This window comes from Balaenoptera borealis (assembly GCF_965194805.1).
Source record: "Balaenoptera borealis genome assembly, chromosome: 8".
Lineage (NCBI taxonomy): Eukaryota > Metazoa > Chordata > Mammalia > Artiodactyla > Balaenopteridae > Balaenoptera > Balaenoptera borealis.
In genome coordinates, this window is record NC_138865.1 from 34,327,081 (window position 1) to 34,471,259 (window position 144,179).

The 144,179-nt window shown below is 37.1% G+C and overlaps 1 protein-coding gene and 1 pseudogene across 2 annotated transcripts; one reads left to right on the forward strand and one right to left on the reverse strand.

The window, feature by feature from the left end:
* Positions 1 to 27,861: 27,861 nt before the first annotated feature.
* Positions 27,862 to 87,944, forward strand: ZNF782 (zinc finger protein 782). The gene is made up of 6 exons (XM_082401181.1): positions 27,862 to 27,964; positions 29,595 to 29,689; positions 30,233 to 30,283; positions 43,249 to 43,375; positions 80,975 to 81,070; positions 85,113 to 87,944. The coding sequence occupies exons 3-6, from the start codon at positions 30,269 to 30,271 to the stop codon at positions 86,990 to 86,992; spliced, it is 2,118 nt and encodes a 705-aa protein (XP_082257307.1). The 5' UTR covers positions 27,862 to 27,964; positions 29,595 to 29,689; positions 30,233 to 30,268; the 3' UTR covers positions 86,993 to 87,944.
* Positions 56,953 to 80,968, reverse strand: LOC309633017 (NTF2-related export protein 2 pseudogene; annotated as a pseudogene). The gene has a single exon. The product of its transcript is annotated as an NTF2-related export protein 2 pseudogene (transcript).
* Positions 87,945 to 144,179: the final 56,235 nt, after the last annotated feature.

Sequence of the window (144,179 nt, forward strand, 5' to 3'; positions counted from 1 at the left end):
ACAAAATAGACTTTAAACCAAAGACTATAACAAGAGACAAAGAAGGATATTACATAATGATCAAGGGATCAATTCAAGAAGAAGATATAACAATTGTAAATATATATGCATCCACCATAGGAGCATCTAAATATATAAAGCAAATATTAGCATACATAAAGGGAGAAATTGATAATAACATTAATAATAGGGGACTTTAACACTCAACTTACATCAATAGATCATTCAGACAGAAAATTGATAAGAAAACACTGGCCTTAAATGACACATTATAGACTTTATAGATACATATAGAACATTCCATCCAAAAGCAGCAGAATACACATTCTTTTCACGTGCACATGGACCATTCTCCAAGACAGATCATATGCTAGTCCACCCAAACAAGCCTTGGTATGTTTAAGAAAATTGAAATCCAACCAAACATCTTTTCAGACAACAGTGCTATGAGACTAGAAATCAACTACAAGAAAATAACTGCAAAAAGCACAAACATGTGGAGGCTAAACAATATGCTACTACACAACCAATGGATCACTGAAGAAATAAAAAAATACCTGGAGATAAATGAAAACAGGACAATCCAAAACCTATGGGACACAGCAAAAGCAGTTCTGAGAGGGAAGTTTATAGGGATAAAAACTTACCTCAAGAAACAAGAAAAATCTCAAATAAACAACCTAACCTTACACCTAAAGGAGCTAGAAAAAGAAAAACAAACAAACCCAAAGTTAGTGAAAGGAAAGAAATAATAAAAATCAGAGTAGAAGTAAATGAAATAGAGATTTTAAAACAACAGGAAATATCAATGAAACTAGGAGCTGGTTCTTTGAAAAAATATACAAAATTGATAAAACTTTAGCCAGAGTCATCAAGAAAAAGAGAGAGGGCTCAAATCAATAAAATAAAAAAATTTAAAAGTTACAACTGACACCACATTAATACAAAAGATCATAAGAGACTACTAAAAACAATTATATGCCAATGAAATGGACAATTTAGAAGAAATGGACAAATTCTCAGAAATGTACAATCTCCCAAGCCTGAACCAGGAAGATATACAAAGTATGAACAGATCAGTTACCAGTAAGTATATTAAATCAGTAATTTTAAAATTCCCAAGAAACAAAAGTCCAGGACCAGATAGTTTTATAGGTGAATTCACCATACATTTAGAGAAGAGTTAACACCTGTCTCTCTCAAACTATTCCAAAATATTGCAGAGGAAGGAACACTTCCAAATTCATTCTATGAGGCCAGCATCACCCTGATGCCAAAACCAGACAAAGATATCACAAAAAAAGAAAATTATAAGCCAATATCACTGATGAGTAATAGGTGCAAAAATCCTCAGCAAAATATCAGCACACTGAATTCAGTAATACATTAAAAGGATTATACAGCATAATCAAGTTAGATTTATCCCAGGAATGCAAGGATGGTTCAATATTCACAATCAATGTGATACACATTGACAAATCGAAGAATAAAAATCATATGATCATCTCAATAGATGCAGAAAAAGCTTCTGACAAAGTTCAACATTCATTTATTATAAAAATTCTCCACAAAGTGGTTATAGAAACAACATATCTCGACATAGCAAAGGATATATATGACAAGCCCACAGCTAACATCATACTCAGTGGTGAAAAGCTGAAAGCATTTCCTCTTACATTAGGAACAAGACAAGGATACCCACTTTTGCCACTTTTATTTAACATAGTATGGGAAGTCCTAGCTACAGCAATCAGACAAAAATTAGAAATAAAACAAATACAAATTGAAAAGGAAGAAGTAAAACTCTGCAGATGATGTTATACTATACACAGAAAATCCTAAAGATGCTACCAGAAAACTACTGGAGCTCATCAAAGAATTCTGTAAAGTTGCAGGATACAAAATTCATATACAGATATCTGTTGCATTTCTATACACTAACAATGCACTGTCAGAAAGAGAAATTAAGTAAACAATCCCATTTACCATTGCATCAAAAAGAATAAAAAACCTAGGTATAAACCTGTGTAAGGAGCTAAAAGACCTATACTCGGAAAACTATAAGACACTGATGAAAGAAATTGAAAATGATACAAACAGAGAAATATATACTGTGCTCTTGGATTGGAAGAATTACTATTGTTAAAATGTCCATACTACCCAAGGCAATCTACAGATTCAGTGAAATCCCTATTAAAATACCAATGGCATTTTTTACAGAACTAAAACAAATAATCCTAAAATTTGTATGGAAACACAGAAGACTCCAAATAGCCAAAACAATCTTGATAAAGAAGGACAGAGCTGGAGGAATCATGCGCCCTGACTTCAGACTATACTACAAATCTACAGCAGTCAAAACAATGTGGTACTGGCACAAAGACACATAGATCAATGGAACAGCAGAAAGAGCCCAGAAATAAACCCACACAATTATGGTCAATTAATCTACAAAAAGGAAACAAGAATATACAGTGGAGAAAAGAGTCTCTTCAATAAGTGGTGCTGTGAAAACTGAGCAGCTACCTGTAAAAGAATGAAATTATAATGTTTTCTGATACCATATACAAAAATAAACTCAAAATGGATTAAAGCCCTAAATTTAAGACCAGAAATCATAAAACTGCTAGAGGAAAACATAGGCAGAACACTCTTTGACATAAATCATAGCAATATTTTTTTGGCTCTGTCTCCTAAAGCAAAGGAAATAAAAATAAACAAATGGGACCTAATTAAAGTGAAAAGCTTTTACACAGCAAAGGAAACCATCTTAAAACGAAAAGACAACGTACTGAATGGGAGAAATATTTGCAAATGATATGACTGATAAGGGGTTAATATTCAAAATATATAAACAGGTCATATAATTCCATCAAACAAACAAGCAACCCAATTTACAAATGGGCAGAAAAGCTGAACAGAAAGTTTACCAAAGAGGACATGCTGATGGCCTACAGGCACATGAAAAGGTGCTTAACATCACTGATCAGGGAAATGTAAATCAAATCCACAGGAGGGACTTATCATTGTGGCACAGTGGTTAAGAATCTGCCTGCCAATGCAGGGGACACAGGTTCGAACCCTGGTCTGGGAAGATCCCACATTCCACGGAGCAACGAAGCCCACGTGCCACAACTACTGAGCCTGCACTCTAGAGCCCGCAAGCCACAACTCCTGAGCCCACGGGCAACAACTACTGAAGCCCATGTGCCCTAGAGCCCATGCTGTGCAACAAGAGAAGCCACCGCAAGGAGAAGCCCGTGCACCACAATGAAGAGTAGCCCCCGCTCACTGCAACTAGAGAAAGCCCGTGTGCAGCAACGAAGATCCAACGCAGCCCAAGATAAATAAAATTTTTTAAAAAACACACAATGAGATATCCCCATAGTTGTCAGAATGGTTATTATCAAAAAGACAAGAAGTAACAAGTGTTGGCAAGGATCTGGAGAGAAGGGAACATTGTATGTGGTTGGTGGCAATATAAATTGGTGGAGCCACTGTGGAAAACAATATGGAGATTTCTCAGAGAATAAAAAATATAACTACCATATGACCCAGCAATTCAACTCCTGGGTATATACCTGAAAAAAAACACTAATTTGAAAAGATACATGCACCCCAATATTCATAGTAGCATTATTTACAATTGCTAAGATATGAAGCAACCTAAGTGTTCATCCACAGGTGAAGGGATAAAGAAATGTGGTATATGTATACAATGGAATACTACTCAGCCATAAAAAGGAACAAAATTTTGCCATTTGCAACAACATAGATGGACTTGGAGGGTATTATGCTAAGTGAAATAAGTCAGAGGAAGACAAATACTGTATGATATCACTTATATGTAGAATCTGAAAAATACAGCAAATTAGTGAATATAACAAAAAAGAAGCAGACTCACAGATATAAAGAACAAACTAGTGGCTACCAGTGGGGAGAGGGAAGAGAGGAGGGGCAAGAGGGGGTAGGAGATTAAGAGGTACAAACTATTATATATAAAATTGATAAGCTACAAGGCTATATTGTATACCACAGGGAATATAGTCAGTATTTTATAATAACTATAAACAGAGTGTAACCTTTAAAAATTGTGAATCACTGTGTTGTACACCTGTAACTTATATAATATTGTAAATCACCTATACTTCAGTTAAAAAAAATAGAGAATCCAAAAATAAATAAATTAGTTAAATTTTAATTTAAGAAAAGTAGCCAACTCAAACAAATAGAATGTCTAGAAATGTCTAGCTATCTATTTTACATTTGGTAGTGTATATATGTCCATGCCACTCTCTCACTTTAATCCATTCATCCGTTGATAGACACATAGGTTGTTTCCATGTGTTGACTTTTTTGAATAATGCTTCAATGAGCATGGGAGGGCAGATATCTCTTCGAGATAGTGATTTCATCTCCTTTGGATATATACACAGTAATAGGCTTATTGGATTATATGTTAGTTCTATTTTTAATTTTTTGAGGAATTTCCGTACTGTTTTCCATAGTGGCTGCACCAATTTATATTCCCAACAGTGCACCAGCGTTCCCTTTTCTCCACATCCTTGCCAGCATTTGTTATCTATTCCTTTTTGATAATGGCTGGTCTAACAGGTGTGAGGTGATATTTCATTGTGGTTTTGATTTTCATTTCCCTGATAATAAATGATATTGAGCACCTTTTCATGTACTTGTTGGCTAGTTGTATGTCTTCTTTGGAAAAATATCTGTTCCAGTCCTTTGCCCATTTTTCAATCTGATTGGTTTTTTGCTATTCGGTTGTATGAGTTCCTTATATATTTTGAATAGTAACCCCTTATCAGATATATGGTTTGCAACTATTTTTCCCCACTCCATACGTTGCCTTTTTATTCTGTTCGTAGTTTCTTTCTTTGTGCAGAAGCTTTCTAGTTTGAGGTAGTCCCACTTGATTTTTGCTTTTGTTGCTTATGCTTTTGGTGTCATACCCAAAAAATCACAACCAACACTGATGACAAGGTGCTTTCCCCAATGTTTTCTTGTAGGATTTTCATGGTTCTAGGTCTTACATTTAAATGCTTAATCCATTTTGTGTTAATATTTGTGAGTGGTATAAAAGAGGGACCCAGTTTCATTCACTTGCATGTGAATATCCAGTTTTCCCAGCACCATTTATCAAAGAGACTATCCTTTCCCCCACTTATTCATGGATCCCTTGTCAAAGATTAGTTAATCACATACACATGGGTTTATTTCTGGGTTCTCAGTTCTGTTCCATTGAACCATGTGTCTGCTTTTATGCCAGTACCATACTGTACCAATTACTATAGCTTTGTCATAGAATTTGAAATCAGGGAATGTGATACCTCCAGCTTTGTTCTTTCTCAAGATTTCTCGGCTACTTGAGGAATTTTGTGGTTCTTTACAAATTGTAGGATTGTTTTTTCTATTTCTGTGGAAAATACTGCTGGAATTTGGTAAGGCCATCTATAGATGGCTTTGGGTTATATGGACAATTTTAACAATATTAACTCTGCTGATCCAAGAACACAGGATGTCATTACATTTATTTGTGCCTTCAATTTTTCATCAATTTCTTATAGTTTTCAGACTAGATCATTTATTTCCTTGGATTAATTGATTCCTAAGTGTTTTGTTATTTTTTTTTTTTTGCTTTTGTATTTATAGTTTATTCAAAGCCCTCTTTTTTTTTCTATTTATTTTTTATTTATTTATTTATTTATTTATTTATTTATTTTCACACACACACACACTGTATTTTATTTTTACAAGAGATAAATAGACTGACACCAAGCATTGTACATGGATGACCACAACAAAAGCAACAATGATTGCAATTACCAAACATGAAACACACTCATACTATGTCATAATATTGACATTCAGTCCAGTAATCCTCCACTGTAACAGCTCCTTTACTTTGCAGTGAAAATTGATTTGTATATTCTTTGCCTCTGAGTCCTTGTGGGATTTTTTTTTTTTTAATTCAGACAGAAAGTCACACAAATTATACTCATCCTCATCAGTTCACTCAGTCCCATGTAATTAATTTTTTTTTTCATCTTGATCTTTTGTTAGCACTTTTATGAGTTCATCAGTTGTTCATTAGAGTTCTGAAAATGCTTATTCATTCAGTTCAGCAGTACAGTCAGTTACCAGAAACCTGTACTTGTCAGAGTCTTTTCCATGAATTTCTTGAAGATGAAACCCTTTTATAGGAACATATTTTCAAAATCATCAGAGTACACCCAGAACTGTCTGTGAATGACAAAAGACTTAAAAATGACCACGGTTAAAGATTTGATGAAAGTTCATAATAATGCAGTTGACAAGAAAATTAGTTATTTCTGAGATATACATTTTAAAGTAATAACTAGGATTATTACTTATAACATTATACCAGAACATATAAGATTTTTAGAAATTTCATGCAGTGTCTGAAACATTTATATTAACATATTTCCATACAAATACAAATATAAGATTTTTAGAAATTTCATGTAATGTCTGAAACATTTATATTAACATATTTCCATACAAATAGCCCAATGAAAGTTTAGTATTAGTTGTTTTGTTTGTTTTTTTATACTGCAGGTTCTTATTAGGCATCAATTTTATACACATCAGTGTATACATGTCAATCCCAATCGCCCAATTCAGCACACCACCATCCCCACCTCACCGCAGTTTTCCCCCCTTGGTGTCCATATGTCCATTCTCTACATCTGTGTCTCAACTTCTGCCCTACAAACTGGCTCATCTGTACCATTTTTCTAGGTTCCACATACATGCATTAATATACGATATTTGTTTTTCTCTTTCTGACTTACTTCACTCTGTATGACAGACTCTAGATCCATCCACGTCTCAACAAATGACTCAATTTCATTCCTTTTTATGGCTGAGTAATATTCCATTGTATATATGTACCACAACTTCCTTATCCATTCGTCTGTTGATGGGCATTTAGGTTGTTTCCATGACCTGGCTATTGTAAATAGTGCTGCAATGAACATTCGGGTGCATGTGTCTTTTTGAATTACGGTTTTCTCTGGGTATATGCCCAGTAGTGGGATTGCTGGGTCATATGGTAATTCTATTTTTAGTTTTTTAAGGAACCTCCATATTGTTCTCCATAGTGGCTGTATCAATTTACATTCCCACCAACAGTGCAAGAGGGTTCCCTTTTCTCCACACCCTCTCCAGCATTTGTTGTTTGTAGATTTTCTGATGATGCCCATTCTAACAGGAGTGAGGTGATACCTCATTGTAGTTTTGATTTGCATTTCTCTAATAATTAGTGATGTTGAGCATCTTTTCATGTGCTTCGTGGCCGTCTGTATGTCTTCTTTGGAGAAATGTCTATTTAGGTCTTCTGCCCATTTTTGGATTGGGGTGTTTGTTTCTTTGATATTGAGCTGAATGAGCTGTTTATATATTTTGGAGATTAATCCTTTGTCCGTTGATTCATTTGCAAATATTTTCTCCCATTCTGAGGGTTGTCTTTTTGTCTTGTTTATGGTTTCCTTTGCTGTGCAAAAGCTTTGAAGTTTCATTAGGTCCCACTTGTTTATTTTTGTTTTTATTTCCATTACTCTAGGAGGTGGATCAAAAAAGATCTTGCTATGATTTATGTCAAAGAATGTTCTTCCTATGTTTTCCTCTAAGAGTTTTATAGTGTCCAGTCTTATATTTAGGTCTCTAATCCATTTTGAGTTTATTTTTGTGTATGGTGTTAGGGAGTATTCTAATTTCATTCTTTTACATGTAGCTGTCCAGTTTTCCCAGCACCACTTATTGAAGAGACTGTCTTTTCTCCACTGTATATCTTTGCCTCCTTTGTCATAGATTAGTTGACCATAGGTGCGTGCGTTAATCTCTGGGCTTTCTATCTTGTTCCATTGATCTATGTTTCTGTTTTTGTGCCAGTACCATATTGTCTTGATTACTGTAGCTTTGTAGTATAGTCTGAAGTCTGGGAGTCTGATTCCTCCAGCTCCATTTTTTTGCCTCAAGACTGCTTTGGCTATTCGGGGTCTTTTGTGTCTCCATACAAATGTTAAGATGATTTGTTCTAGCTCCGTAAAAAATGCCATTGGTAATTTCATAGGGATTGCATTGAATCTGTAGATTGCTTTGGGTAGTATACTCATTTTCACAATGTTGATTCTTCCAATCCAAGAACATGGTATATCTCTCCATCTGTTGGTATCATCTTTAATTTCTTTCATCAGTGTCTTATAGTTTTCTGCATACAGTTCTTTTGTCTCCCTAGGTAGGTTTATTCCTAGGTATTTTATTCTTTTTGTTGCAATGGTAAATGGGAGTGTTTCCATAATTTCTCTTTCAGATTTTTCATCATTAGTGTATAGGAATGCAAGAGATTTCTGTGCATTAATTTTGTATCCTGCAACTTTACCATATTCATTAATTAGCTCTAGCAGTTTTCTGGTGGCAGTTTTAGGATTCTCTGTGTATAGTATCATGTCATCCGCAAACAGTGACAGTTTTACTTCTTCCTTTCCAATTTGTATTCTTTTATTTCTTTTTCTTCTCTGATTGCCGTGGCTAGGACTTCCAGAACTATGTTGAATAATAGTGGTGAGAGTGGACATCCTTGTCTCGTTCCTGATCTTAGAGGAAATGCTTTCAGTTTTTCACCATTGAGAATGATGTTTGCTGTGGGTTTGTCATATATGGCCTTTATTATGTTGAGGTAGGTTCCCTCTATGCCCACTTTCTGGAGAGTTTTTATCATAAATGGGTGTTGAATTTTGTCAAAAGGTTTTTCTGCATCTATTGAGATGATCATATGGTTTTTATTCTTCAATTTGTTAATATGGTGTATCACATTGATTGATTTGCGTATATTGAAGAATCCTTGCATCCCTGGGATAAATCCCACTTGATCGTGGTGTATGATCCTTTTAATGTGTTGTTGGATTCTGTTTGCTAGTATTTTGTTGAGGATTTTTGCATCTATATTCATCAGTGATATTGGTCTGTAATTTTCTTTTTTTGTAGTGTCTTTGTCTGGTTTTGGTATCAGGGTGATGGTGGCCTCATAGAATGAGTTTGGGAGTGTTCCTTCCTCTGCAATTTTTTGGAAGAGTTTGAGAAGGATGGGTGTTAGCTCTTCTCTAAATGTTTGATAGAATTCACCTGTGAAGCCATCTGGTCCTGGACTTTTGTTTGTTGGAAGATTTTTAATCACAGTTTCAATTTCATTACTTGTGATTGGTCTGTTCATATTTTCTGTTTCTTCCTGATTCAGTCTTGGAAGGTTATACCTTTCTAAGAATTTGTCCATTTCTTCCAGGTTGTCCATTTTATTGGCATAAAGTTGCTTGTAGTAGTCTCTTAGGATGCTTTGTATTTCTGCGGTGTCTGTTGTAACTTCTCCTTTTTCATTTCTGATTTTATTGATTTGAGTCCTCTCCCTCTTTTTCTTGATGAGTCTGGCTAATGGCTTATCAATTTTGTTTATCTTCTCAAAGAACCAACTTTTAGTTTTATTGATCTTTGCTATTGTTTTCTTTGTTTCTATTTCATTTATTTCTGCTCTGATCTTTATGATTTCTTTCCTTCTGCTAACTTTGGGTTTGTTTGTTCTTCTTTCTCTAGTTTCTTTAGGTGTAAGGTTAGATTGTTTACTTGAGCTTTTTCTTGTTTCTTTAGGTAGGCTTGTATAGCTATAAACGTCCCTCTTAGAACCGCTTTTGCTGCATCCCATAGGTTTTGGGTCGTCGTGTTTTCAATGTCATTTGTCTCTAGGTATTTTTTTATTTCATCTTTGATTTCTTCAGTGATCTCTTGGTTATTTAGTAACGTATTGTTTAGCCTCCATGTGTTTGTCTTTTTGACGTTTTTTTCCCTGCAATTCATTTCTAATCTCATAGCGTTGTGGTCAGAAAAGATGCTTGATATGATTTCAATTTTCTTAAATTTACTGAGGCTTGATTTGTGACCCAAGATGTGATCTATCCTGGAGAATGTTCCCTGCGCACTTGAGAAGAACGTGTAATCTGCTGTTTTGGGATGGAATGTCCTATGTATATCAATTAAATCTAACTGGTCTATTGTGTCATTTAAAGCTTCTGTTTCCTTATTTATTTTCATTTTGGATGATCTGTCCATTAGTGTAAGTGGAGTGTTAAAGTCCCCCACTATTATTGTGTTACTGTCGATTTCCTGTTTTATAGCTGTTAGCAGTTGCCTTATGTATTGAGGTGCTCCTATGTTGGGTGCATATATATTTATAATTGTTATATCTTCTTCATGGATTGATCCCTGGATCATTATGTAGTGTCCTTCCTTGTCTCTTTTAACATTCTTTATTTTAAAGTCTATTTTATCTGATATGAGTATAGCTACTCCAGCTTTCTTTTGATTTCCATTTGCATGGAATATCTTTTTCCATCCCCTCACTTTCAGTCTGTATGTGTCCCTAGGTCTAAAGTGGGTCTCTTGTAGACAGCATATATATGGGTCTTGTTTTTGTATCCATTCAGCCAGTCTATGTCTTTTGGTTGGGGCATTTAATCCATTCACGTTTAAGGTAATTATCGATATGTATGTTCCTATGACCATTTTCTTAATTGTTTTGGGTTTGTTTTTGTAGGTCCTTTTCTTCTCTTGTGTTTCCCACTTAGAGAAGTTCCTTTAGCATTTGTTGTAGAGCTGGTTTGGTGGTGCTGAATTCTCTTAGCTTTTGCTTGTCTGTAAAGCTTTTGGTTTCTCCATCAGATCTAAATGAGATCCTTGCCGGGTAGAGTAATCTTGGTTGTAGGTTCTTCCCTTTCATCACTTTAAGTATATCATGCCACTCCCTTCTGGCTTGCAGAGTTTCTGCTGAGAAATCAGCTGTTAACCTTATGGGAGTTCCCTTGTATGTTATTTGTCGTTTTTACCTTGCTGCTTTCAATAATTTTTCTTTGTCTTTAATTTTTGCCACTTTGATTACTATGTGTCTCAGCGTGTTTCTCCTTGGGTTTATTCTGTATGGGACTCTCTGCGCTTCCTGGACTTGGGTGGCTATTTCCTTTCCCATGTTAGGGAAGTTTTCGACTATAATCTCTTCAAATATTTTCTCTGGTCCTTTCTCTCTCTCTTCTCCTTCTGGGACCCCTGTAATGCGAATGTTGTTGCATTTAATGTTGTCCCAGAGGTCTCTTAGGCTGTCTTCATTTCTTTTCATTCTTTTTTCTTTAGTCTGTTCCGCAGCAGTGAATTCCACCATTCTGTCTTCCAGGTCACTTATCCGTTCTTCTGCCTCAGTTATGCTGCTATTGATTCCTTCTAGTGTAGTTTTCATTTCAGTTATTGTATTGGTCATCTCTGTTTGTTTGTTCTTTAATTCTTCTAGGTCTTTGTTAATCATTTCTTGCATCTTCTCAATCTTTGCCTCCATTCTTATTCCGAGGTCCTGGATCATTTTCACTATCATTATTCTGAATTCTTTTTCTGGAAGGTTGCCTATCTCCACTTCATTTAGTTGTTTTTCTGGGGTTTTTTCTTGTTCCTTCATCTGGTACATAGCCCTCTGCCTTTTCATCTTCTCTATCTTTCTGTAACTGTGGGTTTTGGTCCACAGGCTGCAGGATTGTAGTTTTTCTTGCTTCTGCTGTCTGCCCTCTGGTGGTTGAGGCTATCTAAGAGGCTTGATTGGAGGCTCTGGTGGTGGGTAGAGCTGACTGTTGCTGTGGTGGTCAGCGCTCAGTAAAACCTTAATCCACTTGAGTGTTGATGGGTGGGGCTGGGTTCCCTCCCTGTTGGTTGTTTTGCCTGAGGCAATCCAACACTGGAGCCTACCCGTGCTCTTTGGTGGGGTTAATGGCAGTCTCTGGGAGGGCTCACGCCAAGGAGAACTTCCCAGAACCTCTGCTGCCAGTGTCCTTATCCCCACGGTGAAACAGAGCCACCACTCGCCTCTGCAGGAGACCCCCCAACACCAGCAGGTAGGTCTGGTTCAGTCTCCCCCAGGGTCACTGCTCCTTCCCCTGGGTCCCGATGCACACATTACTTTGTGTGTGCCCTCCAAGAGTGGGGTCTCTGTTTCCCCCAGTCCTGTCAAAGTCCTGCAATCAATTCCCACTAGGCTTCAAAGTCTGATTCTCTAGGAATTCCTCCTCCCGTAGCCGGACCCCCAGGTTGGGAAGCCTGACGTGGGGCTCAGAACCTTCACTCCAGTGGGTGGACTTCTGTGGTATAAGTGTTCGCCAGTCTGTGAGCCACCCACCCAGCAGTTATGGGATTTGATTTTACTCTGATTGCGCCCCTCCTACCGTCTCACTGTGGCTTCTCCTCTGTCCTTGGACGTGGGTATCCTCCTTGGTGAAGTCCAGGGGCTTCCTGTCAATGATTGTCCAGCAGCCAGTTGTGATTCTGGTGCTCTCGCAAGAGGGAGTGAGAGCACGTCCTTCTACTCCGCCATCTTGGTTAATCTCTGTTTTGTTATTTTTGATACTATTGTAAACAGAATTTTTAAATTTCTTTTTCAGATAGTTCATTATTAGCATATAGAAATGCAACTCATTTTGTATGCTGATTTGTATACTGTAAATTTATTGAATTCATTTATTAGTTCTAACAATTTTTTGGTGGAGTCTTTAGGATTTTATATATACAAGACCATGTCATCAGCACACAGAGTCGATTTCACTTCTACATTTCTGATTTGGATGACTTTTATTTCTTTGTCTTGCCTAATTGCTCTTGTTAGGACTTCTATTACTATGTTGAATAGGAGTGGTGATAGTGGGCACCCTTGTTTTGTTCCTGATATTAGAAAGAAAGCTTTCAGCCTTTTACTATTGAGTATAATGTTAGCTGTGGGCTTGGCCTTTATTATGTTGAGATTTGATTCTTCTTTACCCAATTTGTTGAAAGTTTTTATCATGAAAGGATATTGAATTTTGTCAAATGTGTTTTCTGCATTTATTGAGATCATTATATGATTTTTGTCTTTTATTCTATTAATTTATCAATTTGCATATATTGAACCATCTTTGCATTCCAGAAGTAAATGACACTTGATCATGGTGTATGATCTTTTTAATGTGCTGTTGAATTCAGTTTGCCAGTATTTTGTTGAGAATTTTTGCATCAATATTCATCAAGAATATTGGCCTACAGTTTTCTTTTCTTGCATTATCCTTATGTGGCTTTGGTATCAGGGTAACACTGGACTCATAAAACAAGTTTGGGACTGTTCCCTTTTTTTCAATTTTTCTGGAAGAGTTTGCAAAGTATTGCCATTAATTATTTAAATGTTTGGTAGAATTCAATGGGGAAGCCATGTGGTCCTGGGCTTTTCTTTGTTTGGTGGTTTTAGATTACTGAATCAATCTCCTTACTCATTACTGGTCTGTTCAGATTTTCTGTTTCTTTGTGATGTGGATATGGTAGGTTTTATGTTTTGAGGAATTTATTCATTTCTTGTAGGTTGTCCAATTTGTTGGCAATACTGTTCATCTTTTTAAAAAACCAACTCAGTTTTATTGATCTTTTCTACTGATTTTTTATTCTCTATTTTATTTATACCTGCTCTGATCTTTGTTATCTTCTTCCATCTGCTAATTTGGGATATACTTAGTATTTTTATAGTTCCTTGAGGTGTAAAGTTAGGTGACTTATTTGAGACTTTTTGTTTTTTTGTTTTTTAGTGTAGTCATTTATCACTATAAACTTTCCTCTTAACACTGCTTTTGCTGCATCCCATAAGTCTTGATATATCTGTTTCCATTTTCATTTGTCTCAAGATGTTTTTTGATTTACCTTAATTTCATCTTTGACCCGCTGGGTGTTCAGGAGTGTGTCATTTGACTTCCATATATTTGTGAAATTTCCAGTTTTCTTCATGTTATTGATTTCTAGTTTCATACCATTGTGGTCAGAAAAAAATACTTGGTAGGATTTCAATCTTTATAAATTTGCTGAGATTTGTTTTGTGACCTAATATATAATCTCTTTTGGAGAATGTTTTATGTGTGCTTGAGAAGAATATGTATTCATTCCATTGCTGTTAGATGGAATGTTCTCTATATGTCTGTTAGGTTCATTTGGTCTAAGATGTAGTCCAACTCAAATGTGTGCTTATTTATTTTCTTTCTGTGTGATCTATCCATTATGGAAAGTGGGGTAATGAAGTCTCCTACTATTATTGTGTTGCTGTCTATTACTCACTTTATATCTGTTAGTATTTGCTTAAAATAGTTAAGTGCTCCAATTATACATGCATCATATTTATAATTATTATATCCTCTTGATGAATTGACCTCTTTAAAATTATATAATGACCTTCTTTATATCTTGTGACAGTTTTTGAAAAAAGTCTATTTTGTCTGACACAAGTATGGCTCTTTTTAGTTTGCATTTGCATGGAATCTTTTCCTATGTCTTCACTTGAGCCTGTGTGTGTCAAGAAGTCAAAGTAAGTCTCTTGTAGGCAGTATATAATTGGATCTAATTTTTTATCTTTCATCTACTCTATGCCTTTATATTTGACAATTTAATCCATTTACATTTAAAGTAATTATTTATAGGTAAGGACTTATTCTTGCCGTCTGTTTATTGTTTTCTGGCTGTTTTAAAGTTCCTTTTTTCCTCTCTTCTCCTCTTCATTTGTGAATTGATATTTCATAGAGGTACACTTGATTCCTTTCTCTTTATCTTGTGTGTACGTACTATAGATTTTGGTTTTGTAGTTATTCTGTTGCTTACTTGAAACATCTGCTAGATAAACAGCTTATTTTTAGCTGTTAACAACTTAATTTTGATCACATACAAAAAGTCTATGCTTTTATTCCCCTCTCCTTTTACATTTTATGTTTTTAATGTCACAATTTATATCTTTTTATATTGTGTATACATTAACAAATTTTTGTAGCTTTAGCTATTTTTAATACTTTTTGTCCTTTACTCTTTATATTAGTGTTAAGTAGTTACCACTGCCATATTACAGTATTAGAGTATTCTGAATATGACTATATACTCACATTTACCAGTATATTATGTATTTTTCATATGTTTTTATGTTAGTAGTTCACCTTTTGTTTCAGCTTGGAGAACTTCTTTCACCATTTCTTGTAAGGCAGTTCTAGTTGTGATGAACTCCCTCAGTTTCTCTTTATTTCTTTATTCCTGAAGGACAACTTTGCTGGGTAAACTATTCTTGGTTGGCGTTTTTTTTTTTTTCTTTTCTTTCAGCTCTTTGAGTATATCCTCTCACTCTCTGCTTGCCTACCAGGTATCTGCTGAGAAATTTGCTGATAGCCTTATGGGGGTTATCTTGTATGACAGAGATTTCTTTTCTCTTGCTGCTTTCAAAATTCTCTCCTTGTCTTTGATTCTAGACAGTTTAATTATAATACATCTTAGAGAAGTTCATTTTGGATTGAAAATTTGAGATGACTTATTAACTCCATGAACTAGGATGTCCAACTCTCTCCCCAAGGTTTGGGAAGTTCTCGGCCGTTATTTCTTTTGTTTGTTTATTTTATTTTATTTTATAGCCATTTTTCTTTAGAAAAGGTTTTTACCCTTTTCTCTCTCTCTTTTCTTTCTGGGACTCCAATGATGTGTAGATTGCTTCTCTTGTGTCTCATAAATCTTGTAGGCTTTCTTCATTCCTTTTTATTCTTTTTTTGTTTTGCTCCTCTGATTGGATCATTTCAATTGATCTGTCTTCAAGCTGACTAATTTCTTCTTCTACTTACTCCAGTCTGCTGTTGAAGCTTTCTATTGAATTCTTCAGTTCAGACATTGTATTCCTCAGTTCCAAAATTTCTGTTTTGTTCTTTTTTATGTTTCTCTCTCTTTGTTGAACATCTTTTTGTTCTAGTAATGTTTTCATGATTTTTTAAAATCGCCTATCTATGTTCTCTTGTAGCTCTGAGTATCTTTAAAAGAATTATTTTGAATCCTTTGTCAAGCAATTCCTGTATCTCCATCTCAATTCCTGTATCTCCATTTCTCCATTCCTGTATTTCCATTTGATCACTCTTTGAAAGATCAAAGAGTCTTTCTGACTCTTTGGAGTCAGTTAATGGAAGTTTACTGTGTTCTTTTGGTGGAGTTGTGTTTCCCTCATTCTTCATGATCCCTCTAGCCTTGTGTAGGTATCTGTGCATTTGAAGAAACAGTCACTTCTTCCTGACTTTATGGACTGACTTTGGTAAGAAAAGACCTTTACCTAGGGGTGGGGATATGCTGGAGCTTGTAGTGACCCTTGATCTAGTGATGCAGAGTGCCAAGTGCAAGGGCATGTGGTGGTTCCAGTTTTGGCAGGGCGTGCTGACTCATTTTTCAGGCCACCAAGTTCTTGGCATGATCAACAACTGTGTGATCCTTGGTGAGCACTGCAGGGAGTCTACAGAGGCTTCTAAGGCTATTAAGGTCCTCACAGGCACCTCCAGTTCCAACAGCTAGGGACCAGGGCAGGCAATGGTGGTAGCCAGAGCCAGTGGTGTATACATGCTCAGCTGCAGGGGTAGCTGTGGGTGCCTGCATAGTGTCAGAGCCAGTTACAAACACACTTATAGTAGTGGGGGCCAGGGTAAGGGTCGAGGCCAACTGCAGGCACCCTGGAAGCTCTGGGGGCCGTGCCTGTTGGCATGCACCACCATGGCTGCTGGTTCTCACTACAGGTGCATGGCAGTGGAGGCCGGTGTTGGGAGTCAGGCCAAGGGCATACAAATATACAGCCCAAGGGGTTAACTGCAGGTGAGCTGAGTGGTGCTGGTCAATTATAAAAGATAGGGACAGATGCCGGCCCACAAGAAGCTACAGGGGCTCTGGCTTGCACTTCTGTGACTGCACAGTCTCCTCACAGGCATACACATGGCAGTGGAGGCCAGGGTCAGGGGTCAGACTGGGGACGTGCAGATGCACAGCTGAAATGGCTAGCTGCAGAGGAGCCCAGTGGTGTAAGCCAGTGACAGGAGACAGGGCTGGGTCCAGGCCCACAAGTAGCTGTGGGGCCCTTGGCTATTGGAGCGTACTTCCTTGGCTGTAAGATCCTCCTATGGGTGCACACACAGCAATGGAGACCAGTGGTGTGCAAGTACAAAGATTGAAGTGGTAGGGGTCATCCACCAGGGTCTATACTGGCATTTCATACTCACGCAGCTGCAGAGGCCTGGACTGGTTGCCAGCATGGGTCCCAGGTTCCAGTGGAAATGGGGATGGGGAGCAAGGAGGGACTCAGGTGGCTGGCATCTACTAAAGTGAATACCCGTGAGGCAAAAATCAGTGAAATCTGGGGGGTTTGAAGTGGCTGTTTCTTCTATGATGGAAGCTGCCGAGGTCAAAGAACTGAGGTTGCTCTCAGTATATGTTGATATTAGTAAACCTTACTTTTCTTCCTTGCTCCTAGCCATCTCTGTACATCTCAGCTTTGCCAGTCTCTGGGAAGGTGAAACTGAATCAAATGCTTTTTGTGTGTCCTGAAAGGCTGGGAAGCTGGTCACTCACTCCACTCTCCCTTTCCCTCCAAGGAGAACGGTTTCTAGCTGGGGAGTTTTCTCTTGGCACTGAGCAGTGCCAGCTTGGAAGACAGGGTGGTGTAGGCAAAATGAAGCTGTTCTTCTTTCCCTTTTTGTGCAGTTATTTTCAATTGCTTTGTTCCACTGTGTTGCTGAAGTTTCTTAAGTGCACTCCAGCACTCTTTTTGTTCATGGAGAGATGTCTAATTGTTGATCTTTGTTGGGGGATGGAGGCTGAAGTCTCCTACTCCACCATCTTGGTGACATTACTCTGGCTTAATAATATATTGTTAAGGATTTTTTCATCTATATTCATGAGGGATATCAGTCTTTTCTTTGCATGTGATGTCTTCATTTGCCTTTGATATCAAGATGAAACTGGCCTAATAGAATGATGTGAGACATGCTCTCTCTTTTCTACATTTTCTGGAATAGATGGTGAGGGATTGAGATTATTTCTTCCTTTAATATTCAGTGGAATTCACCAGTTGATTCATCTGAATCTGGGCTTTTATTTCCTGAAAGGATTTTAATTACTAATTTAATTTATTATTTGTTATAGATCTATTGAGATTTTCTATTTCTTTTTGAGTCAGTTTTGGAAATTTGGATCTAAGAATTTGTCTGTATCTTATAAAACATCTAATTTGTAGCATAAAGTTGTTCATAATATTCTCTCATACTCCTTTAATTTCTGTATTTAAATTTCTTGTTTTGGTAAATTCTTGCTTGGAATGCTAGCTAAAGGATTGTCAATTTTTTTTATCTTTTAAAGAGCCAGATTGACAAAATTCTGGTTTTATTGATTTTTGTGTTTTGTATTTTGTTGACACGTGTTCTAACCTTTATTATTTCCTTTCTTTTGCATGATTTCTTCTTTTTTAGTGTCTTGGGGTAGAAACCTAGGTTATTGATATGAGACTTCTCTTCCACTACAGGTGTTTAACAGTATAAATTTCTTTCTAAGCACTGCTTTAGGCACATCCCATACATTTTGATATACTATTTAGAATTTTCATTTACTTCAAAATACTTTCTAGTTTTCCTTCCAATTTATTTTTTGACTTATGTGTTATTCAGATATGTGTCATTTAATTTCCAAATATTTGTGGATATCCCAGATATACTCTGTTCTTGATATTACACATTCCACTGTGGTTGGAGAACATATTTATATTATTTCATTCCTGTTTAATTTATTGATATTTGTTTATGGCTGAATACATGGTCTATCCTAGAGAATGTTCCATGTGCTGTTGAAAAGAATGTGTATTCTGTATTTATTGAATGGAGCATTTTATATATGTCACTTAAATTACTTTGGTTGATAGTGTTTTTCAGGCCTTTCTTCTATAACCTTGCTGATTTTGTTTCATTTTTTTTTCTATTATTTGTGGACATTAGGAAATTGAAATTCCCAACTATTATTGTTGTATTGTCTATTTCTCCTTTCATTTCTATCAGATATTGCTTCATGTATTTTGAAGTTCTGTTATTATATTTGTATACATTTATAATTTTATTGACATTTTATCATTTGGATTTGTCCCTCTTTATCTCTAGTAATATTTCTTGTTTTAAAATCTACCTTGTCTAGTATTAATACAACCACTTCAGCAGGTTACTACTTGCATAACGTATCTTTTCCAAACTTCTACTTTCAATGAATATGTGTCTTTAAATCTAAGATATGTCTTTTGCAGCTTGTGTATAGTTGGATCTTGCTATATTATCCATTTTGTCAATCTCTGTTTTCTAACTGAGTTGTTTAGACTATTTACATTTAGTGCAGTTATTGATAGGGTCAGAGTTACATTTGCCATTTTGCTATTTGTCTTCTGTTTTCAGTCTTCTTTGTTCCTCTGTTCTTCCTTTAATGACTTCTTTTGTGTAAAATATTTTAGTACATTATTTTAATTCTTTTATTGATTTTTACTACATTTTTGAATTATTTCCCTAGTGTCTGAACTTCGTATTCCAATATACATCTTAACTTATTGCAGTCTATTTCAAAATAATGTTAACTGAATTCCCATGAAACACAGAATGTTTTCTACAATATAACTCTATTCTTTTCCCTTCTTGAGTAATTGTTTTAATATATATTACATCCATATGCCTTACAAACCAACAATACAGTGTTATAATTATTTCTTTATACAATCTTATGCATTTTAAAGAATTTAATAGAAGAAATGAGAAAATATATTTATAAATTCTTTTATTCTTAATCTAGATATTTATTACTCCTGGTACTTTTCATTTCTTCCAGTTGATTTGTGCTAGTATCTAATGTCATTTTCTTCTAGCCCAAAGAATTTACTTTAGTATTTGTCATAAATCAGTTCTGATAGCAAGGAATTCTCCCAGCCTTTTAAAATTCAGAAATGTCCTTATTTCACCTTTATAACTGGTGGATAGTTTTGCTGGATAAAAAATTCTTCATTAGCAGTTTTTCTTTCGGTATTTTGAATATGTTATTCCACTGTCTTCTTGGGTCCATTTTCTCTGGTGATAAGCTAGGCTTTTTTTATAGTGATGCTCTCCAGTATGTATTAAGTTGTTTTTCTCTTGCTACTTTTAAGATTTTTCTCTTTGTGTGTGGCTTTCAACATTTTGACTACAGTGTGTCTGGGTACACATCTCTTTGTATTTATTCTACTTAGGATTCATTAAGCTTCTTGGATGAGTAAATTAACATTTTTCATCAAAGTTAGGAAGTTTGGGCCATTATTCTTCAAAAAATAACAATAACTATTGGATTCACAATTTGAGGAAGTATATTAGATGAAACCTGATACATTTAGTGCAAAAGTCTAGAGACCTTGAAATTGGAATGACTACATGTCTTTGGATTCAGACATAGCCTGAATACATTGAGCATGATGAGTACACCTTGATCTCATAAGCAGTTTTTTCTCCCCATGTGAGACAGTTTCTACATTGCTGGTACGCAACTATTAGATGAATCTCAAAATCATTATCCTGAGTGGAAAAAAAAAAAAAGACATACAGAAGAGTATGCACCATATGATTCCTTTTGCATGAAACACTACAGAAGACAAAGCTAACCTATAGTGACCAAAATGGAGGGGGACAATTCCTAGATGGAAGTGACTGAACAGTTTAAAAAGTGATCCAATATATTTGGGCTCTCAATAGATGGAAATTATTTTAAGTATTCATTCTGACAAGGCTTGAATATAAGAATATCTTCAAGAGGGACATTATACTTCTGAATCTTTTATAAAGTTCTACGCATAGGAGGATGGATGCCAAATAAATACACCTTCTCCCCCAAACCCTACTAGGATGGACTCAATGTGAGGTCAAGATCAAGGTGAAGATCTTCACTTAGACGGATTTACCAAGCATCCAGGAAGCCTAATGTTATTATCAGAGGAGAAAGATATGGCCAAGCAACTGCTACTAGTTGGTCAGAGCAGATATTCTCTGCTCTGTACACCTTACCTGGCAAATTAGATACTTGAAGCTTGTGAGGCAGTTCAGGTTTGTTGTACCTGAAATGCTCTCTGAAATTTTAAGGCCTCTAAGGTTGACTAAAAGTTACTGCTTGTGAGCAGATATGAAAAAGAAGTGATTAACTGACTTCTAACAGTGGCACTCTCATTTCTTTCTCACCTAATACTAAGGAGTGATCCTAATATAACGCATCCCTCTTTTAGGGGATTGCACACTCTCCTCAGGGCCTGCCTGTACAACCTCCCTTACTGACTCCAGGCACATAATGGGAATTTAAAAACCAACTATGCTTGGAGGGAAAATTGCAAGGTGTAATCCAGAAAACACACACACACACACACACACAAAAGGAACTCAAGATCTTTCTCAATGCTAAATGCTGCAATCAAAATACACAGGGTAGCGGATTGGATGAAAAAAACAAAATCCATCTACATGCTGCCTATAAGAGACTCACTTCAGAGCTAAAGACACACAAAGATTGGAAGTGAGGGGATGGAAAAAGCTATCTCATGCAAATGGACATGACAAGAAAGCAGGAGTAGCCATACTCATATCAGATAAAGTAGACTTTAAAACAAAGTCTACTACAAAAGACAAAGAAGGGCATTTTTTTAAAATAAATTTATTTATTTATTTGTTTTTATTTTTGGCTGTGTTGGGTCTTTGTTGCTGTGTGCGGGCTTTCTCTAGTTGCAGCGAGCGGTGTGTGGGCTTCTCATTGTCGTGGTTTCTCTTGTTGCAGAGCATGGGCTCTAGGCACGTGGGCTTCAGTTGTTGTGACACACGGGCTCTAGAGAGCAGGCTCAGTAGTTGTGGCACCCGGGCTTAGTTGCTCCGCGGCATGTGGGATCTTCCTGGGCCAGGGATCAAACCTGTGTCCCCTGCATTGGCAGGCGGATTCCCAACCACTGCACCACCAGGGAAGCCCAGAAAGGCATGTTTAATGATACAGGGATCAATATAAGAAGAGGATATAATATTTGTAAACATATGTGCACCTAATATAGGAACACCTAAATATATAAGGCAAATATTAACAGACATAAAAGGGAGAAATTTACAATAATACGATAATAGTAGGGGAATTTAACACCAACTTACATCATTGAACAGATCATCCAGACAGAAAGTCAGTACAGAAACAGTGGCCTTAAATGACATATTAGACCAGTTGGAATTAATAGATATCTACAGGACATTCCATCTCCAATAAAAACATAATACACAATATTTTCAAATGCATGTGGAACATTCTCCAGGATAGATCACATGATAGGCCGCAAAACAAGTCTCAACAAATTAAAGAAGATAGAAATTTTACCAAACATCATTTCTGACTACAACGCTATGAAACTAGTAATCAATTACAGGAAGAAAAGTGGAAAAAACACAAACACATGGAGATTAGACAACATGCTATTAAAAAACCAATGGGTCAACAAACAAAGAGCAAATCAGAAAATATCTTGAGACAAATGAAAATTAAATGCAACTTTCCAGAAGCAATTCTAAGAGGGAAGTTTATAGCAATACAGGCTTACCTCAGGAAATAAGAAAAATATCAAATAAACAACCTAAGCTACCATCTAAACGAATTAGAAGAAGAAGAACAAAGCCCAAAGTCAGGAGAAGGAAGGAAATAATAACGATCATAGCAGAAATAAATAAAACAGAGACAAAAAAATAACAACAGCAACAACAGAAAAGATCAATGAAACCAAGTGTTGGTTTTTGGTTTTTTAAAAAGCTAAAAAAAATAGATAAGCCTTTATCCAGTCTCATTAAGAAAATAAGAGAAAGGACCCAAATAAACAAAATAAGAAATGAAACAAATATCACAAAAATACAAAAAAAAAATCCTTAGAGTACTACAAACAGTTATATGCCAACAAATTGGACAACCTGGAAGAAATGGATAAATTCGTAGAAACATACAATCTTCCAAGACTGAATCAGGAAGAAATAGATAATCTGATCAGACTGATTATTAGTATTGAAATTAAATCAGTAATCTAAAAACTCCCCAAAAAACAAAATCCCAGGACAGAACAGCTTCACAGGGGACTTCTACCAAACATAAAAATAAGAGTGAATACCTATCCTTCTCAAACTATTCCAAAAAGTTGAAGAGGAAGGAACATTCCCAAACTCATTCTATGAGGCCACAATTACTCTGATACAAAAACCAGACAAAAAAGAAAATTACAGGTCAATATCATTGATGAACATAGATGCAAAATGAAATATTAGCAAACCAAATTCGACAATACATTAAAAGGATCATACACCATGATCAGAGGAATTTATTCCAGGGATACAAAGATGGTTCAATATCTGCAAATCAACCAATGTGATACACTATATTTTAAAAAAAAGGATATAAATCACATGATCATCTCAATAGATGGAGAAAAAGCATTTGATGAAATTCAACACTCATTCATGATAAACTCTAAACAAATTGGTATAGAGGGAACATATCTCAACATAATAAAGGCCATATATGATAAGCTCACAGCTAGCATAATACTCACTGGTGAAAAACTGAAAACTTTTCTTCTAAAATCAGGAATAAGAAGGAATGCCCACTTGACACTTCTATTTAACATAGTGTTGGAAGTCCTAGCCACAGCAATCAGGCAAGAAAAGGAAATAAAATGCATCCAAATTAGAAGGGAAGAAAACTGTCACTATTTGCAGATGACATGATACTATATTTAGAAAACCCTAAAGTTTCTACCAAAAAAACTACTAGAACTAATAAATAAATTTAGAAAAGTTGCAGGATACAAGATCAATGTACAGAAATCTGTTGCTTTCTGTACACTAATAATGAGCTATCAGAAAGAGAAAGCAAAAAAGCATTCCCATTAACAATTTCATCAAAATGAATAACATATCTTTTAGGCATAAACTTAACCAAGGAGGTCAAAGACCTAACTCTGGAAACTATAAGACATTAATGAAGGAAACTGAATAGGAAGCAAATAAATGGAAAGATATCCAATATTTGTGGATCAGAAGAATTAATATTGTTAAAATGTCCATACTACCTAAAACAATCTACAGATAAAATATCCATGAAATTTTTCATAGAAGTAGAATAAATAATCCTAAAATTTGTGTGGAACACAAAAGACCTCGAATGGCCAAAACAATCTTGAGAAAGAAGAACAGAACTGAAGGAATAATGCTCCCTGACTTCAGACTTTACTACCAAGCTACAGTCATCAAAACAGTATGGTACTGGCACAAAACAGGCACATAGATCAATGCAACAAAATGAAGTGTTCAGAAATAAACCCACGCACTTAAGGTCAATTATTCTATGACAAAGGAGGCAAAAATATACAATGGGGAAAAGACAGTCTCTTCAATAAGTGGTGCTGGGAAAACTGGACAGCTACATGTAAATATTGACATTAGAACATTTTCTCACACCATATACAAAAATAAACTCAAAACTGATTAAAGACCTAAACATAGGACTGGAAATCATAACACTCCTAGAAGAAAACGTCAGAAGTACACTCTTTAAGATAAGTCTTAGCAATATATTTTTTTGATCTGTCTCCTAAAGCAAAGGAAACAAAAGCAAAAATGGGACCTAATCAAACTTAAAGGCTTTTGAACAGAGAAAGAAACCATCAACAGAACAAAAAGGCAACCTACTGAATGAGAGAAGGTATTTGCAAATTATATTTCTAGTAAAGGGTTAATATAGAGTTCATACAACTCAACATAAAAAGAAAAGCCCTATTTTAAAATGGGCAGAAGACCTGAATAGACATTTTTCCAAAGAAGACACAGATGGCCAACAGGCACATGAAAAAATGCTCAGCATCACTAATAAATGCAAATCAATCACCATGAGATATTACCTCACACCTGTCTAAATAACTATCATCAAAAAGATAACATATAATAAATGTTGGCAAGGATACGGAGATAAGGGAACCCTCATACACTGTTGATGAGAATGTAAATTGGTACAGTAACTATGGAAAACAGTATGGCTGTTCCTCAAAAAAATAAAAACAGAGCTACTGTATGATCCAACAATTCTGCTCCTGGATATGTGTCTGAAAAAAAATGAAAACACTAATTTGAAAAGGTATGTGCACCCCCATGTTCATAGCAGCGTTATTTACAATAGCCAAGATATGGAAGCAACCTAAGTGTCCACCAACAGATGAATGGATAAAGAAGATGTGGTATATATACAATGGAATACTACTCAGCCATAAAAAAGAATGAAATTTTGCCATTTGCAACAACATGAATGGACCTGGAGGGTATTATGCTTAGTGAAATAAGTCATACAGAGAAAGACGAATACTGTGTGTTTTCACTTATACGTGGAATTTTAAAAAGTAAACGAATGACTATAACAAAACAGAAACAGACTCACAGATACAGAGAACTAACCAGTGGTTACTAATGGGAGAGGTGTAGCAGAGGGGCAATGTAGGAGAAGGGGATTAAGACGTACAAACTACTAGATATAAAATAAATAAGATACAATGTTGTAATGTATAGCACAGGGAATATAGCCAATATTTTATAACTTTAAATGGAGTATAATCTATAAAAATATCGAATCACTATGTTGTATACCTGAAACTAATATAATATTGTAAATCAACTATACTTCAATGTTTAAAAAATGATCTTGCTCAGTAGTACAAGCAGAAACTTGGTCGCATATATTTGGGTGGATCCTTAGAGTATTAAACCAGGAGGGATGAATTATGTTCAGATAGGGGCAAATTTATCAATATGAGTATACCCACGATGGACTCAGGAGCAGCCCATGCTGCATTTCATACCAATGAAATATGTATTTCTCTAATGAGATCCTGATAAATATTTTTTAAAACTCTCTGAGTTTTTTTGACGTGCAGCCATCTTTTGTGGTAACCTGAAGACATCTGTGGTGGTGGCTCTTCAATAATGACGTCTGTGAAATAGAATAGATGGGCACCCTACAAAGATACTTCTTGACATATATACCTATAATATATGAAATTCTGTGTCTGTGGGCAGAAAACACAAGTCATCATAACAGGGATTCAGATCCTCTTTCTCAGTCCTTGATACGTCCTACTTTATAGACAGGAGGCTTCAAGTAAAGGAGAGACTGGGTCCTTTTGACAAAATTTCTTGTAACTTAGTCACAAGTATATACAATTAATCATTCCCCAAAAGTCCCTAAGGGAGACCTGTGCCATCTACCAGTTGAATCTCCTTCAAACTGGATCTACAATGTATGGTAGCATCATTGGAAGTTATGGCTACTGCAATTACAGTCTCACTTAGGAGTGGTTCTCAAATGTGTGGTGATAAGAAATCTTCCCAGGGGCAAATTTTAAGGAGGTATATTTAGTAGTTCACTTTGTGAAGAAGAGCTGTGTCCTGAGTTTAGATTTATACTGATTCATGTCCAAAGCTCAATGAGTTGACGGGTAGAAGGGGGCTAGACAAGAATAAGACTGGAATAAGATGTCTGGATGAGACAGATGTGGATGAAGTTCTAGGAATAGGTACTGAATAGGGTTTATAAATGCTTAAGAGAGGATAGAACATTAGAGGGAAGAAAACAAGTGAGGTTTGTGTATTTATAACTTTGGCTGGCTGTGCAGAGCCATGTAATGGCCATTACAATGTTTCTCTTCCTAAGGCCACAGCTCTCATAAGTGTAGCCTTTTCTGCCAGCCTCTGGTAATATTACTTACCCTCACTATAAGCCTGGTGGTGCTAATGGTTCCCTACCATCATCAGTTACAGGATGCTTCACCAACCCTACCCATGTTTTTGGAGCCCCCGTTTATTAAACTCAAGTGTCCTTTTGTTTCTTGACAACTGACACGTGTTTTTTTAGGTGACCCTGACAACAACCCTGATCATAAACTCCATGGGGATAGGGAATTTAATATCTTTTACCTGATGTTGTTATCCCAGCATCTAGAATGATGTCTATCGCACAGCAAGTTTTCAATAAATATTTGTTCCATGAACATATGTAGTGACCACTTTCTTTCTGTTAGTGAAATTTATGTTAAAGTCTATTATGATTGATTTAATGTAATATTGATTTAATACAGTTTGACCAGCATTTTAATGCTGTTATTTGTAATTTATTAAAGAATGACAAAGAATTACGTATGTTAGAAAAAAGCAAGCAAACTTGTTATGTGCACAGAAATCCAAGATCAACGTAATTTAATTAACAAAATTTGTTGAAACAATAATAGAATTCATCCGAAAACAATGTTGATTCATAAAAACTAACAGCTTCCTTATATATCAATACATCTATACCTGCAGCACTGCCTTGACCTCCAGTAGAACCTCCACACTGGGCTCCAGGGGTGCCAGCACGGGGCTTAGGGGTTAATGGGTCTGTTGGCTGTATAGAAACAGTGTAGAGGTCCCAATTGAAAAATTACAAAATTATAATTTTACAGCTATATAATTTCAATCCTAAATACCTCAATCGTCCTGCCTTTGTTTTTTACAAAACCAATTTTCTTACGTAACTCAAAATTTTTTCACACTTTACCTACGTAATGGTAATTTTAACATTTTCAATATCCAGTCCATATTCAAGTTTCCCCAACTGTCTCCAAATGACTTATGAAAAAACTGCTATTTCAATTGGGAGCCAATAGAGGACCACCCTTTGCATCTGGCATTTAAGTTGATATTTAACCCGTTCTCTTCAGGATCCTTGAGAGGCTCACCAGGATACTTTTAAGACATCGCCCTTCAGCTTTCTAGAATGCGTAAATGCCTAAAGAGTGACCGCAGCAGTGGACGCGGAGGTCTATGGGAAATGTAGTCTTGAATCCTTCTGTTTTACCGCGCGGCACTCTGGGAAGGGGCTTCTGGGCTGCTTCTGCGCGTGTGCGGCTGTATCCCCGCCTCCTCCCTCGTCTTCTCTGGACTTCAGGGAAGAGGTTTGGGAGCCTGGGAATCGGCTCGGAAAGTGAAGGGTGCGCACCTGGGGTGAGAGTGCGGGGGGACCAGCTGAGAGGGGTGCATTTGTGCCTAGGGATGGAAGCGGAAAATCTTTGGGACTCCCTCCCACCAACGCCGGTGTTTGCGCCCGGGCGGGCCCCTCAGCCTAGGGAAGGCCGGTAGGGGGTGACCCCGGCCCTCGGGCTCCCGGGGTGCAGGTCGGGCTGGTCCGGTTAAGAGCAGGTGCTCAGTGTAGGCCTGGGTGTGTGGGGACCGTGTGCTCGGCCCCGCCTGCAGCCCGACAGGGGAAAAAAAGCCCATGTCGGCGGCAGGGGGGAAAGTGAATTTATAGTGCTGACGGTGGCCAGGGGTCTGCGATGAGCGCCCCAGCTCTGGAGCAGAAGGACCCGGGTAAATTACAGGTCTGTCACCTGTAAGCAGGGTTACAGAAGGAACCTGGGTAAGAGGTATTTCATATGAAAGTGATACTAATGATGACTGTTTCATGGCGTTGTTTTGAAACTTAGATCTAAGTCTTCACTTGTAAAGCATTTAGACAAGTGCCAGATACTGAGCACTGAGTAAGTGACAACTGCTATTATAGTTGGAAGACACTTTATTCTTTTCCTTGGACGGCTTTATGTTATCTCACAACCACTTTAACAAAAACCGAGGCTCAGGTTGGTGGAACGGTGTGGTCAGGTCACAAGCTAGTAGTGAGGGAGTTTAGATTCAAGGGCAGGTGTGCTTTACTTACAGCCTCAGGCTTTGTCTAAATATCACACCTACCTAATACCGTCATTGTAGCCTTCACGGCACTTAGCGAAGAGGCCTGTCCCTGATTCCCAGAAGTATAAGGGAAAGTGAATGTAGATGGAATCCTACCATGTGTCAAAATGTATTCTGGGATTTCTAGTGTCTCTTCAGGTCACTTGGGGCAGACAGAGGTCCCTGGCCCCTTCTGCATTGTCAGGCTGTCTTTTAAGTCTGGTATTATAATTAATTCCAAAAATTAGGCTTTTGCTCCTAAAATGAATTGTTTCTTGGATCCACGTCCCAGTTACCTTGAAACAAAGTGACCCTTGTGAAGTAGGAAGCAGGGAGTCTCTGTTAACAGGGAGTCTCTGTTAACAGGAGTCTTACCTGGAAGAGAGCACCCCTATGACCTTAGACCTCGTTCCAGAGCCTCAGAGCAGAGACAGAAGAGCCCAGAAAGGAGCAGATCCTAGATTTGCAAGATCAGAAGCTGTTCTTTTTTTTTTTTTTTCCAGAAGCTGTTCTTAATCTCCCTGCTCAGAATGAGCCAGTCTTGGTGATGACCACACCTCCAGAAGCCACCAGACTATGTGACAGTGGGGGGTTTGGGCCAGCCTGAGGAGAGCAAAGTGAGCTGAACTGGTCCAGGGGCAGGCTGTTCAGGAAAGGCCATTTTGTTGGAGAGCTTGTGAGGGTGAGGTCCGGGGGTAAGGGATAACTAGGCAGAGGGAGGAAATGCTGTCTCCACTCCCCTTAAATGCCCGCCCCCAAAGATGCTGTGTTGCTGTCACATGTGTCTATCACCACATGTGACACTAGTGGTATGCTGACCTCACAGGATCCCAGAATGATGATATATGAAGGGTTTTCCAAGGTCATCTATTTCTAACTCTCTTGAAATCTTTAAAGACATCGGACCTGAAAAGTTCAGTGACTTGTCCAGGGAAACCCAGTTTGTTTGTGACAGAATCAGGAGGAAAACAGTGCACTTCGCCCTCTCACAGGTAGGTCACCAAAAGCATCTTATCAAAAGAGCCTTTTGACAAATATATCACGGCTGAAACAATTAAAATTTCCTGCCTTAAGGCATCCCATCTCTTTTATTAGGCTTTCTGTAGATTGTTTATACCAGCGGGTAAATAATATTAATAAGAAAAATAGATAAATGATGCATACTGAGTATTGTTCTGCTAAGTTAATTTTAATGAAAGTATAGTGTCTTATCCTTTGGTGTATTTAATTCAGCTAATCTTCTGTTGTTTTTATTTACTTGTGTTAGGACACATGCATTATTTTTAAAACGATTGAGAAAAGTTTACATTCACTCAGTTAAAAACTGCAGATTTAATCCTCATGGTTATCTCAGAGTCGCACAAAGACAGGTGGTGCCACCTGTACGTGATCACTCTAGTGCCTTTTCAAGGCCAAGAGGGCCCTATGCCTATAAGGAAGCTGATCCCCAACTAGGGTGCTGAGATTTTGGGGGGTGAATCTAGGAGCTATAAGACAGGTTATGTCTCATGACACCCATCTTTCTGTCCCCTCAGCTGAACCACAGTTCTCTACTCTCCCAAGAGCAGAAAATGAACATACCTCAGGTGAGCTCTTTATTCTTTCCCCATTTTGCATTTTTATGGATTTACAAGGTTAAGAAGCATCCATTCATTAAATGGAAAAGGAGAAATAAAAATAGACCAAGTCAATCTTGAGGGATAATATACACTGTTTTACTATTAATTGTGATGTTTGCTGTCAGCTTTTGGTAGGTTACCTTTCTCAGGGTAAGAAGGTTGCCTCCAGGTATCAGTTTGCTAAGATTTCACATTAGTCATGAATGTGCATTAAATTACATTGATTATATTTTGTGTATCTATTGGAGCAAAGCTATAGCTTATTTCCTTTAATCTATAAATACTGTAAACAGTGTAATGGATTTTCTAATGTTAACTTAAATCCCTGTGTAGACCCTAATTGCTAATAAGTGTGGTAAGTTGCTTCTTACATATCTTCCTAGGACTTTTTACTAATACTGTATTTAGGATTTTTATTTTTGTATCCACAAGTTGGATTAGACTATACTTTCTTGTTTCTGTGTCCAATTATAGTATCATGGTCATAGTCTCATAAAAGGAAATGGGACATTTTCCTGCTCCTTTTCTTTAATAATAATTTAGATGAGAAAATTGTGTTACATGTAGATTTTGTGAAACTCACCTATAAATTAGGGCCTTATGAAGACTTTTTGCTTGAAGATTTTGATTAATTTATTGGTCATAAGTCTATGATGGATTTGTATTTTTCTTTTTAGTGTAACTTTCCTCATTACGTTTTCATAGAAAATTGTTCGTTTTTATTTATTTATTTTTTAATTTTGGCTGCGAAGGGTCTTAGTTGTGACATGCTGGATCTTTGTTGTGGCATGCAGGATCTTTAGTTGTGGCATGCAGACTCTTAGTTGTGGCATGCATGCGGGATCTAGTTCCCCAACCAGGGATTGAACCTGGGCCCCTTGCATTGGGAGCGCAGAGTCTTACCCACTAGACCACCAATGAAGTCTCTATTTATGTTTTTAAATGTATTTTCATGAGCTTGTTGATAGTATTCTCTTAGGATTTCAAAATCTTTGTTATATCAATAATTTCCTTTTTTGATCAACTTTAAAATTTTATTTCAGTATAAAGCTTGCCAATCAGAAAAGGACAAAGTATGTTCTCGTTGGCCCAATCTAAAACTAAGAATTTCTGTGTCTGAGGGTCTTAGTATTCTGTGCTGGCAGAATAGAGTAGAGGAATTGGGAGTAGAGGAACGTGCACTTGCCATGTTTGTGCTTTCTACCTTTGCATACCCACCTGTCAGCACCATTTGTTGACAAGAATATCCTTTCTCCATTGAATTGCATTGGCACCTCTGAGGGAAATCAACTAGCAACCTATGTTTGGGTCTGCTTCTGGATTCTGTTCACTTCTTTTTTTTATTTTTTTAAAAATTTTCTTGAAGTATAGTTGATTTACAATGTTGTGTTAATTTCTGCTGTACAGCAAAGTGACAGAGTTAAACATATATATACATTCTTTTTTGTATTTTCATTATGGTTTATCACAGGATATTGAATATAGTACCCTGTGCTATACAGTAGGACCTTGTTATTTATCCATCCTATATATAAAGCTTGCATCTGCTAATCTCAAACTCCCAATCCTTCTGCCCCCCACCCCTCCTCTCCCTTGGCAACCACAAGTCTATTCTCTATATCTATGTGGACTCTGTTCACATCTGATGACCTTAATCCTTTTGCTAATACCACGTTGCTTTGATGAGTGTCTCTTTATAGTAACTCTTGAAATCAGATAATATGTGTCTTCCAACTTGGTTCTTTTTTGGGAGTGTTTTGGAGATTCTAGGTACTTTGCTTCTCTATAGAAAGTTTTGAAAATTGGCTTGTCTATCTCAGGAAAGCCTGCTGAGATTTTGATTTTGACTGCACTGACTCTATAGAATCTGTAATATAGATCAATTTGGGGAGAATTAACATCTTGATCAAAATGCCTTCCAATACATTAACACATTATCTCTCTCAATGGGGGGGTTTTGAGGGTTTTCATTTTTATTCTTTTGAGTCAAAAGGATAGTTTTGACTTACAGTCTAAAAGAATAACTCTACATTTTGAAGATAAACTCTAGTGGGGTAGTAGTGAAAGCAGGAACAATATAGGAGGCTATTTCTGTAATCCTAGCAATAAATGATGATCATTTAAGGGTGTTAGTTGCTTTCAAATGGTCGGATTCTGGAGGTAATTTAAGGTAGAGCCAACAGTCTAGGAGTGTGTGTTTCTTCTCCACAACCTTACAAATAGAGGGTGCCATCAAACTTTTTGAATTTTTACTAAGTGATTAAAAATGATAACTCAAGTTTAGTTTTACAGACTTGCCTCTTCTCATGAGTGAGGTGGAACATCTTTTTTGTTTGTAATTCATCTATATTTCTTTTTTATTGAACTGTTTATTTCTTACTGTTTTCCTGTTGATGTGCTGATTTTAATTAATATATCCAGTATATATTTATAGCTATTTTTCAGTGACATAAGTTGCACAATTTTCCTAGTTTTTCTTATTTTTGCCTTGCTCATGTTTTCTTAATTTTTGCCATAAAGGCACTTGTTCCTGTTTTTAACTGTGGTGAACTTTTTTTGGCATTTAAAAAAAAAGTATTGAAATATAGTTGATTTTCAATGTTGTGTTAGTTTCAGGTATACAGCAAAGTGATTCAGTTATACAAATGTATATACATCTACATATATATACGGTATATATATTCTTTATCAGATTCTTTTCCATTATAGGTTATTACACGATACTGAGTATAGCTCCCTGTGCTATACAGTAGGTCCTTGTTGTTTATCTGTTTTATATATTGTGGTGTGTATATGCTAATCCCAAATTCCTAATTTATCCCTCCCCCCCTTTGCCCTTTGATAACCATAAGTTGTTTTCTACGTCTTTGAGTTTATATCTCTTCTGTAAGTAAGTTCATTTGTATCATCTTTTTAGATTACACATATAAGTGATATCATATAATATTTGTCTTTCTGTTTCTTAATATGATAATCTCTAAGTCCATCCATGTTGCTGCAAATGGCATGATTTCATTCTTTTTTGTGGCTGAGTAATATTCCATTGCATGTATATAGATATATACACAACACATCTTTATCCATTCATCAATTGATGGAAATTTAGGTTGCTTCCATGTCTTGGCTATTGTAAAATGCTGCAGTGAACATTGGGGTGTATGTATCTTTTCGAAGTATGGTTTTCTCCAGATATATGCCCAGGATTGGGATTGCAAGATCATATGGGAGCTCTATTTTTAGTTTTTTAAGGAACCTCCATACTGTTCTCCATAGTGGCTGCACCAATTTACATTCCCACCAACAGTGTAGGAGGGTTCCCTTTTCTCCACATCCTCTCCAGCATTTGTTATTTGTAGATATTTTGATGATAGCCGTTCTGACTGGTGTGAGGTGATACCTCATTGTAGTTTTGATTTGCATTTCTCTAATAATTAGTGATATTGAGCATCTTTTCATATGCCTGTTAGCCATCTGTATGTCTTCTTTGGAGAAATGTCTGTTTAGGTCTTCTGCCCATTTTTTGGTTAGGTTGTTTGGTTTGAGCTGTTTGTATATTTTCGAAATTAATCCCTTGTCAGTAGTATCATTTGCAAATATTTTCTCCCAGTCTGTAGGTTGTCTTTTCATTTTGTTTATGGTTTCCTATGCTGTGCAAAACCTCTTTAGTTAGATCCTATTTGTTTATTTTTGTTTTTATTTCCATTACTGTAGGAGACAGATCCAGAAAAATATTGCTGTGATTTATGTCAAAGAGTGTTCTGCCTGTGTTTTCCTCTAGGAGTTTTATAGTATCTGGTCTTACATTTAGATCTTTAATTTATTTTATTTTTGTATATGGTGTTAGAGAATGTTCTTTTTTTTTTTTTTTTTAGTAGATCTTTATTGGAGTATAATTGCTTCACAATACTCTGTTAGTTTCTGTTGCACAACAAAGCGAATCAGCCATATGCCTACACATGTCCCCATGTCCCCTCCCTCTCAAGCCTCCCTCCCATCCTCCCTATCCCACCCCTCTTTTTTTTTTTTGGATGACCACAACAAAAGCAACAATGATTGCAATTATCAAACATGAAACACACTCATACTATGTCATAATATTGACATTCAGTCCAGTAATCCTCCACTGTAACAGCTCCTTTACTTTGCAGTGAAAATTGATTTGTATATTCTTTGCCTCTGAGTCCTTGTGGGATTTTTTCTTTTTTAAATTCAGACAGAAAGTCACAAAAATTATACTCATCCTCATCAGTTCACTCAGTCCCATGTAATTAATTTTTTTTTTCATCTTGATCTTTTGTTAGCACTTTTATGAGTTCATCAGTTGTTCATTAGAGTTCTGAAAATGCTTATTCATTCAGTTCAGCAGTACAGTCAGTTACCAGAAACCTGTACTTGTCAGAGTCTTTTCCATGAATTTCTTGAAGATGAAACCCTTTTATAGGAACATATTTGCAAAAGCATCAGAGTACACACAAAACTGTCTGTAAATGACAAAAGACTTAAAAATGACCACAGTTAAAGATTTGATGAAAGTTCATAATAATGCAGTTGACAAGAAAATTAGTTATTTCTGAGATATACATTTTAAAGTAACAACTAGGATTATTACTTATAACATTATACGAGAACATATAAGATTTTTACAAATTTCATGTAATGTCTGAAACATTTATATTAACATATTTCCATACACATAACCCAATGAAAGTTTAGTATTAGTTGTTTTGTTTGTTTTTTTATACTGCAGGTTCTTATTAGTCATCAATTTTATGCACATCAGTGTATACATGTCAATCCCAATCGCCCAATTCAGCACACCACCATCCCCACCCCACCGCAGTTTCCCCCCCTTGGTGTCCATATGCCCGTTCTCTACATCTGTGTCTCAACTTCTGCCCTGCAAACTGGCTCATCTGTACCATTTTTCTAGGTTCCACATACATGCGTTAATATACGATATTTGTTTTTCTCTTTCTGACTTACTTCACTCTGTATGACAGTCTCTAGATCCATCCACGTCTCAACAAATGACTCAATTTCATTCCTTTTTATGGCTGAGTAATATTCCATTGTATATATGTACCACAACTTCTTTATCCATTCTTCTGTTGATGGGCATTTAGGTTGCTTCCATGACCTGGCTATTGTAAATGAACATTCGGGTGCATGTGTCTTTTTGAATTACGGTTTTCTCTGGGTATATGCCCAGTAGTGGGATTGCTGGGTCATATGGTAATTCTATTTTTAGTTTTTTAAGGAACCTCCATGTTGTTCTCCATAGTGGCTGTATCAATTTACATTCCCACCAACAGTGCAAGAGGGTTCCCTTTTCTCCACACCCTCTCCAGCATTTGTTGTTTATAGATTTTCTGATGATGCCCATTCTAACTGGTGTGAGGTTACCTCATTGTAGTTTTGATTTGCATTTCTCTAATAATTAGTGATGTTGAGCAGCTTTTCATGTGCTCCATGGCTGTCTGTATGTCTTCTTTGGAGAAATGTCTATTTAGGTCTTCTGCCCATTTTTGGATTGGGTTGTTTGTTTCTTTAATATTGAGCTGAATGAGCTGTTTATATATTTTGGAGATTAATCCTTTGTCTGTTGATTCATTTGCAAAAATTTTCTCCCATTCTGAGAGTTGTCTTTTCATCTTGTTTATGATTTCCTTTGCTGTGCAAAAGCTTTGAAGTTTCATTAGGTCCCATTTGTTTATTTTTGTTTTTATTTCCATTACTGTAGGAGGTGGATCAAAAAAGATCTTGCTGTGATTTATATCAAAGAGTGTTCTTCCTCTGTTTTCCTCTAAGAGTTTTATAGTGTCCAGTCTTACATTTAGGTCTCTAATCCATTTTGAGTTTATTTTTGTGTATGGTGTTAGGGAGTATTCTAATTTCATTCTTTTACATGTAGCTGTCCAGTTTTCCCAGCACCACTTATTGAAGAGACTGTCTTTTCTCCATTGTATATCTTTGCCTTCTTTGTCATAGATTAGTTGACCATAGGTGCGTGGGTTTATCCCTGGGCTTTCTATCTTGTTCCATTGATCTATGTTTCTGTTTTTGTGCCAGTACCATATTGTCTTGATTACTGTAGCTTTGTAGTATAGTGTGAAGTCAGGGAGTCTGATTCCTTCAGCTCCATTTTTTTCCCTCAAGACTGCTTTGGCTATTCGGGGTCTTTCGTGTCTCCATACAAATTTTAAGATGATTTGTTCTAGCTCTGTAAAAAATGCCATTGGTAATTTGATAGGGATTGCATTGAATCTGTAGATTGCTTTGGGTAGTAAAGTCATTTTCACAATGTTGATTCTTCCAATCCAAGAACATGGTTTATCTCTCCATCTGTTGGTATCATCTTTAATTTCTTTCATCAGTGTCTTTTAGTTTTCTGCATACAGGTCTTTTGTCTCCCTAGCTAGGTTTATTCCTAGGTATTTTATTCTTTTTGTTGCAATGGTTAATGGGAGTGTTTCCATAATTTCTCTTTCAGATTTTTCATCATTAGTGTATAGGAATGCAAGAGATTTCTGTGCATTAGTTTTGTATCCTGCAACTTTACCATATTCATTAATTAGCTCTAGCAGTTTTCTGGTGGCAGGTTTAGGATTCTCTATGTATAGTATCATGTCATCCGCAAACAGTGACAGTTTTACTTCTTGTTTTCCAATTTGTATTCCTTTTATTTCTTTTTCTTCTCTGATTGCCGTGACTAGGACTTCCAGAACTATGTTGAATAATAGTGGTGAGAGTGGACATCCTTGTCTCGTTCCTGATCTTAGAGGAAATGCTTTCAGTTTTTCACCATTGAGAATGATGTTTGCTGTGGGTTTGTCATATATGGCCTTTATTATGTTGAGGTAGGTTCCCTCTCTGCCCACTCTCTGGAGAGTGTTTATCATAAATGGGTGTTGAATTTTGTCAAAAGGTTTTTCTGCATCTATTGAGATGATCATATGGTTTTTATTCTTCAATTTGTTAATATGGTGTATCACATTGATTGATTTGCGTATATTGAAGAATCCTTGCATCCCTGGGATAAATCCCACTTGATCGTGGTGTATGATCCTTTAATGTGTTGTTGGATTCTGTTTGCTAGTATTTTATTGAGGATTTTTGAATCTATATTCATCAGTGATATTCGTCTGTAATTTTCTTTTTTTGTAGTGTCTTTGTCTGGTTTTGGTATCAGGGTGATGGTGGCCTCATAGAATGAGTTTGGGAGTGTTCCTTCCTCTGCAATTTTTTGGAAGAGTTTGAGAAGGATAGGTGTTAGCTCTTCTCTAAATGTTTGATAGAATTCACCTGTGAAGCCATCTGGTCCTGGACTTTTGTTTGTTGGAAGATTTTTAATCACAGTTTCAATTTCATTACTTGTGATTGGTCTGTTCATATTTTCTGTTTCTTCCTGGTTCAGTCTTGGAAGCTTATAGCTTTCTAAGAATTTGTCCATTTCTTCCAGGTTGTCTATTTTATTGGCATAAAGTTGCTTGTAGTAGTCTCTTAGGATGCTTTGTATTTCTGTGGTGTCTGTTGTAACTTCTCCTTTTTCATTTCTGATTTTATTGATTTGAGTCCTCTCCCTCTTTTTCTTGATGAGTCTGGCTAATGGTCTTTCAATTTTGTTTATCTTCTCAAAGAACCAGCTTTTAGTTTTATTGATCTTTGCTATTGTTTTCTTTGTTTCTATTTCATTTATTTCTGCTCTGATCTTTATGATTTCTTTCCTTCTGCTAACTTTGGGTTTTGTTTGTTCTTCTTTCTCTAGTTTCTTTAGGTGTAAGGTTAGATTGTTTACTTGAGATTTTTCTTGTTTCTTGAGGTAGGCTTGTATAGCTATAAACTTCCCTCTTAGAACTGCTTTTGCTGCATCCCATAGGTTTTGGGTCATCGTGTTTTCATTGTCATTTGTCTCTAGGTATTTTTTGATTTCCTCTTTGATTTCTTCAGTGATCTCTTGGTTATTTAGTAACGTATTGTTTAGCCTCCATGTGTTTGTCTTTTTGACGTTTTTTTCCCTGTAATTCATTTCTAATCTCATAGCGTTGTGGTCAGAAAAGATGCTTGATATGATTTCAATTTTCTTAAATTTACTGAGGCTTGATTTGTGACCCAAGATGTGATCTATCCTGGAGAATGTTTCGTGCGCACTTGAGAAGAACGTGTAATCTGCTGTTTTTGGATGGAATGTCCTATAAATATCAATTAAATCTATCTGGTGTATTGTGTCTTTTAAAGCTTGTGTTTCCTTATTTATTTTCATTTTGGATGATCTGTCCATTGGTGTAAGTGAGGTGTTAAAGTCCCCCAGTATTATTGTGTTACTGTCGATTTGCTCTTTTATAGCTGTTAGCAGTTGCCTTATGTATTGAGGTGTCCTATGTTGGGTGCATATACATTTATAATTGTTATATCTTCTTCTTGGATTGATCCCTTGTTCATTATGTAGTGTCCTTCCTTGTCTCTTGTAACATTCTGTATTTTAAAGTCTATTTTATCTGATATGAGTATAGCTACTCCAGCTTTCTTTTGATTTCCATTTGCATGGAATATCTTTTTCCATCCCCTCACTTTGTCTGTATGTGTCCCTAGGTCTAAAGTGGGTCTCTTGTAGACAGCATATATATGGGTCTTGATTTTGTATCCATTCAGCAAGCCTGTGTCTTTTGGTTGGAGCATTTAATCCATTCACGTTTAAGGTAATTATCGATATGTATGTTCCTATGACCATTTTCTTAATTGTTTTGGGTTTGTTTTTGTAGGTCCTTTTCTTCTCTTGTGTTTCCCACTTAGAGAAGTTCCTTTAGCATTTGTTGTAGAGGTGGTTTGGTGGTGCTGAATTCTCTTAGCTTTTGCGTGTCTGTAAAGCTTTTGATTTCTCCATCAAATCTAAATGAGATCCTTGCCGGGTAGAGTAATCTTGGTTGTAGGTTCTTCCCTTTCATCACTTTAAGTATATCATGCCACTCCCTTCTGGCTTGTAGAGTTTCTGCTGAGAAATCAGCTGTTAACCTTATGGGAGTTCCCTTGTATGTTATTTGTCGTTTTTCCCTTGCTGCTTTCAATAATTTTTCTTTGTCTTTAATTTTTGCCACTTTGATTACTGTGTGTCTCGGTGTGTTTCTCCTTGGGTTTATCCTGTATGGGACTCTCTGCGCTTCCTGGACTTGGGTGGCTAATTCCTTTCCCATGTTAGGGAAGTTTTCGACTATAATCTCTTCAAATATTTTCTCTGGTCCTTTCTCTCTCTCTTCTCCTTCTGGGACCCCTATAATGCGAATGTTGTTGCGTTTAATGTTGTCCCAGATGTCTCTTAGGCTGTCTTCATTTCTTTTCATTCTTTTTTCTTTAGTCTGTTCCGCAGCAGTGAATTCCACCATTGTGTCTTCCAGGTCACTTATCCCTTCTTCTGCCTCAGTTATTCTGCTATTGATTCCTTCTAGTGTAGTTTTTATTTCAGTTATTGTATTGGTCATCTCTGTTTGTTTGTTCTTTAATTCTTCTAGGTCTTTGTTAATCATTTCTTGCATCTTCTCAATCTTTGCCTCCAGTCTTATTCCGAGGTCCTGGATCATCTTCACTATCATTATTCTGAATTCTTTTTCTGGAAGGTTGCCTATCTCCACTTCATTTAGTTGTTTTTCTGGGTTTTTTTCTTGTTCCTTCATCTGGTATATAGCCCTCTGCCTTTTCATCTTGTCTATCTTTCTGTAACTGTGGTTTTTGGTCCACAGGCTGCAGGATTGTAGTTCTTCTTGCTTCTGCTGTCTGCCCTCTGGTGGTTGAGGCTATCTAAGAGGCTTGATTGGAGGCTCTGGTGGTGGGTAGAGCTGACTGTTGCTGTGGCAGTCAGAGCTCTGTAAAACTTTAATCCACTTGACTGTTGATGGGTGGGGCTGGGTTCCCTCCCTGTTGGTTGTTTTGCCTGAGGCAACCCAGCACTGGAGCCTACCTGGGCTCTTTGGTGGGGTTAATGGCAGACTCTGGGAGGGCTCATGCCAAGGAGCACTTCCCAGAACCTCTGCTGCCAGTGTCCTTGTCCCCACGGTGAAACCGAGCCACCCCCTGCCTCTGCAGGAGACCCCCCCAACACCAGCAGATAGGTCTGGTTCAGTCTCCCCCAGGGTCACTGCTCCTTCCCCTGGGTCCCGATGCGGACACTACTTTGTGTGTGCCGTCCAAGAGTGGGGTCTCTGTTTCCCCCAGTCCTGTCGAAGTCCTGCAATCAATTCCCACTAGGCTTCAAAGTCTGATTCTCTAGGAATTCCTCCTCCCGTTGCCAGACCCCCAGGTTGGGAAGCCTGACGTGGGGATCAGAACCTTCACTCCAGTGGGTGGACTTCTGTGGTTTAAGTGTTCGCCAGTCTGTGAGTCACCCACCCAGCAGTTATAGGATTTGATTTTACTCTGATTGCGCCCCTCCTACCATCTCACTGTGGCTTCTCCTCTGTCCTTGGACGTGGGGTATCCTCCTTGGTGAAGTCCAGTGTCTTCCTGTCGATGATTGTCCAGCAGCCAGTTGTGATTCTGGTGCTCTCGCAAGAGGGAGTGAGAGCACGTCCTTCTACTCCGCCATCTTGGTTAATCCGAGAATGTTCTAATTTCATTATTTTACATGTAGCTGTCCAGTTTTCCCAGCACCACTTGTTAAAGAGACTGTCTTTTCTTCCTTGTATATTCTTGCCTCCTTTGTCATAGATTAGTTGACCATAGGTGTGTGGGTTTATTTCTGGGCTTTCTATCCTGTTCCATTAATCTGTATGTCTGTTTTTGTGCCAGTATCATAGTGTTTTGATGACTGTAGTTTTGTAGTATAGTTTGAAGTCAGGGAGCATGATACCTCCAGCTCAGTTCTTCTTTCTCAAAATTGCTTTGGCTATTCAGGGTCTTTCGAAGGCATTTGTTTTTTATGTTGTCAAGTTTAGCAGTTTTTTCTTTTACGCTTTTTGGATTTTTAGTCATAGTTGGGCATTTCCCACTCTGACCTTATAAAAGAATTGCTCTGTGTAGTCTTTTAGAGTATGATTTTATTTTTTACAGTTAGATCTCAAATACATTTTAATTTTATCCTTCTCTGTGGTGTGAGGTATAGATCAGTCTTTTCCCAGATGGGCATCTAGTTATTCTGATGACATTTGTATCTAGCCATTTCTCACTCATTTAAATGATGTCACCTGTATTCAAATAGGAAATTGACTCTGTTTATCATTTTTCCTACTACACAGTTTCTTCAGTTTAAGCTTGGACATCGTTTTGGGCTCTCACCAGTGCCCTGCTCCTTTTGCCCACTTCTACATTTATATTAGATTGTGGGCAATATTGTTCTAATTTTTTTTAATCAATACTACCTTACCCTCTGTCTTCCAGAATTTGTTCAATATTCAGGCCTTGTGCTGGGACGTTTCTCTGAATTCCTCTTTTGTCATACTTTTATAGCTATAAAACCTTTTTATTTTACCTGAATGTGTTTTTGGAGGCAGGGGATGTAAGTGTGTGTGTTCAGTTTATTCCCTTGAACTAGAGAAATAATTTTTGCTTGTAATTCTCTCGTCTCTTAATTTCTGGTACTCTAATCTTTCTGTTTTCTCTTTCTACCACTTCGAAATTCTTTCTCCGCCTTCCTGGCCTATCTTTCTACCTGCCTTTTAAATTTTGCTCTTCCCTTGAATTTTGTACTTGGTCCTTTTCTTTCCTAAAGTTTCTATGTCCTTTCTGAACCAGCCCTTTTTCCCTGATGACTTAAGTTACCATCTTAATGACTGTCTCCTAGATCCTTATTTTCATTTTAGATTTTCCTTCTCCATTCCAGAATCTTGCAGCCAACGATGAAATAAATAATTCCATCTGTATGTTCCACGGGTGTTTTGAGTGCAGTTGAACAACATCTGCTCACTGTGACCCAGCCTCTGATTCTTACTTATTCTTCCAGTCTCTGTGTATGGCATCAGCATCTACCCACTTGCTTGTGCAGCATCTCTGTGTATTAATTTCCCATTCTTTATCTCTGTTGCTTTGCCTTAGTATAGATCATCTCTTAAACTGGGTATTTTGTTTTGTTGCTGAAGATATTGTCCACTGTTCATATAGAGCGATGGTTCCTAACTGGGGGTGATTTTGCTTCCCAGGAGGCATTTGGAAGTATTTGGAGATATTTTTGATTGTCATGACTGGGAATGCTATTGATATCTAATCAGTAGAAAACAGGGATACTGGTAAATATTCTAAAATACACAGGACAGTCATCCACAAAAATAGCATTATCTGGTCCAGAGTGTCAGTAGTGACAAATTGAAGAAACCCTGCTATAGAGCAAAGGCAGAGTTAGTCATCTTTTATAGTATTTTGTTTTAAACTCTAAACAGTAAAAATATATCTGGAGAAAACCATGATTCGAAAGTATACATGCACCCCAGTGTTCATTGCAGCACTGTTTACAATAGCCAAGGCCTGGAAGCAACCTAAATGTCCATCAACAGATGAACTGATAAAGAAGATGTGGTATATATATACAATGGAATACTACTCAGCCATTAAAAAGAATGAAATAATGCCATTTGCAGCAACATGGATGGAAAGGTGGGGAGGGAGGGATAAATTGGGAGTTTGGGATTGACATATACACACTAGTATATTTAAAATAGATAACCAACAAGAACCTACTGTGTAGCACAGGGAACTCTGCTCAATATTCTGTAATAACATAAATGGGAAAGGAATTTGAAAAAGAATAGATATATGTATATGCATAACTGAATCACTTTGCTGCACACCTGAAACTAACACAGCATTGTAAATCAACTATAGTCCACTATAAAATAAAAATTAAAAAAATAAAAATTAAATAAACAGTAAACATAGTAGGAGTTAGTTTTCAAAAATATTTTCCATGTCCTGATTCTGAACCCTCAGATTGATTAGAAATATGTTGTTAACAGGCATCAGTATCATTCAAGGACGTGACTGTGGAGTTCACCCAGGAGGAGTGGTGGCAGATGGACTCTGCTCAGAGGACCCTGTACAGAGATGTGATGTTGGAGAACTACAGCCACCTCGTCTCAGTGGGTGAGCAGACCTTACCATGTGACTTCCTCAGGAATGCAAATTCAGTTTTTTCTCTTTTAAAATGTTAATCACTTTTGTTGAGGAATATTAAATGGAAAATTTAGCACTTTTCAGTGTACAAGTCAATAGGTTTTAAAAGATTATACAGTAGATTACCATCATCAAAGTCATGATTTGGAATATTTTCATCATCCCCCCAAAATTCCTTGTACCCCTTTGCAGTGAGTCCCCTCCTTTCATTCCTACTTCTCAGACCCCAAGCAATCACTGATCTGTTTTCTATTTCAATAGCTTTTCCTTTTTTCGAATTTTATATAAATGAATTCATTAAGTATATACTGTGTTTTGTCTGGCTTCTTTCATTTAGCATGATGCTTTTGAAACTCGTGTGTGTGTGTGTGTGTATCACAGGTTTATTCTTTTTATCCTTAGTAGAATTCCTTTGTGTGCATATACCACGGTTTGTTATCCTTTTCAGTTCATAGACACATGGGTGTTTTTCCAGTTTGGGCCTGTTATGAAAAAGCTTCTATGAACAGTCACATATAAGTTTTTGTGTCAATATGTTTTCATTTCTTGTGTAAATACCTAGGAGTGGGACTACTGGGTCTTCTGGTAAGTTTATATGTAACTTATTCAGAAAGTGCCAAATGTTCCCAAGTTTGGTCTACTGTTTTTCATGCCTGTAAGCAATGTCTGAGAGTTATCATTGCTCTTGGATTACCAACATTTCTAGTTGCATCTTATTGGATTTTAATTTGCATTTCTCTGGTAATTAACAGTGTTGAACTTCTTTTCATGTGCTTTTTAGGCATTCATAATCTCCTTTAATGAAGTGTCTCATGAAATCTTTTGCCCATTTTTTGTATAGTTTTTTGGTTTGGGTCTTATTGTTGAGTTGAAGGAGTTTAGATCTTTATCAGATATATGTTTTGCAAATGTTGTATTCTCCAGCTCTGGCTTGCCTTTTTAAGAAGAAAATGTTTTCAGGTTGTTTTTGGTTTGAATATATACTTAAAAAACTTTTTATATAACATAATTAAGATTCACAGGATTTAGCATAATTGTATTCTTCACAAGTTTCCCCTAATGGTTGTATCTTACGTAACTATAATATAATCTCAACACAAGGATATAAGCATTGGTACAATGTATGTGAATAGCTCTGTGCCATTTTCTTTACCTTATTTTTTTATGGAAGTATAGTTGATTTAGAATATCATGTTAGTTTCAGGTATACAGCAAAGTATGTGTGTGTGTGTGTGTGTGTATATATATATATATATATACACATATATATATATATATATATATATATATATATATATATATATATATATATTCTTTTTCAGATTCTTTTCCCTGATAGGTTATTACAAAATATCGAGTACAGTTCTCAGTGCTATAGAGTAGGTCCTTGCTGGTTATCTGTTTTATACATAAGGGTGTGTATATGTTAATCCTAATTTATCCCTCTCCCCTTTGGTAACCATAAATTTGTTTTCTATGTCTTTGAGTCTGTTTCTGTTTTGAAATACGTTCATTTGTATCTTTTATTTTTTGATTCCACATATAAACAATATCATATGATATTTTTTTTTCTCTGTCTGGCTTCACTTAGCATGATAATCTCTAGGCCCATCCATGTAGCTGCAAAGGCATGATTTCATTCTTTTTTATGACTCAGTAATATTCCATTAGGGGTGTGTGTGTTGTGTGTGTGGTATATATATAAACCACAACTTCTTTATCCATTCATCTGCTGCAGTGAACACTGGGGTGCATGTATCTTTTTGAAGTATGGTTTTCTCTGGATATATGCCCAGGATTGGGATTGCAAGATCATATGGTAGCTCTATTTTTAGTTTTTTAAGGAACGTCCACAGTGGCTGCACCAATTTACATGCCCACCAACAGTGCAAGAGGATTCCCTTTTCTCCACACCCTCTCCAGCATTTGTGATTTGTAGATGTTTTGATGATACCTCATTGTAGTTTTGATTTGCATTTCTCTAATAATTAGTGATATTGAGCATCTTTTCATATGCCTGTTAGCCATCTGTATGTCTTCTTTGGAGAAATGTCTGTTTAGGTCTTCTGCCCATTTTTTGATTAGGTTGTTTGGGTTTTTTTTGTTATTGAGTTGTATGAGCTGTTTGTATATTTTGGAAATTAATCCCTTGTCAGTAGCATCATTTGCAAATATTTTCTCCCAGTCTGTAGGTTGTCTTTTCATTTTGTTTATGGTTTCCTATGCTGTGCAAAAGCTCTTAAGTTTAGTTAGGTCCCATTTGTTTATTTTTGTTTTTATTTCCATTACTGTAGGAGACAGATCCAGAAAAATATTGCTGTGATTTATGTCAAAGAGTGTTCTGCCTGTGTTTTCCTCTAGGAGTTTTATAGTATCTGGTCTTACATTTAGATCTTTAATTCATTTTATTTTTGTATATGATGTTAGAGAATGTTCTAATTTCATTATTTTACATGTAGCTGTCCAGTTTTCCCAGCACCACTTGTTAAAGGGACTGTCTTTCTCCATTGTATATTCTTGCCTCCTTTGTCATAGATTAGTTGACCATAGGTGTGTGGGTTTATTTATTTCTGGGCTTTCTATCCTGTTCCATTAATCTGTATGTCTGTTTTGGGCCAGTACCATACTGTTTTGATGACTGTAGCTTTGTAGTATAGTCTGAAGTCAGGGAGCCTGATTTCCTCAGCTCTGTTTTTCTTTCTCAAGTTTGCTTTCTCAAGATTTGGGGTCTTTTGTGTTTCCATACAAATTAAAATATTTTTTGTTCTAGTTCTGTGAAAAATGCATTGGGTAGTATCATCATTTTGAAAATATTAATTTTTCCAATCGAAGAACATGGTATGTCTTTCCATCTGTTTACATCAACTTCAGTTTCTTTCCTCAGCATCTTAGAGTTATCAGAGTACAGGTCTTTTGCCTCCTGAGGTTAGTTTATTCCTTCCTAGGTACTTTATTCTTTTTGGTGAGATGATAAACGGGATAGTTTCCTTAATTTCTTCTGATCTTTCCTTGTTAGTGTATGGAAATGCAGTAGATTTCTGTGTATTAGTTTTGTATCCTGCAGCTATACTGAATTCATTGATGAGCTCTAGTAGTTTTCTGGTAGCACCTTTAGGATTTTCTATGGATAAGTATCATGTCATCTGCGAACAGTGACAGTCTTAGTTCTTCTTTTCCAATTTGGATTCCTTTTATTTCGTTTTCTTCTCTGATTGCTTGTGGCTAGGACTTCCAAAACTATGTTGAATAAAAGTGGTGAGAGTGGACATCCTTGTCTTGTTCCTGATCTTAGAGGAAATGCTTTCAGATTTTCACCATTGAGTATGACATTAGCTCTGGGCTTGTCATATATGGCCTTTATTATGTTGAGGTAGGTTCCCTCTATGCCTACTTTCTGGAGAGTTTTTATCATAAATGGATGTTGAATTTTATAAAAAGCTCTTTATGCATCTATTGTGATGATCATATGTTTTTTATTCTTCAGTTTGTTGATGTGGTGTATCACACTGATTGATTTGTGGATATTGAAAATCCTTGCATCTCTGGGATAAAGCCCACTTGATCATTATGTATGATTCTTTTAATGTATTGTTGGATTTGGTTTGCTAGACTATGTTGAGAATTTTTGCATCTATGTTCATCAGTGATATTGGCTTGTAATTTTCTTCTCTTGTGGTATTTTTGTCTGGTGTTTGATATCAGGGTGGTGGTGGTCTCATAGAATGAGTTCGGAAGTGTTCCTCCCTCTGCAGTTTTTTTGGAATAGTTTCAGAAAGATAGGTGTTAACTCTTCTCTAAATGTTTGATAGAATTCACCTGTGAAGCCATCTGGTCCTGGACTTTTGTTGGGAGTTTTTAAATCACAGATTCAATTTCAGTACTTGTTTGTTCATATTTTGGTCTGTTCATATTTTCTATTTCCTCCTGGTTCAGTCTCGGGAAATTGTACTTTTTAAAGAATTTGTCCATTTCTTCTAGGTTGTCCATTTTATTGGTATATTTTATTGTCCATGTTGTTGGCCTGTAGTAGACTCTTATGGTCCTTTGTATTTCTGTGGTGTCAGTTGTAAATTCTCCTTTTTCATTTCTAACTTTATTGATTTGGGCCCTCCTCTTTTTTCTTGATAAGTCTGGGTGAAGGTTTATCAATTTTGTTTATCTTTCCAAAGAACCAGCTTTTAGTTTCATTGATCTTTTCTATTGTTTTCTTAGTCTCTCTTTCATTTATTTCTGCTCTGATCTTTATGATTTATTTCCATCTACTAACTTTGGGTTTTGTTTGTTCTTCTTTTTCCAGTTGTTTTAGATATAAGGTTAGGCTGTTTATTTGAGATTTTTCTTCTTTCCTGAGGTAAGCTTGTATCGCTATAAACTTCCTCTTGGAACTGCTTTTGCTGCATGCCATGGGTTTTGGATTGTCATGTTTTCATTTTCATTTGTCTCTGGGTATTTTTCAATTTCCTCTTTGATTTCTTTGGTGATCCATTGGTTGTTTAGTAGCATATTGTTTAACCTCCATGTTTTTGTGTTTTTTGCAGTTTTTTTTCTTGTGGTTGATTTCGAATCTCATAGCATTGTGGTCAGAAAAAATGCTTGATGTGATTTCAGTTTTCTTAAATTTACTGAGGCTTGCTTTGTGGCCCAGCATGTGATCTGTCCTGGAGAATGTTCCATGTGCACTTGAAAAGAATATGTATTTTGCTACTTTCGTATGGAACACTCTATAAATATCAATTAAGTCCATCTAGTCTAATGTGTCATTTAAGGCCTGTGTTTGCTTATTGATTTTCTGTCTGGATAATCTGTCCATTGATGTAAGTGGGGTGTTAAGGTCCCCCACTATTATTGTGTTACTGTCGATTTCTGCTTTTATGGCTGTTAATGTTTGCCTTATATATTGAGGTGCTTCTTTGTTGGTGCATGTATATTTACACTTGTTATATCTTCTTCTTGGATTGATCCCTTGATCATTATGTGGTGTCCTTCTTTGTCTCCTGTAACAGTCTTTATTTTAATGTCTATTTTGTCCGATATGAGTATTGCTATTCCAGTTTTCTTTTGATTTCCATTTGCATAGAATACCTGTTTCCATCCCCTCACTTTCAGTCTGTATGTGTTTCAAGATCTGAAGTTTTCTCTTGTAGACAATATACGTACGGGTCTTGTTTTTGTATCTATTAAGCCAGACTGTGTCTTTTGGTCAGAGCATTTAATCTGTTTACATTTAAGGTAATCATCGATATGTACGTTCTTATTGCCATTTCATTAATTGTTTTGGATTTGTTTTTATAGGTCTTTCTTCTTCCTTTCCTCTTTTCTTTTCTCTCTTGTGGTTTGGATTCCTCTTTCTTTTTCATGTGTATATCTATTATAGATTTTTCATTTGCAGTTACCATGATGTTTTTATACAGCAGTCTATATATATATACATGATTGTTTTAAGTTGCTGATCTCTTAATTTCAAGTGCATTTCAAATATCCTGCACTTCTACTCTCTGTCTCTCACGATTACTGGTTTTGATATCATATTTGTGCCATGGATGATTTCCTACCTTACTGTATGTTTGCCCATTTTGTAATTTTCTTGTTTCTAGTTGTGGCCTTTTCTGCCTAGAGAATTTCCTTAGCATTTGTTGTAAAGCTGGTTTGGTGATGCTGAATTCTCTTAGCTTTCACTTGTGTGTAAAGCTTTTGATTTCTCCATCAAATCTGAATGAGATACTTGCTGGGTAGAGTATTCTTGGTTATAGGTTTTTCCCTCTCAGCACTTTAAATATATCATTCCAGTCCCTTCTGGCCTGCAGAGTTTATGCTGAAAAATCAGCTGTTAGTCTTATGGGGATTCCCTTGTATGTTATTTGTTGCTTTTCCCTTGTTGTTTTTAATATTTTCTCTTTGTCTTTAATTTCTGTCAGTTTGATTACTGTGTGTTTTGGCATTTTCCTCCTTGGTTTTATCTTGTATGGGACTCTGCACTTCCTGGACATGGGTGATTGTTTCCTTTCCCATGTTAGGGAAGTTTTCACCTATTATCTCTTCAAATATTTTCTTAGTCCCTTCCTTTCCCTCTTCTGCATCTTGGACCCCTATAATGTGAATGCTTGTGTGCTTGACGTTGTCCCAGAGATCTCTTAAACTCATTGTTTTTCATTCTTTTTTCCTTTTTGTGCTCCGCAGCAGTGATTTCCACCACTCTGTCTTCTAGCTCACTGATTCATTCTTCTGCCTCATTCATTCTATTAATTCCTAATTGTGTATTTTTTATTTGTTATTATATTCTTCTACTATCTTTGTTCTTTATATTTTCTAACTGTTTGCTAAAAACTTCTTGTAACTTCTCACTCTGTGTGTCCATTCTTTTCCTACCTTCTGGGATCATCTTTATGATCATTCTTCTGAACTCTTACGCAGGTAAATTGGCTATCTCCACTTCACTTAGTTGTTCTTCTGGGGTTTTATCTTGTTCCTTCATCTGGGAAATATTCCTTTGCCATCTCATTTTGTTTAAATTAATACTCGTATTTTTATGAATGTAGTAGCTTAGTTATGTTTTCGACCTTGGATAAGTGGGCCTCTGTAGGGGATGTCCTTTGTGTCCCAGCAGTACACTCCCCTCTCATCACCCAAAGGCTGGGACCAGCTGGTCCCATGGTAGGTTCTGACCTGTGTTTGTGGACTCAGTTCTGCAGGCTGCAGGGTCATAATTTCCTTGCTTCTGGTGTCTGCTCCCTGGAAGGTGAGGTTTGTCTAGAACCTTGTGTGGGCTTCCTGGCAGGAGCATCTGGTGCCTGCCCACTGGTGAGGGGAGCTGGGTCTTGGCCCTCTGGTGGACAGGGCCATGTCAAGGGCTGTGTCTAGAGGTGGCTGTGGACTCAAGAACTCTTTAGGCAGCCTATCTGCTGATGGATGGGGCTTATTCCCCCCTTGTTGGTTGTTTGGCCTGAGGCGTCCCAGCACTGGAGCTTACAGGCTGTTGGGAAGAGCCAGGTCTTGATGCTAAGGACCCAAAATGTCTGCCTCCAGCCAGAGTTCATGTATGTCCCCGCTATGTCTGCCACCAGCTTTTATGACCCCAGAGAGAGCCACAGCCTTCCTAAGAGACCCTCCAAGACCAGCAAATATGTCTGGCCCAGGGTCCTATGGAGTCACTACTTTTGCCTAAGGACCTGGTGTGCACAGGACCTTGTGTGTGCCCTCCAAGAGTGGAGTCTCTGTTTCCCCCAATCCTATGGTGCTCTTGCAGTCAAGCCCCACTGGCCTTCGTAGCCAAATGCTCTGTGGGCTCCTCCTCCCGATGCCAGACCCCTAGGCTGGGGAGCCTGGAATGGGGCTCAGAGCTCTCACTCCTGTGGGAGAACTTCTGCTATATAATTATTCTCGTTTGTGAGTTACCCACCTGGGTGATATGGGATTCGATTATATTGTGAGCGTGCCTCTGCTACCATCTCATGGTTTCTTCTTTGTCTTTGGATGTAGAATATCATTTTCTTGTAGATTCCAGTCTTTTTTATCAATGGTTATTCAGCAGTTAGTTGTGATTTTGGTATGCTGTGCCATTTTATCATATGTGGAGATTCGTGTAACCACCACCACAATCCAGATACAGAACTAACTATTCCATCATCACAAGGATTTCTCTCATGCTACCTCTTTATTTTCATACCCATCCCCTCTCCCACACTATGCCTAATCTCTGCCAAATATTAATCTGTTATTCATCTCTATAATTTTGTAATTTCCAGAACATTATATAAATGGAATCATACAGTACTTGATGTATTGAGACTGAGATCCGCCCAGGTTGTAGTGTGTTGATAGTTTATCTTGTTTTACTACAATGGTATTCCAGTCTATAAATGAATGTATTATAATTTGTTTAGTCATTCACCTATTAAAGGACATTTTGGTTGTTAATTTTTGGCTATTATAAATAAAGATGCTATGAACATTCATGTTCAGATTTTTGTGTAAAGTAAATTATTATTTCTCTGGGATAAATGCCGAGGAGTGTGATTCGAGTTGTATGGTAAGTATGTGTTTTGTTCTTTAAGAGACTGTCAAACTCTATTATCAAAAAGACCATGAATAACAAATGTTGGCAAGCATGTGGAGAAAAGGGAACCTTTGTATGCTTTTGGTGGGAATATAAATTGGTGCAGCTGCATACTAGAAAACAGTATGGAGGCTCCTCAAAAAGCTTAAGATAGAACTACTATATGATCCAGCAATTCCACTCCTGGATATATATCCAAAGGAAATTAAAACACTTTAATTCAAAAAGATACATGCACCCCAATGTTCACAGCAGCATTATTTACAACAGCCAAGATATGGAAGCTACCTAAGTGTCCATCAACAGATGAATGGATAAAGATGTGGTATAGATACACAATGGAATATTTACTCAGCCATAAAAAAAAGAATGAAATTTTTCTATTTGCAACAACATAGATGGACTTGGAGGGTATTATGCTTAGTGAAATAAGTCAGACAGAGAAAGACAAATACTGTATGATATCACTTACATGTGGAATCTAAAAAATAAGACAAACTAGTGAAGATAACAAAAAAGAAACAGACTCACAGATAGAGGGAACGAACTAGTGGTCACCAGTGGGGAGAGGGGTAAGATAGGGGTAGGGGATTAAGAGGTACAAACTACTGTGTATAAAATAAGCTACAAGGATATATTGTACAACACAGGGAATATAACCGATATTTTATAATAACTATAAATGGAGTGTGACCTTTAAAAATTGTGAATCACTATGTTGTACACCTGAAACTTACATAATCTGTAAATCAACTGTACCTCAATTTAAAAAAAAACAGAAACTGCCCAGAATGGCCATACCATTTTGCATTTCCACCAACAGTTTGTGAGAAGTCCAGTTATTGATACTTTCTATCCTTTCTAGTACTTGGTATTGTTACTATTTTTTGTATTAGTGTTTGTAATAGGTGTATAGTAATATCTCATCTTGGTCTTAACTTGCATTTCCTTAATGGCTAGTGATGTTAAATATTTTTTCATGTGTTCATATGCCATCTATATATTCTTAAATAGTAAATGTTCATGGCTTTTGCATACTTCTTTCTATCTTTATTGAGGTATAATGACAAATAAAAATTGTATATATCTAAGGTATAAGACTTTTTTTTTTACATATGTACATTGTGAAATAATGGCCACAATCAAACTAATTGACATACCCATCATTTGACAGAGCTCACTTTTTTTGGAGCTGGGGGGTAGGGCTGTGAGTACACTTAGGATCAACTCTCTCGGCAAATTTCAAGTATACAGTATAGTATCGTTAACTACAGTCACATTTGTATATTAGATCTCCATAGCTTATTCATCTCTGGTTAATTGACCTTTGTACCCCTTGACCAACATCTTCCTGTTCCCTAGCTCCCCAACCCGTTTAAACTAACATTCTACTCTCTATTTCTATGAGTTTGACTGTTTTGAATTCCACTGAGATCATGCAATATTTGTCTTTCTGTTTCTGGCTTATTTCACTTAGCATAATGTCCTCTAGTTTTATTCATGTTGGGGCAATTATCAGGATTTCCTTCCTTATGTGGCTGAATAATATTCTATTGTGTGTTGATATACCACATCTTCTTTAATCATTCATCTGCCAATAGACATTTTTAGATTGTTTCCATATCTTGGGTATTTTGAATAATGCTGCAGTAAAAACGGAGTGCAGATATCTCTTCAAGATTCTGATTTCACTGACTTTGGATATATACCGAGAAGTGGAATGGCTGGCTCATAAGGTAGTTCTCTTTTTAGTTTTTTGAAGAAACTTTATTGTTTTGCATAATGGCTGTACCAATTTACATTCCCACCAACAGTGTACAAGGGTTCTGTTTTCTCCACATCCACAGCAACACTTATCTTTTGTCTTTTTGATAATCACCATTCTCTAACAGCTGTGAGATGATACCTCATTGTGGTTTTGATTTGCATTTTCCTGATGATTAGTGACGTTGAGCACATTTTCATATTCCTGTTGGCCATTTGTATGGCTTCTTTTGAGAAATGTCAACTCAAGTCCTTTGCCCATTTTTATTTGCTTTTTTGCTATTGAGTTATATGACTTCCTTATATATTTTGAATATCTACTTCTTATAATTATTATTATGATTTGCAAATATTTTAACCCATTCTTTGAGTTACCTTTTTCATTCTACTGATTATTTCCTTCTCTGTCCAGAAGCTTTTCTGTTTGATGCAGTATCATTTGTATATTTTTGCCTTTGTTGTCTGTGCTTTTGTTGTCATATAACAACCATTGCCAAGACTGACGTCAAGGAGCTTTTTACCTATGTTTTCTTCTAGGAGTTTTATGATTTTAGGTCTTCCATTTATGTCTTTAATCCATTTTGAGTTGATTTTTATGTACAGTGTTAGACAAGAGTCCAGATTAGACTTTTACTTGTTGATGTCCAGTTTTCCCAGCATGATTTATTGAAGAGAATGTTCCCCCATTTTGTGTTCTTAGCACTCTTGTTGAAGACCAGTTGACTGTAGATGTTTGGATATGTTTCTGGGCTCTCTGTACTGTTCCATTGGTCTGTAAGTCTGTCTTTATGCCAGTGCCATACTGTTGTCATTACTGTAGCCTTATAGTATATATACTGAAGTAAGGAAGTGTGGTGCCTCCAGGATTGTTCTTCTTTCTTTTTTTTTTTTTTAACATCTTTATTGGAGTATAATTGCTTTACAATGGTGTGTTAGTTTCTGCTTTATAACAAAGTGATTCAGTTATACATATGTTATACATATACATATGTTCCCATATCTATTCCCTCTATACATATACATATGTTCCCATATCTATATGCTCACCCTCCCTCCCACCATCCCTATCCCACCCACCTAGGTGATCACAAAGCACCGAGCTGATCTCCCTGTGCTATGCGACTGCTTCCCAATAGCTATCCACTTCACGTTTGGCAGTGTATATATGTCCATGCCACTCTCCCACTCTGTCACAGCCTCCCCCTCCCCCTCCCCATATACTCAAGTCCACTCTCTAGTAGGTCTGTGTTTTTATTCCCATTCTACCACTAGGTTCTTCATGACCTTTTTTTTTTCCCCTTAGATTCCATATATATGTGTTAGCATACTGTATTTGTTTTTCTCTTTCTGACTTACTTCACTCTGTATGACAGACTCTAACTCCATCCACCTCACTACAAATAACTCAATTTCGTTTCTTTTTATGGCTGAGTAATATTCCATTGTATATATGTGCCACATCTTCTTTATCCATTCATCCGATGATGGACACATAGGTTGCTTCCATGTCCTGGCTATTGTAAACAGAGCTGCAATGAACATTTTGGTACATGACTCCTTTTGAATTACGGTTTTCTCAGGGTATATGACCAGGAGTGGGATTGCTGGGTTGTATGGTAGTTCTGTTTTTAGTTTTTTAAGGAACCTCCATACTGTTCTCCATAGTGGTTGTATCAATTTACATTCCCACCAACAGTGCAAGAGGGTTCCCTTTCCTCCTTCTCAAAGAACCAGCTTTTAGTTTTATTGATCTTTGCTATCGTTTCCTTCATTTTTTTTCATTTATTTCTGAACTGATCTTTATGATTTCTTTCCTTCTGCTAACTTTGGGGTTTTTTTGTTCTTCTTTCCCTAATTGCTTTAGGTGCAAGGTTAGGTTGTTTATTTGAGATGTTTCCTGTTTCTTAAGGTAGGATTGTATTGCTATAAACTTCCCTCTTAGAACTGCTTTTGCTGCATCCCATAGGTTTTGGGTCGTCGTGTCTCCATTGTCATTTGTTTCTAAGTATTTTTTGATTTCCCCTTTGATTTCCTCAGGGATCACTTCATTATTGAGTGCTGTATTGTTTAGCCTCCATGTGTTTGTATTTTTTACAGCTCTTTTCCTGTAATTGATACCTAGTCTCATAGCATTGTGGTCGGAAAAGATACTTGATACGATTTCAATTTTCTTAAATTTACCAAGGCTTGATTTGTAACCCAAGATATGGTCTATCCTGGAGAATGTTCCGTCAGCACTTGAGAAAAATGTGTATTCTGTTGTTTTTGGATGGAATGTCCTATAAATATCAATTAAGTCCATCTTGTTTAATGTATCATTAAAAGCTAGTGTTTCCTTATTTATTTTCATTTTGGATGATCTGTCCATTGATGAAAGTGGGGTGTTAAAGTCCCCTACTATGATTGTGTTACTGCTGATTTCCCCTTTTATGGCTGTCACTATTTGCCTTATGTATTGAGGTGCTCCTATGTTGGGTGCATAAATATTTACAATTGTTATATCTTCTTCTTGGATCGATCCCTTGATCATTATGTAGGGTCCTTCTTTGTCTCTTGTAATAGTCTTTTTTTTAAAGTCTATTTTCTGTTATGAGACTTTCTACTTCAACTTTCTTTTGATTTCCATTTGCATGGAATATCTTTTTCCATCCCCTCACTTTCAGTCTGTATGTGCCCCTAGGTCTGAAGTGGGTTTCTTGTAGACAGCATATATACAGGTCTTGTTTTTGTATCCATTCAGCCAGTCTGTGTCTTTTCGTGTGAGCATTTAATCCATTTACATTTAAGGTAATTATCAATATGTATGTTCCTATTCCCATTAAGTGTTTTGGGTTTGTTATTGTAGGTGTTTTCCTTCTCTTGTGTTTCTTGCCTAGAGAAGTTCCTTTAGCATTTGTTGTAAAGCTGGTTTGGTGGTGCTGAACTCTCTCAGCTTTTGCTTGTCTGTAAAGGTTTTAATTTCTCCATCAAATCTGAATGAGATCCTTGCTGGGTAGAGTAATCTTGGTTGTAGGTTTTCCTCCTTCATCACTTTAAGTATATCCTGCCACTCCCTTTTGGCTTGCAGAGTTTCTGCTGAAAGATCAGCTGTTAACCTTATGGGGATTCCCTTGTGTGTTATTTGTTGTTTTTCCCTTGCTGCTTTTAATATGTTTTTTTATATTTAATTTTTGATAGTTTGATTAATATGTGTCTTGGCGTGTTTCTCCTTGGATTTATCTGATATGGGACACTCTGTGCTTCCAGGACTTGATTAACTATTTCCTTTCCCATATTAGGGAAGTTTTCAACTATAATCTCTTCAGATATTTTCTCAGTCCCTTTCTTTTTCTCTTCTTCTTCTGGGACCCCTATAATTCGAATGTTGGTGCATTTAATGTTGTCCCAGAGCTCTCTGAGACTGTCCTCAGTTCTTTTCATTCTTTTTTCTTTATTCTGCTCTGCAGTAGTTATTTCCACTATTTTATCTTCCAGGTCACTTACCCGTTCTTCTGCCTCAGTTATTCTGCTATTGATCCCTTCTAGAGTATTTTTAATTTCATTTATTGTGTTTTTCATCGTTGCTTCATTCCTCTTTAGTTCTTCTGCGTCCTTGTTAAATGTTTCTTGCATGTAGTCTATTCTATTTCCACGATTTTGGATCATCTTTACTATCATTATTCTGAATTCTTTTTTAGATAGACTGCCTATTTCCTCTTCATTTGTTAGGTCTGGTGTGTTTTGACCCTGCTCCTTCATCTGCTGTGTGTTTTTCTGTCTTCTCATTTTGCTTATCTTACTGTGTTTGGGGTTTCCTTTTCACAGGCTGCAGGTTCATAGTTCCCATTGTTTTTGGTGTCTGTCCCCAGTGGCTTAGGTTGGTTCAGTGGGTTGTGTAGGCTTTCTGGTGGAGGGGACTAGTGCCTGTGTTCTGGTGGATGAGGCTGGATCTTGTCTTTCTGGTGAGCAGGTCCACGTCTGGTGGTGTGTTTTGGGTTGTCTGTGGCCTTATAATTTTAGGCAGCCTCTCTGTTAATGGATGGGGCTGTGTCCCTGTCTTGCTAGTTGATTGGCATAGGGTGTCCAGCACTGTAGCTTGCTGGTCATTGAGTGAAGCTGGGTCTTGGTGTTGAGATGGAGATCTCTGGGAGGTTTTTTCCGTTTGGTATTACGTGGAGCTGGGAGGTTACTTGTGGATCAGTGTTCTGAAGTTGGGTCTCCCATCGCAGAGGCACAGCCCTGATGCCTGGCTGGAGCACCAAGAGCCTTTCATCCTCACGGCTCAGAATAAAAGGGAGAAAAAAATAGAAAGAAAGAATGAAAGAGGATAAAATTTTTAAAAAGTAAGATAAAATAAAATAAACTTATTAAAATAATTATTAAGAAAAAAATTTTTTTTAAGTAAAATAACACAAAAGAAACACCAAAAAAATGGACGGACAGAACCCTAGGACAAATGGTGAAAGCAAAGCTATACAGACAAAATCTCACAGAGAAGCATACACATACACACTCACAAAAAGAGGAAAAGGGGAAAAATTATATATCTTGCTCCCAAAGTCCACCTCCTCAATTTGGGATGATTCGTTGGCTATTCAGGTATTCCACAGATGCAGGGTACATCAAGTTGATTGTGGAGCTTTAATCCGCTGCTTCTGAGGCTGCTGGGAGAAATTTCCCTTTCTCTTCTTTGTTCGCACAGCTCCCGGGGTTCAGGTTTGGATTTGGCCCCGCCTCTGCGTGTAGGTCGCCTGAGGGCGTCTGTTGTTCACTCAGACAGGACGGGGTTAAAGGAGCAGCTGCTTCGGGGGCTCTGGCTCACTCAGGCGGGGGGGAGGGAGGGCTACGGATGCAGGGCGAGCCTGCGGCAACAGAGGCCGGCGTGACATTGCAGCAGCCTGATGCGCGCCGTGCGTTCTCCCAGGGAAGTTGTCCCTGGATCACGGGACCCTGGCAGTGGCAGTCTGCACAGGCTCCCGGGAGGGGTGGTGTGGATAGTCACCTATGCTTGCACACAGGCTTCTTGGTGGCTGCAGCAGCAGCCTTAGTGTCTCATGCCCGTCTCTGGGGTCCGTGCTGATAGCCGCGGCTCGCGTCCGTCTCTGGAGCTCCTTTAAGCGGAGCTCTTAATCCCCTCTCCTCGCGCACCAGGAAACAAAGAGGGAAGAAAAAGTCTCTTGCCTCTTCGGCAGGTCCAGACTTTTTCCCGGACTCCCTGCCGGCTAGCCGTGGTGCACTAACCCCTTCAGACTGTGTTCACGCTGCCAACCCCAGTCCTCTTCCTGCAATCCAACCTCCAAAGCCCGAGCCTCAGCTCCCAGCCCCCGCCCATCCCGGCGGGTGAGTAGACAAGCCTCTTGGGCTGGTGAGTGCTGGTCGGCGCCGATCCTCGGTGCGGGAACCTCTCCACTCTGGCCTCCGCACCCCTGTTGCTGCACTCTCCTCCATGGCTGTGAAGCTTCCCCCCTCTGCCACCCGCAGTCTCCGCCTGCGAAGGGGCTTCCTAGTGTGTGGAAACCTTTCCTCCTTCCCAGCTCCCTCCCAGAGGGGAAGGTCCCGTCCCTCTTCTTTTGTCTCTGTTTTTTCTTTTTTCTTTTGCCCTACCCAGGTACGTGGGGAGTTTCTTCCCTTTCGGGATGTCTGAGGTCTTCTGCCAGCGTTCAGTGGGTGTTCTATAGGAGCAGTTCCACGTGTAGATGTATTTCTGATGTATCTGTGGGGAGGAAGGTGATCTCCACGTCTTACTCTTCCGCCATCTTCTCCTCTTTGTGTTCTTCTTTCTTAAGATTGCTTTGGCTAAGCAGTCTTGAGGGAAAAAAACGGAGCTGGAGGAATCAGACTCCCTGACTTCAGACTATACTACATAGCTACAGTAATGAAAACAACATGGTACTGGCACAAAAACAGAAACATAGTTCAATGGAACAAGATAGAAAGCCCAGAGATAAATGCACACACCTATGGTCAACTAATCTATGACAAAGGACGCAAGGATATACAATGGAGAAAAGACAGTCTCTTCAATAAGTGGTGCTGGGAAAACTAGACAGCTACACGTGAAAGAATGAAATTAGAACACTCCCTAACACCATACACAAAAATAAACTCAAAATGGATTAGAGACCTAAATGTAAGACCAGACACTATAAAACTCTCAGAGGAAAACATAGGAAGAGCACTCTTTGACATAAATCACAGCAAGATCTTTTTTGATCCACCTCCTAGAGTAATGGAAATAAAAACGAAAATAAACAAATGGGACCTAATGAAACTTCAAAGCTTTTGCACAGCAAAGGAAACCATTAATAAGGCAAAAGACAACCCTCAGAATGGGAGAAAATATTTGCAAATGAATCAACGGACAAAGGATTAATCTCCAAAATATATAAACAGCTCTTGCAGCTCAATATTAAAAAAACAACCCAACCCAAAAATGGGTAGAAGACCTAAATAGACATTTCTCCAAAGAAGACATATGGATGGCCAAGAAGCACATGAAAAGCTGCTCAACATCACTAATTATTAGAGAAATGCAAATCAAAACTACAATGAGGTATCACCTCACACCAGTTAGAATGGGCATCATCAGAAAATCCACAAACAGCAAATGCTGGAGAGGGTGTGGAGAAAGGGGAACCCTCTTGCACTGTTGGTGGGAATGTAAATTGATACAGCCACTATGGAGAACAGTATGGAGGTTCCTTAAAAAACTAAAAATAGAATTACCGTATGATCCAGCAATCCCACTCCTGGGCATATACCCAGAGAAAACCATAATTCAAAAAGACACATGCATCCCAATGTTCATTGCAGCACTATTTACAATAGCCAGGTCATGGAAGCAACCTAAATGCCCATCGACAGATGAATGGATAAAGAAGTGGTGGTACATATATACAATGGAATATTATTCAGCCATGAAAAGGAATGAGACTGGGTCATTTGTTGAGATGTGGATGGATCTAGAAACTGTCATACAGAATGAAATAGGTTAGAAAGAGTAAAACAAATATCGTATATTAACGCATATATGTGGAACCTAGAAAAATGGTACAGATGAACCGGTTTGCAGGGCAGAAATTGAGACACAGGCGTAGAGAACAAATGTATGGACACTAACAGGGTAAAGTGGCAGGGGGGTGGGGGTAATGGTGTGATGAATTGGGCGATTGGGATTGACATGTATACACTGATGTGGATAAAACTGATGACTAATAAGAACCTGCTGTATAAAAAAATAAATAAAATAAAATTCAAAAAACAAAAGGAAAAAAAGATTGCTTTGGTTTTCTAGGGTCTTTCATGTTCCATATGAATTTTAGAATAGTTTTCTCTATCTCTATAAAGAATGCCACTGGGATTTTGATGGGGATTGCATTGAATGTATAGATTACTTTGCATCATATGGACATTTTAACAGTATTTATTTCTTCAATTTGTAAACATGGGGTGTCTTTCCATTTCCATTAATCTTCTTTAATTTCCTTCTTCAACATTTTATAATATTCAGTGTACAAGTCTCTGACCTCTTCGGTTAAGTTATTTCGCAAGTATTTTTTAATTTCCTTTTTGGATAATTCATTGTTGGTATAGAAACATACTGTTTTTTGTAGGTTGATTTTTGTATCCTCTAACTTAACTAAATTTATTTATTCTAACGTTTTTTTTCAGTTGAGTCTTTTGGGTTTTCTACATATAGAATTTTGTCATCTGTAAACAGAGATAGTTTTACTTCTTATTTTTTTATTTAGATGTCTTTTATTTCTTTTTCTTGTCTAATTGCCCTGGGTAGGAGTTCTAATGCTATGTTGAATACAAGTGAGAGTGGGCATTCTTGCCTTGTACTAGATCTTAGCGGAAAACTTTTCGTTTTCCCCCACTGGCTGTGGGCTTTTCATATGTAGCCTTTACTAGGTTGAGGAGATTGTCTTCTATACCGATTTTATTGAGAATTTTAATCGTGAATGGGTGTTGAACTTTGCCAAATGCTTTTTCTACATCGTTTGAGATCTTTTTTCTTTCATTTATTTAATGTGATGAAACACATGGACTGATTTGCATATAGTTAACCATCCTTGTGTCCCAAGGATAAATCCCACTTGTTCATGGTTTAAGTTCTTTTAAATGTGCTGTTAAATTTAGTTTGCTAGTCTTTTGTTAAGCATTTTTGGATCTCTATTCATTAGGGATATTGGTGTATAGTTTTCTTGCCGTGTCTTTTTCTGGTTTTAGAATCAGGGTGATGTTGACCTCATAAAATGAGTTTGGAAATGTTCCCTGTTCCTTTTTAAAAAAAATTTTATTGGACTATAGTTGATTTACAATGTTGTGTTAGTTTCAGATGTACAGCAAAGTGATTCAGTTATACATATACATATATTCATTCTTTTTCAGATTCTTTACCCGGATAGGTTGTTACAGAATATTGAGTAGAGTTCCCTGTGCTATACAGTAGGTCCTTGCCCTATTCCACTTTTTAAAAGAGTTTAAGAAGCATTGGTATTAATTCTTTGAGTGTTTCGTAGAATTCCACCATGAAGCCATCTGGCCCTGGACTTTTCTTTCTCAGGAGGTTTTTGATTACTGGTTAAGTCTTCTTATTTTTTTATAGGTCTGTTCAGGCTTTCTATTTCTTCATGATTCAGTTTTTACAGGTTGTATGTTTCTAGGCGTTTATCCATTTCACCTCATTTATCTAATTTGTTGGCCTAAGGGCAAGACGGGAATAAAGACACAGACCTACTAGAGAATGGACTTGAGGATATGGGGAGGGGGAAGGGTAAGCTGGGACAAAGTGAGAGAGTGGCATGGACATATATACGCTACCAAATGTAAAATAGACTGCTAGTGGGAAGCAGCCGCATAGCACAGGGAGATCAGCTTGGTGCTTTGTGACCACCTAAAGGGGTGGGATAGGGAGGGTGGGAGGGAGGGAGATGCAAGAAGGAAGAGATATGGAGATATATGTATATGTATAACTGATTCACTTTGTTATAAAGCAGAAACTATCACCATTGTAAAGCAATTATACTCCAATAAAGATGTTAAAACAAAAATCTGTTGGCATAGTTGTTCATAATAGTCCTATCCTTTTTATTTCTGAGGCATCTGTTGTAATATCTCCTCTTTTCATTTTTTATTTTGTTTATTTGAATTTCTCTTTTTTACCCTTAGTCTAGCCTAAGGGTTTGTTGATTTTGTTTAGCTTCTCAGAAAAACAACTCTTAGTTTATATTGTTCTGTTCTCTATTTCTGATCTAATCTTTATTATTTTCTTTTTCCCACTAACTTTGGGCTTAATTCTTTTTTCTAGTTCCTTGAGATTTAAAGTTACTTGTTTCTTTGATATGCTTCTTTTTTAATGTAGATGTTTATCACTATAAACTTTCTTCTTATACTGCTTTTGCTGTATCTCATACGTTTTAGTATGTTATGTTTTTGTTTTTCTTAAGATACTTTTAAAATTCCCTTTTCATTTCCTTTTTGACCCAATATTTGTGCAAGAGTATGTTATTTAGTTTCCACATATTTGTGAATTTTCTTGCTGTCATTGATTTCTAGTTCAGAAAAGATACTTAGAATGATTTCAGTCTTCTTAAATTTGTTAAGACTTGTTTTGCGACCTAACATCTATCTTGCAGAATGACCCACGTGTGCTTGAAAGAATGTGTATTTTTCTGTTGGGTGATGTTGTGTATATATATATATATATATATATATATATATATATATATATATATATACACACACACACACGCACACACTAGAGTGGGTGTGCATATGTTTATAATTGTTATATCTTCTGCGGAATTTATCTTTTTATCATTATATGATGATCTCGTTTGTCTCTAGAGACAGTGTTTTGTCTGCTGTAGGTATAGCCACGTCGCCTTTTTTTTTTTTTTTATGTGTTGTTGGATTCTGTTTGCTAGTGTTTTCGTGAGGATTTTTGCATCTATATTCATCGGTGATATTGGTCTGTAATTTTCTTTTTTTGTAGTATCTTTGTCTGGTTTTGGTATCAGGGTGATGGTGGCCTCATAGAATGAGTTTGGGAGTGTGCCTTCCTCTGCAATTTTTTGGAAGAGTTTGAGAAGGATGGGTGTTAGCTCTTCTCTAAATGTTTGATAGAATTCACCTGTGAAGCCATCTGGTCCTGGACTTTGTTTGTTGGAAGATTTTTAATCACAGTTTCAATTTCATTACTTGTGATTGGTATGTTCATATTTTCTATTTCTTCCTGATTCAGTCTTGGAAGATTATACCTTTCTAAGAATTAGTCCATTTCTTCCAGGTTGTCCATTTTATTGGCATAGAGTTGCTTGTAGTAGTCTCTTAGGATGCTTTGTATTTCTGCAGTGTCTGTTGTAACTTCTCCTTTTTCATTTCTAATTCTATTCATTTGCATCTTCTCCCTCTTCTTCTTGATGAGTCTGGCTAATGGTTTATCAATTTTGTTTATCTTCTCAAAGAACCAGCTTTTACTTTTATTGATCTTTGCTATTGTTTTCTTTGTTTCTATTTCATTTATTTCTGCTCTGATCTTTATGATTTCTTTCCTTCTGCTAACTTTGGGTTTTGTTTGTTCTTCTTTCTCTAGTTCCTTTAGGTGTAAGGTTAGATTGTTTATTTCAGATTTTTCTTGTTTCTTGAGGTAGGCTTGTATAGCTATAAACTTCTCTCTTAGAACTGTTTTGCTGCATCCCATAGGTTTTGGATCATCGTGTTTTCATTGTCATTTGTCTCTAGGTATTTTTGATTTCCTCTTTGATTTCTTCAGTGATCTCTTGGTTATTTAGTAACGTTTAGCCTCCATGTGTTTGTGCTTTTTACGTTTTTTTCCCTGAAATTCATTTCTAATCTCATAGCGTTGTGGTCAGAAAAGATGTTTGATATGATTTCAATTTTCTTAAATTTACTGTGGCTTGATATGTGACCCAAGATGTGATCTATCCTGTAGAATGTTCCATGCGCACTTGAGAAGAAAGTGTAATCTGCTGTTTTTGGATGGAATGTCCTATAAATATCAATTAAATCTGTCTGGTCTATTGTGTCATTTAAAGCTTCTGTTTCCTTATTTATTCTCATTTTGGATGATCTGTCCATTGACGTAAGTTAAAATCCCCCACTATTATTGTGTTACTGTCGATTTCCTCTTTTATAGCTGTTAGCAGTTGCCTTATGTATTGAGGTGCTCCCATGTTGGATGCATATAGATTTATAATTGTTATATCTTCTACTTGGATTGATCCCTTGATCATTATGTAGTGTCCTTCCTTGTCTCTTGTAACATTCTGTATTTTAAAGTCTATTTTATCTGATATGAGTATAGCTACTCCAGCTTTCTTTTGATTTCCATTTGCATGGAATATCTTTTTCCATCCCCTCAATTTCAGTCTGTATGTGTCCCTAGGTCTGAAATGGGTCTCTTGTAGACAGCATATATATGGGTCTTGTTTTCGCATCCATTCAGCAAGCCTGTGTCTTTTGGTTGGAGCATTTAATCCATTCACGTTTAAGGTAATTATCGATATGTATGTACCTATGAACATTTTCTTAATTGTTTTGGGTTTGTTTTTGTAGGTCCTTTTCTTCTCTTGTGTTTCCCACTTAGAGAAGTTCCTTTAGCATTTGTTGTAGAGGTGGTTTGGTGGTGCTGAATTCTCTTAGCTTTTGCGTGTCTGTAAAGCTTTTGATTTCTCCATCAAATCTAAATGAGATCCTTGCCGGATAGAGTAATCTTGGTTGTAGGTTCTTCCCTTTCATCACTTTAAGTATATCATGCCACTCCCTTCTGGCTTGTAGAGTTTCTGCTGAGAAATCAGCTGTTAACCTTATGGGAATTCCCTTGTATGTCATTTGTCTGTTTTTTTTTTTTAAGATGAAACCCTTTTATAGGAACATATTTGCAAAAGCATCAGAGTACACCCAGAACTGTCTGTAAATGATAAAAGACTTAAAAATGACCACGGTTAAAGATTTGATGAAAGTTCATAATAATGCAATTGACAAGGAAATTTAGTTATTTCTGAGATATACATTTTAACGTAATAACTAGAATTATGACTTATAACATTATACCAGAACATATAAGATTTTTAGAAATTTCATGTAATGTCTGAAACACTTAAAGTAACATATTTCCTTACAAATAACCCAATGAAACTTCAGTATTAGTTGTTTTGTTAGTTTTTTTATACTGCAGGTTCTTATTAGTCATCAATTTTATACACATCAGTGTATACATGTCAATCCCAATCACCCAATTCAGCACACCACCATCCCCACTGCACCACAGTTTTCCCCCCTTGGTGTCCATATGTCTGTTGTCTACATCTGTGTCTCAACGTCTGCCCTGCAAACCGGCTCATCTGTACCATTTTTCTAGGTTCCACATACATGCGTTAATATACGATATTTGTTTTTCTCTTTCTGACTTACTTCACTCTGTATGACAATCTCTAGATCCATCCACGTCTCAACAAATGACTCAATTTCCTTCCTTTTTATGGCTGAGTAATATTCCATTGTATATATGTACCACAACTTCTTTATCCATTCGTTTGTTGATGGGCTTTTAGGTTGCTTCCATGACCTGGCTATTGTAAATAGTGCTGCAATGAACATTGGGATGCATGTGTCTTTTTGAATTATGGTTTTCTCTGGGTATACGCCCAGTAGTGGGATTGCTGGGTCATATGGTAATTCTATTTTTAGTTTTTTAAGGAACCTCCATACTGTTCTCCATAGTGGCTGTATCAATTTACATTCCCACCAACAGTGCAAGAGGGTTCCCTTTTCTCCACACCCTCTCCAGCATTTGTTGTTTGTAGATTTTCTGATGATGCCCATTTTAACTGGTGTGAGGTGATACCTCATTGTAGTTTTGATTTGCATTTCTCTAATAATTAGTGATGTTGAGCAGCTTTTCATGTGCTTCTTGGCCATCCGTATGTCTTCTTTGGAGAAATGTCTATTTAGGTCTTCTACCCATTTTTGGATTGGGTTGTTTGTTTCTTTAATATTGAGCTGAATGAGCTGTTTATATATTTTGGAGATTAATCCTTTGTCCGTTGATTCATTTGCAAATATTTTCTCCCATTCTGAGAGTTGTCTTTTCGTCTTGTTAATGGTTTCCTTTGCTGTGCAAAAGCTTTGAAGTTTCATTAGGTCCCATTTGTTTATTTTCGTTTTTATTTCCATTACTCTAGGAGGTGGATCAAAAAAGATCTTGCTGTGATTTATGTCAAAGAGTGTTCTTCCTCTGTTTTCCTCTAAGAGTTTTATAGTGTCTGGTCTTACATTTAGGTCTCTAATCTAAGTTCTAAGTTCTAATCTACGTTCAGCAAGGTCTCAGCATAAAAGAACAACATATAAGAATGTTTCTATAAACTAGCAAGTGATAAGGAGACAGAAATTTAAAATACAGTAACATTTACAATTACTCAAAATAAAATATTGAGGTATAAATCTAATAAAACATGTATAGGACTTTTATGCTGGACACTAAAAAACACATGAAAAAACTCAAAGATCTAAATAAATATATTAGGAACTTTGAATGGCAACACAGCAAAGATGGTAGCTTACAAAATTGATAATTTATACATTTTTAATATAATTCCTATCAAAAACCAAGCAAGCATTTAAAAAACGTAATGACATTATTCCAAAATTTATATGTGAAGGCAAAGTAACTAGAATAGCTAAAACAATACTGAAAATAAGTATAACGTGGGAAGCAGTACTCTACCTGATTTAGAGAACTCAGAAATAGATCCACCCAAGGACACCAAAATGATTTTTTGACAAAGTTGAAAAAGAAACTCAATGAAAGAAAGATAATGGTACATGAACAAATGGATAGGTTAAAAAATGATCTCAACTTAGGGACTTCCCTGGTGGTACAGTGGCTAAGACTCCATGCTCCCAATGCAGGGGGCCTGGGTTCGATCCCTGCTCAGGGAACTAGATCCCACATGCCGCAACTAAGAGTTCGTATGCCACAACTAAGAGTTTGCAAGCTGCAACTAAAGATCTCGTATGCTGCAACAAAGATCTCACACACAGCAACGAAGATCCCCAGCGCAGCCAAATAAATAAATAAGTAAATAAATATTTTTAAAAATGATCTCCACTTAAACTTCACTCCCTATAAAAAATTAACTCAAAATGTACCACAGATTTAAATATAATTTAAAGTGATGTAATTTTTAAAATTTGGAGAAAACCACTGGACCAAGGACTTGGTGAAGTGTTCTTAGGTACACATGCACATACAAAATCCTGATAAATTGGACTTTGTCAAAATTAAAAATTTAGGCTCTGCTGAAGACCTTATGAAGAGGATGAAAAAACAAGTTACCCCTTTGCAGCCTTTACCACCAAGGACCCCAAGAGATCTCACTGTTGCAACAGACACTTGCAAGTTTCTCCACTGAGGACACCTATGGTCTTTGCCTATGGTTATCTCAGCTGATGGGGCTGCCTGGAGCCCATGCTGCTACAATGCTCTAGAGCAGAAGATTCTATTGTGCTCCCTTTGCGGCTAGAGCCACTACAACCCCCCACCCTACCCTGGCAACACCATGCACATGGTTGAGCTCTGGACTCTAGTGTTGCCACTGTGTATGCCTGTACTCTGACACCAAAAGTGATCCCCTTTGCTGAGACATCCCTCTGCAAGAATAAAGGAGAGCAAGAGGAATCAAGCAACCTTTGCCAGCAAGAACCCTAGCAGTCCTTGCCCTTGCTGCAGATAACTGCAACATTCACTGTCCAGGACCCCCATAGTCTTTGCGAATGCTGACTTCAGTTGATAGAGCTGCCTGAAGTCCACAACTGGCACCCAACCCAGCTGCCTCCTTCATATCATCCACAGGGAAGGTCTTTCCCTACTGAATCTAGTCCGTAAAGTCTGGAAGAGGTAACTATTCCTTCACATGCAAAAACATCAATTCAAAGTTACAAGGAATGTGAGAAATAAAGGAAACATGACACGACCAAAGGAAAACAATGTATTTCCAGTAGCAAACTCCAAAGATATGGAAATCTACAAAATGTCTGACAAAGAATTAAAAATGTTTTAAGGAAGATCAGCAAGCTAGAAGAGAACACAGATAGACAACTCAATGAAATCAGGAAAACATTACATGAACAAAATGAGAAGTTAAACAAAGATATAGAAATCATTAAAAAATAAAAAAAAGTTTATTTAAAGAAATTATGGCTATTTCTAGAAACATACAACCTACCAAGACTGAATCAGGAAGAAATAAAATCTGAACAGAACAATAATGAGCAAAGAGATTGAATCAGTAATCAAAAACCTCCCTATACAGACAATCCCAGGACCAGGTGGCTTCACTTGACAAATTCTACCAAATCTTAAAGAAGAATTAATACCAATTCTTCTCCAACTGTTCCAAAAAATTGAGGAAAAGGGAATACTTTCAAACTCATTCTGTGAGGCCAGCATTACCCTGATACCAAAGCCAGAGATGGACACCAGAAGAAAACTATACACCAGTATCCCTGACAAATATAGATGCAAAAATTCTCAAGAAAATATTAGTAAACCAAATTCAAGAACACATAAGAAAGATTATACACCATGATCAAGTGGGATTTATACCTGAGATACAAGGATGGTTCAACATATGCAAATTAATAAATGTAATATATCACATTAATAAAATGAAAGATAAAAATCACAGGATCATCTCAATAGATGCTGAAAAAGAATCCGACAAAATACCACATCCTGTCATAATAACAACCCTTGGCAGATTGGGTATAGAAGGAACATACCTCAACATAACAAAGGCCATATACAACAAACTGAAAAGCTTTTCATCTAATATCAGGAGCAATACAAGGATGCCCACTCTCACCACTATTATTCAATATAGTATTGGAAGTTCTAGCTACAGCAATTAGGCAAGACAAAGAAATAAAAGGCATCCAAATTGGGAAGGAAGAAGCAAAACTTTTGCTATTTGCAGATGATATAATCTACATTTAGAAAATCTTGAAGACTCAACCAAAAAACTGTTGGAACTAATCAACAATTTCAGTAAAGTTTCAGGGTACAAAATCAGCATACAGCAATCAGTTGTATTTCTCTACACTAAGAATGAATGAAACATCTGAAAAAGAAATAAAACTATTCTATTCACCATAGCACCAAAAGCAATAAAACACGTAGGAATAAATTTAACCAAAGGAAGTAAAAAATCTCTACAATGAAAACTACAAGATTTTTTTGACAGAAATCGAAGAAGACACAAACAAATGGATCTGTGTTCATGGATCATAAGAGAACAGACTTGTGGTTGCCAAGGGCGAGGAGAGGAGGGAGAGGGATGGATTGGGAGTTTGGGATTAGTAGATGCAAGCTATTATATATAGAATGGATAAACAACAAGGTCCTACTGTGTAGCACAGGGAACTATATTCAATATCCCTATGATAAACTATAATGGAAAAGAATATGATAAAGAATGTATATATATGTATAGCTGAACCACTTTGCTCTACAGCAGAAATTAACACAACATTGTAAATCACCTATACTTCAATAAAATAAATTTTAAAAAAGAATTAATATTGTTAAAATGTCCATACCACCCAAAGCCATCTACAGATTCAACGCAATCCCCATCATAATGCCAAAGGCATTCTTCGCAGAAATAGAAAAAAATCCTAAAATCTGTATTGACTGGCAAATGGCCCGGAATAGCCATAGCAATCTTGAGGGAAAAGAACAAAGCTGGAGGTATCACACTTCCTGATTTCAAGCTATACTAAAAAGCTACGGTAGTAAAGACAGTATGGTACTGGCACAAAAATTGACAGACCAATGGAACAGGACAGAGATCCCAGAATTAAACCCCTGCTTATATGGTCAACTAATATTTGACAAGGTAGCCAAGAGCACCCAATGGGAAAAAGATAGTCCTTTCAGTAAATGGTGCTAGGAAAACTGGATAAACACATGCAAACCAATAAAACTGGAGCCCTGACTTACACCGCTCACAAAAATTAACTTGAAATGGATCAAACATTTAAACATGAGACTTGATACTATAATACTCCTAAAAGAAAACACAAGGAAGGGCTTCCCTGGTGGTGCAGTGGTTAAGAATCCGCCTGCCAATGCAGGGGACACGGGTTCGAGCCCTGGTCTGGGAAGATCCCACATGTCGTGGAGCAACTAAGCCCATGCGCCACAACTCCTGAGCCTGCACTCTAGAGCCCGCACGCTGCAACTACTGAACCCTGCGCACCACAACTACTGAAGCCCGTGTGCCTAGAGCCCATGCTCTGCAAAAAGAGAAGCCACTGCAATGAGAAGCCTGAGCACTGCAACAAAGAGTAGCCCCTGCTTGCCGCAACTAGAGAAAGCCTGCATGCAGCAATGAAGATGCAACGTAGCCAAAAATAAATAAGTAAAATAAATAAATTTTTAAAAAGAAAAAGAAAACACAAGGAAGAAGGTCCTCGACATTGGTCCTGGCAATACTTTTTTGAATAGGACACCAAAACCACAAACAACCATAAAAATCAACAAATGGGACTACATTAAACTTAAAAACTTTTGAACAGCAAAAGAAACAATTAACAAAATGAGAAGACAACATACAGAATGGAAGAAAAATTTTGTAAAACATATATCTGATAATACCCAAATATATAAAGAACTCATACAACTCAATAACAAAAGAACAATCCAATTAAAAAATGGGCAGAATACCTGAATAGATATTTTTCTAAATAAGACATATAGATGGCTAACAGATGCATGAAAAGATGCTCTATGTCATAAATCATGAAGGAAATGCAAATCAAAACCACAATGAGGTATCACATCACACCTGTTAGAATAGCTATTATCAAAAGACAAGACATAACAGTTGCTGGTGAGGATGTGGAGAAAAAGGAACACTTGGTGCACTGTTGGTGGGAATATAAATTGGTGCAGCCATTGTGGAAAAGAGTATGGAAGATCCTCAAAAAATTAAAAAATAGAACTACCATATGATCCAGCAATTCCACTTCTGGGCATTTATCTCAAGGAAGCAAAAACACTAACTCAAAAAGATATGTGCACCCCCATGTTCATTGCTGCATTATTTACAGTAGTCAAGATATGGAAGCAACCTAAATGACCACTGATAGATGAATGGATAAAGAAAATGTGGTACGTGTATACAATAGGATATTCAGCCATGAGAAAGGAGGACATCCTGCCATTGATTTATGACAACATGGATGGACCTTTAGCACATTATGCATTATGCTAAGTAAGATAAGTCAAACAGAGAAAGACAAATACTGTATGATGTTACCTATATGTGGAATTTTTAAATGTCAAACTTATAAAAACAGAGAATAATATCATAGTTTCCAGGAGATGGTGGGGTAGGGGGCAGGACAGATGTTGTTTAAGGGTACAAACTTGCAACAAATAGTAAATAAGCCCTAGAGATATAATGCACAGCACAAGTAGGAAACAATAGTTAAAATAGGAAACAATGTATTATAATCAATAAATTTGCTAAGAGACTATAACTTAATTACTCCAACTACAAAAAAGAAAGGATAATTATATAGTGTGATAGAGGCGCTAATTATCATTACAATGGCAAACATATTACCATATATAAATGTATCAAATTAACAAGTTGAATACCTTAAATTTATACAATGTGTTATATGTCAAATATATTTCAATAAAAAAGTAAAAAGAATAAAAAAGGAACTATGGCAAAAAGTTCTCAAATCTTGGGAGGGAAATGGACATCCAGATTCATGAAACTCAAGGGCCCCAAATAAGATTAACATAAAGTACATTGAGACTCATCATCAAATTGTCAAAAGTCATGGACAAGGAGAATTTTGAAAGCAACAAGAGAAAAGTGACTCAGCACATAGAAGGGAACTCCCATAAGACTGTTAGTAGATTTCTCAGCACAAACCTTGCAGGCTGGGACAGAGTGGGGTGTTACATTCAAAACACTAAAAGGAAAAACCTGCTAACCTAGAATACTATACTTGGCAAAAGTATCCTTTACAAATGAAGAAAAATAAAGTCTTTTCCAGACAAAGAAAAACCAATGGAGTTTGTAACCATTAGACCTGCCTTATAAGAAATGCTTAATTATGGGAGTTCTTCAAAATGAAATGAAAATATATTAAAGAGCAACACAAAATACTCTCACTGATGAAGGCAAATAAATACAGAATAATGTAGCACTGTAATAGTTAAATTACTTTTAATGATAATATAAAAATTAGAAGATAAAAATTAGATAAAGATTGTATAATAGGTCTGTAATATAAAAAGACGCAAACTCTGACTACAAGAACATAAAGTGTGGAGTTTTTGTGTGCAGCTGACGTTATCAACTTAAAATAGACGGTTATAACTACAAAATATTTTTGCAAAAGTCAAGCTAACTAAAAACAAAGAAAAAATAAATACAATAGATACACAAAAGATACTGAGAAAAAGAATCAAAGCAAATCAACAAAAATTATTAAATAAAGGAAGACAGCAAGACAGGAAGAGAGGGACAAAACAATTACAAGAGACACAGAAAACAACGAACAATATGGCAACAGTATGTCCTCACTTATCAATAATGACTTTAAATGTAAATATATTAAATGCTCAAATCAAAGGCATAGATTACCTGAATGGATAAAAACCAAGATTCAGAGATATGCTATCTACAAGAGACTCATTTTAAATTTAAAGACAAATATAGGCCAAAAGTGAAGGGATGGAAAAAGCTATTCCACAGAAATGGTAACCAAAAGAAAGGAGAGAACCAGTCCTTCCCATCAGGAAACTTGCACAAGCCTCTTAGATAGCCTCATCCACCAGAGGGCAGACAGCAGAAGCAAGAAGAACTACAATCCTGCAGCCTGTGGAACAAAAACCACATTCACAGATAGGCAAGATGAAAAGGCAGAGGGCTAGGTACCAGATGAAGGAACAAGATAAAACCCCAGAAAAACAACTAAATGAAGTGGAGATAGGCAACCTTCCAGAAAAAAAATTCAGAATAATGATAGTGAAGATGATCCAGGACCTTGGAAAAAGAATGGAGGCAAAGATTGAGAAGATGGAAGAAATGTTTAACAAAGACCTAGAGAATTAAAGAACAGACAAACAGAGATGAACAATACAATAGCTGAAATGAAAACTACACTAGAAGGAATCAATAGCAGAATAACTGAGGCAGAAGAACGGATAAGTGACCTGGAAGACAGAATGGTGGAATTCACTGCTGAGGAACAGAATAAAGAAAAAAAAATGAAAAGAAATGAAGACAGACTAAGAGACCTCTGGGACAACATTAAACGCAACATTTGCATTATAGGGGTCCCAGAAGAAGAGAGAGAGAAAGGACCCAAGAAAATATTTGAAGAGATAGTCAAAAACTTCCCTAACATGGGAAAGGAAATAGCCACCCAAGACCAGGAAGTGCAGAGAGTCCCATACAGGATAAACCCAAGGAGAAACACGCTGAGACACATAGTAATCAAACTGGCAAAAATTAAAGACAAAGAAAAATTATTGAAAGCAGCAAGGGAGAAAAAAAAAAAAGGACATTATATATTGATAAAAGGGTCAATCCACCAAAAAGAATGTATAAGCATATATGTACCAAACATCAGTCTCAAAATATATGAAGTAAACATTGACAGAATCGAAGAGAAAAGCATACAATTCTACAGTAGTAAACACTTCAATATTCCACTTTCAATAATGGAATAAACAACCAGATGAAAATTAAGTAAAGGACTTGAACAACATCATAAACCAACTGAACCTAACAGATATATAGAAGACTCCACCCAAGGTCAGTAGACTACACATTTTTTTCTTATGTACACATGAATCATTCTCTAGAATAGACCACAAAACAAGTTTTAACACATTTTAAAAGACTGAAATCATATGTAGTATCTGTTCCAATCAAAATTAACAAAACCAAGAAATCATTAACAGACAGAAAATGAAATGTCATAAATATATAGAAAATAAGATGCTCTTAAAAACCAATGAGTCAAAGAAGAAATCATAAGGGAAATTAGAAAATACCTTGAGAGAGTAAAAATGTTAACACAGTATACCAAAACTCATGGGATATGGTGAAAGTAACACTTAAGGTGGGAATTTGTAGCTGTAAACACATATACTGAACAAGAAAAAAGATCTCAAATCTATAACCTAACTTTACACCTTAAGGAACTGAGAGACAGAAGAGCAAACTAAACCTAAAGCCAGCAGAAGGAAGAAGATAATATAGATTAGAAGAGAGATAAATAATAGAAAAACAGTAGAGAAAATCAGTGAAACCAAAAGTTGGTTCTTTGACAAAGTAATGAAATGCACAAACCTTAGCTAGATTGAATAAGAAAAAAAGAAGACTCAAATTACTAAAATCAGAAATGAAAGTGAGGCAGTATTACCAATTCCACATAAATAAAATAATTATGGAAATACTATGAGTAATTATATGCCAGCAGATTGGACAATCTAGATGAAATGGTCAAATTCCTAGAAACCCATTGTTTTCCAAAACAAAATTATAAAGAAATAGAAAATGAAATAGATCTATAAGTAGTTTCTAGTATAATTCTCCCATAAAAGGAGGCAACTATGGAGAAGTGGCTGGTTCTAGGGGCATAGAACATAGAAGATGAGTATGTAGGAACTTAAGGAAATACTCAAAAAACAGAATGATGGGGGTATGTCAAAGAACATAGGAGCCAAACTGAAAGAGCTCCCAATAGCCAAAGCTGCAACAATTTGAGCAATAAAATAATATAGTGTTGGTTTATAACACAAAGTATAAATTACTTATGAGTCCATACTGATATGTGATTAAGTAAATAAATAAATGGGAGAGAACAGAAACATCTCTGTCACAGAATTACTAATAATTTATGGAATTGCTCCACCTTCAAGGAGGTGGGGCAGAATTCCCGCCCCTTTAGTGGGCTGTGCCTAGTGACCTCCTTCTAAAGAGTACAATATGGGGACTTACCTGGCAATCCAGTGGTTAAGACTCTGCACTTCCACTGCAGGGGGCATGAGTTCAATCCCTGGTCGGGGAACTAAGATCCTGCATGCCGCATGGCCAAAAATTTAAAAATTAAAAAAAATAAAGAGTACAGTATGCATGGGGGTAGGTGCGGGGGTGGGGAGTAACTTTACATTGGAGAATCCTGGCACACACTACCTCAACCAGGTTCTCATCAATGATAAGTCATATTGATAGCATGTGCCCTTGATAAAGTGGGATAAGAATGACAGTCATTTTACCTCTGTGGTCTTTCTCCCAAAAATACAGCCCCATTTTTAACTGTGAGAAAAACATCAGACAAACCCAAACTGAAGGACCTTTTTACGGTGTCTTCTAAACTGTCAAGATTACCAAAAAAGATTATCACTTACAGTCTAGAGGAGGCTAAAGAGGCATGATAACTAAATGTAATGTGGTATCCTGGATGGAATTGTGGAAAAGGAAAAAAAAATGATTAGGTTAAAAAAACCAAGGAAATCTGAATAAAGTATAGATTCTATTTAATAATGTATCAATATTATATTAATAGGTATGACAAATCTGCTAGTAATGTAAGATGTTAACAGTAGGGTAAATTGGGTGCAGGTTATACAGGAATTCTCGTTTCTCTCTTTGCAACTTTTCTGTGAATTTAAAGCTTATCTAAAATAAAACATTTATTTAAAAAAAGAAAAACACCTCAGTGCATGTGCACAGCAGAATGGAGAGGAAAGAGGGGGAAAACATCACTGAACTTTATAACGGAATAATAGAAATGGCTCAGTCATTACAGAGGAAAAACAAAATACAATACAGATGAACAGAACATCAGGGAACTATGGGTCTACAACAAAATCTCTTAACATTTGTGTCTTTGGAGTCACAGAAGGAAAGGCTAAATAAATTTTCAAAAAAATTATGGCTGAAATTTTTCCAGATTTGGAAAAAGCAGTTCATATACAAGTCTTAAAACATTCAATTCATGAACAGTATACAACCACTCAATTCTGTTATTGCTAGTTATATGCAGCTTTTACCTGAGACTGTTCTCCTTAAGGGAAGGGGCAGTGTTTGGGCAATCTGATTGTTGCTGCTAAAGCTGTGGTTTTAAAAAGCCAATCTAAAATTAGAATAAACTCACTTTGTGTAGAATATAACGTGTAAGTTTTAGTCAGTACTACAAGAAGGTGTGGTCTAAAATCAGTTCCATCCCCTTCTCCTACTTAATTCTATTTTGTTAATATATCAGAAATGTAATGTGTAGTTTGGGACAAGAGTAAATGAATCACTGATTTTCAAATTAAGTGACAAGAAACATTAACTTTGAGTTGCAGTGTAGAAACAAAGCTGGCACATCTAGTGTAAAAACATGAAAACAGTAAATTCAAAAATGGAAAGACACAAAGTTTAACCAAAAACAAAGCTAGATTTATTTTTCTTTAGATGTTGAGACGTAAAATCAATCAGTTGGTTCTTTTGAAGTATGTGGGCTTATGAAGATCTGCTGTTCTTTATTTTCTCTAAAAAGACAAAGTGTTAGCCACATAACAGGAACATGTTTTATAACAGATTTATTTGCTCAATGCCATATGGAAGAAGAAATCATGAGATTAGATAATTTTAACTTTAGTAAAAAGATTGTGCAGTTGACAGTGTAAACACAGGTAACAAATCAGTCACTTTGGGGGTGGGTAGTACATAGGAGACTTTTGGCCTGAAGTTCATGTGGAAGACTTAGAAGGGCCCCAAAGAGAGAGCGATGGCTTTGTTTCCAACTTTCCTGTCAGACCCTGCTGCAGGGTCAGGCTTATTGCTGACATTTTACCCTCATAAGTTCTTGAATAAATTGAGACATTTATTGGTGATAAGTATGAGGTGAATTGGAAAAACCTTTAAAAATAATTCTTAGAACAAAAGTGACATTCATGACCATTTGGTAAGGATACTTATTACCTTAATGACTTAAATCCTAAAATTAGGCTACATTTTTAGGAGGTAGAAAACAAGTACCAAAAATATACCATTTGATACCCTGCCTTACTTTTGGCCAACCTCGGATCTCTACAGTTCTTACTCCACATTCTCCCATTAGAGCTATTAGCCCTACTACCTACCATTCACTACCTAAAGTTACAAACCTGGAGCTGCCAAGAAAAATGTTTTTAAGAAGTTTGCTTTTAAGCCACTGAGTGTATTCAGCACTCAGGTATCAATCCAGAACATTTTACACCTCTCTAGTAGATCAATTCACTTCACAGGAAAACAAGCCGACATTTTAAAAACCCACATTTCTTAACATAAAAAGACTATTGAACATCTCTACGTGAGATTCTAATATGTCAGAGTTGTTATGTAAACCTAAATTAGTAAAATGTTCATTGAACTGATTGAAAAAGCCTTATATTAAAACTGCATTACCACTGTTTACCAAAAATAGGTACATGTTGTACTACAAAATTAACTAAATATCAAAAAAACCCTCCACTTCCTCCCAGAGAGGTTACATTGTGCTGATATCCCATAGACAGTACAATAAAAGGATTTCATTTTTGCGATATGCTGGGCTCACAGTGAGTATGTTAGTACAGAGATCATAGCTTTAATGTTACTGTAAGAATGTCATTAGTGAAACTTATATAAGGAATGTAGAAAACTAGCATTAAAGCTCTTAAAGGCAACAATTCAAACTGGCAGCTGCTAGAAAAGGTGCTGCTAGGAATAAAAAAATATTAAAGAAATTTAGTTTCAGCACATACTAGTTTTTAGTGCTTCTACAATGAAATGAATTAATTCACATAAATTTCTGTTGGTGGAACTAATGGACCACAAGTCAATGGACTTTTGCCCCCTTTGACTACTAGCCCAGTCTTGAAAATGGAAGCAGTCACTTGCAGTCTTCCACACGGTATTGTTAGGAGTAGACTAAGCAGTCAGCAGGAAGTTCTGGTTGAAGTAGTGTTTGTTTCCATTAAACTTCACAGTTCCACTGGTCACAACAAGAACTGTAGTCTGGGCCTGAGTAGCTTGCTCATGAACTGGCTGGCAATCTAACATATTGACCTGGAACTCACTAGAAGGCAATATCTCAAAAAAATTAGGGCTTCCAGTCCTGTAACAACATTTCCATTACATATTAAAGTGGCCTTGTCCAGATGCAGCCTGGTTAGTGCCCATCTTCTTTTGTCCATTGTCTCATGGTAAATATTGACAAATTCCTCAGCAGCTCTGCATGCCTGATCTACATAAGTTTTAAAATCCCTAACATTCCCAGCTCTCGCTAGTTCCCATTTCCTGCAGTACATTATTGTTTTAAAACACAATTTATGGGCTTCCCTGGTGGCGCAGTGGTTGAGAATCTGCCTGCTGATGCAGGGGACACGGGTTCGAGCCCTGGTCTGGGAAGATCCCACATGCCGCGGAGCAACTAGGCCCGTGAGCCACAACTACTGAGCCTGTGCGTCTGGAGCCTGTGCTCCGCAACAGGAGAGGCCGCGATAGTGAGAGGCCCGCGCAGCGCAATGAAGAGTGGCCCCCGCTTGCCGCAACTAGAGGAAGCCCTCGCACAGAAACGAAGACCCAACACAGTCAAAAATAAATAAATTTTTTTTAAAAAGTAAAAAGTCCTCATGACACGGAAGGTTTCAACAATTAAAAACAAAAAAAAACAAACAAAAAACACAATTTATTATTTTTTAAGAGAGTTCTGAAATGAGATAAGTTTATTTTATTTTTATCCTCTGGTTTCCAGATTATGGTGCTCTTTTTTCTATGTATTAATCCAAATTTCCACCCGATAGCATTTTTCTTCTGTCTGAAGAATTTCTTTTAGAGAATTAACTTTCCTGTAACACATGTCAGTTGGTGATAAATTCTTTCAATTTTTGTTTGTTTGAAAATGACATATTTGCCAAGCATAAAATTCTAGGTTGACTTTTTTGCTTTCAGTACTTTAAAATTGTCACTTCATAGTCTTCTGGCTTGTATAATTTCTGACAAGAAGTAGACATTCTTTTTTTTCTCTGTACATATTATGTCTTTCACTATCTATTGAACATTTTCTCTTTATCACTGGTTTTAGCAATTTAATTTTAATGTATCTTAGTGTTGTTTTCTTCGTGTTTCTTCTCCTTGGCATTCATTTAGCATCTTGGATCTGTGGTTTATACACTTCTTCAAAAATTGAACCTTTGCCCCTTATTTTTTCCATCCTCCTTTTTTCCTTCTGAAATGCTAATTACATGTGTTACATAACTTTATCCCACAGGTCACAGAGATAACTCTTTATTATTTTCCAGTCTTTATTCACTGTGGGTTTCTTCTTTCATAGTTTTTATTTCTACACCTTAAAGTTATCTATCTACCTTATGTCATTTAGCCTTCCTTATGTGGTATATATACTATTATTAATCCTATCCAGTGTTTTTTTGTTTGTTGTTTGGTTTTCTCATTTCAGATATTTTTCATATTTAGAATTTCAGTTAGGAACTTCTTTTTTTTTATGAATTCCCTTTCTTTTCTCATCATGGAGTATATTTACTGTTTTAATGGCCTTGATTATTAATTTTATATGTGTCATTTCTTACTCTGTGGCTTACTGATTGATTTTTCTCCTTGAGTACAGTCATATATCCCTTTCTCCTTGAGTACAGTCATATATCCCTTTTATTCATACCTAGTAATTTCTTATTGAGGGCTAAATGTTGTGGATTTTATATTGTTAGGTGCTAGTTTTGTTGTATTATTTTAAATCTTTTGGGGCCTTTTCTGGGATGTAGTTAAATTACTTGGAATTAATTTGATCCCTTCAAGGTTTGCTTTAAGCTTTGTTATATTGGATTCAGAGCTCACTTTACTCTTGGACTAATTTGGCTCCTCTACCAAGTCAATAAATACCCCTCTGGTTATTCTACCCAATTGGCCATGGATTAGGAAGTTTTTCTACCCTGACTAACAGAAACAGAAGTTCCTACCTCTCTGTGTGCTTTGGTGATACTTCAGGCTACTCTTTTTTCCCTGGTCTTCCCCCCAACCTCAAGTGTTTTCCTTACACTTTCAAAAATTAGTACTCAGGAGATCCTTCTGCATATCAGATAGAGAAAGATGCTGTATCTTTCTTCTCTTGTATTTTATTTTACAAATCCTAGTTTTCATGACTTCCTTAAAATCCAGTTCTGTTGCCTTAACTTACTGAATCAGCTAGGCTCTGTTTTGGTGGTCTCTTTTTGCATTATGGGTTGAAAACTCTCCAAGCAATAAGCTGTGATAATCACAGGGCTCACCTCATTTGTTTCTCTATCCTCAAATATCCCTGTCTGTACTGCCTGTTTTCTAAAGTCTAAAACCCATTTCACATAGTTTGTATGTTTTTTTAGATGTCTGATAAGAAGGGTAAATCAGTTCCTTTTACTCCATTATGGCCAGATATGAAATTGGTCCTTATGAAATCTCATTTGAAGCACAGACATTGACTATTTTAGAACTTAATGTTATTTAGGCTTGTGACTTAAGGGTTTAAGAAGAGTGATCCGTTATGAGTGTAAGAAAATGTTTTTTGCTGTCATTTCTGCCCCCCCAAAAAAATTCTAGCAAGCACCCTCAATGTACCACTTCTGAAGCTATACCTTTCTTCACATTCAGAAACAGTGAAACCTATGCAGCTAACTCAAGTGCTAAAGTATTTCCCTTTTACAGGGTACTGCTTTACAAAACCAGAACTGATCTTCATGTTGGAACAAGGAGAAGATCCGTGGTTATTAGAGAAAGAATTTGTAAACAGAAGTTCCCCAGGTGAGTTATTGAATACTGGCAGAAGGCATCCAAGAAAATTAGATCCAAAGTGATCAGCTAGAAGTGAGCAGTTTGAAATGTTTTCAGCACTCTCCTATTAGAGGCCTTCACATTTGAAACATTAGAAATAATAGATCTAATAAAAAGTAGAAGGGGGACAACTAAAGAAAGGAATGGAATGTAAGCATGTTGATATTCTCATCTTTAAAAAATGGGAGCTAAGTGTACCCTTTGAAGCTGAAAAATTAAGTAATGGTTGTATATTTAACAGTAAAAAGATAAAAACAAAGAAAAGTTAAGAAAACAACTAAAATTGGGAGTAAACAGATCAGAAGAGAGAAATAAACAATAAATTTTATCATTATATAATAATAAATTACTATATACAATCAAAATAGATGATTACATAGTATAGTTAGAAAGCATAAAAACTAGAGCAAACTGCAACTTTCCTTATTGTTTACATTTGACAGAGCAAAGAAAACAGATCTGTTACTAGAAAAGTTTCCTATAAAGCTGTATCAAGGGTCCCCAGGATCATCATCAGGTTCATTAACTCACCTTGGAGGACTCAGCATACAGGCATACTCATGACTAAGATTTATACAGTGAAATCATACAAATTAAAATCAACAAAGAGAAAAGGTGCATGGGGCAAAGTCGAGAGAAAACCAGGTGTGACAACACATGTGAAATATGTACCTGGAAAGTTCATTTGAGATGAGGTGCCCAGAGTTTTCACTGGGGGCTGCTCACGTAAGCACCCTCTGTCTAGCATGTATCAAAATTGTAGGCTTTCAGATGGAAACTAGGTGTTCAGCATAAATATATTGTTTGTACAAACAGTTTAGGCTCATTGAGTCCCTCTTAGCAGTTCTGGGAATCTTGGGAACCATCTCAAAATCTAAGTTCCCAGACGCCAGCTAAGGGCTAATCTTGTAAATAGGCCTTTCTAAGGGTAGCGGTCTCAGGCCTGCTGTGTTAAACATTTTCTGCACAAAAGCTATGCAAACACACATAGAGTAAAACAAACATATCTGGCATATCAACTACCAATGTAAATGAATCTTAATACACCTATTAAGAGAAAATGCTATCATATTATATCAGAGATATACCTAGAAAATAATTTAGAAAGTTTGAAATTACAGTCATGAATTGTTAAGACTATAAACATAAAAACAACTCTATTTATCTCAAAGTTCAATTCAGGTCAAAAACAGGTGAGAAAAAGGACATTTTGATAATGCTAAAGAAGATAATTTTTAAAGGATACATAAAAGTTTAAAATATTAGTACACCAAATAAATTATCATCAGGATTCATAAAACAAAAAACTGCAAGAGTTATAAGGAGAAATAGGAACACATTAGATATAGTCAACCTTAATATGCCTCTCTGATTTCATTCCGTAGCCTGTGGACTCTAGAATAGTGCTTGGCAAACTATGGCCCACAGGTCAAATCCTGCCTACTGCTTGTTTTGGTAAAGAAACATTTATTGGAACACAGCAATATCCATTTGTTTACATATTCAAGCTACAAGGCAGAGTTGAGTTGTTGCAATAGAGAGTGAATAACCAGCAAAGCCTAAGACATTTACTCTCTGGCCTCTTACAGAAGAAGTTTACCAACCTCTGGTCTAGACATTATAAATAGCATATTTTATAAAATGAATCTATTATGTTCTGAAAACAAAGCTATGCAAACACACTACATAACTATTCTGAAAACAAAGAATAAACCTCCTTTTAAATGATCTTGGAACATTGACAAAATGTAGAAGTATTTTAGGCGAATTCTACAAAGTAAAGATATTATTGTTAAATAACACTATAAATTACAAACAATATGAGAAAATTTTAAATCCTTCTATCTTAAAATTAATAATGAATATATATCTTTAAAAACCTATTTTATAAAAGAGTAAGTTAAAACTGTACAATATCCAGAAATTATTTTTTAATGAAAAACATGTTTATTAGACTCTTTGCACTATAGATGAAACGGTGCTTAGAGGAAACTATTTTACCCTCATATACTTATTTTTAAAAGCAATAAAGTTTTAAAAGAAAACTAAGCAAAGCAAGAAATGTAATAAAGAAAAAACATTTTAGTTATAAAACATTATAATTACAAAGCCAAAACGTGGTTCTTGGAATAAAAGCAAATAAAATAGCTAATCTCAGCTAGAAAAAGAGAAGAAAGCACTATTACTCATTTTAAGTTTGGGCTTAGATTCCTACTTCTATAATATAATTTTGGAATACTTTAGCCTATACTTTTTCTCTTACTTTTGTAAACTCTTAGCCCATTTGATGGATGTGTCAAAAGAAAATGAGATTCTGTGCCAGATAGCATATAGTTACTGAATGAGCGCCTTTCCTCACCTGGATTATAATCTCCCAAAAAGAATGGTCTCTGTTTCACTCTTCCTTTCTGGGTATTTGTCACATGATAAATATTTTTTAATAACATTGTAGGCTGATTCCGAAGTCAGGTGGAGAGAGGCATTTCATACTGATTCACTCAGAAAACACAATCCACAAATGTAAATGCCCAAGTCAAATTTCTGGGACTTTTGAATCATCCAATGTAGGTATTGCTGGATCTGAACCCTTATATTAGTAAAAGAACTCTCTAGGTAATTCCTATGCATGGAGCTTTTTATGGACCACTAAATTTATATTACAGAGGGATGCAAAGAATATCACAGTGAGGGTTTTATTTTGGAAAAGTGAGCAAAGCTGCATAAACATATTTTATATTATATAAGGTGCTATTGATTAAATGGTGAGCCATTATTTTAGGTACAACCAAGAGAGAAGATGCTGCTCATTTAACTATGGATTTGCCATCAATTTTATGATGCCTCCTGATTTCGGTGATGGTTATTTACTTGAAAAATTGTGAGTCACAGACATTTTTGCATGGAGCGTGGGTAGCAGGAGCACAATAGCAGTCAAATATGCACAGGAAATTTATGGTAAATAAATATAAAGGATACTTGTAGGGTTTCTAGGGCCAGTTTGAAACATGATCCTTAAGATTCTTACAGTGAATAAAAACTAGATATATGGAAAAATAAATGGAAAATAGAATTAAGGATTGGACAGGGCACGACTGGTTTGGGGGAAATGAGTAAACAAATTGAAAAGAGGAAAGTTAAGATTTGATGATTAAGAGGAACTCACTATTGAACAATCCTGATATAATACCAAGGCACCAGAACCAGGAAAGAGAGGTGACTCCAATATAGGTGGAAAAATTACTTTAACTCTCATCAGTTTTTTCACTTCCACCAATACATTTATGTTTCTGTTTCTGATTATTTCTTTCAACATGAGAAAGTTGGTGCCATGATAATTTTTTTTTTTTTTGCCACACTTCGTGGCTTGTGGGATCTTAGTTCCCTGACCAGGGATTGAACCTGGGCCCATGGCAGTGAAATTGCTGAGTCCTAACCACTGGACTGCCAGGGAATTCCCCATAAGTTTATTTTAGTGTTGATGTGTAGAATGGAAAAATGAAGCTCCAGTTGGAATCATATAGACTAATGGTTATCAATGTAATCTGTGTTTGTGAATGTAGTCTCTGGTGTTCTTCCCTAATGCAAACTCTATCTCAATAAAGCCACTGAAAGCAATTCTCCATTGATACTTTTTGTTATCTACTTAGTGTAAAATCCTTGTTGAATTCATTTCAGTCTTTGTTTTATCTGTTCCCAGGATTCAACTCTCTCAAATATATTCTTCTTTTTTAATTGTTCCATTCCTTTATATCCTCTTCTCTACCTGGTTTTGAAAATTATACTTTAAGATACCAAATATAGATGTAATTTCATTTCTAGATTCCTATCTTTCCACTAGAAAAAGTTTTTTTAACAACAAAATAAGAGAATATACACTTGAAATTACTTTATTTTTGGGAAACTGAGCCAGACACCAAGGAGTCAAATACATAATGGGGGATATGTATATAAATTTTACTCCATAATAAGTGTGTTAAATATCATTAAATATTTTTAATTTTCTCACTTTTAGAAGAATCCCAACCTGATGAACTCTTACAGGAGAGCCTAGAAAACCAGGGCAAACATTTGAGGCAAGTTTTATTTGTCAACAAATCATTGACTACAGAGCAAGAAATTTCAAGAAAACTATGTACTCTGGACATAAACATTTTCCCTGCAGAAACAATGCCTTGTAAATTTGACACTACAGGGTCTACTTACTTGCTTCTTAGCTCATTGACCCCACACTGTCAATATTCAAGAAAGAAGGCTTATGAGCTTAATGTATGTGAGAACTGGCTCCTCAGTATTAAGGATCGCAGAACTAATACTGGAGAGAAATCTTTTGTTTATAGTAAAAGTGTGAAAGCCTTTGGACATAAAGACAAAGTTATTCAGCATCAGACAATTCAGACTTTACAGCAAACTTTTGAATATAATGAATGTGGAAAAGATATTCTTGAAAAGACTGCCCTTGTTACATCTAAGAATACCCACCCGAAAGTGAAATCTTATAAATTCAATAAATTTGGGGAAAACCAATATGATAAATCAACCTTGATAATCTCTCAGAGCAATCATCCAGAGGAGAAGAGTCACTACGAGTTTAATAAATATGAATATACTATTGATAAAAACAGAAATAATTTCAGTAGGATCACTCAAAGAACTGACACAGAAGGGAAATCTTTTAGCCAAAAATTACACATTAGAGAACAGCAAAAAATTCATATAGGGGTGAAACCCTTTGAATATGGAAAGAATTTCAGCCATAATTCAACCCTCCCAATGCATCAGAGAATTCACACAATAGACCAGTCCTCTGACTATGGCACATGTACAGAATCATTGGCTTACCAGTCAACTTTCAATGTACATAAGAGAACGCAAATAACAGTGAAACCGTATGAGTGTAATGAATGTGGAAAATCCTGCACTGTGACTTCATGCCTGATTCAGCCTCAGAAAAGTCACACAGAGGAGAAACCCTATGAATGTCATGAATGTGGGAAAGCTTTCAGTGAGAAGTCACGCCTAAGAAAACATCAGAGAACTCACACAGGGGAGAAACCCTATAAATGTGATGGATGTGAGAAAGCTTTCAGTGCAAAGTCAGGCCTAAGAATACATCAGAGAATTCACACAGGAGAGAAACCTTTTGAATGTAATGAATGTGGGAAATCTTTCAACTATAAATCAATCCTCATAGTACATCAGAGAACTCACACGGGTGAGAAACCCTTTGAATGTAATGAATGTGGAAAATCTTTCAGCCATATGTCAGGCCTAAGGAATCATCGGAGAACTCACACAGGAGAAAGACCGTATAAATGTGATGAATGTGGGAAAGCTTTCAAACTGAAGTCAGGTCTAAGAAAACATCATAGAACTCATACAGGGGAGAAGCCCTATAAATGTAATCAATGTGGGAAAGCATTCGGTCAGAAATCACAACTCAGAGGACATCATAGAATTCACACAGGGGAGAAACCCTATACATGTAATCATTGTGGGGAAGCCTTTAGCCAGAAATCAAACCTCAGAGTACATCACAGAACTCACACGGGGGAGAAACCCTATAAATGTGATGAGTGTGGAAAAACTTTCAGGCAGAAATCAAATCTCAGAGGACATCAGAGAACTCACACAGGGGAGAAACCCTATGAATGTAGTGAATGTGCCAAAGCTTTCAGTGAGAAGTCAGTCCTAAGAAAACATCAGAGAACTCACACAGGAGAGAAACCCTATAATTGTAATCACTGTGGAGAAGCTTTCAGCCAGAAATCAAACCTCAGAGTACATCAGAGAACTCACACGGGGGAGAAACCCTATAAATGTGATAAATGTGGGAAAACTTTCAGCCAGAAATCAAGCCTTAGAGAACATCAGAAAGCCCACACAGGGAACTAAACATATAAATGTAATGAATATGGAAAAGCTCTGAGCTGGAAATCAAGTCTCACAATACAAAATAAAACATGTAGGAGAGAACCCCTATGAATATAATGAACACTTGGAAGTTTCTCTGCAAGATACCAGCTTTCATTAAACATCAGAGAACTTACACAAGAGAGAAATTCTTGGAATATATTTTACACGGGCAGTCTCATCTTGAGTGCAGTCCTCATTGTAGATCAGAGAATTCAATCCAGCAAAGAAACTCTGTAAACATAATGAATATAAGAAATACTCTGTGCATTCAATCCTTGGAAAACTCACACTGCAGAAGAACCCTGGGAATGTAATGAAAATGTCAAAACTTTGTCCCAGCAATCAAAATTCATTCATCATCAGAGAAATCAAACAGAAAATTGAGAATGTAATAAATGTGAGATAACCTTTAGCCAAAAGCCAGCTTTCTCAGTAAAGCAGAAAATACATAGAGACCTCACAGTATATCAGAACAGACAAGAAATCAGGGTAATGGATGTGGGGAATCCTTCTACTATAAGTCAAACCTCAATTTGACTAACACAAGGTAATAACTATATGACATATAATGACTATTAATTGTTCACCAATAACCATTTCCTTTTTTCTCATGCCACACCTCATCTAAATTTCTCAACTACTCTGTCATCCAAATGGGATCATATTTTTAACCTCTGGATAGTGAAATTTAGAGGTCAACGACAAGTCTTACTAAATACACCTCTCAAATTCTTAATGTTTTCTCCTGTCCCTTGTCAGAATGGAGTGGAGATCACCCCCAGCAAAACCAAAGGGGCTCGTGCACAGAAGATGAAAGAGTACAAAGTAGAAAGAAACAGGGCCAAAGAGTGACTGTTGAATGAAATTTTCTTCTGCATGTACACAGACATTTTGCTGTGATGAAATAACCTTGTTCTCTGCTGGGCTTCTACAGTTTGGATATACTTAATGATGATATTTACTCACCAACCCGCAGTTAACAAAGCCTATGAATGTGATTTCTGTGGACATGTGAACTCAGTGTAGTGTATCAGAAATATCACACAGGAAAAACCCCTGACAACATCCTGAATGACCATAGTTTTTACCCACAATTCTTCCTCCTCAGTCAGGTAAATATCAGGGGAAGATATCTAACATTACAATATATATAGGTAATCCTTTACCCAAAAAATGATATCTCATTAAATATCTGATAATCGAGCTGTGAATGTGTGAATGTTTTCAGTGAGTCATCAAAGTTTAGTATCTCTCAGTTTGTTATAAGGGAAAAATTTATCAATTTGAGAAAGGTAAATAATAGCCTTTATGTTATATAAAAACTATTTCATATGTAATATTAAGACAGTTAATGAAATATAACTATTGGTTCATAGGCATTCACTAGAATAAGATTTTTAAAAATAAATTGCATAAACTGCACAGTCTTGAATGTATGTGAATATTTTCTGAGTTCTCTATTGTGTGTCTATGTGAGTGTGCATGCCACTTAGATGTTTGTTTTGTATGTATATTGGAAGTCAACTGCACTGTAATAGAATTATGTACCCCTTACTTAGTAACTATTCTGATATCAGCTATGATTTGCCACACGTATATTAATAACAAGTAAACCTTTTACAGGAAGTATCTGAAAATTCAGAATCCTATACCTCATTCCTTTTCTCCTGCTACCTCCTGACATGCGCATATAGGAAAGGCCATTGTTACTAAGCTGTCTTTTTTCAACAAAGCCAAACCATGTTTTCTGTGTACTTTTGTATCATCTCTGGGTCACTAATACAAATACTGTATTGAAGCATACACACATACAAATATATATATAAGTATGTGTATATATTCTACAAATATATATAAAAGTGTGTATATATTCTGTCTCTCTCTTCAGTGTCACTGAGTCCTTCCTCAGTGGTATCAAGTATACTGATAAGCCCTTTGAAGGTATTCTTCATATAGTGTATGTGTTTTTTATTTCCAGCATTTAAATTTTACTATAGTTTATATCTCTCTGCTGAAATAACCTATCTGATCTTGCATGTTGTTTAGCTTCTTTACAATCATTTTTTATGGTGTTTGGCATTCTCTGTCTCAGTTAAGCAACTGCTTGGGTTCTTGTTTCTCTCTGCAGCCACCTAGCTCTCCAGACTTTGGGCTTGTTTTTTGCCCTGCAGTCTCAGATATCTGATGTATTCAAGAAAAGTTGTTAATTTAAACTCTTCCCAGCTGTCTTCTTGTTTAAGAATAGGAGCAGTGCTTTTTCCTGCTCTCTAATCTGAAATGTAACTGGAAGTTGTTAGTTGATTTTTGACATATGTTCCAGGGTAATTTGACGTGAAAAAGGTGACTTTTTTCAAAAATGGTGATAAAATAATTGGATAATCGTATATTTTAAATGCACCTTGATGTTTATACCATAATTAAAGATTTATTCAAAATAAATTATAAACCTAAACAACATAGCTAATAGTACAAAATTTCTGTTGGGAAACATGGAAACTAATTTGAAGCACACAGATTTTTAATATGTAATGCAAAGAATTGTGTGAGACATAAAAGCAAAAAAGATAAATTGGAGTTTATTAAAATTTAAAGTGTCTGCTTTTCAAGATTTTATTATGAAAACAAAAAAAATCACACATTGGGAGAAAATGTGTCTAATAAATATGTCTGTCAAAGGACTTGAATCCACAATATGTAGAGAATGTTCATAATGCAATAATAATACAAACAACTCAGTTTAAATGGGAAAAGAAAAGGATAAGATTAAAACAAGCATTTCACAATAGAAGATATATAGATAGCGAGTAAGTACTAGAAAAGATGAACAAAGCTTTAGTCATCAGGGAAGTTCAAATTAAAACTATAATGTGATAGCATTAAAAATCCATTTGATAGTTCCTTGTAAAGGTAATGACACCTTACCTAAAACCAACAATTTCAATTCTAGGTATTTACCCCCAGGAAAACTTAAATAATTATACAAAAACAAAATCAAAAAATAAATTTTTAAAAAAGAACTGTATAAAAATGTTCATATAATCTTTATTCATAATCGCCCCAAATTAGAAAGAACCAAAATGTCCTTCAGCAGATAAATGTATAAACAGTGATGTTGCCTAACAATGGAATATCACTCAGCAATGAAAAGGAAGGAACTACTAATGCATATAACAACATTAATAATAAAATTAGGCTGGGCAAAAGAAGCCAGGCACAAGAAAGTAGAGCTGTATGATTCTATTTATACAAAATTCTAGGAAAGACATCTAATCTAGAGGGTGGGGGTGAAAATTAATTGGGTAGGGGAACAAGGGAATGTTTTAGTGTGATGGAAAGTTCTATATAGATTGTGGTGGTGTTTACAAAGGTGTATAAATTTTCAAAACTCATCAAAAGGTATCAAAAATTCATATACTTATATAAATTACACATCAATATAGTTGATTTTAAAAACTATAAAAGTGAATTTTGGATCCCCAGCATATTATGAGACCCAGATTCTGAATTTGCCACATGGCTCATTGGCTTTACTATCAATACTTGTGTATTTATTCCCTTGTCCCTCCCGTATGGCTGTACGACCTTGGGCAAGTCAGTTCTCCTTTATGTCTCTCAGTTTCCTCATTTGTGAGGAGTGCATAATGATGGTAATTACCTACAATCCTTTTTGAAGGCGTTTTCTGAGTTAATCTATCAATAAGTCAGACACTTAAAACAACGCCTGGCACAGAGTAAATGAGCAATAAGTAATAACCAACCATTATCTATTTTACTACTATTATTAAAAATCAAAATAAAAGTCTGTGTTCCTTAAAAAAGCTTAAAGCAAGATTATAGCCGATAATAAAGCAAAATAATAAATTAGGCTGAAAGGAGATTCAGCCTTGATGTGATGGGTAGGTGGGAGTTCCTTACACTCTCAAGGCATTACTTTTTATCTGATGACACCCTTCCTGAGATTTTGGAAGCCTCAGGCCTGTGTACTGCTTACGTGCCTCAGCCCCCAGCATTTTCTGAGTGTCCAGTCCCCTGGAAATTGCTTTTCCACAAAGGCAGGAAAAACACCCCCTGTGACTCTATCTCTCCCCCCTCCCCCCAGAGCTTCTCTCTGATGGAAGTCTGAACTAAACTGAAGCTCTCTGTTACAGATTCTTCCATCCAGGGTAGGAATTATATACCAGATGTATAAATATTCTAGAGAGAAGTCACACTATAAGACAGTACTAACAACACACATGCATTCGCGCATGCGCACACGCACACACACATATACATCCTTTCATGGCCACTGCTGCCCTGAATTCTGTTTCCCTGCTATACTTGAGGTGATTTCATTAATGCCTTTTAACACAGGAACTGCATCCTGAATTCTCGTGTAATGGAATCACTTCATTTGGTGACCTCTATGAGAAAAGAGGACTTAGAGATCAGCAGATGATTTGGCCCTAATCATGGGCAAAAGGCATGAAATTCTGCATTCTTCACCACAGGTACGTCAGGACATTAAAAAGACTCCATGTCAAGTAGTAGACGGTCTCCTGCCAGTGTACAGAGTTTGTGGGGGCATGACTTGGGCCAGAGTTTGAGAACCCATCTTCTGGGTCAGTGGAGAATTTTGACAAGGACCTTGAGATAAGATTGAGCTCAATTCTCAGAGGCCCCTCCATATTCCTAAGGGAAACTTCCGGTCATCAGTGGTGTGGGCATGACTATACCTGTAAATGCTTCAGCAGTAGGTGAGATGAAATCAAATGGAGTGATGAGACAAAAGCAGTCTTCTATTTGGTAGTATAATTTATTTTCATATCAAAATTATTGGAACAGTGCAGAAGCAGACAATAGTCACAAGATATAGGAAAATAAGTATAGAAGATTATAGTGAAAGTATGCAATGCATTGTACGTAAGTATGCAACAGAAACCATTAAGTTGCCATCGATTTTAATTGTGAAACTTTATTCCCTGCATTAATGCTTTATATCTACATATTTAAAATGGAACTGAGGGTTTCAGGTCTTTATTTTTCAGTTTGCTTCACATGTTTTGGTGACTTATCCTTCGAAAAAGCAAAATCCAATGTCTGATCTCCATAAGAGGATGAGCAATGTCTTATCCTGAGCCCACAAGCCAAGTGTCTGTCCCATGGAAGCCCCTTTGCAGCTGGCAGGTCCTGGACAGGAAGGTGACCCTCCTGGCACAGATAGCACAGAGGTTGATATCTCCAAACAGGTGAACCTGGTAGACCTCAGGGCCTCCTGTAAAGCCCTGCTAGTCCCACACTGGAAACACAGGCAGGCTGCAAGCTTTGAGCAACTTCCCAGAGCAGTATCTGTAATGGCTGTTGAGGATCAGAAGCCCCTGAGATTTCTGATTCTGCCTGATTTCACAGAGAGCAACAATCCATTGTAGTAACAATGTGATGCTGATGGGGGTTACTGTCTTGCCACTGTGGTGCCAGGGGCTTTCAGGATCCTGGGGATCATTGAAGGTGTTTTTGCTGGTCTTCTTGGTACACCACTTGAGGCTGTCAAGCAACGTTTTCCATCCATCTGCCTTTTCTGTGCGGTCTTCAAGAGCAAGAGTAGCCTCTGTGCCTGACAGAGTGCAAGGCAGCTGCTGACACATAGCAATACTTTAGCTCTGAACCATACCTGAGTGTGGACTTCTTTTTTTTTAAAGACAGTAATACTCTATATGATACCAGACTTTTCCAGGTAAAACTATTTTTTTAATTTATTTGGTTGCACTGGGTTTTAGTTGCGGCAGGTGGGCTCCTTAGTTGCAGCAGGTGAGCTCCTTAGTTATGACTCGCAGGCTCTTTAGTTGTGGCTTGCCAGCTCCTTAGTTGTGGCATGCAAACTCTTAGTTGTGGCATGCATGTGGGATCTAGTTCCCTGACCAGGGATCAAACCCAGGCCCCCTGCATTGGGAAGCATGGAGTCTTATCCACTGCGCCACCAGGGAAGTCCCTAAGTGTGGACTTCTTGGCACATCACACCTACTTATTAAAAGTTTACCAAAGGAAGGAGCGCATGAATGATATTTCTAACCAACACACTAGTAATTTGTTTTCATATTATTATATTTTTTTCTTGGAAAAAAGAATGAATACAATTTTTTAAAATAAGTCTGACTTAGTCTCTTTGGTGAATGTTTCCAATCTTTTCATATTATTTAGCTGTAAATTCCCCCCCTTAGCACTGTTTTCATTGCATCCCATGATTTTGGTATAAATTCATCCTGTTGTGGTCATTGAAGAGATTTTGTATGATATCTATCTCTTTAACTTAATCTGTGGCCTAACTCATGGTCTCTCTGGAAAATGTCCCGTTGTGAGTTGGATACAGTGTTCTGTATATGTCAGATCTAGGAGGTTTATTACGTGGGTCAAGTTCTCTATTTCCTTATTTATCTTCTGTCTGGTTGTACTATGCATTATTTATAGTGAGGTACTAAAGTCTCCCTTTTACTGTATAAATGCTTGTTTCTCTTAATTCTGTTTTTGGAGTCTGCTTATCTCCCTGGATATTTATGATGACTTTCTAAATTCCCTTACATATGTGAGTGCTTTTGAATGTCCTACTCCTTAAATGTCTGGCTCCCAAAAATGAAAAAAAAAAAAAGAAAAATTAAGGGAGAAAAAAGGTGCTGGACCTATACATCCTCTAGAAGTTGCTTCAGCCAGATAAGGAAAGGTTTGCAAGAACGGCTGCCTACCTCTGTGTCTGCACCTGTGTGTTCAGAAGCAGCAGTCAGCAGTAAAAACAGATCCCCAGTATTTGGGGGTCAGAGTCCTTATTGCTCACCCTGGATCCACAAGCTGCATGAAAACTGCTCCAGAACACGTCTATGGTTGTCTGCAACGGGGTTAAAGGTGTGTGAGATGAGTAACTGCTATGGTGCTAAAAGCTGAAATTGATTAAAATTAAGTTCAATTTATAGGACCAGCCCTTCTCCGGGAATTGCAAATCTTCAATAACTCCAGAGTTCCCAAACAGTTACATCAGACAGATTCTGCCAGCATAATTATTGTCTGGGTAGGGAGACAGATTCCTGGTCCTTCCTAATCCCACCATCTTCCCTCTAACTCCACCTCCGTTTCATATTATTTAAATTTACAATGGTTAATTATTTACTTAAGGGACAGTGTTTTGTTTTATATCTATAACAGCATTTTTAGCCATATTAAGTTCTATTGCTTATTTCTGAATGTTCTCCAGTTTGTGGCTTGGAAGTTCTCAGAGCTAAAGCCTCTATCCTCAATCACTGGAAAGCCAAGTATATTGTTTCTAGGAAGTTAAATGGTTTGGTCAGGTGTTTGATGTATGATTTATGTTTTATTTTATCTACAGGATTATTCTTTAAGCCCATGGGAAAGATTTTTAATTTGGGGGTTAGTTTTCTGAGAGTTAAATCTCCCTACCCAATTATCTGGCAGTCTTGCTGTCAATTAACATTAATTTCACTCCATCTGGTGAGTCTCATTAAGACTATTTGTGAAACTTAATTATGGAAGACCTGGCATCTTTTATTTCCCTAATCGGACACGGCTTTCAGGTGGCCTTTATTTCTGTGGAAGGACTGTTTAGTGCTAGTAAACCAAAGGCCCCCTGAATGCCTGTTGATCACTGGGCAGACAAATTCATCATGAAAAGTTAGTACCTTTTATTTTTTCAAAAACCACCACAGCTAATTAGCATTGGTTGGTTCCTTCAAGTTTCTTACTGGCATGTGGCCATCAAAATTAACCCACTGCATTAAATAAGCATGTTGTATTTTAAACTAAAAAAGAAGGGAAATGTGAAGAGCAATATTATTAAGTAATGTCATTCAAATTTAACATGCTTATTGCAATAGCATTCAAGTCTTTGTGTCTTAGCTTCTGAATGTGTTTGGTGCAGTGGATAACTCTGGCAGTTTGGCGAAGACCATGATCCTTCTTGATGACTTTTTTTAATGCATAATGTATAATAGGATTACAATGAAAACCAAATGTACTAAAAGAAAGTAATCAAACATTTTAAAAAATAATTCGTGGTATATAAATAAATGTGATACTTTATTAATGCATCAAATATCCAAATCTAGTGTCAGTATATAAACTGTCATAATTTCAAAACAGAGATGAGCCAAGTACTATTTCTAAATCCTTACAACAACTGGTATGTGATACATGAGAATATTCGGATTTCTATTGGTGACAGTCATGGATACTCTGGCACTACCGCTGTTTGTTGCCCACATTCATAATTGAAGGAATAGATAAGTTTCAGTAAGGGGCTAGTTACATTAAAGATGTACTTTTGGGAGTTCCCTGGTGGCCTAGTGGTTGGGATTCCAGGTTTTCACTGCCGTGGCCTGGGTTCAATCCTTGGTGGGGAACTGAGATCCCTCAGGCCGCACGGTACAGCCAAAAAAAAACCACAACATAATTTTGAGTGACATCAGCAAGATGGCAGAGTAGGTGGTCCCTGACCTCAGTCCTCCTTACAGGAAGACTGACTAGCAACTATCCAGAGACGAGATACCTTGTGAAAATTCCAGAACCCAGAACCCCTGAAGCATTCTCCTTGGACCAAAGAGAAAAAGAAGGATCACATTAGAAGGGTAAGAGGAGCAGTTTCACTTTGATCACATCACCCCTCCCCAAGGCTGACACAGCACTGCATCAAGAGAGATCTCTGGGCCTATAGTTTCTCTAGTGGGAAATAGCCCAAGGTGGGCATTCAGGTTCCTTAGCACTGCAGATACTTCTCAGGAGGCCCACTTGGGTCTTATCTCACAGAAATTGGTGGAGCTGGACCACTAGGGATTAGACAGAGATGGAGAAGGCGGCAGAGTTTACAGCAACCAGCACAAATATCTTGGCAAACCACGTTCCTGCTGCTGGCTGTGCCTGAGCAGAGATCTCAGCCAGTGCCTCTGCCCATTTGCAGAGCCAAGCCACTGGCTTCATCTGCCCAGGGAGCTCAGTTGTCAGTTATGTCAGGTTTAGGTCCCCAGCCAACCATCTACACTGGCTATAAAGCCCATTCGTGGGGCCACTCAGAGAAGTAAGACAGCAGCCCCTCCAATTGCTGAGCATAACCTCTAGTCCCAGCCAGCTGGGAAGCCTAGACAGAAAACATGGGCAACTATGGAGTCCATCCTATAGCCTCACTGGGGTAGGAAGGCAAGACAGCAGCCCCTCTCAACTCAAGAGCATAGCCTCCAGCCCCACATAAACACAGAACCCAAACAGTGACCCCAGGCAGCCTTGAAGCCCAACATACAAAACTGCCTGGCTGCAGAGCACAGCCTGCGACCTCATCCAGCCAGTTACCCCACCCAATCACAGAGCATAGCCTGAGCATAGCCTGTGGCCCTGTCCTGACCAGGAAGCCCAGAGAGCAACCCTGCCCAACTGTGGAGCACAGCCTCCACCCCACTCAACTGTAGGGTACAGTTGAATGCCCCACCAGGTGAAGGAGCCCAGCCAGCAAATTTTTTCAACAGTGGCACACAGCCTGCAGCATCCAATCACAGAACCAGCCTGTGGCCCTGATCAATTTAAGGGCACAGCCTGCAGCCCTACCTGATTACAGAGTACAGCCCGAAGTCCCATCCTGCAGCTGCTTGAATACAGAATTCAGCCAGTGGCACTATCCTGAAGGGGAGCACAGTCTGAAGCCCCACATGACTAAGGGGCATTGCAAAGTGCCTGCAGCCCTGTCCAGTCACAGAGTCCAATGAGCAGCAATGTTCTACAAGTGAACACAGACTGACCCTACCCAACCAGAGGTGAACATGGAGCCCAGCTAGTGGCACTGCCTGACCATAGAGCACAGCTAACAGCCCCACGTAACCAGGGTGTCCAGCCAGCACCTCCCCCCAACTTCAGAGTATGGGCAGGAACTTTACCTAACTAGAGAACAAGCCCCACTTTCCCACAGGTGTTACCAGATGACCTGGCCAGAATCCAAAGCTGAGATAACTGAAGTTCTTTCCCTGCCAAAGCAAACCTGTAAAATCTGGAAAAGGAAACCACTTCCTCAATTGCATAGAAACCAAAACAAGATACAAGGATCACAAAGAATCATGTAAACATGACATCACCATAGGAAACTACTAAAGCTCCAAGAACAGACCCTAAAGATCTATGAACGTTCTGACAAAGAATTCAGAATAAACCTCTTAAAGAATTTCATCAAACTATAAGAACACACGGATAAATAACTAAATAGAATTAGGAAAACAATACATGAACAAAATGAAAAGTTCAACAAAGAAATAGAAACCAACACACACACACACACACACACACACACACACACACTAAAATCCCAGGGCTTCAGAATACAGTGACTGAAGAACTCAACAGAGAGTTTCAACAGCAGACTTGACCAAGCAGAAAAAATAATCAGTGAACTCAAGTGCAGATAATTTGAAATTATCCAATCATAGAAGAAAGAGGAAAAGGAATTAAAAAGAATGAAGAAAACCTACAGAACTTGCAGGACACCATCAAAAGAAATAATATATGCATAATAGGAATCCAAGAAAGAGAAGACAGAGAGGAAAAAAAAGTCTATTTAAAGAAATAATGGCTGAAAACTTTCCAAACTTGGGGAGAGAACTGGTCATCCATATTCAAGACCCAAAAGAGCTACACCAAGAACACTATAATTAGTGTCAAAAGTCAAAGACAAAAAAATTTTAAAGCAACATACAAGGGAACCCCCCTAAAACTATCAATGGGTTTCAAAGCAAAAACCACTCAGGCCAGGAGAGAGTGGGATGATATATTCAAAATGCTGGGGAAAAAGAAAGGCTGTCAACCAAGAATGCTATACCCAGCAAAGCTGTCCTTGAGAAATGAGATAAAGACTTTAGCTTTAACAAAAGCTAAACCACCATCAGATCTGCCTTACAAAAAATGCTACAGGGAGTTCTTCAAGCTAAAATGAAAGAATGCTAATTAACAATGTAAAAGCATATGAATGTGTAAAACTCATCAGTAAAGGTAAATATATAGTCAAAGTCAGATTCTCTAGTACTTTAATAGTGGTGGTGCATAAATCACTTTCAACTCCAGATTTAGAGTGAAAAAAAACATAATAAATATAACCATGACTATAATAATTTCTTATTGGATACACAGTATTTTAAAAGATGTAAATCATGAAACATCAATAACCTAAAATGTGAGGGAAGGGACTTCCCTGGCAGTGCAGTGGTTTAGACTCTGCACTTCCAGTGCAGGGGGCACAGGTTCAATCCCTGGTCGGGGAACTAAGATACCATATGCTGCAAGGTGTGACCAAAAAATAAATTAAAAAATAATAAAATGTGAGGGAGAAGGGAGAATTAAAAGTACGGTTTCTGTATGTTACCAAAATTATCAACTTAAGATAGGATTTTAAAATAGGACATCTTATAACTATAAGATAATTTATGTAAGATTCATGGTAACCACAAAGGAAGAATCTATAGTAAATACACAGAAGATTAAGATTAAAGGAATCAAAGCATACAACCATAAAAAGTCACCAAATCACAAAGGTAGACAGGAAGAGAGGGAGAAACGAACAAAAGTACAACAAAACAGTCAGAAAACAATTAACAAAATGGCAATAGTAAGTCCTTACCTATTAATAACTACTTTAAACATAAATGGGTTAAAGTCTTCCATGAAAATACAGAATGGTTGAATGGATAAGAAAAACAAAAAATCCCATAATATGCTGCCTACATTAGACTCACTTGAACTTTAAAAACACAGGCTGAAAATGGAGAAATAGAAAAAAAGATATTCCAAGCAAATGGTAATCAAAAGAGAGCAGGGGTAGTTATATTTATGTCAGACAAAATAAACTTTAAGCTGAAACTGGTCACAAGAGACAAAAAGGTCATTATATAATGATAAAGGAATCAATTCAAGAAGATATAACAATTGTTTAATATTTATGTACCCTACATTGGAGCAACTAAATATGTAAAGCTTGTACTAACAGAACTAAAAGGAGAGATAAACAGCACTACAATAATATTAGGGGCCTTAATACCGCCACTGGCAACAATGGATAGATCATCCAACAACACTTGTGAACTAGGGTTCATTGAACAACACTATAGACCAAATGGGCCTAACAGAACATTCCATCCAACAACGGCAGAATACATTCTTCTAAAGTGCACATGGAACATTCTCCAGGATAGATCACATGTTAAGGCAACAAAACAAGTCTCAACAAATTAAGGAAGATAGAAATCATATCAAGTATCTTTTCTGACCACAGTGGTATTAATCCATACCATACTGACACTTTCTGTGCTCTTCTTATTCAGAACCTTCACCCTACAAAGATGTATTAAGTTAATTTGCCCCATATATAAACCTAATAAATAACCCATTGTGTGTTCAGTGTAAATGGAAATGAAAGACTTATCCTTTCAGTTTATTTATGCACTTTCTCTCCCCTGCCCTTGTCAGGTGGAAGAGATAGCTAAGTATCACCACATCAATCAAGCACATCTTTGCATTGGTAAATTTTCACAAACAAACATTAATGATGCCTTCTTTATTTTGCCAAAGTCTTTTGTTGTTGTTGTTGTTCATTTATTTTGGTGATACAGACAAGTAAGAGTGTATAATTATTTACTAATCTTTTGATATTTTTTGTCAAGAAAATGTTGAAAAACAAAGCTATATAAATAACAAATGGAAACTTCTTTAACTATGTTCATTTTATTCTATTAATTCATTTTATGATGATGTGCTATGGACCCACTGTTTTGTGGCATTCTACTTCTTTTGGACATTTATAAACATGATGCGCCATGATCTCCATCCAACCTGTGGACATGTGAGCAGCACTAGATTTATGCTCAACCATTAAGTTTGGTCAGGTTTACCTGGGCAAATGGATGCCTATGTCTTTACAATCCAAACGTAATCAAGTAACATTTAATGTGATAATTTATTTGGCCATATTTCCAACTGACTGGAAGCAACGTATTCTATTTTTCAATCATTGTTCTTCAGGCACTTAGTCATTTATCTTAACGGCTCCTAACTGTCTCTTGACAGTAACTGACCTTCCCCTCACTGTACTATCACTGAATTTTAAAGCCAATTAGTTACTCTTGATCACAGGCTACAATGATCAATTCTCAGATTCCCCTACTATTTCAGTCACTGACATAGGGAGCCCCTGAATAATGCCTCCCATAACCCCCATATCCCTGATCTTCAAATACTAATTTCTGACCACTCACTTGAATCTCTGACCATCACAGATTTTATTTGTCTGAGTCATCAAACAACATTATATCCCTCTATAATGGACCATATTGTTCACATATCACTGAACCTTGTGGCACTCTCCAATACCCATTTGTCCCAGCACTATACCCACAGGTCACTGACAATATTCAGCAGAGACTATGATCATTGTCGGTCCCTTGCACACAATTACACAGCTCCTCAGATCACCCAATATCTCACCGCCACATCCCAAGTAGTGATTCCCCAAAGTTCTCAGCTGTTGTAAGCTGCAGAACTCCATTTCTTTTATCCCATTTGACACCAATTAATTGGCCTTCACTTTCTTTGGACATCAACTGAACAAAACATTGAAACTGTGTCTTTAGTTCCAGAATGGTTGAGGCTGGAGACAAGTTTTGCAGTGAGCTTCATACAGACACTGGATAACACATTTAGAGTGGCTGCGCTTGCCCAAAGAGAGTAGGTGAAAAATAGTCAAGGTCAGAAAGTCACAAATCTAAGAATAAAGGGAGATGCAGAGAAGGATATACAAGAAAGTCCAATAAGAACTATTTCCTGCTGAACTGTGCTGTCCACAAAAACAGACTTAGCTATGCTCACTGCTATCTCCTCAGGACCTAGAACAGTATTTGATACAGAGTAGGCATGCAGGAGACATTTGTTGGCAGAACTCCCAGAAATATCTATGGAAAACTAGGAAAGTTAGTATCACAGATGTCAAGAAAGGAATTTTTCTAACTGAGGGGATTGTCATCAGGTCAAATTCAACAGACTACCAGTAAAACCAGAAAATCAAATTTGTGTGAGGTCTTCATATATCAAATATATTAAACTCTTTTCAGACAAATGTTTTGAAACTTTTTCCAAGGTCATCATTTTTTAAAAAATTAGTTAGAATTTATGCTTTGGATATATAATACGTAAATTTGTATATATTCAAATAAATCAATCTTTTTAGCTTGTGTTTTCCTCACCTTATTTGAAACTACAAAACTAATCACCATTTTCGGCCTAGAGGGACTTCAAAGAAGCCAAAGCCTGTGTATTCTGTTTCTCCCTCAACATCTGAGACAGTGCCTTGGGAGAGAATCAATTCATCACTAACGAATGAGTGTCAATAAAAAATAATGTTGGCTACCTATTTTTGTTCAATAGCAAGAACCCCTTAGGTGCTTTCCTGAGGTATCTGCTTAGAGGTTTGCTGGAAGGAATGGAAGTTACAGGAACCAGTTTCAGAATTCTGTTTCTTCACAGGAGTCCCTGAAATGATCTGCTGTAGTGGGGTTAGAGGCCTCTCTTTCCTCAGTGCACAGGTATTCTGCACACCCTCAGAAGGAAGACTGGGCTGAGAGCAAGGGTAAGATGGAGTGCCCAAGCCCCAGGTGCAGGCTGAGAGCACCTTCTGAGGACCCTTGTGCTTGAACGTAACCCTGGTAGTGGTGGTGGGGGCAGATGAAGAGCCAACAACTGCTTTTTCACCCCACAGCCCTGAGGGCCCCTGGGAAAAGTCACTGCCCTCTCTCTAACCCAATTCATGGTCATGTCACGGACTGAGAGTGGAATGGAAAATAGACATGTGAAAATTTCACTCAACTCCTCATTCAGGCATCCCAAGAACAAACCTTGGAACTTTCCAAAGGCTTGGAAGACCCTTCTCTCCCTTCACTCTTCCCCAAGGGGTCTGAACAAGAAGGGGGATCCAGCCTCTGGCTCCATCTCACCACATCTATTCATACTCACATCTCTGGAATCTGTACTGAGAGTTCCTCTGCATTTGCCCAGAAAAGGTTGATTTCCGTTTCCATGATTAGGAGCCCTATTTTTCACTCCTAGGCATTTTGATGAGATGAAGTTACCTGTCCACTCAGTCCCTGGATTGTGCTAATTATAATAATAAAAAAAAAGTAGAAAGACTGATGTAAGGTCATACATCCATGGGGCAGTGCCAACAGTCATAGAAGGGACTTCCTACTGCCTCCTCTACATCACCCCATCCTTGAATTGGGACCATTTTTGACTCTGCACATTATTCTCCACCCAGGAATGGGCATGAGGTCCCTGTTCTAAACACACACACTTCCTCTTAGCTGTTCATGAGTGTTCTAGGACTTAGGGACAGAAGAACACCTCTTCTGAGCCCCTGACTCCCTATGCTGGGCCAATCTCCATATACATACATCAAGTCCTGTCCTCAGAATAAAGGGTTTTTTCTAACTCCAAGCTTTCCAAACCTCTTTAATGTTGACCCTGAGCAGATAGTTCTCATGGTTGGGAAAAGGTGGGACACACTCCTCATGTCACCTATACCTAAAGATCCATCACTTAAAACTGATTTAAATGTTAATACAAAGAGAAATTTATAGATTTTGTGTGTATAAATTAGTTGTATAATTAAAATAAATGCCAAGCAGTAAACAAAAAGGATTTGCAGTTTTAAACAGCTAAAAAATTGCAAAGCAGGCAAACAGTTAAATATACCAGATTCCATACCATCAGAATTTGGGTTGCATGTATATCAATAGAAAACTATATAGCTATTAAAATTATAATGAAATATAAGTTTATTATCATTTCTAAATGTTGGTGTGTACCCTATACATAGACGATGATCTAGGGAGAAATACACCTAGATCTTATCAGTAATTACCTCTAAGTGTTTGAATTAAGATCTTTCCATATTTTCAAATATTTTTGTTATATGTGTGCATTCTTTTTATCATTTTATCAGACAATAATCTTATATGATAATTTTTTTTTACTTTTATTTGCATTTATTTCTTGAGCATTTATTCCCAAGCCATTAAGTTTTTGTTTCTTCAGTTTCTTCTGGGATATCTTTTTCTTCTGTTCAACCTCCTCTTATGGTTTAGGAACAATCTGTTCTTTTTCAGTAAGAATCACCTCAATGTGGCAGGGAGAGCTCATGTATGGGTTGATCTGACCATGAGCTCTGTAAAACCTGCACCACATCTTGGGGGCTTTGTTCACCTGGATGTGCTCAATGACCAGAGACTCTACATCTAAGCCCTTAAGTTCAGCATTACTCTCTGCATTTTTGAGCATGTGCAATAAAAATTCAGCACTCCTTTTTTGGGCCACTGACCCTGCATCCAGCCCCACTGTTTGGCCTGGGCACACCTACCAACTCAAACACTGTAACAACGGACTGGCACACATTGCTTCCTTAGAGTGACATCAGAGGAGACCTGCAAGATGGTGGAGTAAGACGTGGAGATCACTTTCCTCCCCACAAATACATTAGAAATACATCTACATGTGGAAAAACTCCTACAGAACACCTACTGAATGCTGACAGAAGACCTCAGACTTCCCAAAAGGCAAAAAACTCCCCACGTACCTGGGTAGGGCAAAAGAAAAAAGAAAAAAACAGAGACAAAAGAATACAGATAGGACCTGCACCTCTGGGAGGGAGCTGTGAAGGAGGAAAACTTTACACAGACTAGGAAGCCCCTTCACTGGCAGAGACGGGGGGTGGCGGGGGGGAAGCTTTGGAGCCACAGAGGACAGCACAGCAATATGGGTGCAGAGGGCAAAGCAGAGAGATTCCCGCACAGAGGATTGGTGCCGACCAGCACTCACCAGCCTGAGAGGCTTGTCTGCTCAGCCACTGGGGGCGTGGGGGCTGGAAGCTGAGGCTCCGGCTTCAGAGGTCAGATCCCAGGGAGAGAACTGGGGCTGGCTGTGTGAACACAGCCTGAAGGTGGCTAGTGCAACATACCTAGCTAAGAGGGAGTCCAGGAAAATGGCTGGACCTGCCTAAGAGGCAAGAGACCATTGTTTCAGAGTGCGCAAGGAGAGGGGTTTCAGAGCATCACCTAAATGAGCTCCAGAGATGGGCGCAAGCCACGGCTATCAGCGTGGATACCACAGATGGGCAAGAAATGCTAATGCTGCTGCTGCAGCCACCAAGAAGCCTGTGTGCAAGCACAGCACACCATCCACACCTCCCCTCCTGGGAACCTGTGCAGCCCACCATGGCCAGGGTCCCATGATCCAGGGACAACTTCCCCAGGAGAACACATGGCGTGCCTCAGCCTGGTGCAATGTCACGCCAGCCTTTGCTGCCACAGGCTCGCCCTGCATGCCATACACCTCCCTTCCCCCAGACTAAGTGAGCCAGAGCCCCCTAATCAGCTGCTACTTTAACCCCGTCCTGTCTGAGTGAAGAACAGATGCCCTCAGGCAACCTACATGCAGAGGTGAGGCCTAATCCAAAGCTGAACCCCAGGAGCTGAGTGAACAAAGAAGAGAAAGGGAAATTTCTCCCAGCAGCCTCAGGAGCAGCAGATTAAATCTCCACAATCAACTTGAAGTACCCTGCATCTCTCAAATACCTGATTAGACAACGAATCATCCCAAAATTAAGGTGGTGGACTTTGGGAGCAACTGTAGAGTTGGGGTTTGCTTTCTGCATCTAATTTGTTTCTGGTTTTATGTTTATCTTAGTTTAGTATTTAGAGTTTATTATCATTGGTAGATTTATTTATTGATTTGGTTGCGCTCTTCCTTTTTTCTAATATATAGATATATTTATTTTTTTCCTCTTTTTTTGTGAGTGTGTATGTGTATGCTTCTTTGTGTAATTTTGTCTGCATAGTTTTGCTTTTACCATTTGTCCTAGGGTTGTGTCTGTCTGTTTTTTCTTTCATTTTGCATAGTTTTTAGTGCTTGTTATCACTGGTGGACCTGTTTTTTGGTTTGGTTGCTCTCTTCTTTCTTTCTTTTTTTCATTACTTTTTAATTTTTTATTTTTAATAACTTTTTATTTTAATTATTTTATTTTATTATTTTTTCCTTCTGTTTTTTTTTCTCACGTTTCTTCTGAGCAGTGTGGCTGACAGGGTCTTCTTGGTGCTCTGGCCAGGTGTCAGGCCTGAGCATCAGAGGTGGGAGAGCCAAGTTCAGGACATTGGTCCACCAGAGACCTTCCAGCTGCACATAATATCAAAAGCTGAAAGCTCTCCCATAAATCTCCATCTCAACATTAAAACCCAGCTCCACTCAATGAGCAGCAAGCTGCAGTGCTGGACACCCTATGCCAAACAACTAGCAAGACAGGAACACAACCCCACCCATTAGCAGAGAGGCTGCCTAAAATCATAATAAGGTCACACCCCTAAACACCACCAGACGTGGTCCTGCCCACCAGAAAGACAAGGTCCAGCCTCATCCACCAGAACACAGGCACCAGTCCCCTCCACTAAGAAGCCTACACAACCCACTGAACCAACCTTAGCCACTGGGTGCAGACACCAAAAACAACGGGAAGTACAAACCTGCAGCCTGTGAAAAGGAGACCCCAAACACAGTAAGTTAAGCAAAATGAGAAGACAGAAAAACACACAACAGATGAAGGAGCAAGGTAAAAACCCACCAGAATAAACAAGGGATGAGGAAATAGGCAGTCTACCTGAAAAATAATTCAGAGTAATGATAAGAAAGAAGATCCAAAATCTTGGAAATAGAATGGAGAAAATACAAGAAATGTAACAAGGAACTAGAAGAACTAAACTGCAAACAAACAACAATGGACAACACAATAAATTAAATTAAAAATTCTCTAGAAGAAATCCATAGCAGAATAACTGAGGCAGAAGAAAGGATAAGTGACCTGAAAGATAAAATAGTGGATATAACTACTGCAGAGCAGAATAAAGAAAAAAGAATGAAAAGAATTGAGGACAGTCTCAGAGACCTCTGGGACAACATTAAACACACCAACATTCAAATTATAGGGGTTCCAGAAGAAGAAGAGAAAAAAAAAGAGACTGAGAAAATATTTGAAGAGATTATAGTTGAAAACTTCCCTAATATGGGAAAGGAAATAGTTAATCAAGTCCTGGAAGCACAGAGAGTACCATACAGGATAAATCCAAGGAGAAACACACCAAGACACATATTAATCAAACTATCAAAAATTAAATACAAAGAAAAATATTAAAAGCAGCAAGGGAAAAGCAACAAATAACATACAAGGGAATCCCCATAAGGTTAACAGCTGATCTTTCAGCAGAAACTGCAAGCCAGAAGAGAGTGGCAGGACATACTTAAAGTGATGAAAGCAAAAAACCTACAACCAATATTACTCTATCCAGGAAGGATCTCATTCAGATTCGACAGAGAAATTAAAAACTTTACAGACAAGCAAAAGCTAAGAGAATTCAGCACCACCAAACCAGCTTTACATCAATGTTAAAGGAACTTCTCTAGGCAGGAAACACAAGAGAAGGAAAAGACCTACCATAACAAACCCAAAACAATTAAGAAAATAGGAATAGGAACACACATATCAATAACTACATTAAATGTAAATGAATTAAATGCTCCAACCAAAAGACATAGACTGGCTGCATGGATACAAAAACAAGACCCATATATATGCTGTCTACAAGAGACCCACTTCAGACCTAGGGACACATACAGATTGAAAGTGAGGGGTTGGAAAAAGATATTTCATGCAAATGGAAATCAAAAGAAAGCTGGAGTAGCAATTCTCATATCAGACAAAATAGACTTTAAAATAAAGATGATTACAAGAGACAAACAAGGACACTACATAATGATCAAGGGATCAATCCAAGAAGAAGATGTAACAACTGTAAATATTTATGCACCCAACATAGGAGCACCTAAATATATAAGGCAAATGCTAACAGCCATAAAAGGGGAAATTGACAGTAGCACAATAATAGTAGGGGACTTTAACACCCCACTTTCACCAATGGACAGATCATCCAAAATGAAAATAAATATGGAAACACAAGCTTTAAATGACACATTAAATAAGATGTTCTTAAGTTATATTTATAGGACATTCCATCCAAAAACACCAGAATACACTTTCTTCTCAAGTACTCATGGAACACTCTACAGGGTAGATCATATCTTGGGTCACAAATCAAGCCTTGGTAAATAAGAAAATTGAAATCTTATCAAGTATCATTTCCGACCACAAAGACTAGATATCAATTCCAGGAAAAAAATCTGTAAAAAATACAAACACATAGAGGTTAAAAAATACACTACTAAATAACCAAGATATCACTGAGGAAATCAAAAAATACCTATAAACAAATGACAATGAAAACACTATGACCGAAAACCTATGGGATGCAGCAAAACAGTTCTAAGAGGGAAGTTTATAGCAATACAATCCTACCTCAAGAAACAAGAAACATCTCAAACAACCTAACTTTACACCTAAAGCATTTAGAGAAAGAAGAACAAAAAAACCCCCAAAGTTAGCACAAGGGAAGAAATCATAAAGATCAGATCAGAAATAAATGAAAAAGAAATGAAGGAAACAATAGCAAACATCAATAAAACTAATAGCTGGTTCTTTGAGAAGACAAACAAAATTGATAAACCATTAGCCAGACTCATCAAGAAAAAAAGGAAGAAGCCTAAAATCAGTAGAATTAGAAATAAAAAAGGAGAAGTAACACCTGACACTGCAGAAATACAAAGGATCATGAGAGATTATTACAAGCAACTATATGCCAATAAAATGGACAACCTGGAAGAAAAGGACAAGTTCTTAGAAAAGCAAAACCTTCCGAGGCTGAACTAGGAAGAAATAGAAAATATAAACAGACCAATCACAAGCACTAAAATTGAGACTGTGATTAAAAATCTTCCAACAAACAAAAGCCCAGGACCAGATGGCTTCACAGGTGAATTCTATCAAACATTTAGAGAAGACTTAACACCTATCCTTCTCAAACTCTTCCAAAATATAGCAGAGGAGGAATACTCCCAAACTCATTCTACAAGGCCACCATCACCCTGATACCAAAACTAGACAAAGATGTCACAAAGAAAGAAAACTACAGGCCAATATCACTGATGAATATAGATGCAAAAATCCTCAACAAAATACTAGCAAGCAGAATCCAACACCACATTAAAAGGATCATACACCATGATAAAGTGGGGTTTATCCCAACAATGCAAGGATTCTTCAATATATGCAAGTCAATCACTGTGATAAACCATATTAACAAATTGAAGGATAAAAACCATATGATCATCTCAATAGATGCAAAAAAAGCTTTCAACAAAATTCAACACCATTTGTGATAAAAGCCCTCCAGAAAGTGGCATAGAGGGAACTTACCTCAACATAATAAAGGCCATATATGACAAACCCACAGCCAACATAGTTCTCAATGGTGAAAAATCTCCTCTAAGATCAGGAACAAGACAAGGTTGTCCACTCTCACCACTATTATTCAACATAGTTTTGGAAGTTTTAGCTGCAGCAATCAGAGAAGAAAAAGAAATAAAAGGAATCCAAATCAGAAAAGAAGAAGTAAAGCTGTCACTGTTTGCAGATGACATGATACTATACATAGAGAATCCTAAAGATGCTACCAGAACACTACTAGATCTAATCAATGAATTTGGTAAAGTAGAAGGATACAAAATTAATGCACAGAAATCTCTTGCATTCCTATACACTAATGATGAAAAATCTGAAAGAGAAATTAAGGAAACACTCCCCTTTACCATTGCAACAAAAAGAATGAAACACCTAGGAATAAACCTACCTAAGGAGACAAAAGACCTATATGCAGAAAACTATAAGACACTGTTGAAAGAAATTAAAGATGATACCAATATTTGGAGAGATATACCATGTTCTTGGATTGGAAGAATAAACATTGTGAAAATGACTCTACTACCCAAAGCAATCTACAGATACAATGCAATCCCTATCATACTACCACTGGCATTTTTCACAGAACCAGAACAAAAAATTTCACAATTTGTATGGAAACACAGAAGACCCCACATAGCCAAAGCAATCTTGAGAAAGAAAAACGGAGTTGGAGGAATCAGGCTCCCTGACTTCAGACTATACTAGAAATCTACAGTAATCAAGACAGTATGGTACTGGCACAAAAACGGAAATATAGATCAATGGAACAGGATTGAAATCCTAGAGGTAAACCCACACACATATGGTCAACTTATTTTCATAAAGGAGGCTAGAATATACAATGGAGAACAAACAGTCTCTTCAATAAGTGGTGCTGGGAAAACTGGACAACTACATGTAAAAGAATGAAATTAGAACACTCCCTAACACCATACACAAAAATAAACTCAAAATGGATTAAAGACCTAAATGTAAGGCCAGACATTGTCAAACTCTTAGAGGAAATCATAGGCAGAACACTCTATGACATAAATCACAGCAAGATCCGTTTTGACCCACCTCCTAGAGAAATGGAAATAAAAACAAAAATAAATAAATGGGACCTAATGAAACTTAAAATCTTTTACACAACAAAGGAAACCATAAACAAGATGAAAAGACAAGCCTCCGAATGGAAGAAAATGTTTGCAAATGAAACAACAGACAAAGGATTAATCTCCAAAATATACAAGCAGCTCATGCAGCTCAATATCAAAAAAGCTAACAACCCAATCCAAAAATGGGCAGAAGACCTAAATAGACATTTCAAAGATGATATACAGATTGCCAACAAACACATGAAAGAATGTTCAACATCACTAATCATTAGAGAAACGCAAGTCAAAACTACAATGAGGTATCACCTCACACTGGTCAGGATGGCTGTCATCAAAAAGTGTACATACAATAAATGCTGGAGAGGGTGTGGAGAAAAGGGACCTCTCTTGCACTGTTGGTGGGAATGTAAATTGATACAGCCACTATGGAGAACAGTATGGAGTTCCTTAAAAAACTAAAAATAGAACTACCATACAACACAGCAATACCACTGCTGGGCATATACCCTGAGAAAACCATAATTCAAAAGGAGTCATGTACCACAGTGTTCATTGCAGCTCTATTTCCAATAGCCAGGACATGGAAGCAACCTAAGTGTCCATCGACAGATGAATGGATAAAGAAGATGTGGCACATATATATGATGGAATATTACTCAGCCATAAAAAGAAACGAAATTGAGTTATTTGTAGTGAGGTGGATGGACCTAGAGTCTGTCATACAGAGTGAAGTAAGTCAGAAAGAGAAAAAACAAATACCTTATGCTAACACATATATATGGAATCTAAAAAAAAAAAACCAAAAAAAAAAAAAAAAGGTTCTGATGAACCTAGAGGCAGGACAGGAATAAAGATGCAGTTGTAGAGAATGGACTTGAGGACACGGGGAGGGGGAAGGATAAGCTGGGACTAAGTGAGAGAGTGCCATGGACATATATACACTACCAAACGTAAAATAGATAGCTAGTGGGAAGCAGTCATTAGCACAGGGAGATCAGCTCGGTGCTTTGTGACCACCTAGAGGGGTGGGATAGGAAGGGTGGGAGGAGACGCAAGAGGGATGAGATGTGGGGATATATGTATATGTATAGCTGATTCACTTTGTTATAAAGCAGAAACTAACACACCATTGCAAAGCAATTATACTCCAATAATGATGTTAAAAATAAATAAATAAGTAAAATAAAGTGACATACTTCAGATACTTGGTGGCCTTTTGGATACGTATACCCTTAATGGCCTGGGCAGTTTCATGAGTGTTCTTAAAGTGAGCATGAAGATTTGAACCTCTTGACTTGCATGATTTTGTGGGGTTTTCTGAGTCAAATGAATAGCGAACCATTTTTAGAGGTCACCTCAGGCCACTCTCAGAAAATGAGAAGCATTTTTTTAAGTGTTCCTACTTTATTCCTACTTTGTTTGACATCCCGATCTATAAAAGCCAAAACCTCCTTCTAGAATGTTCTACTGGATGGTTATGCTGGTTGATAACAAGAGCTTTTGTGTTTTTACCCTTTTATTCCACTACCATAGATTCCACAGCTACATCTGAAGTTTTTCAAATATTTAAGGTGGAAAATATCTACATAAACAAGTATGAGAAGCAACATCCAATTATGGAAAAAGGGCATCTTATTGGAAATTTAGGCTCAAAATTCACATATATACTTCTTTTTAAAACTTAGTTGTTATATTCAGATTTGGTCAGGAATATCTGACCAGCCTCACAGTAGGAAAAAGGAAAAAGAAAAGGACGTAAAGCAGAAAACTGCTCACTGACTTACTGCTTGCCATTCTTTAAAAACAAAATATGTCATCACTCATATTTCCTCCTAATACTGGCATGTTTTTCTCTTATGAAAATAAAATCACAATGTCATGAACTTTTCACAGGTTTTTTTACTTGTTAACTACTCCTGCAAATTGGGTGAATTTTGTACTTCAATTCAGTGTAAGGCTTTAAATATGGCAAGATGGAAAACTAAATATCCAAATTTATTTTACATGCAGAAAATATTACACAAAGTAGGCCAAAGAGTAATGTGAAAATTTTTTAACTTAAAGTTATATAGAAGCAATTATACAGTTTGACAACTAGCTTTATGAATGAAGAATTAAAGAAAAGCCAAGTACATGAAAATATTGTGTTAGAATGGTAAAAATAATTTTCTTAAAAATTTTCCTTGCTGATTTAGTCTTGCTTTTCCAATTATAAATAGATGTTTCCTAAAACAATTTGGGAGCATAAAACTGTCAAATTATATTTTCCAGAAAGACTAATTCTTTTAGTCTTTTAGCTCATCTTCCTTCCTCAACATGACTGTTGGAATGGGGGAGAGGAAACTGGAAAGTCCTATAAAGTTAGTAGGACCATACATTGGTACAGGTTTTCTCAAAGGCCATTTGGCAACATCTGTCATATTTTTAAATGTACTCATGTTAATCAAGCAATTCTCTAATTTTGGAATTTGCAGCACAGAACTAATTCTGTGAGCAAATTCATATAACAAATATATTTGGTGCACATTATAATAGTGAAAACTGGATGCACACTATATCCAGACAAAACTATAATTCAAAAAGATACATGCACCCCTATGTTTATAGCAGCACTATTCACAATAGCCAAGACATGGAAACAACCTAAAGAGAAATGGCACAAATTAACAATATCAAAAATAAAAGAGGGGGATCATGACTAACCTCACAGAAATTAAAAGGATAATAAGAGAATGCCATGAACTCCATGCCCCAAAATTCAGCAACTTAGATAAAATGAATGAATTCCTTGCAAGACAGAAACTGCCAAAAATCACTGAAGGAGAAATGGGTAACCCAAATAGTTATAGACTAGATTGGTGAATTCTGATAGACATTTAATGAAGAAATAAAGCAGTCCTACACAATCTATTTCAGAAGACAGAAGAGGGAAAATACTTCTCATTCATTCTGTGAGTCCAACATTACCCTGTAACAAAATTGGTAAAAGACATTTAAAGGAAACTATAGACCAATATCTCTCATGAGCAAAATCCTCAATATATTAGCAAACTGAATACTTCACGATGACATAGAGTTCATCCCAGGAATGCAATCTAGTTCAACACTAAAAAAATTAATGTTCAACAATGTTGCTGGGAAAATTGGATATCCACATACAAAAGAATGAAGTTGGACCCTTACCTTACATATTAAATATTGTATATAATATTTAATTAATTAAATTAATATTAATTAATATTAATAATTAATTAATATTAATTTAATATTGTAAATAATATTAAAATGAATTGAATATATAAACATAAAGCTAAACATACAGCTAAAACTATAAAACTCTTAGAAGAAAATATAGGGAAAAACCTCCATGGGAATTCCCTGGTGGTCCAGTGGTTAGGACTCCACACTTCCACTGAAGGGGCCCTGGGTTCAATCCCTGGTAGGGGAAGTAAGATCCAGCAAGCTGCATGGCAAAGCCAAAAAAAAAAAAAAAAATCTTATGTAAATAAAAATCTTAAGTTCTCAGAGGAGGATGTTCAAAACTTCTCATAAAAAAAAAAAACTTCATGACATTGGATTTGGCAATGATTTCCTGAATATGACACAAAAAGCACAGACAAAAGAAGGAAAAGTAGATAAACTGAATTTCAATAAAACCTAAACATGTTTGTGCGTCAAACCCTACCAAGAGTGTAAAAAGACAATACACAAATTGAAAGAAATATTTGCAAATTATATATAACATAAGGAATTGATATCCAGAATATACAGAGAACTCCTATAACTCAACAACAAAATAGAAAACAATCTAATTTAAAAATGGACAAAGGGCATGAATAGACATTAATCCAAAGATTTACAAATAGTTAATAAGCACATGAAAAGATGCTCAACATCTATAATAACCACATCTTTTATTTTCTGTATTTTTATGTTTTGGCATCCAGGACTTTGCTGGCCCTGGAGGGACTAACCCTCCAGGGTTAGCCGTTTCCTTGAGATAGTAAACAACTTGCTCAGGAGCACACTTTGCAAACACAAACCAATCTCCAACCACTTCCTTAAACAGGCTCTCACACTCTGAGCCACTATCTACCTATACTAATCACCCCAGGACCAGGTATCAGACAACTAGGGGCAGCCCCTATGCCCCAAAGCTTTCTGAAATTATTCAAACTAGCCAATCCTAAACCTGCTTACCTTGTCTTCTCATTCCTTCCTGTGGAAACCACAATAAATGCTCTTGCCCACTTTCACTCCTTTCCCTCTGCCTTCTGACTGACGCTGGTGCTTCCCCATGTGACCCCTGCCATGGCATGACCTGCCCCTTCCTCTTGGGAACTTTGAGTAATAAACTATCTTTTCAAGGACAATTGTTTTGTGATATGTTGGTCTTACTATACTTCAAATTTTCTCTTAATACACTATATTTTAAACATCACTAATCATTAAGGAAATACAAATCAAAACCACAATGGGATACCATTTTTCACTCATCAGGATGGATATGAGAAAGAAAGAAGATGAAAGAAAGAAAGAAAGAAAGAGAAAAGAAAAGAAAGAAGGAAAGAAAGAAAGAGAGAGAGGAAGGAAGGGAGGGAAGGAGGGAGGAAGAAAGAAAATAACAAGGACTGGCAAGGATGTGGAGAAACTGAAACTCTTGTACATTGCTGGTAGGAATGTAAAATGGTGCAGCCACTGTGGAAAGCAGTATGGCAGTTCCTCAAAAAATTAAACATAGAATTATTCTATGATTCAGCAATGCCACTTCAAGATATATACCTGAAATAACTGAAAGGGACTCAAACAGATTTTTGTTCACCCATGTTCATAGTAGCATTATTAACAAGAGCCAAAAGTTGGAAACAACCCAAACATACATCGATGGATGAATGGATAAACAAAATGTGGCATATACATATAATGGAATATTATTCTGTCTTAAAAAGGGAGGGCATTCTGATACATGCTACAATATGGATGAATCTTGAGGACATTGTGCTAAGTGAAATAAGCCAGACATAAGAAGACAAATATTGTATGATTCAACTCATATGAGGTCCTAGAATGGTCAAATTTACACTGACAGAAAGTAGAATAGTGGTTACAAAAACTTAGGCAAAGAGAGGAATGGGAAGTTATTGTTTAATGGGTACAGAGTTTCAGTTTGGGGTGACGAAAGGTTCTGGAGATGGATAGTGCTGATGGTTGCACAACAGTGTAAATATATTTATTGGTACTAAACTGTACACTTAAAAATGGTTAGAATTGCAAGTTTTTTAAATTGAAGTACAGTTGATTTACAATGCGTTAGCTTCTGGTGTACAGCAAAGTGATTCAGATACAGATATATATATATATATATATAATATATATATATATATATATATAATGGAAAAGAATATATATATATATATATATATATATTCTTTTCCATTATAGTTTACTACAAGATATTGAATATAGTTCCCTGTGCTATACAGTAGGACCTTGTTGTTTATTTTATATATTGTAGTTTGTATCTGCTAATCCCAAACTTCTAATTTATCCCTCCCCTGACCCCTTCCCCTTTGGTAACCATAAGTTTGTTTACTATGTCTGTGAGTCTGTTTCTGTTTTGGAAATAAGTTCATTTGTATCATATTTTAGATTCCACATATAAGTGATATCATATGATATTTGTCTTTGTCTGATTTACTCCACTTAGTATGATAATCTGTAGGTCCATCCATGTTGCTGCAAATGGCGTTATTTCATTCTTTTTTATGGCTGAGTAATTAGAATTATGTTATATGTTTTGTATACCTCACCACAACAACAAAATATATTTTAAATCAATGAATGTAATTCATAATATGAATAGACTAAATAAAAATGGCTATATGATTATATCAATAGATGCAGGACAGGTATTTAATAAAATTCAACATTGTTCATGATTAAAAACTGTTAGCAAACTAAAAATAGAAGGGAACTTCTAATGTGGGGTATTTACAGAAACCTATAGCTTACATCACATTCAATGGTGAGAGATTAAAAATTTTCTAAAATCAGAGATTAGGCAATGATCTCTCAGTACGCTTATTCAACATTATCTTCCAAGTCCTAGCCATGAAGACAAGAGAAAGAAATAAAAGTAATATCATTTGGAAAGGAAGAGACAAAGTCTTTATCTGCAGATGGAATGATTGTGTATGTAGAAAATGTCAGTAGAAAATGCCAAATAATCTACCAAGAAAGAAAGAAGGAGGGACTTCCCTGGTGGCGCAGTGGTTAAGAATCCACCTGCCAATGCAGGGGACACGGGTTCGATCCCTGGTCTGGGAAGACCCCACATGCCACAGAGCAACTAAGCCCATGCACCACAACTACTGAGCCTGTGCTCTAGAGCCCACGAGCCACAACTACTGAAGCCTGTGTGCCTAGAGCCCATGCTCCACAACAGGAGATGCCACCGCATTGAGAAGCCCGTGCACCACAACAAAGAGTAGCCCCTGCTCGCTGCAACTAGAGAAAGCCTGCGAGCAACAGAGACCCAACATATCCAAAAATAAGTAAATAAATAATAAAATAAAAGAAAGAAGGAAAGAAAGCTCTAACTCATAAGCAAGTTTGCAGAATAATAGGCTAATATACAAAAGTCAATCTATTCCTATATACCAGCAATGAACAACAGGAATTTGATGTTTTTTAAATCTACCTGCAATAACATTAAGAAAGAAAGAAAGGAAGAAAATATTTATGTGCAAAACTATCTAAATATGTGCAGGATCTGTATGTTGAAAACTACGAAACACAGATGAAAGAAATCAAAGATCTAAATGAGATATACCATTTCCATGGATTAAAATGTTAAGATGCCAATTCTCCCAAATCTCATCAATTTTGTAACATGCTGATTCTAAAATTTACACGAAAAAGCAAAGTAACTAGAATAGCAAAACAATTCTGCAAAAGAGGAACAAAATTGAGAGATTCACACTACAAGACTTCAAGTTAGAGTAGTCCAAACAGTATATCTGCAAAAGAATAGACATATAAGGCAACTAAAAGAAAATATTTTAATAAGTGAATTGAAAACTTATTATCACACAAAAACCTGTATGTGACTGTTACAGTACAGTGTTTTTATTCATAATTGTCAAAAGTTGGAAACCACCAAATGTCCTTCAGCCAAACGAACTTTGTTATATCTACACCATGAAATACTATTCATCAATAAAAATGAGTTACAGATAGATACAACATGGGAGATTTTTTTTTTTTGGCTGCGCAGCCTGCAGGACCTTAGTTCCCCAACCAGGGATTGAACCTGGGCCCTCAGCAATGAAAGCACAGAGTCCTAACCACTGGACTACCAGGGAATTCCCAATATGGGAGAATTTTATTTTATTTTTTATTTTTTAATTTTTATTGGAGTATAGTTGATTTATCAACATGGGAGAATTTTAAATGAATTTTACTGAATGATTGAAGCCAGACACCACAGTCTATATATTCTATGATTTCATTTACATGACATTCTGTAAAAGGACAAACTAGAGAAATAAAGAATAGATTAGTGGTTGCCAGGGATTGGCAGTATGGAGAGTCATTGACAAGAGAAGTGTCACACAAGGGAATTTTTAGTGTGATGGCACTTTTCTGCATGGTACTGTGGTAGGGGATACATGACTCTATGCATCTCTGAAAACTCATAAAACTGTACACAAGGGCTTCCCTGGTGGCGCAGTGGTTGAGAGTCTGCCTGCCAATGCAGGGGACATGGGTTTGAGCCCTGGTCTGGTAGGATCCCACATGCCACAGAGCAACTAGGCCTGTGAGCCACAGCTCCTGAGCCTGCGCGTCTGGAGCTTGTGCTCTGCCACAAGAGAGACCACGACAGTGAGAGGCCCGCACGATGAAGAGTAGCCCCCGCTCACAGCAACTAGAGGAAGCCCTTGCATAGAAAACGAAGACCCAACACAGCAATAAATAAATAAATAAATAATAAATTAATTAAAAAAAACTGTACACAAGTTAAGAGTGACTTTTTACTATGTGCAAATTTTAAAAATGAACCTGGAGTCAAGGGAACTTAGGACGGAATGTAGACTATGACAAATGACATAACCACAATGGACATGATGTGGAAGGAAGGAGCTGATCTATATAACTCTAGAAAACAATGTTTTGTCTAGATAAGGTGAAAGACAAAATGAACCATATTCCATCAATGTACTTTAGTTGGCAAATTTGTTTTTAACAGGAGTACAGATTAGTAATTCTGAAGCTATATGTATAAGAAAGTTTAACAAATAAGTAATATATTGTAGGTTATAAGAGGTTTCTCTCTGTCAGAGAAACAAGTTACAAATTGGCAAGAAGGGAAGTGGTATAATGGACCATGTGGTGCTAGATTAGAGTTCGAAATATAGGGAAAATATAAGATTAGCCTGGAACATCTTGTAGTGCCAGAGAGCAATTGAATAAGAAAGGAAGAAAGAAAGCAGGTGGGAGGGAGGAAGGAAGGAAGGAAGAAAGGAAGAAAAAAAGAAAGAAAAAAATACGGAGATATGTCTAAGTCTGGAATGTAAGGAGCTTGGAAGCTATTACTCCATCTTAACAACAAGTAAGAAGATGAAGAAGCTGAAAGACAACAACCCTCCTTGAATACATCAAAGAATTGAAGTCACAGAACAAGCCACTGCCCCCTAAATTGACGAGACAGACAGATGGATACAGAGAATCACAACTTACTAGAACAGAGACCCATGAGCAGAAACTTCTGTGGGAACCAACACTGGGGTAGAAAAATCTGAACTGTAAATGATAAATTGCTAGAGGCTAAGTATAGACAAGTCTGCAAGTTTAAAAACTTCCAGGGTCAGGGGGTTCAGTTTTAGGGGACTGTGCCCAAACTTTTGTAAGTTTTACCTCACAGTGAAGATTGGAGAAAAATCCTCTCATCTTTCAGGAAGTGAAAGGGAGAAAGTAGCCATTTTGAAATAAGCCAGAGCACTCTGTCCTTCTTAACAAGGTCTGCCCTCAAGGGAAACTATCTTGCCAGAGCCTCACCTGTTGAAGTTCTATTAGAATCTAACTGCCTTGAGGGGAGAGAAATACCCAACTCCAGCCTCCTCTAGTCATTCTGACCCACCTAAGGTGGAGAAAGGGACTAATAAGCACTTGTGAAACACTCAGCTCAGGGGTACAGGCTCACAGAAAGACGGTGACCTAATCATGGGACTTTAGAACACTTCCCCTTCCCCTACACTTCACTACGACACAACTAAAGGCCTATGTACCAGAGTTCTTTATACACAGTTCATCATGTCTAGCTTTCAACAAAAATTTACAAGGCATACTAAATGGAAAAAAACAAAAAACAAAAACACACAGCTTGAAGAGAAAAAGAAAGCATCAGAAGTAGAGTCAGATACAGGAGGACTATTAGAATTATCAGACCAGCAATTTTTAAAATTCTTATTTTATATTGGAGTATAGTTGATTTACAATATTGTCTTAGTTTCAGGTGTACAGCAAAGTGATTTAATTATACATATCCATTCTTTTTCAGAATCTTTTCCCATATAGTTTATTACAGAATATTGAGTAGAATTCCCTGTGCTATACAGTAGGTCCTGTTGATTACCTATTTTATATATAGTAGTCTGTATATGTTCACTCCAAACTCCTAATTTATCCCTCCCTCCAATCTTTTGCCTTTGGTAACCATAATTTTATTTTCTATTAGACCAGCAATTTAACTATAATTAATATACTAAGGGCTCTTATGGGAAAAGTGTGCAACATAAAAGCTCATATGAATAATGTAAGCAGAGAGGTGGAAATTCTAAGAAAGAATTAAAAAAGAAATGCAAGAGATCAAAAACACTGTAATAGAAATGAAGAATGCCTTTGATGGACTCATTCATAGACTACACATGGCTCAGGATATAATCTCTGAGCTTGAGGATATATCAATAGAAACCTCCAGAACTAAACAGCCAAGATAAAAAAAAAAAAGACTGAAAAAATGAAATAGAATATCAAGAAGTGTAGGACTATTACAAAAGGTATAATATATCAACAATTGGAATACCAGAAGGAGGAGAAAGAGAAAAAGAGGCAAAAGAAGTATTTGAAGTAATAATGAGTGAAACTTTCCTCAAATTAATGTCAGACACTGAAAAACAGATCCAGAAATCTCAGAGAATACAAAGCAAGATAAATTCCAAAAACCTACACTTGGGCATACCATACTAAAACTGCTGAAAATAAAAGATAAATAAAAATTCTTGAGAGAAGTCAGAGAGAAAAATACCTTACCCATAAAGGAGCAAAGATAAGAATTACATCTGCTTTCTCAGAAACCATGCAAGCAAGAAAAGAGTGAAATGAAATATTTAAAGTGTTGAGAGAAAAAAACCAGAAACCTAGAATTCTGTATCCTGCAAAATTATCCTTCAAAAGTGAAGGAGAAATAAAGATTTTTCCAAACAAACAAAAATTGAGGAAATTTGTTGCCAGAAAACCTGTCTTGCAAGAAATGTTAAATTTCTTCAAAGACAAGGAAAATTATATATGTTAGAAACTCATTTCTACATAAAGAAAGGAAGGACATTAGAAAAGGAATAGGTAATGTTAAAATAAAAACCTTTCTTTTTCTTATTCTTATTTGATCTAACAGATAGCAGTTTGTTCAAAATAATAATGCAGCAATATACTCAATGATTATAACTTATATATAAGTGAAAAGAATGACAGCAATGTTACAAGGGCCAGGAGGGAGAAATTGGGAACATTTTGTTATTATAATGTACTTGAACTACCCATGATGTTACACAACACTACTTGAAAGTGGACGTGAGTTAGTTGTAAAATGTAGTAGTAAAATTAGCTGTAAATGTCAATTAGTTGCAAACTCTAGGGCAACCATTTAGAAAAGTTATAAAGGAAGTATAATTGATATGTTAACAAGGAGAGAATTATAAAAGGCTCAATTAAAACCACAAAAGGCAGAAAAAGAATGGAAGACAAAAATAGGAACAAAGAACAGGGCAATAAATAGAAAACAGTAACAAATATAGTAGATATTAATCCAACTATATTGATAATCAATTTAAAAGTCAATGGCCTATATACCATTTTAAAGACAGAGATTGTCAGAATACATCAAAAAATAAGATCCAACTATATGTTGTTCACAACAATTTAAATATAAAGATACATATGGACTTCCCTGGTGGCACAGTCGTTAAGAATCTGCCTGCCAATGCAGGGGGCATGGTTTTGAGCCCTGGTCCTAGAAGAACCCACATGCCACGGAGCAACTAAGCCCATGCCCCACAACTACCAAGCCTGCGCTCTAGAGCCAGTGAGCCACAACTACTGAAGCCCACATGCCTAGAGCCTGTGCTCTTCAACAAGAGAAGCCACCACAATGAGAAGGCTATGCACCACAATGAAGAGTAACCCTCACTCGCCGCAACTAGAGAAAGCCCTCACGCAGCAACAAAGATCCAAAGAAGCCATAAATAAATAAATAAAATATAAAGATACATATAGATTAAAAGTAAAGAGATGGAGAAAGATATACCATGCTAACATTAATCAAGAGTATACTGCAGTAGCTGTATTAATTCAGACAGAGCAGACTTCAGAGCAAGCAAAATTATAAGGAATGAAACGGGGATTTACATAACAATAAAGGTGTATTCTCCAAGAAGTCATAACAATTCTTAATGTGCATGTGCCTAACAAAGGAGCATTAAAATTCATGAGGCAACAACTGATAGAACTGCCAGGAGAAATAGATAAATCCACTATTATAGTTGCGGGTTTCAACAGCCCTCTATCAGAAATGAACATATCTAGCAGGCAGAAAATCAGTAAAGACATAGTTAAACTCAACAGCACCATGAATTGGCTGGATGTAATTGACATCTATAGACTCTTTCATCTAGCAACAGTAGAATACACATTCGTTGAAGCTCACATGGAACATTGAAAAAATAGACCATATTCTATGTCATAAAAAAAACCTTAACAAATATAAAAGAACAGAAATCAAACAATGTATGCTCTAAGAGCACAATGAAATTAAAGTAGAAATCAATACAGAAAGATAGCTGGAAAATTCCAAAATACTTGAAGATTAAGCAATACATTTCTAAATAACGCCTGAGTTAAAGAAGAAATCTCAAGAGAAATCTCAAAATATTTTGAACTAATTGAAAATACAACTTCCACTGCATGGAATGCAGTGGAAATGGTGCTCAGAGGAAAATTTATAGCCTTGTATGCATACATTAGAAAAGAAAAAAAGTCTAATCATCTAAGATTCCACCTTAGGAAACAAGAAAAAGAAGAAAAAATTAAATCCAAAGTAAGCAGAAGAACAAATTCCCTGGCGGTCCAGTGGTTAGGATTCGGTTCTTTCACTGTGGGGACCAGGGTTTGATCCCTAGTCGGGGAAGATCCTGCAAGCCGTGCGGCCAAAATAAAATTTTTTTAATTAAAAAAAAAACAACAAAGTAAGCAGAAGAAAAGAAATAGAAATCTATGAGGTTAAAAATAGGAAGTCAAAAGAGAAAAACAATGAAACCAAAAGCTGATTCCTTAAAAAGATAAATAAAATTGATTAACCACTAGCCAGTTTAAGGAAAAAAAAGACACAAATTACTAATACCAGAAATAAAAGTTGATACATCACTTCAGATCCCTAGTACATTAAAAGGATAATAAAGGAATACTATGAACAATTCTATGCCCACAAATGTGATAACCTAGATGAAATGGACCAGTTCCTTGAAAGACACAATCTGCCCAAAACTCACACAAGAAGAAATAGACAATATGAATAGGCCTAAGTCTATTAAAGAAATTAAATCAATAATTACTAAACGGGACTTCCCTGGTGGTGCAGTGGTTAAGAATCCGCCTGTCAATGCAGGGGACATGGGTTACCCCTGGTCCGGGAAGATCCCACTTGCCGCAGAGCAACTAAGCCAACGTGCCACAACTACTGATCCTGTGCTCGAGAGCCCACAAGCCCCAACTACTGAAGCCCATGCACCTAGAGCCCGTGCTCCACAACAACAGAAGCCATGGCAACGAGAAGCCCGTGCACTGCAACAAAGAGAAAGCCTGCGCATAGCAACGAAGACCCAACGCAGCCAAAAATAAAAATAAATAAATAATAAATTTCTTAAAAATAATAACTACTAACCTTCCAAAACATAAACCACCAGGCCCAGATGAGTACATTGATGAATTCCATCAAACATTTAAGGAAGAGATTATACCAATCCTCTACAATCTCTTCCAGAAGACAGAAGCAGAGGGAATACTTGCTAATTTGTTCTATGACCCTAATACCAAAACCAAAGACATTAGAAGAAAATTACAGACCAATCTCTCTCATTGACACAAATGCCAAAATTCTCAACAAAATATCAGCAAATTGAATCATATACCGGATCAAAAGAATTATACACCACAACCAAGTGAGGTTTATCCCAATTATGCAAGGCTGATTCCACATTTGAAAAATCAATGCAATGTAACACAATCTATCACAGCAGCAGGCTGAGGAAGAAAAAAATCACATGATCATATCAACAGATGCAGAAAAAGCATTGGACAAAATCCAATACCTGTTATGATAAAAACTCTCAGCAAACTAGAAATACAGGGGAATTTCCTCAACTTGATAAAGACCATCCAAAAAAAACTTATAGATAATATCATACCTAATAGCAAGATCCTACTTAAGATCAGGAACAAGGCAAGGATGTCCCGTCTCACCACATCTTTTCAACATCTGTACGACTGGAAGTTGTACTAACACAATAAGACAAGAAAAGGAAATAAAAGATACAGATTTGGAAGTAAGAAATAAAACTATCTTTGTTCACAGATGACATGATTGTCTATGTAGAAAATCTGAAAGAACTGACAAAAAAGTCTCCTGGGCCTAACAAACAATTATAGCAAGGTTGCAGTATACAAGGTTAATATATAAATACCAATTGTTTTTCTATACACTACCAATGAACAAGTGGAATTTGAAATTAAATACAGGGGAGAGAGGAGAAGATGGTGGAAGAGTAAGACGTGGAGATCACCTTCTTCCCCACAGATACATCAGAAATACATCTACACGTGGAACTGCTCCTATAGAACACCCACTGAATGCTGGCAGAAGACGTCAGACCTCACAAAAGGCAAGAAACTCCCCACGTACCTGGGTAGGGCAAAAGAAAAAAGAAATAACAGAGACAAAAGAATAGGGAGGGAACCTGCACCAGTGGGAGGGAGCTGTGAAGGAGGAAAGATTTCCACACACTAGGAAGCCCTTTCGAGGGCGGAGACTGCGGCTGGCGGAGGGGGAAACCTTCGGAGCCATGGAGGAGAGCGCAGCAACACGGGTGCAGAGGGCAAAGTGGAGAGATTCCCGCACAGAGGATCGGTGCCGACCAGCACTCAGCAGCCCAAGAGGCTTGTCTGCGCACCCGCCGGGGCGGGCGGGGGCTGGGGGCTGAGGCTCGGGCTTTGGTAAGATCCCAGGGAGAGGACTGGGGTTGGCGGCATGAACACAGCTTGAAGGGGTTAGTGCACCAGAGCTAGCCAGGAGGGAGTCCGGGAAAAGGTCTGGAGCTGCCAAACAGGCAAGAGACTTTTTCTTCCCTCTTTGTTTCCTGGTGCGTGAGGAGAGGGGATTCAGAGCGCCGCCTAAAGGAGAACCAAAGACGGGCGTGAGCCACAGCTATCAGCGCAGACCCCAGAGACGGGCATGAGACGCTAAGGCTGCTGCTGCCACCACCAAGAAGCCTGTGTGCAAGCACAGGTCACTATCCACACCACCCCTCCCGGGAACCTGTGCAGCCCGCCACTGCCAGGGTCCCATGATCCAGGGACAACTTCCCCGGGAGAATGCACAGTGCGCCTCAGGTTGCTGCAACGTCATGCCGGCCTCTGCCGCCACAGGCTTGCACCGCTTCTGTACCCCTCCCTCCCCCAGGCCTGAGCGAGACAGAGCCCCCGAAGCAGCTGCTCCTTTAACCCAGGCCTGTGTGAGTGAAGAACAGATGCCCTCAGGCGACCTACATGCAGAGGCGGGGCCAAATCCAAAGCTGAACCCCAGGAGCTGTGCCAACAAAGAAAAGAAAGGGAAATTTCTCCCAGCAGCCTCAGAAGCAGCGGGTTAAAGCTACACAAACAACTTGATGTACCCTGCATCTGTGGAATACCTGAATAGACAATGAATTATCCCAAATTGAGGAGGTGGACTTTGGGAGCAAGAGATATTATTTTTTCCCCTTTTCCTCTTTTTGTGAGTGTGTATGTGTATGCTTCTGTGAGAGATTTTGTCTGTATAGCTTTGCTTTCACCATTTATCCTAGGGTTCTGTCTGTCCATTTCTTTGTTGTTGTTGCTTTTTTTTTTTTTTACTTAAAAATCTTTTTTCTTCATAATTATTTTTTAGTTGTTATTTTAATAACTTTATTTTATTTTATCTTACTTTATTTTATTTTATCCTCTTTCTTTCTTTCTATTTTTTCTCCCTTTTATTCTGAGCCGTGTGGATGAAAGGCTCTTGGTGCTCCAGCCAGGCATCAGGGCTGTGCCTCTGAGGTGGGAGAGCCAACTTCAGGACACTGGTACACAAGAGAGCTCCCAGCTCCACGTAATACCAAATGGTGAACATCTCCCAGAGACCTCCATCTCAACAAGACCCAGCTTCACTCAACAACCAGCAAGCTACAGTGTTGGACACCCTATGCCAAACAACTTGCAAGACAGGAACACAGCCCCATCCATTAGCAGAGAGGCTGCCTAAAATCATAATAAGGCCACAGACACCCCAAAACACACCACCAGACGTGGACCTGCTCACCAGAAAGACAAGATCCAGCCTCATCCACCAGAAAACAGGCACTAGTCCCCTCCACCAAGAAGCCTACACAACCCACTGATCCAACCTTAGCCACTGGGGACAGATACCAAAAACAACAAAAACTGCGAACCTGCAGCCTGCAAAAAGGAGACCCCAAACACAGTAAGATAAGCAAAATGAGAAGACAGAAAAACACACAGCAGATGAAAGAGCAAGGTAAAAACACACCAGACCTTACAAATGAAGAAGAAATAGGCAGTCTACCTGAAAAAGAATCCAGAATAATGATAGTAAAGATGATCCAAAATCGTGGAAATAGAATAGACTACATGCAAGAAACATTTAACAAGGACGCAGAAGAACTAAAGAGGAACAAAGCAATGATGAACAACACAATAAATGAAATTAAAACACTCTAGAGGGCTTCCCTGGTGGAGCAGGGGTTGAGAATCCGCTTGCCAATGCAGGGGACACGGGTTCGAGCCCTGGTCTGGGAAGATCCCACATGCCGCGGAACAACTAGGCCCGTGAGCCACAACTACTGAGCCAGCGCGTCTGGAGCCTGTGCTCCGCAACAAGAGAGGCCGCGATAGTGAGAAGCCTGCGCATCGCGATGAAGAGTGGTCCCCGCTTGCCGCGACTAGAGAAAGCCCTCGCACAGAAACAAAGACCCAACACAGCCAAAAATAAATAATAAATAAAAATTTTAAAAAAAACACTCTAGAAGGGATCAATAGCAGAATAACTGAGGCAGAAGAACGGATTAGTGACCTGGAAGATAAATTAGTGGAAAAAACTACTGCAGAGCAGAATAAAGAAAAAAGAATGAAAAGAACTGAGGACACTCTCAGAGACCTCTGGGACAACATGAAACGCGCCAACATTCGAATTATAGGGGTCCAAGAAGAAGAAGAGAAAAAGAAAGGGACTGAGAAAATATTTGAAGAGATTATAGTTGAAAACTTCCCTAATATGGGAAAGGAAATAGTTAATCAAGTCCTGGAAGCACAGAGAGTCTCATACAGGATAAATCCAAGGAGAAACACGCCAAGACACATATTAATCAAACTATCAAAAATTAAATACAAAAAAACCCATATTAAAAGCAGCAAGGGAAAAATAACAAATAACACACAAGGGAATCCCCATAAGGTTAACAGCTTATCTTTCAGCAGAAACTCTGCAAGCCAGAAGGGAGTGGCAGGACATATTTAAAATGATGAAGGAGAAAAACCTACAAACAAGATTACTCTACCCAGCAAGGATCTCATTCAAAATTGATGGAGAAATTAAAACCTTTACAGACAAGCAAAAGCTGAGAGAGTTCAGCACCACCAAACCAGCTTTACAACAAATGCTAAAGGAACTTCTCTAGGCAAGAAACACAAGAGGAGGGAAACACCTACAATAACAAACCCAAAACACTTAAGAAAATGGGAATAGGAACATACATATAGATAATTACCTTAAACGTAAATGGATTAAATGCTCCCACCAAAAGACACAGACTGGCTGAATGGATACAAAAACAAGACCTGTATATATGCTGTCTACAAGAGACCCACTTCAGACCTAGGGACACATACAGACTGAAAGTGAGGGGATGGAAAAAGATATTCCATGCAAATGGAAATCAAAAGAAAACTGGAGTAGCAATTCTCATATCAGACAAAATAGACTTTAAAATAAAGACTATTACAAGAGACAAAGAAGGACACTATATAATGATCAAGGGACTGATCCAAGAAGAAGATATAACAATTGTAAATATTTACGTACCTAACATAGGAGCACCTCAATACATAAGGCAAATAGTAACAGCCATAAAAGGGGAAATTGACAGTAACACAATCATAGTAGGGGCCTTTAACACCCCACTTTCACAAATGGACAGATCATCCAAAATGCAAATAAATAAGGAAATGCGAGCCCTAAATGATACATTAAACAAGATGGACTTAATTGATATTTATAGGACATTCCACCCAAAACAACAGAATACACATTTTTCGCAAGTGCTCATGGAACCTCCAGGTTAGATCATATCTTGGTTCACAAAACAAGCCTTGGTAAATTTAAGTAAATTGAAATCGTATCAAGTAACTTTTCTGACCACAACGCTATGAGACTAGATATCAATTACAGGAAAACATCTGTAAAAAATACAAACACTTCGAGGCTAAACAATACACTACTTAATAACGAAGTGATCACTGAAGAAATCAAAGAGGAAATCAAAAAATACCTAGAAACAAATGACAATGGAGACACGACGACCCAAAACCTATGGGATGCAGCAAAAGCAGTTCTAAAAGGGAAGTTTATAGCAATACAAGCCTACCTGAAGAAACAGGAAACATCTCGAATAAACAACCTAACCTTGCACCTGAAACAATTAGAAAAAGAAGAACAAAAAAACCCCAAAGTTAGCAGAAGGAAAGAAATCATAAAGATCAGATCAGAAATAAATGAAAAAGAAATGAAGGAAATGATAGCAAACATCAATAAAACTAAAAGCTGGTTCTTTGAGAAGATAAACAAAACTGATAAACCATTAGCCATACTCATCAAGAAAAAAAGGGAGAAGACTCAAATCAATAGAATTAGAAATGAAAAACTAGAAGTAACAACTGACACTGCAGAAATAGAAAGGATCATGAGAGATTACTACAAGCAACTCTATGCCAATAAAACGGACAACCTGGAAGAAATAGACAGATTATTAGAAATGCACAACCTGCCAAGACTGAACCAGGAAGAAATAGAAAATATGAACAGACCAATCACAAGCACTGAAATTGAAACTGTGATTAAAAATCTTCCAACATACAAAAGCCCAGGACCAGATGGCTTCACAGGCGAATTCTATCAAACATTTAGAGAAGAGCTAACACCTATCCTTCTCAAACTCTTCTAAAATATTGCAGAGGGAGGAAGACTCCCCAACTCATTCTACGAGGCCACCATCACCCTGATACCAAAACCAGACAAAGATGTCACAAAGAAAGAAAACTACAGGCCAATATCACTGATGAACATAGATGCAAAAATCCTCAACAAAACACTAGCAAGCAGAATCCAATAGCACATTAAAAGGATCATACACCATGATCAAGTGGGGTTTATCCCAGGAATGCAAGGATTCTTCAATATATGCAAATCAATCAACGTGATACACCATATTAACAAATTGAAGGAGAAAAACCATATGATCATCTCAATAGATGCAGAGAAAGCCTTTGACAAAATTCAACACCCATTTATGATAAAAACCCTGCAGAAAGTAGGCATAGAGGGAACTTTCCTCAATATAATAAAGGCCATATATGTCAAACCCACAGCCAACATCGTCCTCAATGGTGAAAAACTGAAACCACTTCCACTAAGATCAGGAACAAGACAAGGTTGCCCACTCTCACCACTATAATTCAACATAGTTTTGGAAGTTTTAGCCACAGCAATCAGAGAAGAAAAAGAAATAAAGGGAATCCAAATCGGAAAAGAAGAAGTAAAGCTGTCACTGTTTGCAGATGACATGATACTAAACTTAGAGAATCCTAAAGAAGCTACCAGAAAACTACTAGAGCTAATCAATGAACCTGGTAAAGTAGCAGGATACAAAGATAATGCACAGAAATCTCTTACAATCCTATACACTAATGATGAAAAATCTGAAGTGAAATTAAGAAAACACTCCCATTTACCATTGCAACAAAAAGAATAAAATATCTAGGAATAAACCTACCTAAGGAGACAAAAGACCTGTGTGCAGAAAATTATAAGACACTGATGAAAGAAATTAAAGATGATACCAATATTTGGAGAGATATACCATGTTCTTGGATTGGAAGAATCAACATTGTGAAAATGACTCTACTTCCCAAAGCAATTTACAGATTCAATGCACTCCCTATCAAACTACCACTGGCATTTTTCACAGAACTAGAACAAAAAGTTTCACAATTTGTATGGCAACACAAAAGACCCCGAATAGCCAAAGCAATCTTGAGAACGAAAAATGGAGCTGGAGGAATCAGGCTACCTGATTTCAGACTACACTACTAAGGTACAGTAATCAAGACAGTATGGTACTGACACAAAAACAGAAACATAGATCAATGGAACAGGATAGAAAGCCCAGGGATAAACCCATGCACATATGGTCACCTTATCTTTGATAAAGGAGGCAAGCATATACAGTGGAGAAAAGACAGTCTCTTCAATAAGTGGTGCTGGGAAAACTGGACAGGTACATGTAAGAGTATGAAATTAGAACACTCCCTAACACCATACACAAAAATAAACTCAAAATGGATTAAAGACCTAAATGTAAGGCCAGACACTATCAAACTCTTAGAGGAAAACATAGGCAGAACACTCTATGACATAAATCACAGCAAGATCCTTTTTGACCCAGCTCCTAGAGAAATGGAAATAAAAACAAATGGGACCTAATGAAACTTAAAAGCTTTTGCACAGCAAAGGAAACCATAAACAAGATCAAATGACAACCCTCAGAATGGGAGAAAATATTTGCAAATGAAGCAATTGACAAACGATTAATCTCCAAAATTTACAAGCAGCTCATGCAGCTCAATATCAAAAAAACAATCAACCAAATCCAAAAATGGGCAGAAGACCTAAATAGACATTTCTCCAAAGAAGATATACAGATTGACGACAAACACATGAAAGAATGCTCAACATCATTAATCATTAGAGAAATGCAAACCAAAACTACAATGAGATATCATCTCACACTGGTCAGAGTGGCCATTATCAAAAAATCTACAAACAAATGCTGGAGAGGGTGTGGAGAAAAATGAACCCTCTTGCACTGTTGGTGGGAATGTAAATTGATACAGCCACTATGGAGAACAGTATGGAGGTTCCTTAAAAAACTAAAAATAGAACTGCCATACGACCCAGCAATCCCACTACTGGGCATATATCCTGAGAAAACCATGATTCAAAAAGAGTCATGTACCAAAATGTTCATTGCAGCTCTATGTATAATAGCCAGGACATGGAAGCAACCTAAGTGTCCATCAACAGATGAATGGATAAAGAAGATGTGGCACATATATACAATGGAATATTACTCAGCCATAAAATTGAATGAAACAGTTATTTGTAGTGAGGTGGATGGACCTAGAGACTGTCATACAGAGTTAAGTAAGTCAGAAAGAGAAAAACAAATACTACTCAGCCATAAAAAAGAACGAATTAATGTCATTAACAGCAACATGGTTGCACCTAGAGATTGTCATACTGAGTGAAGTAAGTCAGACAGAGAAAGACAAATATCATATGATATCTCTTACATATGGAATCTTAAAAAATAGTACAAATGAACTTATTTACAAAACAGAGTCACAGATGTGGAAAAGAAACTTATGATTATTGGGGGGATGGAGGGGAGGGATAAATTAGGAGACTATGATTGACATATATACACTACTGTATATAAAATAGATAACAAATAAGGACCTATTGTATAGCACAGGGAACTCTACTCAATACTCTGTAATAACCTATATGGGAAAAGAAACTAAAAAAGAGTGTGTACGTGATTCACTTTACTGTACACCTGAAACTAACACAACGTTATAAATCAACTATACTCCTATAAAAATTTAAAAATAAATAAATAAAATAAAACTGATCTAAAAATAAATGTAAAACAGTAAAAAAGAATAGCGTTCTTTCCCAGCTCTGAAGGGGTCATGGTGACTTTATATAGTATATTGGAATGTCATTTTGATGTACAATCCTTTGCCCCAAAAATGTATATGACTGTACCTTCAACTTCTAGCAGGTAGAACAGTTCTCAGAGCTTTCCAAGCTTCTATCTCCTAGGTTATAATCCTCAGTTTGGCTCAAATAAAATTCCCTTTTTTTTTCTTAACTTGATTTTTAATTGAACTTTAATTGAACTTTTGTTGACATTTCCTTGGTATAACTGGCAGTATATCAGAGACACCCACCAGAGGACACCTGGAGTCTACCCTAAACTGGCAGTTGGTACCAGCATGGGCCCTTTGAGCCCCACCCACTTCTCAGTATTACTCAGGTGCTATGTGAGTTCTCCTGATATCCAGACGTAATTGCTATAAATGGCATCCTGAATTTTAGTCAAGCTGTTTTTCTTAGGACTTGGAACCCTAAGGGGGTATTGGTACATTTCCTAGGCAGGGACATAGGGGGAACTTTGGAGTTGGTTGGGCTTTTCTAAAATTTTGGCTTAAATTGGAAAACAAGTTGATGTACGGTCTGAACAAACTGTTTGCTAGTGAAATGAGAGACTGAGCCTGCTCAGCTCCAAAGAAAAGGGACATTTGCTCCTTCTGGCCACAGGAATTCTCAGGCAACTTAGAACCTAGTGTAAGTATCTGAGGATCAATTCTCATGATATGCAGTGCTCCCACAGGGGATCCCACTACAACCATTAAGTAAATTCTGCTCACCAGGGGACAACAAGGCCGACCACCTAGTGCTCCAAGCACCCAAGGCAGTTTTACAATGTCAGAGGGAGAAATTAAGACATATAAGAAAGTCAAATCAACCCAAGATTAATTCCTTGAGGAGCTAGACTTAGAAGCAGCACACATTCAATCCATCATACTACCCTCAGAAAGTTGCTCAGATCATATCTGAATTAGGCTACCAAATTAATAATGGGAAACCATACCTCAAAGACCAAATAGCTCCCTGATGGACAGCTACTCACTGGAACCCCAGCTGGTTTCATGTACAATTGGAAAGAAGGCAATGTTTGCAAGTACTGACCTTAACTCTTAAATGGCCAGGATGGAGATCCTCTGACATTCCAAACTGTAGAGAAAGCCAGCTTGATAAAACATCTTTTCAAAATTCTGACCCTGAGAGAACAAAAATATTTCTGGAGAAAATCTGAAGTTATAACTTGTATTTTGTTCTTGAAATGTAAACACACCCCATGTCACCTGTGACTACAGCATTGACTCAATTATAAGAATCTAAAACTTGAAAGGAAAAATAAGAGGGAGGTGGAAGCCTTTTTAAACTCAAGAAGGAAAACTATGAGATCTGTGTCTATCTGGAGATATGTATGTCTATGTGTATGTTATAAATATATGTCTCTACCTCTGGATGATACTATCAAAATTAATTTTAAAAGAGCTTTATTTAATTGACTTAAAAGTAAGTGCTTACAAATAAAATATCTCTAAATGTAACTTAAATTAACCCAAATTTTTAAAGTATCACGTGATCTAGGATTAATCTTTAATGAATAAAAACAAGGTTAAATTCACTTAATTAATATATACATGTCTTCAGAGTCTAAACTCTAGGTATAACATTTTTATCATACTTAGGTTTCCTGAAAGCCAATACACTCATGTTATTTTTGTTATAAAATTCGTCAATAAGAAAATTAACTTGGTATGTTGATATTTTCATAAACAATGAAATAGAGAGAAATGGATAAAATGTTTTGGGTGAACACTTTAAAAACAACTCTCCTTTATGGCAGACATAAAACATAATTTATGTTTCATTTATGGAGAAACTAAAAACAGTTTCTCCAGATTTTTAGTAACGTGAAACGTTAGAGTTCTGCTAAATTAAGTTATATGATGGACATTCATTGAATGTCTGGATAATTTTAATAAGATAAAGTACTGAAACATTAATCACTAAAGAAGTCTATGTTTACCTACTTTTGACTTCTTATTACAGAGAGACTAAATATGTTTGACACTATTAACATATTTTGTGTTTTATTGAAAGATTGTACTATGGAAATGGCATATATTTCTAGAAATTAATTTTTAAAAGAGAAAGAGTTTTATGCATGGTCAAGAGTTTTATGCATGGTCAAGACTGACTAAAATTAGGAGCTTCTCAAGATTGCTTTGGCTATTCGGGGTCTTTTGTGTTTCCATACAAATTGTGAAATTTTTTGTTCTAGTTCTGTGGAAAATGCCAGTGGTAGTTGGATAGGGATTGCATTGAATCTGTAGATTGCTTTTTTAGTAGAGTCATTTTAACAATGTTGATTCTTCCAATCCAAGAACATGGTATATCTCAACATCTATTTGTATCATCTTTAATTTCTTTCATCAGTGTCTTATAATTTTCTGCATACAGGTCTTTTGCCTCCTTAAGTAGGTTTATTCCTAGATATTTTATTCTTTTTGTTGCAATGGTAAATGGGAGTGTTTTCTTAATTTCACTTTCAGATTTTTCATCATTAGTGTATAAGAATGTAAGAGATTTCTGTGCAGTAACTTTGTATCCTGCTACTTTATCAAATTCATTGATTAGCTCTAGTAGTTTTCTGGTAGCACCTTTAGGATTCTCTATGTATAGTATCATGTCATCTGCAAACAGTGACAGCTTTACTTCTTCTTTTCCGATTTGGATTCCTTTTATTTCTTTTTCTTCTCTGATTGCTGTGGCTAACACTTCCAAAACTATGTTGAATAATAGTGGTGAGAGTGGGCAACCTTGTCTTTTTCCTGATCTTAGTGGAAATGGTTTCAGTTTTTCACCATTGAGGACGATGTTGGCTGTGGGTTTGTCATATACGGCCTTTATTATGTTGAGGAAAGTTCCCTCTATGCAAACTTTCTGCAGGGTTTTTATGATAAATGGGTGTTGAATTTTGTCAAAAGCTTTCTCTGCACCTAATGAGATGATCATATGGTTTTTCTCCTTCAATTTGTTAATATGGTGTATCACGTTGATTGATTTGCGTATATTGAAGAATCCTTGCATTCCTGAGATAAACCCCACTTGATCATGGTGTATGATCCTTTTAATGTGCTGTTGGATTCTGTTTGCTAGTATTTTGTTGAGGATTTTTGCATCTATGTTCATCATTGATATTGGCCTATAGTTTTCTTTCTTTGTGACATCTTTGTCTGGTTTTGGTATCAGGGTGATGGTGGCCTCGTAGAATGAGTTGGGGAGTCTTCCTCCCTCTGCAATATTTTGGAAGAGTTTGAGAAGGATAGGTGTTAGCTCTTCTCTAAATGTTTGATAGAATTCGCCTGTGAAGCCGTCTGGTCCTGGGCTTTTGTTTGTTGGAAGATTTTTAATCACAGTTTCAATTTCAGTGCTTGTGATTGGTCTGTTCATATTTTCTATTTCTTCCTGGTTCAGTCTCGGCAGGTTGTGCATTTCTAAGAATTTGTCCATTTTTTCCAGGTTGTCCATTTTATTAGCATAGAGTTGCTTGTAGTAATCAATCTCTCATGATTCTTTGTATTTCTGCAGTGTCAGTTGTTCCTTCTCCTTTTTCATTTCTAATTCTATTGATTTGAGTCTTCTCCCTTTTTCTCTTGATGAGTCTGGCTAATGGTTTATCAATTTTGTTTATCTTCTCAAAGAACCAGCTTTTACTTTTATTGATCTTTGCTATCATTTCCTTCATTTCTTTTTCATTTATTTCTGATCTGATTTTTATGATTTCTTTCCTTCTGCTAACTTTGGGGTTTTTTGGTTCTTCTTTCTCTAATTGCTTTAGGTGCAAGGTTAGGTTGTTTGAGATGTTTCCTGTTTCTTCAGGTAGGCTTGTATTGCTATAAACTTCCCCCTTAGATCTGCTTTTGCTGCATCCCATAGGTTTTGGGTCGTCGTGTCTCCATTGTCATTTGTTTCTAGGTATTTTTTGATTTCCTCTTTGATTTCTTCAGTGATCACTTCATTATTAAGTAGTGTATTGTTTAGCCTCGAAGTGTTTGTATTTTTTACAGATCTTTTCCTGTAATTGATATCTAGTCTCATAGCATTGTGGTCAGAAAAGATACTTGATACGATTTCAATTTTCTTAAGTTTACCAAGGCTTGATTTGTGACCCAAGATATTATTTACCCTGGAGAATGTTCCATGAGCACTTGAGAAAAATGTGTATTCTGTTGTTTTTGGATGGAATGTCCTACAAATATCAATTAAGTCCATCTTGTTTAATGTATCATTTAAAGCTTGTGTTTCCTTATTTAGTATCATTTTGGATGATCTGTCCATTGGTGAAAGTGGGATGTTAAAATCCCCTACTATGATTGTGTTACTGTCAATTTCCCCTTTTTTGGCTGTTACTATTTGCCTTATGTATTGAGGTGCTCCTATGTTGGGTGCATAAATATTTACAATATTTATATCTTCTTCTTGGATCGATCCCTTGATCATTATGTAGTGTCCTTCTTTGTCTCTTGTAATAGTCTTTATTTTAAAGTCTATTTTGTCTGATATGAGAATTGCTACTCCAGCTTTCTTTTGATTTCCATTTGCTTGGAATATCTTTTTCCATCCCCTCACTTTCAGTCTGTATGTGTCCCTAGGTCTGAAGTGGGTCTCTTGTAGACAGCATATATACAGGTCTTGCTTTGGTATCCATTCAGCCAGTCTGTGTCTTTTGGTGGGAGCATTTAATCCATTTATGTTTAAGGTATTTATCAATATGTATGTTCCTATTCCCATTTTCTTAAGTGTTTTGGGTTTGTTATTGTAGGTGTTTTCCTCCTCTTGTGTTTCTTGCCTAGAGAAGTTCCTGTAGCATTTGTTGTAAAGCTGGTTTGGTGGTGCTGAACTCTCTCAGCTTTTGCTTGTCTGTAAAGGTTTTAATTTCTCCATCAAATCTGAATGAGATCCTTGCTGGGTAGAGTAATCTTGGTTGTGATTTGTTCTCCTTCATCACTTTAAATATGTCCTGCCACTCCCTTCTGGCTTGCAGAGTTTCTGCTGAAAGATAAGCTGTTAACCTTATGGGGATTCCCTTGTGTTATTTGTTGTTTTTCCCTTGCTGCTTTTAATATGGTTTTTTTTTGTAGTTAATTTTTGATAGTTTGATTAATATGTGTCTTGGCGTGTTTCTCCTTGGTTTTATCCTGTATGGTACTCTCTGTGCTTCCAGGAATTGATTAACTATTTCCTTTCCCATATTAGGGAAGTTTTCAACTATAATCTCTTCAAATATTTTCTCAATCCCTTTCTTTTTCTCTTCTTCTTCTGGGACCCCTATAAGTCGAATGTTGGTGCGTTTAATGTTGTCCCAGAGGTCTCTGAGAGTGTCCTCAGTTCTTTTCATTCTTTTTTCTTTATTCTGCTCTGCAGTAGTTATTTCCACTAATTTATCTTCCAGGTCACTAATCCGTTCTTCTGCCTCAGTTATTCTGCTATTGACCCCTTCTAGAGTATTTTTAATTTCATTTATTGTGTTGTTCATCATTGCTTTGTTCCTCTTTAGTTCTTCTAGGTCCTTGTTAAATGTTTCTTGCATTTTGTCTATTATATTTCCAAGATTTTGGATCATCTTTACTATCATTATTCTGAAATCTTTTTCAGTTAGACTGCCTATTTCCTCTTCATTTGTTAGGTCTTGTGGGTTTTTACCTTGCTCCTTCATCTGCTGTGTGTTTTTCTGTCTTCTCATTTTGCTTATCTTACTGTGTTTGGGGTCTCCTTTTCACAGGCTGCAGGTTTGTAGTTCCTGTTGGTTTTGGTGTCTGTTCCCAGTGGCTTAGGTTGGTTCAGTGGGTTGTGTAGGCTTCTTGGTGGAGGGGACTAGTGCCTGTGTTCTGGTGGATGAGGCTGGATCTTGTCTTTCTGGGGGGCAGGTCCACATCTGGTGGTGTGTTTTGGGGTGTCTGTGGCCTTATTATGATTTTAGGCAGCCTCTCTGCTAATGGATGGGGCTGTGTTCCTGTCTTGCTATTTGTTTGGCATAGGGTGTCCAACACTGTAGCTTGCTGGTCGTTGAGTGAAGCTGGGTCTTGGTGTTGAGATGGAGATCTCTGGGAGGTTTTCACCATTTGATATTACATGGAGCTGGGAGGTTTCTTGTGGACCAGTGTCCTGAAGTTGTTTCTCCCACCTCAGAGGCACAGCACTGACTCCTGCCTGGAGCACCAAGAGCCTTTCATCTACATGGCTCAGAATAAAAGGGAGAAAAAATAGAAAGAAAGAAAGAAAAAGGATAACATAAATTAAAATCAAATAAAGATAAAATAAAATAAAGTTATTAAAATAAAAAATAAAGAATAATTATTATGAAAAAAATTTTAAGAAGTAAAAAAAACCAAAAACAAGATTGGACAGATGGAATCCTAGGACAAATGGTGAAAGCAAAGCTATACAGACAAAATCTCACACAGAAGCGCATACACATACACACTCACAAAAAGAGGAAAAGGGGAAAAAATAATATCTCTTGCTCCCAAAGTCCACCTCCTCAATTTGGGATGATTTATTGTCTATTCAGGTATTCCACAGATGCAGGGTACATCAAGTTGATTGTGGAGTTTTAATCCCCTGCTTCTGAGGCTGCTGGGAGAAATTTCCCTTTCTCTTCTTTGTTCACACAGCTCCCAGGGTTCAGCTTTGGATTTGGCCCCACCTCTGCGTGTAGGTCGCCTGAGGGCGTCTGTTCTTCGCTCAGAGAGGACGGGGTTAAAGGAGCAGCTGCTTCGGGGGCTCTAGTTCGCTCAGGCCGGGGGGAGGGAGGGGTACAGATGTGGGACGAGCCTGCGGCGGCAGAGGCTGGCATGACATTGCAGCAACCTGAGGTGCACTGTGCGTTCTCCCGGGGAAGTTGTCCCTGGATCATGGGACCCTGGCAGTGGCGGGCTGCACAGGCTCCCGGGAGGGGAGGTGTGGATAGTGACCTGTGCTTGCACACAGGCTTCTTGGTGGCTGCAGCAGCAGCCTTAGCATCTCATGCCCGTCTCTGGGGTCTGCGCTGATAGCCACAACTTGCGCCCGTCTCTGGAGCTCCTTTAAGCGGAGCTCTTAATCCCCTCTCCTCGCGCACCAGGAAACAAAGAGGGAAGAAAAAGTCTCTTGCCTCTTCGGCAGGTCCAGACTTTTTCCCAGACTCCCTCCCGGCTAGCCGTGGTGCACTAGCCCCCTTCAGGCTGTGTTCACGCCAAGAACCCCAGTCCTCTTCCTGCGATCCGGCCGAAGCCCGAGCCTCAGGCCCCAGCACCCCCCCGCCCCAGCTGGTGAGCAGACAAGCCTCTTGGGCTGGTGAGTGCAGGTCGGCACTGATCCTCGGTGAGGGAATCTCTCCGCTTTGCCCTCCACACCCCTGTTGCTGCGCTCTCCTCTGTGGTTCCAAAGCTCTCCCCTCCGCCACCCGCAGTCTCCGCCCACGAAGGGGCTTCCTAGTGTGTGGAAACCTTTCCTGCTTCATGGCTCCCTCCCACTGGTGCAGGTCTCATCCCTCTTCTTTTGTCTCTGTTTTTTTCTTGTTTCTTTTGCCCTACCCAGGTACGTGGGGGAGTTTCTTGCCTTTTGGGAGGTCTGACGTCTTCTGCCAGTGTTCAGTAGGTGTTCTATAGGAGCAGTTCCACGTGTAGATGTATTTCTGATATATCTGTGGGGAGGAAGGTGATCTCCGCCTCTTACTCTTCTGCCATCTTCTCCTCCCCCTGATTAGGTTCTTGCTCCCAGGAATGATTTATAAGAATCTTCTATTGATAATGCTGATCTAATTTAATTTACAGATGGGACTTCCTTAAAGGATGAGTAGGGATTTACTGAGCTGGATATGCAATAACTCCCACAGTAGACATAAAAAAAGTCATGACAAAAAGCCAAATTAATTGCCTTAACCTGAGCTTGTCAGCTAGCTAAAGACCAGGTAACAAATATTTATACTAACAGTCACTATGCCTTTGGAGTGGTACACAACTTTGGAATGCTATGAAAATAATGAAGTTTCTAACCTCTTCCAGACAACCTATTTTAAAAATGGAAAACAGGTTACAGAGTTATGAATTGTTATACAACTGCCTAAGCAGTTAGCAAATATTAAAACAGCAGGGCATTCCAAATCTGATATTATGGAAGCTACAGGAAATCAGCTTGCTGATGCTGCAGCCAAACAGGTAGCTTTAAAAATACTTATCCTGTCCAGCCTCAAGAACGTCCACTGCTCTCCATTAACTCTGCTAACCCAGTAAAAGATTTCCTTCTTCAGGCTCAAGAAATTGCCACCAAAGAAGAGAAACAAATATAGCAGCAAAAAGGGGGAATTTTTAACCTTTCACATAAACATGGTTAAACCTGATTTAAAAAACAAAACGAAACTGATAGTGTCTCTTGGAGCACTGTGGCCATTACTCCAGCATGTGTATTCTTTAACACATTTTCTTACCTGAAAAAATGGTTTTATGGGGAAAACAATATTTTTGGAAACTTTCACCCATGGTGTTCAAGAGGAATATATTATATTATTGTCAGGGTCTTATTGAGGCACTGAAAATAAAAAGTTGGTAACTAACTCCATTTACAGCAAGTTCCCAAGAGATGAAAACTTTAAGGATTTTAAATTGCAAACTAAAGATTTTGTTTATTGGAAAGAACAACAAATAAAAGATTCTTTGCAGCCATGATGGAAAAAACTGTATCAGGTATTATTAACTAATCCATGTGCAGCCAAACTGAAAGACATAAATTCTTGGATTCACATCTCTCATTTTAAAAAGTCCCCTCGACCTGAATGGACTTTGGCCTCTGTTTGTAACACCTGCCTTCAACTAACTAAGACAAGCATCACCAAGCTAGGACCAGAAGATGACAGCAATAGCAGACAGCTAACCCAAGAGTCTGAACCAGAACTTTAAGACCTATCCTACTAGTTCAATTGTACTGATTACCAAATATCTCTCTGCCAAAATTGAAACTTATTGTTTTACTTCAAGCTATACTTTTGCCTCAGTGTTTAAGATGGAAGAAAAATTCTTTAGTAAAGTTGTCACAAAATATAGCTACTGGAGGCAATTTGACTGCTTGTTGGATCTGCCATCAAATTCCTCAGTCAATACACGGCCAATATAGGTCCCTCATAACTCCTGTCACTGACATTTTTCAGATATTCCTATAATCTATAAAATGTTTCCCCATCAGCGTATACCTCCATGTTATTTTACTACCTTAGATTAATTTACTCAATTCCGAAGTTTCCATGATAGGAAAGTGATTTGCAAAACTGAATGGCTCTTGGTTTTTTAAACTGCTTTGCAAAGAGAAACTTGTGCTATAATCCAGACAGACTGTTGTGCTTTCATACTGAATGAATCTTCTAATATAACTCATCTAATGACTCACATATAAAATAAAATTCCTGTATTAAAGGATCCCCTTCCTAGTCTAGGTGAAATCTTGGGTAGATGGTTCATCTCTGGGGATTTATGGCTTAAATACTCTGCTTATGACTTTGTTATGGCTGTTGGCTCTGTTGACTGTGTTCTGCATAATTTATAGAGTAATCTCTTGTGCTTCTCAATGTATATTCAAAACTCCAACTAAAATAATGGTGTCTAAATGACTTGAAACTATTGATCATATCTATAGTTCTAGATAAAATAATGGACATGCACAATGCACATACAGGGTAAAATTGGCATAAATCCTATTGGACAACCTAGAATTGACTATCAGTCCTTGCTAAGCATTCTACTAGCCTAACCCCCTAAAAGGAAAGAAAGAATCAGACTATTAAAACCTGGCATTAGGGGACATAATGGATTCAGGGCAGGTAAGCAACCACCCTGGCATTGGAGGACCAAATATTTAATCACCTAATGTTTTCTATTGAATGATTAATGATCAGAAGGGGGGAAATGGTGAAATAAAGTTTGTATTTTAAGGCCAGACAAGAAAACATTAAACATAAAATTCTCTGTGTCTGTTTGGACCTCCTCCCTCCCTCCCTAATGTGTAGTGTGCATCTGCATTACACATTAACCAAACCTCCTCAAAGATGGGAGAGCTTGCTCAATCATAAAGATCAACTTTGTTTTCTTTCTTCTGACACTAACAATGGAACTTTTTAAAAAATAGCCTTTGGGGAATTCCCTGGTGGCCTAGTGGTTAGAATTCCGGGCTTTCACTGCCATGGCCTGGGTTCAATCCCTGGTCAGGGAACTGAGATCCCACAAGCCACATGGTGTGGCCAGAAAAAAAGAAAAAAGAAAAAAATAGCCTTTGTTCCCAACTCTGTAAGGGGTCATGGTGACTTGCTTCTTGCTTTGTATGTACTTACCTGGACTATGTATCTTTGGTGAATTGTATATAAAATATCAGTATGTCATTGTCATGTATGATCCTTTGTCTCAAAAATGTATATGACTGTGCCTTCAACTTCTAACAGGCAGGAAGTACTCAGAGCTTTCCAAGATTCTGTCTCCCAGGTTATAATTCTGTTTGGCTCAAATAAAATTCCCTTTTTTCTTCTTAACTTGATTGTTAATTGAACTTTTGGCAACAAATCTAACAAAATATGTACAAGGTCTATATAAGGAAAACTACAAAACTGAAAGAAATGAAAGAATAACTAAATAGATGGAAAGGTATTCCATGTTTATGGATAGGAAGACTAGATATTGCCAAGATGTCAGTTCTTCCCAATTTGATCTATAGATTCAATGCAATCCCAATAAAAAATCCCAACAAGTTATTTTGTGGATATAAACAAACTGATTCTAAAGTTTACAGAGAGGCAAAAGACCCAGACTAGCCAACACAATATTGGAAGAGAAGAATCAGGTCAGAGGGCTGATGTTACACAACTTCAAGGCTTACTATAAAGCTATAGTAATCAAGACAATGTGGTATTGGTGAAAGAACAGACAATGCACCAGGATACAGAGCCCAACAATGACCAACACAAATACAGTCAACTAATCTTTGACAAAGGAGCAAAAGTAACACAATGGAGAAATGACAGATTTTTCAATAAATGATGCTGAAATAATGGGATGTCCACATGCAAAAAAAATTTATCTGGACATTACATCCTTTACCAATATTAAATTTAAATGAATCATAAGCCTAAATGTAAAGTGCAAAATTATAAAACTCCTAGAAGATAACATAGGAAAAAATCTAGATGATCCTGGGTTTGGTAATGACTTTTAGATATAAAACCAAAGGCATGATCCATGCAAGAAATAATTGATAAGCTGCACTTCATTAAAATTAAAAGTTTCTGTTCTACAAAAGGCATTGACAAGAGGATGAGGAGACAAGACACAGCCTAGGAAAAAATATTTGCAAGAGACATATCTGATAAAGGACTGTTAAAACTAAACAATAAGAACACAAACAACCCAATTAAACAATGGGCAAATCTGAATAGACACCTCACCAAAGAGAAGCATATGAAAAGATGCTCAACATCATATGTCACTAGGGAATTGCAAACAAAAACAATGAGATACAACCATACACCCATTAAAATGGCCAAAATCAAAGACACTGACAACACCAAATGCTGAAGAGAATTCTCATTCACTGCCGGTAAGAATGCAAAATGGTTCAGCCACTTGGAAGTTAGGTTGGCAATTTCATACACAACTATACATACTCATACATATGATCCTTCAATCATGCTCCTTGGTAAACACTCAAAGGAGTTGAAAACATATGTCCACACAAAAACTTGCACATGGATGTTTATAGCAGCTTTATTTATAATTTCCAAAGCTTGGAAATAACCAAGATGACCTTCAGTAGGTGAATGGGTAAATAAACTGGGGTACAGCCAGACAATAGAATATTATTCAGTATCAAAAAGAAGTGAGCTATCAAGCCATTAAAAGACATGAATTAGTAAATGCATATTACTAAATCAAAAATGCCAATCTGAAAAAGCTACATACTGTATGATGCAAACTATAATGACATTATGAGAAAGTCAAAACTATGGGAACAGTAAAAAATCAATGGTTACCAGAGGTTAGAGGGGAGGGATGGATGAACAGGCGAAGCACAAAGGATTTTTAAGGCAGTGAAACTATTCTGTATGATACTGTAATGGTGGCTACATTGTTAAAACCCACAGAATGTATAACACCAAGAGCATACTCTAATACAAACTATGGATTTGGGTAATAATGATACATCAATGCAGGTTCATTGAGTGTAACAAATGCATGGCTCTGGTGCAGGATGTTCATAGTGCAGAAGGCTGTATGTCTGAAGGGGCAGAAAGTATATAGGAACTCTCTGTATTTTCCTCTCATTTTTGCTGTGAACCTAAAACTGCTCTAAAAAATAAAGCCTAGGGCTTCCCTGCTGGCACAGTGGTTAAGAATCCACCTGCCAATGCAGGGGACACGGGTTCAAGTCCTGGTCCGGGAAGATCCCATATGCCGCGGAGCAACTAAGCCCATGTGCCACAACTACTGAAGCCTGCACGCCTAGAGCCCGTGCTCCGCAACAAGAGAAGCCACCGCAATGAGAAGCCCGCGCACCACAACGAAGAGTAGCCCCCACTCGCCGCAACTAGAGAAAGCCCACACGCAGCAACGAAGACCCAACGCAACCAAAAATAAATAAATAAAATAAATAAATTTTTCAGAAAAATAATTTAAAAAATAAAGCCTATTAAAAAAAGAGGAAAAAGGACACAGAGCAAGCTGAAGGATCTCCCAATGGCAAGAGCTAGAACATATTTAGCAAAAAACACAGTAACGGATTATAGCCCAACGAATGACATAAATCTTCACCTGTCTATACAGATAAAAACAAATGGTTGAATAAATAAATTGGGAGAAGGGACAAATCCTCCTTACAGAAGTCCAATTAATAACAGTAGAAGACGTTAATGTACTTCAGCCAAATATCACCAGCAACACACTTGTAGTTGAACAATTTGGACTTTAATAGTCGTTGCAATGAGGCAGAGTGCACACCATATGGGAACCATAAACTGTTTTAGTAAAAGGGTATTAGGAAGGAATTACT

Excerpts from the sequence above, each read along its gene's own strand:
- ZNF782 (XM_082401181.1), top strand. Across the intron at positions 43,376-80,974 it reads CAGCCACCTCGTCTCAGTGG|GGTACTGCTTTACAAAACCA; the intron begins GTGAGCAGACCT and ends TCCCTTTTACAG. Across the intron at positions 81,071-85,112 it reads TGTAAACAGAAGTTCCCCAG|AAGAATCCCAACCTGATGAA; the intron begins GTGAGTTATTGA and ends TCTCACTTTTAG.